Genomic DNA, 144179 nt, shown 5'->3' on the forward strand with positions numbered 1-144179 from the left:
AGCAACATAGAGACAACCAAGCATGTCAGAGCGGGTTAAATGTGGTTGCTTAATTATATAAATACATAAAGGAAGAGAAGGAAGTTACTGTTCGATATCTTTATTTTTCCTTAATTTATATCAAACGAAAGGAGGATTCACTAAAAGCTACATTTAGCAGCTTTATGAGGTGAATGCCACCTCGACACGACGGCAACGGGCATGACAGGTACATAGCCATAATGAAAAACGGTATGTTGACCGCAGTAACCGTCTAGCACAGTAAAAGTAGCAATAGCTACATGTTATATCCATAGTTCACTTATGGAGTGACTTCCTCGAGAGAGTTTGTAGCCCGGCCCCTCACACCAGCACCAATAGCTAGGTCACATAGAGTAGCTGGGTTGCGAGGCCCGACTGCTCGAGCTAATTAGAGTTTTGTGAGCTGCCTCCCAAGCCGAGCGGAACCACATGAGCAAGCGCCAGGACATCGTATGCTCCCACGTGACCACATTCTGCACGTCATGGCACGTACACTTGCCGGCAAACAAAAACGGAACCTTCTCATAGAAAAGCTATAGGTGGTGTCGAAAACCCAACGTCCATGCATGTTTCCGGTTCCCAAAGTCACTTCTGCCGCATTCAAACTGCAAAAGCATGGCCTTTACGATCCGCATTTTAAATCCAGAGGGAACCACTCTATGGGATGTGGTAGGGTACCTTTGGTAGCATATACAGTAACTCTAGGACGTGGATTTGGAAACCATCTAGTATTATGGGAAATTATTTAGGGCTCACGGAAGCATGCCAGTTCTTTTTTTTTTTTCCTAGGGTTTCGAGGTCCAGAACCTTCATTAGCCTGAAAAAATTTTAAATATCCTTTCCATACTCTTGTAATGAGGATTTAAGCCTTGTGTAACAAACATGCTGGTTCCAATCACCACTGTCCCAGAATGAGTAGCGGTGAGGCATACACAGACATTCAAGATAGTTCAGTAGATGCAGCACAGTGAACAAGCGTGCCAAAATTCTGCAACAAAGAGAAGCATTTATTTATATAACCCACCTTTTTTTCCCTAGCAAAAATTCTAATAGAAGTTTGTATTAGTCTAATACATTTTTGTATTAGTTGTATAAATTTTGTATTAGACCAATAGAAATTTAATATAAGTTTGTATTAGTTGTATAAGTTTTGTATTAGACCAATAGAAATTTCTATTAGTCGTACTGATTTACCTATAAGACCAATAGGCCCTGTGTATTAGACTTTTTAGTCTTATACAAACAGTGTTGCGTGTCTACTAGTATCTCTATTAGACTAATAGGTCCTATCAGATTGTTGCTGGTCTGAAATAACATGTATTGCTGGATTCCGCAGCTCTTGTTTGCTGGTGAAAGTTGATGAAAAAATAGACTAGCAGACCGCTTGCTTGCATGCAGAGGTGTTTCTATGTAATCACTGAATAATTAAAAATTCTGCTGTACAATTGTGCAGCAGACTGCGTTCGTACGTTTGCATTAGTTTCAGCGCACTAAGCGAGTGAAACTGGCCATCTCTCGGCAACATACACAAAAGCGATTTGCGCGCCTACATGGCCTTGCCAATTTTGCTTCACTGAGCCCCGTCGCGATGAGTCAATGAGGAAACAGCTAGTTTTTACAGCACAGCGAACACTTCCCCACGAAAAAAAAAAAAAAACGAAAAAAAAAAACTACCAGCCGTAATCTGCAAAGCAGAATCGTGGTGCCTGGTCAGCTTACGAACGACGGTGGAATAGCAGCAACCATATTTGTTTGCGGCTGAAGTTTCATCAGTGTAGTATTTTCTGTTGAAGTGCGCAAAAAGTAAATGTTACACTTTTAACCGAAATTGCTAACTTGACTACCGCATATAAAAGGCCGAAATATTTATTGACATCAGAGAGCAGTATGGCAGAGAAGGGAACGCGATGGGCGGGAAAGGACATAAAACTGTGACCATAGTCAGCCGTAGTTGCGCACAGCACGTGTGCCATGGCGGTTGCCATGTCAAGGCGAGGCGTCGCGCGAGGCGTGCGTGTTAGTGAATGAACGATGTGTTTTTAAGGAACCCGTGGCGTTAGCACCTGCGCAATCTCATTCGTGCAGTAGTATATTTGGATAGTTTTATCTATGGCTGCTGTTTATACTTCAAAACAACGCAAGGCAACTGTTTTACCCCCTGTCCTTCGCGGCTTTGTGGATCTATCAGCGTGCATCGATGTGCAGCGTTTTCCCCGGCGCCGATTTACCATTTCGAGGCAATTATGCTTCTTATTTATGCTTCTGTAGTACAGTATGAAGTGTTTTCTTCTTTTTTTTTATCCTGAAGGTGGACGTAAGTACAGTGCCGTCGGGCCGATTGCTGTGTGCGTTGCAGCAATAACATGCCCGTTTCCAACAACGCTGTGCAAGATCCTTATATCGTCTACAGTTTCGATAGAACACACATCTTATGTTGATTTTGTGTGCTTTATAATTGTCCTGTCATGTCAGGTGGCGTCATTTTGAGCTAGCATATATCAACTGTCCTAAAATATTGCGGAGCCACATTATTCTAATTTGGCAGCAAATATTGCCTGCTTAAACATTTAGTGGTAGAACTAGCACCCCTGCTTTCAACTGTTTCTATATGTGTGTATTTTTGTGCCCAGGTTTTTTTAACCACTTCCTCAAAAGGATGTCCTCTGGTCGAAGTCAACGAAAAGCTCTCAATCAAGATTGCTGAGCTGACGAAGATCTCGACAGAGGAATCTGTAAAAAGACATGCTGTGCTAATAAATGGTTCTAGCAATTTTACCTGTTTTTCGTTATCTGGTGCATTGCAACATTTTCTTTCACAGCAATAGACCTATTAGACTAACACTAATAGACAAATACATTAATAGACCTACTAGACTAATAGGCCTATTAGACTAATACACTAATAGACCTAATAGACTGTATTACTGTCAATAACCTATTAGGCTATTAGTTTTTGTATTAGAATTCTTGCTAGGGTTTTCTTCTCTCTCTCTCTTTGGACGTAATGTCGCACTCAGTACCATAAGGATTTCTACACTTTGCTCGCTGAACTAAGTATTCATCGTTTTTTAATGGACTGACAAAGTACGTTAGTACAGTGAGGAAACACAGTGCAACACATAAAATATTACAAATGTAGGCACACCTGGATATTTTTTTTTTATTTAACAGCTGACACTCGCATTGTAACAATGTCTGCTTGCTGACTTGCATTAAATCAACAAGAGCAAGACAAGGAAAAATAATTTGAATTACATGCAAGTAGGTTAGAGTGCCTTCAAAAATTCAAATAAAAAAATTAAATTATGGGGTCTTACGTGCCAAATCTGATTATGAGGCACGCAGTAGTGGGGGACTCCGGAAATTTGGACCACCTGGGGTTCTTTAACGTGCACCTAAATGCACCTAACGTGCACCGAAAACGGGTGTTTTCGCATTTCGCCCCCATCGAAATGCGGCAAAAATTCAAATAAGGCCAAGCCTCTGCAGAATGTTGTTAGCAGTCTTACTGCACAAGTGAATTCGTGAGGCTGAAATGTTCTCTGGTGAGCACTCAGCTTCCCGTTGGGGTCACCTCACAAGATGTTTTGTTCCCATTCCAAGAGCACCAATCAAGATAATTTAGAGCAGAAACAGATGGGAGCAGTTACGTGCTTCGTTAGCCTATTCAGTGTGATATAGGCAACAGGGTGAGTGAGAAGAGATGAGAGGCACTCGTTAAACATGCAATAGATATGCTAATCGCTGTAATAGCAAATGCTTCAAACTTTCCCTCCACAAGTAGTGTGTCACATATTCTTACTGTGTGATTGCTTACAGATTTCAGAAAGAATTGATATTATCCACAGGTTTGACAGCTGTATGTTTGTATGTAATGTGCCATCTGATCTCCCTTTTCAAAAATTAAATAATGCAACATTTTTAAGAACAAACAAAAGTGACTGTCTGCCTGCATAGTGTACGGCAGTCCATGAGGACTACTGAATGCAATCAACTAGAATGAATAATTCAGTTACTATATACACTGGCTTAACAGCGATTGAACGCTTGGAACTGTTACACTAAACTACATCGGCATTATGCAATACTGAAATACACTGGATTCTGACTTAAATTTGTGCACAGTATATTTGAAGCATGGCAGTGTTCATCAAGAATAAATATGCTCATAACACACACACTATGTGCCTACCTAGGTACATACACTTCAGACAAAATAAGTGTCATGAAATATACAAATAAGCAAAACTGTACACAACAAGCATTGTAAATTTATCACCACAAAGTGAAATGTACAAACACAGATACATATACAAACAGCATTGGTTCATACGAGTCACTAAAAAATGAGCACATTTTCTCTAATTAACACAAAGCCATTTCGTTGTCTTTCAGTAGCGCAATAGATTAGTGAACAACGAGGCTTTGTTATGTAGCACAGCCATTGACAATAGAAGAGAACTGTAGAATTTGTAAGCACACAAATGCCCTGCAGCAAAATCGAGGGGCAATTGTACTAAAGAAAAAAAAAAACACGTATTTACATGAACTCGACGCTCCCCTTTTCCTCTAATTCCCAGCGTATTATGAAGGCTCACTTTGCCGTCCTAGAAATAAAACATTAAAAAAAAATTACCTCTTGGTACTACGCTTTACCACCTGTCGCCTGGGTAATGCAAGGAAGTCAACCATAAAAACTCCAGAGATATACATGTAAGTTGACTTCCCTGCACACCATAAATGCAAAGCTGTGCAGCATGATGCAACGGCAGGCAGAAGGGCGACTTCACATCGCAGCATTGGAATAATGCACGTTTTTCCTCCTACTTTGCAGCCGCTAGAAAGCAGACCCTAGCACTATACTCAAGGTCAGGTCATATTCCTGCAAATGCAATCTGTCACCGTTACAATTAGGCTTCCCGGACGAAAGCTTGTGCTGCAAGAAAAAACAAGGCCTTGACAAACATGTGAACAAGTTAATCTCCCGACTAGCAACACGATCACACAGTCTCTCCACCCACCAACCACTACATAACTTCTCCGGTTTTAAAAGTTTTTCATAAACTATCTTATTTTTTTGTCGCATCCCAAGTCCGCAGCCTCAAATAAAGAGGAGTGCTGATCCCTTGAATCCTGACTAGATGTTAGAAAATATACGAATAGATGCTTTTCCTGTTACCACCATATCCAAAAAACTGTCCTGTCCCCATCCTTTCTTTCCGCCCTTATTCTGCTCAATGACACAACACGCTTTAGTATTCCCATATTTGATACAACCATAGGGAAAAAAACGGTATGTAAGATTTCACCTGAAAGAAGCCCTGAGAGACTCTGCAATGTGTTATAAATATTTGTGTCAGAGCCTCTATCAAAACATGGTCTACTTATGCCCTCAAACCTGTACAAGAAATTTTTTAATGTAAATTAATGATAGGCACTTCGAACCTGTACACCAGCTGCTAATAAGATGTTTAAGTTGTTGCTGCGCTAATCGTGGATACCTCACCACACTGCAACTTCCTATATTTCATCTGACTGTCAGTATACAAAACGCCAGTCCGCTGCAGTGGATGAATACCTATGGCATTCTGCTGCAGCACAATGTCCCAGGTCGAAACCCCACCTCCCCCCTTTTAATCCACCAGTGATGCAGGATCAGTGAAGGAAGCTGAGTTTGAGCACAAGGCCTGGAAACAAGCATTGTTTATGCATAAGGGCAAAGAGTGCACATTTGAATTCTGCGCCGCCAACATAGCTACGACAAGAAATGTAATTTTTTTTTTTTAAGCAATGCTTCCAAGTTTAATTTCTTGTGCCAAAGGTGCATGGTACGAAATCGAATGATCAAACTATGGGGTTTAAAGGGTAACTGCAACGAAATTTCAGGCAGCCTTTTTTAAAAATCCTAGTTTAAGTTAGTGTAGACATGGAGAAACCACTGACACAAAATGTTATGTTTGAAATATGAGTGGAAATTAGCCTCCCGAAAAGCTTGCAAAATGCAGCCGTTTCTGATACCAAAACTGAAGGACAAAAAGTACACCACCATTACCACTCATCCTTCAGAAATTAAGCAGCCCACACAGGAGCTTGTGAAAACATGATGCGCTGAAACAATTCGGAAGCGAGTTCCTGGGACTTGCGTCTTAGCCGCTAACCACCAGGCGATCAGTGTCCTCTGCTTAGGTGCTCTTTAGAGCACCTCTAATAAGAAAATTATGCAATTACCAGCCTCATGGCTTTGTCTAGATTACTGCAGTAGTATGCACTACTCCTTTATAACCAATTTAGTCAAAGTGAAATTTTGTTCCAGTTAGGCCTAAATGTCTCGAATATAACAATGCAAGCGCTGTGAGGGCCATCATGGTAGGGAGTTCCAGATTCATTTCAACCACGTGTGGTTCCTTTGACATGCACTTAAATCTAAGTAGACAGATGTTCTTGTGTTCAGCCCCCATCCAAATGCAGCTGCCATGGCAGGGACTCAAACCTGCAACATCTAGCTCAGATGCTGAACACCAGAGTCACTACAGTGGGTAAACGCATGGTGTGTGACAGGTTCACTGGAAACAGTAGTTATTATATGGAATCAAGAATATTTCTGCACTCTTCCTGAAAAAAAGCGACTCATTCGGCACAGAAGGCACGTTTCTCTAAAGGACAATGGAGAATATAGTATTAATAAGAGAGCAACATACAAGCCCTTCATATTTGAACTGAAGTGGAATCGGTGAGATACATGTAATAAAAAAAAATTCGTCCTGGAGCTTTGCTCTGCATCGATAACCGTGCAGAGTTGTTCTCTATACATTTTAGCATTGTATGCAATTTGCATTGGTTATATGCCCCGATTCTGCTGTTTGTTTTCCTTTCTGTGGGTATTGTGGCTGATGGCGTGAGTAAATATGCAAGGGCATGTTATGGGTGAGAAAATTACGATTCAGAAGCTATCCTTCGATGTCACATGTGAACCCAATAAAAAAAGCCTAACACTGGTCCGTTTCCTGTTGTGCTGTTCTCGATGCACACTTCCAAGTCACTTTGAAATGGAAAGCAAATAAAATTGTTACATAAATTTTGTGCGTAAAGAGCTATATTAGGTCAAAAACCTGAGCTGGTAATTACGATTTAGACAATAGTATCACAATGGCGGAAAAACTAGCTACCACCGCCTTATTGTTACTGCAGTCTACCAATATGAAAAGACTGAGTCAAATTTTGTACTCATGCATTTAGCAGCATCAAAATCTTGTGCACAGTGCTCACACATGGCTGGCTAATATAACTGGAATACATATTTTAACGTTCTATTGGCACAAAACAATCTTCATCGCCATACATCTAATAGTAAATGTATATATTAGAAAATCAATAACTTACGCAACTCCCAAGGAAGTGAACTTTGGTCAAACTGCATGTTATGTTCTCTACATGCTAGCCAGTAACCGTAACATGAAATTACAATAGAGCACTTGAAAATGCAGAATAGGAGTATCTATGTTTGACAATATATCAAATGCTTGTCCGCAGCAATCACAAAGGAAAACATACCAAAAAAAAGCTTGTTGTCATTTTTGTTTGTCAAGTTACTGTGTGTGATAAGACTGACTACAAAAATATACATAAAATGTCAGCTACAGCTCTACACATGCCACTACAGACCACCTGCTTTTGAGGCAATGGTTACCGTTACCTCGAAAACGGCAAGCTGTTATCACAAACATCTGCTAGGTGGCACCATGTTTACATACCTGCACAAAATCAGATATGTACAGGGTGATCCAAAAATGACAAAAAAGGTAAAATATTTATAATCTAAATATGCAGACCATAGCAACATGTAGTTTTCATAGAAATGCACAGAAAAACATGGTATTCTTTTAAATAACAGGATATTTTGTAGCTACAGTAGTTTCATTTGTCAGCAGGACGTGGAGTAGTTGTGGCCCAACTGACAATTGCCACCTGTCAGCAACAAATGTAAACTACACTCTGGTGATAAATTTATTTATTAACAAATCCTGCCTTTCTGCACATTTCTGTGGAAACCACCCATATCACGACAGGTCTATATATTACGAATTATTATAAATTCTTACTTTTTCAAATACTCATGGATTACCTCATATGTGTGACCATTTTCATCCGCCAAAAATAGCTTCTATGTAGTGTAGGGCAGCCAGCAAATTTGCACGATAGCAGAATTAAAGATTACGGTTACAGCACTCAACTACTATTGCCTTAATGTTATCTGGAGATGTCTGCCACATATAAATATCCATGAAATCCGGACTGATTTAAAAGAAATCTTTCATTAAAGCAAACTTAAAATTTATCATGGCACTGCACTGTATTGAAATATGCTAAAACCAAACTGCAACTGAAGGTTAACATTAGAACATGCAAACAAGAGAGTGAGACAAATTCTTTGTAATGTACATCTACTAGCTCAGATCAACTGCCCCAGAAAAGCAGTTAAGCCCATAAGGGCTTCTTTTTTTTTCTTTTTAAATGACTTTTCAAGGGTAATGAAATAGCTTTGTTTCCGCCATCCTGCTAAAGTCAAGTGGATGGGCGTTCCCCCCCCCCTCCCCCATGAGATTTCTTCAACCTAGCAAATGAGCTCAATAAATTGAACCTTGAAAAAATGAACACGAGCATTACGAATTATCAGATATAATGAAGTAAATCGAAATCATGGTTAGCCATACTTAATTCCAATGAGCGTTCTACTGCTATAATGAAATTTAAAATGTAGTATCCAATCTAGTATTTTTGCTTGGACGTGTCTCAAGAATGCTACACAAGACAGCAACAAGAAACCAAAACTCACGTAAAAAGTAGCTTTAAGTATGCTCCTGAGCATACTTAGGTCATTATACATAAAATTTACATGCTTTAATAACTGGCACCACCAATGAAAACCATATAGAGCTCATATCAGGCACAAGCTTGGCTAGACCGTGCTTGGTCTGTGTAATCCTGTCGCATGAACCGAAATCCAGATTGTTAGCATCGATTTTTGTTCGTTCAGTTAGTAACCTATGTCAACCATAATGAATAAAGCTTTGCCCTGAATATGACTCTGTTATATTGAAGTTCGATTGTACGCACAGTGTGTATGGTACATCCAGAAGTGCTTTAGAGCTTGCGTGAAAGGGCTGCCCTTATTGTATAAGCAGGCAAGTCACATTCGAACATTAAGCCTGCACTTCATGATGTCAATTGCAGCCCACCTAAATGCCTCTTTTCGGTCTATAATGCATCTTGAAGCAAACCAGCAAGATTCTGCCCAATTTTGCATCATAGTTCGTCCATGTGGTGGTCCTTGATGCCACGTTTCTGCAACACAGTGTCTTGGACAGAATGGTCACGCAGTGGAGCTAACACTGGCTGACCCTTCTCTCTAGACAGCTTTGATGTCAGGTTCTCACGACGTCCTGACGAGCGGTGTTGGCTGATGATGTTGTATGCAAAATCTCGCTCCCTTTCACGATACTTGGGGTCAAAGGTGTACCATGTGGCAAGTGCGCAACGCCGCCCATCTTCCACTGGAAGCACACCATGGAGATTTTCCGCACCCGCTGAGAAGGCCACAGCACGGCCACACTTTGGTTTCACAGAGGCCTGTGCACACATAGTGAGTGAGATGAACCAGAGGAATCAAAGGGCTAAATTTCACACAAGTAATATCATTACGCAAAGCCAACAGATGTCCCAACCAAGAAAGGCATATAATAAAATGCTCTTTAGTTAATTAAGCTCTCATTTAACTCCAGTGAGGTTAAATTTGCAATTAATTTTGTATTCATAATAAAAGGAAAGAAAAGGAAATAAAATAGAACGAAAAGAAAATTCCACTTCTCCACTTCTCTGGATACTTATCTACACAGACAGCTTACCTAGCCTTGGAAGTGATAGCTAGCACTGCCCTGATAATTGTAAAAGGGTTATACATGCAAGACCACCACGTCAAAACATCACAAGTGCTTAGCACTTGCACAGACGACAAAGCTTTTGCAAGCCAGCAAATGGTGCAAGCGTGGAACAGGATTGACAACACCACTGCGAAAATATGGAGCCAGGAACCAGTTCCCAATGATGTCTGATATCCTACGTATAAGTGTGCAAGTACTATTAATCAAAGACTGAAAACAGAAAAACAATGACACAGTATCAACATGATTTGCATTTGAATGTGAATGAAACAGCAGTTTGGCTAACTTTGTTGAATTTTCCTACAGAGCAACACAGCTACAGAGCCTCTAATACATGGTAGTCACGAAGAATGCTTACCTCTATGCTGGTCTTTTGGCTGGCGAACACAAACTCACCACCCAAAAAGTCGTCATTCAGGTACAACACAGAGCTGAAGTACAAGATAAAAAAGAAGTTTTCATGACATTACGGCATGAGAATTATGCTCTGAGAATTCTGAGACAGCAAGCTTAGAGGTTACGGCATAGACAACTCAAGATAGAAAGTTTACTAATTTGTATGTCTGCACAACAACTGACCATATTAACGCCGTTACAGTGAAGCACAGACTGACGCTTAAGTTATGTGCAACCTTCGGGTGACATGATTTCAAGTCCACAAGCAGTGTCTGCAGTGGTGCTTCAGAATATTTATGGTCGGGCACAACTTTAGAAGGCAGCGGCATTTGCCCCTCAAAGGAGGATGCGCACGAGCCTCCACCAATGGGGCGCATTCCAGACTGACGTCATGAGTGGGACGGCCGATGACCCTGCCGACGGAGAACCTGGCAGCCCGCGCTTCGAACTGGGCCGAACCGTGTCAGCGGGACCATTTCTTTAGTTGCGGAGGCAATCGACTGCCGCACTTCGGTCATCTGGGCAGGGCCTCTCCTGCCTTCTTAAGTTGCACCCGAATATAGCACCAAACAATTTCTTGTGAAACAAGATTTTTTCAATGTTCCATGCCAACCAGTAAAATTAAGGAATGCTGCAAAGTAAATCCTGTGTTGATATTTTTTTAACTTACGCACTATCAGACAAATTTTCACATTTTGTGCTCTACAGATAACATGCAAACAACTTCCCTGCCATCCAACTTACAGTCTCATGTTCATAAACTAGCAGAACAATTCGTGCAGTGTCTCAACTCATACGGTGGGAGCTGCTGATGATCAGTTTTAACAAATCATTCTAACCAATTCACAAAAAGTGCCAAGTGTCAGCTTTTAACCAAAGCTGCACAGCACTTGACTCTGCATTTAGTGCTAGAGTCGTCTTATTTCCAACACCAAATGCCAATGGTGCTTTTATCTCCCGCCATCGTTGAAGCATGCCCACAGTAGCCAGCAATAGCCTCAGCAGTGCAGAGCAATAAATTCCCAACAGCCACTTTTACTGTCCACATGACAACACTTACAGCCCCTTATAACAAACACACTATACTAGTCGAAATAACTTAGAAAATCATACAGATACCACACACTGTGGGTATCAGTGTAAGCAAAGCTTTGGAGAGCCAGAATGATGAAGCGATGCATGCACCCCTTAACCGTCAGCCAAGGCAATGGAGAAATGCAACACAGCACCACCACCAACCACTGCGTCTAAATCTTCGGATGTCACAAAGCTCGTGCGCGAGAGCATGTGCGTCTCAAAAAACTAGTCGGTGTTGGCATGAGAGATGCATGTATGCGATAGGCGGTCTAATGGTTATAGCATCAAGCTGGTGTTCTGGGAGACCGAGGTTCAATTCCACCGTCTAACACGTAATTTGAACAGCGGAGCTGTTTAAGGCCAAGCCTGAACCGTGCCGAGCTTTGATCAGTTTTGCAAAGGGCGCGCCAGCCACAGGTGGCCGGAGAGTGGCGAGGATGAGAAAGGGAGAGCGCGCACCGAGCAACAGGTGAGCAGAGCCAATTAGAGAGAGATGGCGGCGTAGCGGCGGCGTGACACTTCCCGGGAAGAGATAGCGGGGGGGGGTCTACCGAGCAGTACAATAGCGTGCACTGTCGGCACAGAGCATTCCGACGTTCGGCGACGTGTACGGCGAGGATGAGGCAACTGTCTCTGGAAGAAGAAGTGGCGCAGCAAGAAAGACAACGGGAAGCTGCTCGAGCATGGGCCCAATGACGACGTCCTAACCCAGAGTTCCGAGCAAGGGAAGCCGACGGTAAGCAATGCCGTAAATCCGAAGACCCCGAGTTCCGAGTGAGGGTGGCGGCATTGCGGCAACGGTAAATTGGAAAGTAAAACCCAAGTTGAATACACCAGCTCCGCTGTTTCGTCAGTCTTCGCAACATTAAGTCAGTGAAGCTGCGTCGATTTTTTTTCCCTTCTATTTTCTGTGTGCGAGATATTTCGCAAGTCAGCAGCAGTCATGGTTAACAAATGCATGCAGAGGCTCACAAAGAAAGCTTCACCTTAATAAACTACAAGACATAAGACTCATTTTGTATAGCCTGAATACTGACACAGTCGGGCATATTTTGTAATCAGTTTATGCCAATTATTCATTATACACATATTCATTATCAAACAAGAACAAAAGATTATTTTTAAAAACCGTGCAATATTACACGGGAAGTGTGACAACTATCCGAGTTTTATCTTAAATTTGCGCTGACACGCCCACTTCCCTCATTTTAGTGAGTAAAGAGACAGATGGCAGAAAATGTGAACAGACTTTGGACACTTTACAAACTGACATATGAGCTCTTATTGGATCAGTCAGATAATGCTGGCTGGTAAGAAATAGTCGCAGTCTATGGCTATGTCTACAGCTTGCCATGACTAAGCTAGGCTTAGAGCTTTCCTTGGAGAAAAGTAGCTCAGGTCATTTGACCAAATTATTAGTACATAGCTTGTACATGGGTAAAGGATAAGATAAAAATATACTGGTCGAACAAATTTTTTTCGTTTGATTTTTTTTTCATAGAACACAAGTAACTATGTATTACATGACTTTGTAAGGTTATGTGCATTGATAGACTCAATGATTGATCAATCGATTTTCATATCATAAAGCAAAACCTAGGCTACAAGTATTGCCATAGTCGTAACCTCTGGATTAATTTTGGCCATCTGGGGTCATTTAATGTATGCGAGCATATTTACAGTATGCAAGTATGCGAGCATATTTACAGTATGCAAGTATGCGAGCATATTTACATTTTGTGCCTGTAAGAATGGAACCACCATAGCAGTGAATCAAACACCCATGACCTCCTGGTTAGCAATAGAACACCACAGCTTCAAGTCACCATTGTGGGTTTGCTAATGTGCTCAGCTCTGTGAGTTCTGTGGAGGATATGGCTCAAGTCACCACCATCGCTTCCACCGAAAGGATTTCAGCATGCATCCCAATGCTGTACCTGAAGTCTCTCCAGATGTACGCTGGCAGCTGTTTAAGGCATCTCCCGCTTTTCTGGAGGATACAGTTGTCCGCATGAATTGAGTGGCTCATATCACTTTCGGGTCTCCTGGAAGCACCTGCAGACACAGAATGTGGGTGACACGAAACAGTCAAAGCTCAGCTCTATAATGCCCATTATTTGCGGTTTTTCAAATTTATTATGTCATCTGGTGCCTCTTAGTCACCAAATATAGGAGGAAGAGACCACCTATATTTTTGATATAGGAAGAATAAAAACCTGGTCTCCAATGCCATGTCGTGCATGAGCTTGCTTAAGTGTTGGGCTGCATCTGTCCTCGATAAAGGTACAGAAACAATGTTTGTTCCTTCATGTGCTTTTCTAGCAGCTTTGTTGGCGAGGTCGGTGCCGGAGTTACCGCAATCACCCGGCATCACTTAAACTCGATGTTGTATCCTTTCGGGATCACATGATGGTGCGTTTCTTGTACCTCAGACACAAGTTGTTCTCAGGACCCACGATGAAGAACTGACAAAAGAGAATGTAGGGCCGCCTTTGAGCCGCAGAATATTGCCCACCGATTAGCCAGTTCATGGTCAATATACTCAACGCGTCTCGGAGGGCAACAAGCTCTAAAACCGGTTGATGTTGTGGCATGAGAAATTTTGTACCACTGCACTGGTGGAGCTGGTCTGAGTGGAAGAGCCATCTGTATATATATGGACTTGGTCAAGTCGAAAGCATATAAATAATCCAGAGTTGCTTGCTTCAAGGCCAAGGTAGGCAAGTCAGTCATCTTTCTTATTCCTGGGACGGAACGGTTCACTTCAGGTTGTTGTAAACACAATGCTGACGGTGAACGTGCCAAGTGTGTAAAGCCCGATGGTAGGGCAGCACAATGAGTGTTGACTCCGCTAAGAAGACTTGTGAGGTAGGTATTCTAATACAGTATAGACCACTTATAACGTAACCGCTTATAGTGCAGGACCGTATATAGTACGGTCTTTTCAGACTGCCGTTAATTTTCCCATAGCACTTCATGTATACGCATACCACTTACAGCGCAGCCACGTGAGACGAAATACCGGTTATAATGCGGCTTCTGCGGGAAAATCTCGCCGACAAGGGTGGTAGTGAGCACGCTTCTCAACGAGGTGCGCCCACCGATGGGAGAGGAGATCAACAAGGGCGATGCGGAGGAGGAGCAAGAGACGTGGAGCATGAATCCAAGGGCGATAAAATCGTCGCTGCGCGTCGTATGTGGGAATGAAAGCGCGCGGGGGACGCGCGCCTTCACGGAGAGTGAACGCACAGTGGAGAGCAAACGCGACTTCCATCGCGCAAAAGGCCTTGGGGGTATGGGAGGAAGGGAAGGGAAGGGGGGGGGGGGGGGGGTACGCTGTGCTGTGGCACCAAATTCGTATCTTGCAACCGGGCGCAGGGGAACTGGTGACGCAATCTCCCACGCGAAAGGAGCAAAGTGGGAAGGCAGCACGGGAGAGTGGGAGGGTAAGGGGGGGCAGCTTCTCCTCTGCCAACAAATGCGTTCGCGCCTGTGCCGGCTGTCGGCGTTGTCGCGCGCACCGTATCTTAGCGATCTTCACACGGCTCTGACCTTTGCATGCGCTGTGCTTATGCTACTCAGTTTCCGTTGAAGCGATAGACCGCACGAACAAGCTTCGCTCGCTGCGGCGGCCGCGTTTCCCCACGCCCACGTTTTGACAGTGGTTGTCTGCGGTCATCGAGTCTAATCATGTTTGCTTGTGCGCGTTGACACCATCCTTGTTAATTCAGTTAGTAAGTGAATGTGTCAAGTTTATGCAGCCGATAAAACTACTATCCCAACTCTTATAGCTCCCTACTAATTTGCTATCGCAATTGATGCTTCGCCTTTCAGGTGAAACCGAGACATTTAACAAAAATTATTACTTTGTCTGCTTCATGCGAAGATCGTGGGTACTTGGACATTAACCTTTCAATGTTTGTAAATATAAACGGATGCAAAACCCCAGTCGCACGCTTCGATTCTCGGATACGGGCGGCTGCTTGGTCTACATGTTTTGCATACGTGCAGGGCTTGAAAATCGTTGTTTTGGTTATAGTGCGGTACCACTTATAGTGCAGATATTCACGACTCCGCCGACTTACGTTATACCGTATTTACATGATTGTAGGTCGACCCATTTTTCAAATTTGGCAATCCAATGTTGGGGGGTCGACTTAGAATCGAAACCGAACCGTGTACCACTAGTAGCGGCAAGAGAAACGAGAAATCAGGGGCGCTACGGCATGGTTACAACTTTGCACCTACGTTTTTATGGTTACGGTAGAAGCGTAGCGTAATAATTTACTGTATTGCATACATTTTGATTGCGCGCACCACGAGCGCACGGCTCTTGTGGGAGCATCGATCATGGAAGAGCCGCCGTTTAGGGGGTATTGGTAGATGGCGGAAGAGCCGCCATTTGGGGGGTATTGGTAGTTGGCGGAAGAGCTTTTCTTTGAGATACGATTGTTTTTGACGGCCGCGCACATCTGTCACTTCTGCTGTCGTGCTGAATCGTCGCGCCTGTCATGAGTGCCAAGAACTTTCGGCGCTAGTTCTCAGCAGCGTTCAAACGGGCTGCTATCCTCCATGTTGAGGAAACTAACAACAGTGCAGGGGGACGCAAGTCTGGAGTCAGTGAACGTCTGGTGTGGTAGTGGCGGCTTCAGCGCGAGAAAATTTGGCCTCTCTGGCTACTGCATGCGGGTGGGCCCTCTCTGCGTGGGGGGCTGTACCGCGCGATGTCGTGGTGCGGTCGTTCGCGAAGTGTGGACTCACTTTTGATGACGACGTGCTGTTGGGACCGCAGCAGCTATGACGGCAGCAGTACCAGTGAGGTCAACTCTAGTGACGATAAGTAGTCTTAGCAACCCCATCAATAAATTTCCCTTGTGTGAAATGCACTCGCGTGGTTTTTCTCCCCCCCCCCCCCCCCCCATTTTTTTTTTTTTTGAGACATGCAATTTTGGGGGGGTCGACCTAGATTCCAGTCGACTTACAATCGTGTAAATAGGGTAAGCGGTCTACACTGTATGTTTGTTCTGATGGTGGTTTGTCAAAGCAACGCACCTGGGTTATGATGGATGCCATAGTAAGGGGTGGGGCTTCGGATTAGAATAAATTTTAACCACCTGGGGTTGAAATTCATTCAACCTGGGGTTATTTATCTTGCACCCAAACCTAGGTACACAAGTGCTTTCGCATGCAGCCACCACGGCTGGTAATTGAGCCCGTTACTTCATGCTTGATGAGGGTGGCAATGTGGGCTTGTTGGTCAGTCACGTTAAGTTTGGATGAAATGTAGCTCTTCGTGGGGACACGGACACAAGAAGGAACAACAGACACACAGTGCTCGCTTTCAACACATGGCTGGGACTTAAGTACAGCTGATCCCAAAGCCCAGTCGTAAGCACAGCTGATACTAGGGTTTACTGGCCAGTTGCATGCTCCTAAGCTCGCGTACTGTGTGACGCCTGCAGTTAAAAGGATGTTCCAGATCCACCACCTTGGCGATGAGCGGCACTGGCTCACACTCCCACGGCTAACCTTGCACACATACACAAGTACCCCCCCCCCCCCCTAGCCCCCGTGTGGGGTAGCAAACCAGATACACATGTGGCTGACCTCCCTGTCTTTTCATTCTCCTCTCCTCTCTCCCTATGCAAATACCCAAGAATATGGATGGGAGGATGACCACTGTGGTAGCTTAATCGGTAAAGCTCCGCATGCATTGCGTAGGAAATGTGGATTCGGCTCCTACCTGATTTAAACTTTCGTTGTCTACTTTCCCGGGTTTCACATGGCTGCCTGGCTGCTGTTGGGTTGGTCGCTATCTTGACGAATATATTTGTGGATATATACGCAAAGGTTATATGAAACCACCTATGAGGTGGTTATACAACCCTTATAAGCTGACCAAGTGTGCCGATAATAATTATAATATTTATTATATTACCTTCCTATATAAAACCCAACCACGTAACGTCAGCTCACAGGCATCTCTAAAGCATATCGATATGTTAATAGAATGATGAATTATATTCAACGGATTCCTGGATTTACTTTTTTTTTTTCGATTTAGCCACTCAGTATTGGACACTATGTGTGCATGCATTCTTGCCCAATCCTCCAGAATTGGCTCGTTCCACTACAATTCCAATAGAAACCTGCACATTTAATGCCGGCCTCACAGATGCCTCCAAAAACACCAATTTGTTAATAGAATAGAGACTTATATTTCACGGATTCCTTGATTGATTTTCTTTTCTACTTATCCATTCGGTATGCGCCAATGTTTGTGTGTGTGTACCCGTTCGTGGCCAATCCTCTAGCATGGCTACGTCCCACTGTGACACAAGAGGTAAAGCATACCTAAATGTTGCTTTACACGTGTCATACTATTCTGTGCATACACCTGTAATCATCGTTCTCCCCTCCACAAGCATCATACAGGGTCTGTCCTGAAAGTAATGTCAGTGAATTTATTGTGACGCGACTGTATGTTGGAACAATGTCTAACCGGTTGAAACTGGTAGTGGGGGAACCCAGCTAAGCAGTGCTCCGTCGCTCAGTGTGCTCCGAGCATCGGAGAGTGTAGGATGTCCGTGAGAGTTGTTCTTTATTCTTGTGCAAGTGAAAATGCAGCACTCGTTCGAACAAAGATCAAGTTTTGCGTGAAACTTGGCAAGACTGCTGCGGAACTATGATTAAGATTGCTTACAAAGAACATGCCCTGTCAGATCGGCAAGTGTTTCGGTGGCACAAGGCCTTTTTCGAAAGCCGGGAAGAGGTCGACAATGAGGACCGCACTGGACGGCCATCCACGACCACCACAGCTGACAATGTGATGCGAGTGAGGGAACTGTTGAACTTAGACCGACAATTAAGTGTTCGTTTAATGGCCCGACATGTTAAACATTCCGAAAACTCAAGTTCATGAAATCGTTACAAACGATATCGGCATGCGGAAGGTGTGTGCAAAAATGGTTCCAAAAGTGCTCACTGACAACCAAATGTCACGCCGCATTGAAACGTGCCAAGAAAACCTCGACATGTGCAAACGTGATCGAAAATTTTTAGACGTCATTACAGGTGATGAGACTTGGGTATTTGAATATGACCCGGAGACCAAAAGGCAATCATCCGAGTGGCACACGCACTCGTACCCTCGCCAGAAGAAAGCCAGGATAAGCAAATCAAGGATCAAGATCATGCTCATAGTTTTTTTTCACATCTGTGGACTGGTTCATCACGAGTTTGTAGAGCCTGGAACCACTGTAACTCCAAATTTTATGTGGAAGTCCTCAAAAGACTGAAACGCAGGGTTCAACACATCCGGCCGGACATCGCAGACAACTGGAAGTTGCACCCCGATAATGCGCCGGTCCACAGTGGCTTCGTCGTCACCGACTACCCGGTTAAAGCAGGGGTACCAACGATCCCCCAGCCCCTGTACAGCCCGGACTTGGCTCCGACTTTTTTCTGTTTCCACGCCTCAAAGCATCCCTGAAAGGCAAGCATTTTGGGACAGTGGACGGGATTAAAGCAGCTTGCACCACAGCATTAAAGGCCATTCCGGAGGAGGATTACCGCAACGCATTCGAGAGCTGGAAGTCTCGCTGGAGCCAATGTATCGACGCAAAAGGAGAGTATTTTGAAGATTTTTAAACACTTGTAACAATAAATTCAATAAATGATTTTGAATGGCCTTACTGACATTACTTTCAGGACAGACCCTGTAGATCACCTTCGTAACTGTGACATCACTGCATATACGCCTCACACTGTGCATCCTGCCTGAATTGGACATAGCGTTTCAGCGTAGCTTGTCAACAATGCTATGCACGAACAAAAAATTACATGACAATGAAGTTGTGACCTCTGTTGACATTACTCACTGTATATGAAGAAGATAAACAAAACTGTATGCATCACTGTCAGTTGTGAAGTATATAATCAACCGCTTTCCTAAAGCTTTGCTTCACATAAGACTCCAACATGAGCATTGAATGTGCATATACTTTTTTTTTTTCACTCTCATCTCCCTTCACCTTTCCTCTATGCTCTTTCTGGCTTCATTGTCTGTTTCTTCATTTGTTTATGTTAGATAAAATTATATTATGCATAGCTGTATTCTTCTGACATACACTTTTTTTTTGTAGCGAATAGTACAAGCAGTGAGAAGGCTCTCTAGTATTGCTGCATTGCCTGCTGTGTATGAAACGGAGTACAGGGCACCACAAGCAAGTAAAAATGATGGCAGCAAAGAAAAGTAGACTTACCAGTCATGGCTGTTCTGCAGACAAGGTGGGTGTATGAGAAGTACAGATGAGAATCCAGGTTGAAGTAAGACTCAACGTAGCTCCGCACACGCTCACTTGCCTCCAGGAAAAGTTCGGCCAGCTGCTTGTCGACACTGCCGTTTCTAGTGAGCTGCACAAAGAATGTGTGTCTCAAAAGTTGCTTCTAAGTGAAGCAGCTGTTGTTGGCACCAGAGGAAACAAGTGACCAGATAGCATCTTGTGAAGAAAACTTTGAAGCAGCTGATTGTAACAGCCAGTAAAAAGCTGTAAATATCGCTTAATTTCTTTCGCATTATTTTCCGAGTGCCTCGTGCACTGCAGTGCAGCACAGTAAGGGTTGAGGGCTGTGCTGATTTCTTTCAATAAAGAGGGCAAGGTGAGCTAAGGCGAGGGTCTCGTATCTTGCGCAATTGATTGACTGATTGATCAGTCAGGTTTAACACCCCAAAGCAACAAAGGAGCTTTCATTGATTGATTAATTCATGTGTTTTAACATCTCAAAGCAACAATGGGGCTATGAGAGATGCCACAGCTGCTAGTAGTCATAAGAGTGCTCTGAATTAAGTTTGGCCACTTAAGGTTCTTTAGCTAGCACTTAAACCTAAGAACATGTGTGTTTTTGCACTTCACCGCCAAAGAAATGCAGCCACTGTGACCGGGAGTCAAGCCCGTGACTTGTGTATAAAGGGGCCCTGAAACACCCTTTCTTTTTTTTTTTTTTTTTTAACAGAACAACACGATGGAATGAGTGCGATGTCTCTCAAGGAATATGTTCCACGGAAACCTTTCAAAAAGCACCTAATAGTATGAACAAAGATATAATAAGAGCTGTGTTTAGTTTTTTCCCCATCCCCTCAATTCATTGGCTTCTCTCAGATAAGACAGTGCCAGTTGAAATGCCCTGTCTATCATCTTTCTTTCTTTTTCCTTCTTTCGATGCAGCACTTACAGCAACTTTTCAAGGCTGCTATCTCACATGACTCCTAAAGCGACAAAGGAATATTCACAGAAGGGGCAGAATGTGTTAACAACCACTACTTTACAGAAAATCTGGAAGAGCGTGCATGCGTATACCCACTGGCTGTCATTATGGGCTGTCACGCTTTATCTAATGTTGATGTTGACGTTGCCTGGAGTGAAAAAAATTAATAAAAAATAGAGGCTTCGAAAGCCGCAAGAGAGGGAAAGCAAACTATTAAGCAAGACTGTATGTTCCCTCTGTATGCAGCAGGATAATACTTAGCTCGCACATTCATGGCAGTGTTGTGTCTACAGATCCCCCCCCAGGAATACTTCCTTAAAATTTTCAGAAAGTGTTTTGGTGCCCCACTAAGAATGCAAAGTAAAAAAAAAAAATGACAGGAGAGAGGCTGCCACCGTGCTTTTGTGTGCATCTTACCATTCTTAGCACAACACTGCATTCTTAACTAAGGTGACGAGACGTCCGTAACTTTTGCCCTCCTGGTCCCGCTGTTCCAATACTTATGTGTGCGACAATGTTTTGTCTCATTTTGGCCTCTCTGGACTCTCAGTTGTCCTGAAATGCCCTTCCTTGGGTGTGGTGGTGCTACTTTCAAAAATACTTGAGAGGCAGGCGGCCACTGTGCAGGTGGCAAAGCGAAACACTGCCGAAAGTGAGGCAGCAGCACCTGCGATTTTAAAACGGTTCACAAAGCCAACCGTTTGCTTGTTTTCATGAGACTCTTCAGAATGACACTTTTGCCGATGAAAGCATAATTCTGTTCAATCATGCAAGGGCAAGCAAACGGTTTGCTTTCGGAACCATTAAAAGATGACACCCTCATAGAACGCTTCACCAATTATGGCCCGTACGTTTTCTCGATCCTAATAACAATGCACTTCTCAATGCGTTGGCTAACAAGATGCAGCCAAGCCAAAGTGCACTGACTATGCCATCCTCATGCCTTGCCTGCCACGCATGGGGTGTTGGAAGCATGTGAAATAACGCCGAAATGCAAGTGAAAATTTACTAAAGAGTTTGGAAAACGCTTACACTTCACATAAGAAAACTTGGAATGAATGTCGAATCTCATTTCTATCTCCACCCCCACATCCTCAACCCCCGTCCTGCTTTGGTGGCCAAGGAATCTGGTCACATTATTTTTCACACATGTACCAACCAGTCGGAAGAAAAAGCACATCTAAGGTGTACCAACTAGCTTGCCATGCTACATCACTCACGCTCTTCCAACTGAAGTAAAGAGATACGACAAGGATAAATGAATGCGCTCACTACAGCAACAATTTTGATGCTGCAATAGCTGTACACCAGGACCCATCACACACATTATCTTCATGTGGCCACACGTGACATCCCTTAGGGGTGTCCTGACCTTCCAGTGAGTCACACACTTTTGCATCTTTCTTGAGCTCCACAGAAATGGTGCCTACACCAGACTTGCAATCGGAACCGATCACAAAAAGTTTTTCACCTGTGTCAATTTTACGTTTTCTCACGAAGATATCACTTCCACACTGCAGAAAAGACCTTCGATATTGTAGCAGTATGGTGTGTGCAACAGCTGTGGCCCATTATCGGTGACCCACCCCACAGAGAATGCGTTAATCGACACCTCAAAAGCTAAAACATTAATAAATTACACGAGATTTCTGCAAAATCCACAAAGTGGAGGCAAACTCGTGTTACAGCAGTTGAGTTTAGATCTTATTTACAAACTTACAAGTGCAATCCGGCCAGCCGTGATCCCTTCAAATGTTTCAAATTTGCTGTGGGGAGACTGTTTGCCATCGTAGCCATCACCAGTGAGAGCAGCAATCTGGAGAAAAAATGACAATGTCACGAGGCAACAAACAACTTTACAGATTTTAGTTCTGAATCAGCTGGACAAACAGTAAAAGGTAACTACAAAGGTGGGACATTAATTATACTTCATCACCATGATTTTGACTGGCATAGCTGCAGCATGCTGTGCCAATTGCATGGCTGTCGCCAAACAAAAATAAATTGCGTGCACTATGCCTTCACTGGTATAAACTGCCCCCGCATTCTTAATTACGACCATTAGAAAAGACAAAAAAAAAAGCAGCACACGTCAATGTTGAAATCTTGAAGAAAGCAACTCGCCACAATTATTGGCACAAAGCAAAGCTCCAGAAATGACCCTGCCTTTCTGTCTTTAGCCATCACTACTTCCACTGCTGTTATGTGTTGAAGAATGGCTCAGGTTCATCACAGTGCATTTACAGTCAAACCTCTACATAACAAACATGAATATAACGAATGATCATACATAACAAAATAAGCATAACATAAGCATGTAATGAATATATGCATATAATGAACATCAGATATAAGAAAGGTATTCTTGCATCAGATTCAATTTGGATACAACGAGATTCGAATGTATATGTGCTGCTTGTACCAGTTGCAGTTTTAAAGGAACCATGTTTCACCTGCAGATTCAGTTCAAGCTGAAACACGCTGCCATGAAGCCACACTCAACATTTTAGTATACTAAATAGCATCTCACTTTGTATTTGAAGTTTATTGAACCTTTGGTGCAGGTTACAAGTGCAAAAAAAGCGCACTTCTCTCAATATGCACTACTGCATTTTGGATTGCAAAGCAATTTCCAGAAGATGAAGTAGTCACACATAATAAAGGCAATCAATAACCATGAGCAAAAAAATTCACTGATGATTACGACACTCCCTAATGCGAAATTTGAGCGCAGCTGTATACGTGTTATTATTCTGCGATATATTGGCTGGCGGTGACAGCCTGTCTCATGCGGCACGTTGCAAATGGAGCGAAGTGTGGTGCAACTGCCTCGCTAATCAGGAGATTGCGAGAGTAAGTGCATCAGTGACGTATGGACACAATTTACAGCAGCCGCTGCAAACAACCTCCGCTCGTGTTTCTATACATACAATGCCTGCTACTCAGGCGCCATCTCGTAGCCATCGTCGCCGCAAAGCCCCTCGTGTGCAGCACTACGCTTTTCTTCTCACGCTTTCGCCATACCCGCCTCCACTTTCCGTCTCATGGTCCCGCTGCACCCTCCTCCTCGTGATCTCTTCGCTCTCGCCGCTTTTTTTATCTCCCTATGTGCACCGCGTTCGCTCTCATTTTTCGCTGTGCTCGTTCACTCGGTTACGAGGTAGGATGCCAACGCTCGCAGCAAGAACGGTCGCCTAAGAGCTGCGCTCTAAAAAGCTACAGAAATGCCAATAAGTAGAATGATTCCAGTAAAAAAAAATAAGGAACATTATTACACATATTCACTTTACTTATGGTACTGTTAAGCTTACGTCAGCTAGTGAGAGCAAGGCTGAACATTCGTCCCCAGTCAAGAATCCTTCAGCCACAACACGAGTTCCGTTGAGAGCCTTCTCGTCTTCAACGACTCTGATACTGCTTGTGTTGAAAGACACATCTTTCGAGCGACTTTCTTTTATTTCAGGGGCTGCCACCTGCAATGAACGATAAGCAAGAGTTATTTAATTTCACTTGATCACAATTAACCTGCCAGTTGCCTCCAGCACTCCACCCAAGAAATATGTTGAAACCATTTCATTATGGTGCTTGCGGCATTTCATTACATATCTCACAATTTTAGAATCTTGTAAAACTTGAGGGCATCACAAAATTTCAATTTAAAATGACAACCCAGAAATAAAAAAGGCTGGCGATGGGAACTCAAAGCAAGAACTATAACTGACACCCAAAATAGTGACAGCTGGCCGATTGGTGACAGAAACACCTTAACAACATATGACACGACAACAGTAACAATGCATGACAGTCCAATGACTAAAACATTGCCAACGACAGCACAGTGGCTCACACTAGGCGGGGACAAATATCTTTATGGCCACTCCTTCTCCCAAGAAAATGTGCCAACAATGCCTCTGACAGCCGCCATGGAAGCTAGAGAAAGTACTGACAACAGCTCCAGCTCTTATAATGCAAAAGAAAGTTTGTAGCCATGCAAGTACGCAGTGAGCCTGCTTCAAAATATTTCAGACACAAAAGTATCGGGCTTTGAAGTATCACAGATCAATGTACACAAATTAAATAACATTATATGAAGCACAGAAATGTCTCAAGTGCTTGGTAAAGAGTCAACAGCCATACAATGCCCTGTCCTCATAAAACATCATCATCATCATCATCAGCCTATTTTTATGTCCACTGCAGGACAAAGGCCTCTCCCTGCGATCTACAGTCACCCCTGTCTTGCGCTAGCTGATTCCAATTTCTACCTGCAAATTTCCTAATTTCATCACCCCACCTAGTTTTTTGCCATCCTAGACTGCGCTTCCCTTCTCTTGGCACCCATTCTGTAACTCTGGTTATCTACCCTACGCATTACATGGCCTGCCCAGGTCCATTTTTTGTCTCTTAATGTCAGTCAGAATATCGGTTATCCCCATTTGCTCTCTGATCCACAGACTCATGTTGTCTAGTCTACCCTACTACTCTTTGAATGCCAATGATGAAACTACAAACAGGTTGTTCCGGCACCTTGGGTATTAAACTGCCATACTTTCTTATAACCATAAACATATAACACTGTCACATTTTACTCGCAATAACACACTTAAATACTACTCAATGTTCGCACTGGTTTGTCAAGCTTCATGCCTGAAGGCTCTTTTGTGTCTTACAACTAATCAACCAAAATAAAAAGGCCAAGAAAGGCACTAAAGGCATTCATAAAAATATCAAAAGCGACTGTCATCACTCGCCGACTGCATGCTAGATGGTGCCACAATACTAAGCAAACACAGTGGCTTCACTGAGGCACACAGTATCTGCACCTCAGTAGCACAAGTCGACAACATGGCCCTGAAGTGGTCATAGAGTAGCAAGAGCACATTCATCAGTGGCACAAGGTGAAAGCGAAACCTGAATCTGCTATTGCAAGCCCTTTCAGCTGCAGTTTTATGTGAAAGGCTTTCGGTTCATTTCAAAGCAAAATGATCAAACGAAAATGTATGAGCATTACAGAAAACATGCCTTCTGACCGATTTTGACTGCGTTATATATTTATAATAAAGATGAACAATAAAGAAGGAAACAGCCAGTATCATTTCACAGTCGGAGCAGGTGTATCACAATGCACAAACAAGAAGCAAAAGTTCTGCCTCTCGAATCCACTAACCATAGAGTGACAAAATTTATTGCCCTAAAACAGCACATTGGTCATGAAGGCACATTAGTGCAGTCTTCATATTAGTTCTTCACAAACCTGCATTTTTCTTTAGCGATATGGCTAAATAGAAGTAAACAATAATTTTTTGCGTTCTTTCCATATCAAAATGCAACTGCTGTGGCCAGGAATCAATCCTGCATCCCTGCAAAAGTGTTTTTTTTTTTGCACCAGAACACACAGACAAAAAAAGGGGGAACAGAACACACGAAGCCCTTTGTGTGTCTTGTACACGCATTTTCTAGCGCAAAAACCATTTCGCAATGCATAACCAACTCGCCCAATTCGCCACTTTCACTGCATCCTTGTAGTCAGGAATAAAAATCCACAGCCACAGATAGCAGGCTATAGCGGAGGGGCCATTGCAGATGCCTCTCAACTTACGATTGCATGCATACAATGTGATAACATACAGATTTCTGGCAACGTCCATGCTTTGTAAGCTTTTGTACCCAATAGTATAAAGCAATCACTAAAGCCTCAAGGCATAAGAAAAAGATAAAATTTCTTCACAGCTCCCAGATTTGGCAAAATATAAGAGCTATACATACCGTGTCGAGCTGCTGTTGTATGACTTTTATTGTTTCCTGTTCTTTCTCCCGACGCATGACATATTCCTCCACCTCCTGGGACAGGCAAGAAAACAATAAATGGCATCACAAAACTTAATGTTGTGATTAAAATTAAGAGAGACATGACTCAATCTGATAATATCGTAGTTACATTAACCCAACTCACCCTTAGGACAAAGTAAGGGTATTGCTTTCATAAACAGGTGAACTACAGCTTGCCCGGTTGCAATAACACAAAATTTGTTACAGACAAGCTAGCGCTGTATCAGTAATACAAATTCATTTTTATAGTGCAGAGTCATTGAAATTCAAATGCTAAACTGCTGTTATTTTTTTGTGCAACCTGCAGGCTCCGTGAAATGTCCATAGCATATAGCTATCACTTTGCACAAAGGAACATACACATTATGTCATGCATCTGTACCTGACTTCTGAAATCAGTCACATCACCTCTGGCATGCTTGCATATCTAGTCTAATAACTCTGAACATCACAGCTTAATTTGCAACTGTGCTCGAAATAATGTTGGTTTTCCCCTGTCTGTACAGTCTCTAGGCATAAACCAGACACCCGGGCATCTGGGCTTACCCCGGTCACCTCAATGAGTCACAATCAGTGCGCGAGTCACAGCCAGTCACGTCCAGGTGACTAGGTGACCATGTGAAGAAGTGAGCTAGAACTTCTTTTATTCTATAAGGATGAATCCTAAAGCCACTGACACACTTCTTACGCACCTTCTATATACACGTTTTCCATTATTTTTTGCACATTGGTTTGTGTTTTTCTGCCCAACTTTCCATAAATTCTTATATACTAGTTTGAAAATAGTCATTCCAGAAATATTTTCTAGTTGCTCATTGAAACTTTCATGCATTATGCATCAGTTTCTGCGCTGGTTTATTCTTTCGCTAACTATAAACAAACTAAGCCCAGCAAGCACCCTCACTTACCCCTAAAGAAAGATACCGCTGTGGCCAATCCAATATGTCTAGCCATACCTGACCACCGACCTGCCAACTTCAAGGTATGAAAAATACTATACAGTTGAAGCTCCAAAATGCAAATTTTTATTAGGGAAAACACAGAGAATGTGGGAAAAATTTTTGTTAGACATTCTAAAAAGGGCTTTAGTACTCAAAATAAAAAGCACATCATTTGTCCCTTAGGAATACTGTAAACAGGCACACTCCTCTACTATTCACAGATCTGTGTCAGATGGAAATATCTATGAAGTTAATTCACGCAATATTCACGTAACATCAGCTGAAAACATGGGTGCCATTACAAATGGGTTCAATGAAGTTGGTGGTGCTGATGCAGGCATGTGTCCGAAAAATCAAGCAGGTCCGAAAAATCCGGCTTTGAAATTCGGTCAGCAACCATACTATTTGTATTTTTTGAAATAAATTCTGCCCTAAGCTCAATGCAAATTATAAATCGTTAGGCCATTAGAGTATCTACAATAATCGTAAACAAGCTCTAAAATCCAGGCACTTCACGATAAAATCGCAAAAGTTGGCAACTATGCAACCGTGAGTGAAAGAGGCTGGACAGGCTAACTCAACTCGAAACTACACATTTTATTTCAAGCTTAGCATCTTGAGAGCGCAATGAAGTGAGCACAATTAAATTTTGCCACCTTTACCTGCCTTGTCTTGAACCAGGAGTCTTGAGTGCTGGGTAGGTGGGCATAGTATGCCTGGTTGTACCACATGTCAGCGTCGTCTGGCAGGAGTCGCAGGTAAGACTGGGTCGCCTCACAGGCTTTCTGTAGCTTGCCCACTGCAACATTTATGCCAGGTGTTCTTATTTTTAGACCATGCATACCTTTTAAAGGGGCCCTGAATCACCCCTAGGGCTTGGTGAAATAACATAGTCCGCGGGTAGCATGCGCTGCTGTGGATATTTCAGCGAAGTTTTGCTATCGTACGCGGTGCATGGAGCTCGCAGGCAGAGCACGAAGTCACCTTTCAAACACTCTCGTTTCAACAGAAGCCATGATCCTCACCCTTTTCTGTGTGCTTTATTTCGTAATAAAGCAAATTTCTATACGTGGCTGCTATTGGTCGCTACAGTCGGTTACACTGCAGTCGCCGCAAGGTGCCGCCACAAGTCCACTGGCTAAGCGCACTGCGGCTCGCTGAGGACAACTTGTTTGGCTTACATTTAGCACGTTGTAGGCACCAAAATCAGAAGTCATGGCATCTACGTTAACATCCCACATGAAATTTGAATTGCGCGCAAAGGTGACATTTCGAAGACGGAGCGTCGGGGCCCCGCCCAACTCTGCCGTAGCCTTCACAGTGCAAGGCATTGAAGAAGGAATGGGAGCACAGTGGAGGTCGTGTTTGATTGCCAATATCACCGCTTCTGCTGAACGCATTGAAGTACTTTTTGCGGCAAACTATTAGTGCAAAAGTCTATTTTCCCTTCAAATGCCTCTCTTCACTTCGATTAAAGGTGGTTCAGGGCCCCTTTAAGAACTGCCTGTGTCAGATAGCATAATTGTGGTCATTGGGCTGGATTACTCAGAGAGACAGATATTTTTTCTGATTACTTAATTAACTGCATTACATTACAGGATTAATTCTGGACACCTGGGGTTCTTTAAAATGCACCAAAAGCGTGGTACACAACAATTTTTGCATTCCTCCTTTATTTAAGAACGGCTGCAGCCTGTGACCTCGTGCTCAATAGTAGAACATCACAGTTACTGAGCCGTGAAGGGTGCAGAAGTAAGACTTACGCTGATAGTAAGAGTACTGAAGGTAGTGGTAGAGGCCAGCAAAGAAGTTTGGTCGATGATGTTCATTCAAATACGAAAGCTGACCGGGGCATTGTTCTTTGCACTTCAGAGATGCCAAGTGGTGGCCTGATGAAACGAAAACAAGCCAGTCAATAGAGCCTGACATGTGCAGTGACAGAGCTCTGATCTGAAAGATGCAGAGCGTCCCTAACATATGTGACAGGGCCTCGTTGTCAATACGTTTCACAATATGAGTAGTTTGAGTGGCAGGTCTGAGATGAGTGCAAAACAATTCATGGGTAGAAAACATTTGTGGCTTTTAATTAGACACTGCATGTCAGCATCTCAACAGGCAGATTTGTGCTATGCATAAACACCATGAGATCTAGTTAAAAATCTGTCAAAAAAAAAAAAAAAAACTGCGTATAGTTCATGGATGGTAGTCCAGAAAATACAGTAGTTTATTTATTAAGTCCTGGCATAACAAAAGGTTTGATACCACTTCATACAGTTAATTTTATCTGCTTGATGTTTTGGTTTGGAGGCTTATCTGCACTCATTATCTACACTGGCTGCACCATACACTGATGTCTTTCATATCTTATCAAGTACCAGATTAAGCAAGCAAGGTTTGCCTGACAATGACACAGGCTCAAGGCAACCAAAGGGCATGTGCATTTAGTTCAGCAAACTATTCAAACATTATGGAATTTATTTTTATCTGGGTGCACTCGCAAAAACAGCAAGATAGACACGTGTGGTGGCATTTTGTTATCTAAACTGCACAAGGACAAATGCAGCAATAAGAGAAAGAAAAGTAATTACTGCAGGTTGCTAGTCATAATAGTAATAACACTAATAACACCCTACCGAAAACTTGCAGCCCTTCCAATAAATACACTTAACTCTTGATGAATTCTTTATTCATGTTTTATGGTAGGAAGCCTCACTGCACATAACTAGATCTTCCTCATTTGTGAATTACTTTGTACTGCTTTAAAAAATGAGATAGAAGAAAGGCAACCAGCCTTCAGTAGTCTAGGGCTTATACTGCGTCATAGCATAATTCTATTCTTTTGTGAGAAAAGTGTTAAATACTTTACTAAGGACTTAAATTCATCTCAGTTGTAAGATTGTTAACTCCAAATTTCAATTCCTCTAACAGCCATGGCAACATTCATGCGAGTTACTAATACAATGAAGCAAGAATGACTGAAAGTTGATCTAGTTGATAGGGATTCATGTTAGAAAAAAAAGTTAGGCCTGCAGAGAAGTACACAAGAAGATGGAAACGGGCAAAACATACACCAACGATCTGTGTCCGTTTCTGTGTTGTCCCTGTTTGCCTTTTCCTGTGTCTGTGTCTGCACGCCTAACTTTTTTCTAACATAATAAAGCAAAAATTCAGTTGTGCTGATCGTGCAGCCCAGAGCTGATGATTACCTGCGGCAACTTCAGAAAACTCCCTTGTGGCAAATGCAGTCGGCAGAAAGTCATCACAGAGGGTGCGACACTCTTCTTCAGCTTTGAGATAGCTCGAGATCGCTTCCTCCATAACTGCACAAGACTTGTCATATTTCTTCTCCGTGTACAATTTTGCAGCACTGCGAAAGAGGTTCTAGGAGAATGCAAGAACGTGAAAGGAGACTAAAGCAAAAGTAAGAGGCAATTTACAGAAGAACTTAGGACTACAAAAAAAAAGATGGCCAGCCTTTCCACGTCTGCACTTGGCTGTCTTACTCTTTTGGTCATAAGGTGAAAATATTACTTTTCAGTGTTTTGCGTAGCTGAGGTGCAGACCTTTTAGAGATTGTATTGGATTGGAACAAACTTTATTTGTGCCTGCAATTGGGCACTCGCGCGCCCCGACGAGGGCCTACGTCATCTACGGGGTTACCGTTAAGAATTAGGGAGCACTGAAATGACAGTTCGAACTTCCCCCCCCCCCCCCCTTTTTTTTTTCAGATGAAGTCATCGATCTCAATATCCTAAAAAGAAAAAAATACTGGCAAGCCTCAGAGTGTCCTAAATAATTTACTATAATAATTTTTCTATGAGCCAGTTTTGGTTTCGCTTCTGACAATGTGTACGTGTCGTGACGTCATGACGCAGAAAGTGATCATTCGGGAACAGAATGTTGTGATGGTTTCAGAGTATTAGCTTCCACTTGCTCAGTCGTCTGCTCTACTGCTACTTGTTGCACAGCCTGTTGTAGCAGCATAGCAGACAGCTGAGCGAGCCAGAGGGAGTTCAAAAACAAAAACTGGCTCATAGAAAAATTATTACAGTAAGTCAACAAGTAACTCGGGACATTACGAGGTTTGTCTATTTCTTTAGGGTATCGAGGACCTAAAGTTAACGCAAAAATTTTAAAAGTCCAAAATGCCATGTAAGTACATACTCCTCTAAGACTAATGGCAAAATTAACATTGTGCAATACTTATCGCCTCCTTTGTGCGAGATATGACCAAGCACTGCTTTTATGTTTAAGACAACAAGTTGCCATTTGGCAAAATAAAAATAGAAGCCTTATTTGAGTGGCATGGGCTACTTCATGAATAGCCTCACACAACACGGTGCAAGGACATTCGTCGCAGTAGCGGCAGTGATAAAAGCAAGCACATGCCTTTGAACATGATGTGTCTGAATCGAGGTAAATATTTTCATGTACGCATTGTAACCCCGACGTCAAACGCAGCTTACATTCACACAGAGAGGGCTGCCAATTGCATGCAACAGCAGCTTGTTTTGCTGCTACTGCTGCTGTCAAAAACAAAATGGAACAAGTTTTATTTACACATGTTCAGGGTTGGCCACTGTGCAGGGGAGGCACCTCATATCATTCAGACTGATATAACTCCCAACATTCTTTCTGCTAAGTGGAAAAAAAAAAAGAACAAATGTGTGCCCAATATGGGCGCTAAAGCAGATATCTATTATTGCAAGATTATTTGCAGGCCTTTGGTTGAAATTTAAGCTTCAATTATCATTTGAATGCTAATAAAGTGTTTCCCTTGAAGGCCAATTGAAATCGATGGTTTGACGACATTTCGTCTGGCCGCCAGGAGGCGTGTTGAACGAATGAAATAGCGAAAACTGCAGACTAAAAAGGATAGCTCAAATACAAGACGTTTCGGCTTCTGTACGGCAGTCAAAACGACTTCAGAGTTTTCTCTTCTGGGGTTTTACATGCCAAAACCAGTTCTGATTATGAGGCACGCCGTAGTGGAGGGCTCCGGATTAATTTTGACCACTTGGGCTTCTTTAACATGCACTACAACACAAGCACACGGGCGTTCTTGCATTTCACCTCTATCGGAATGCGGCCACCGCGGCCGGGATTCGATCCCACAACCTCGTGCTCAGCAGCGCAACGCCTTAGCTAACTGAGCCACCGCGGCGGGTACTTCATAGTGTTTATAGCCTAACCTTTTTGGTCTGCATTTTCACTATTTCAATTCATTTAAAAGGCCAACTTCGATGAAATTTTGAACCACGTAAAAAAGCTTAGTTTCAAACTGCAAACATATAGAGCAGCCTCCATGACAAATTTAGCATTTGAAATATGAGAAAAAAAAAAAGAAAAAGAAAATTACCCGCCGTGGTTGCTCAGTGGCTATGGTGTTGGGCTGCTGAGCACGAGGTCGCGGGATCGAATCCCGGCCACGGCGGCTGCATTTCGATAGGGGCGAAATGCGAAAACACCCGTGTACTTAGATTTAGGTGCACGTTAAAGAACCCCAGGTGGTCCAAATTTCCGGAGTCCCCCACTACGGCGTGCCTCATAATCAGAACTGGTTTTGGCACGTAAAACCCCATAATTTAATTAATTAATTAGAAAAAAAATTTCTGGAAATATGCGTTTTTGATGTAAAGGACTGAAAAATATTTAAAAGCACTGCCATTACTGTTCACCAGAAGTGATGCATGACCCAGAACATTGAGAATCAGTGCAGCTAATGTGCATGACCTTCAAAATTAGGCAGTGCCCGCAGATGCGCGTGGCGAGCTTAAAAGTCTCAGAGGCAACGTGCTGAGATTTATGTCACGTCTGCTAACCAACAGGTGCATTTCTGCCAACAGAACCTGCAAAGTTAACAGCGATTAATGTTCCCCAGCATTGCCAAAGGTGGAATGCAGCAGGACATAAATATTAGCTACTGTGGACCTCTGCCAGTTCCCTTTGTGTGCCAAGCTTTTACGCAAGTACTGCATAGTGATGGGTCAACTTTTTTTTGTTGTTGTTGGATGTGAAAGGTGCGTCGCAAATAACGGCACCTTGCAATGTGTGGTGACAGGAGGCACAAGGCTGCAGGATAACAAACGCTCGCGGCATTTTTAGGCGCGTCACATGACGTCAAGGCCATACCACATTCTATTCCAAGAACTGCTGCTAACGTAGCTGCTAGTGTTATTTGAATGCGTTCGAACCCTTTAGCCAATGCAACATAAATGACCATGATTTGAAGAGCAATAATTGATGGATACAGTGAGGAAGTAGGGACGACACGAGCGCTGGTTCTTTCAACTGAAGGCTTATCGAAAATGTAACGATTAAATATGAAGTCTCACAAAACAACAGACAAGACTGTCGAAAATCAGGTGATAATTTTGTGGTTTCATGGGGCGAGGAGTAGTTATGTGTAGTTACTGATATTGCTATTGCATCTTTTAGCCTATTCTTGTTTCATGTTTCTTTCGTGACCCTATATATTTAATAGGCAAATGTTTTCAATAAACTTTCAGTTGGAAGAATCGGCACTCGTGCCATCCCCACTTCTTTATTGTATCGATCTCTTTTGCACTGTAAATCATAAATCTCTTACAACTCGACCGGTAGACCACTCTTGCTCAACATAAACATTGCTTAAATTATTCACTATATTTTGCCAATACCTTTCTGAATGTTGCATCTCAACTTTGTTTTCTACTGTACATGGCAAATAAGTTCTGTGGAGATCTGCAAGGTGGAGCAAGTTTAATAAAATTCATGAAAATAATGTATCGTCATCCACCTGAAAGTAGCTGAAACTACGAAAGAAACCCATATGGGGTTGCTTAGGAAGGCAGCTTCGCAGTTGAACAAAAATTCGTCTTGGTCTGGGGTTCAAACTCAGTATCAATGGCCTTCCGAGACGGTCGCTCTACCATTTGCTAACCAGGAGGCTAGCAGATTGCAGGGCAAGGGCAAATTAGCACAGAAGCAGTTAATATGGCACCGAGTCCTACTGAAATACATGAGGTGCAGGAAGTTTCACTCAAAAATTATCCTTACGAGAGTAGCAAAAAATTACAAAGGAAACCCGTATGCGCTTCTCAGAAAGGTAGCTGAGCAGTTGAAGATAATTTTTTTTTCCTCGTTTGTTTATGTGCTACAGCATTGTATAATCCTTATCACTAGACAATGTCAGTAAATTGTGCTCCATGTCACGAAGTCACAATGACGCCAATAATGCCAGGTCCGGCCTTTCAATACCAGCTTTAACATCAAAGTGAAATACATAAATACATCATGTTTCCTAAGATTCATGCTTGTGAAGTGTACAAATATTATGAGTAAGAAACACGTGATAACATTTCTATAATTTATGCTGTACATAACACACAAAATATGTATCAGTACTAAATGAAGATAAAGTATGTGGTAACTTTTTAGCCCATGAAATTCACGATAGCAATAACTAAACATATGACAAGAAAAAAAAAAAAAAAAAGTCTACCTGGTATTCCTTGACTTCAAGAGGGACAAGATCCTTTTTGTTAAGGCCAGACAATTCCAGGTACTGGCTTAGGTGGAAGCTTACAAGGCTGTGACCTGGATTGTGTTCCAAGAAAGTGTAGGCAGCGGATGCGGCTTGTTTCGTATCACCGAGCTGAAGAAAAAGCACACAGAAAAGGAGGCATTCAGTACGTCCCACTGGCATTTAGTCCCTACATCTTCCAAGTTTGTTTTGGTCACCAGCATTATCCAGGTGCTGTGTCAAACGTGCAAGCATATCGGTAAGCTCTCAACCCAGGACAACAGGTTTGTCATATAACGTTCCTCATAACCTTCCATAAACACTAGTTACAATGAATCACATTCAGAATTATATCTAATACTGATCTAATACTCTTCCTTCACTATGGCATCTGTCAGTGGCGCAAGTGAATTATTATTTTGCTGCTTATCCAGTTTTTCTTTTTTGGGTATGTGTTGTTTTTTCATTCCATTTTTTATCCCATAACTTTTGGTCTTAGTTGTTTTACATGTTTATCTCTATTGTTTTTGTTTCTCTGTGCACCAGCACCCAGACCTCAGCGCAATTCCTGGGCACATTAAAATTACTGATTGGTTGATTGATTATATTATTTTTATTATTATTAACACATCACAAGAAAGGTCCAATTAAGAGGATATGTAGTCAACCAGCCCCGGTAACTTTTTTTTTGTTTTTTTTTGCACAAGCTGTTTATATTAGTCATGCTAGTTTTTCATTGCGAAATAATTTACAAAATAATCGACGTGTAGCTGCTGTTCTTAGTCGACATTCTCAACATCGCTCAAAGTTGAACGTATATACATATAGTACGCGCTTTGTGAAACATCGTAAAGAAACTACATAGCAAAAACCACGCGTATCGGGTATATTTCGCACTTTTAGAACATGTAGCGTAAACATTTACGCGGGCATACCTCGAAGTAGCACCGCTGAAGGTAGTAGTACGGCATCCGATCCCTGAAATCACGGAGGGTCGCGTCCGAGACCGACACTCCGTGCCAAACACCTGTGCAATTCCGTAGGCAGCGAGCTTCAGCCGCCTTCGCTACGTAGAAGGAGTTCGACGTCGCGCACTCGTAGCAATCCGTGGCTTCCACGGCGCGGCACTTTGTCCGACAGGCCACCACGACACCGACGTGCTTTTTGTACGCCGCGAGAGCGTCTTCCAGCCTCGCGACGCATTGCGTCCACTGTGCGCTCAGGTAGGACTCTACGGCCGACTGGTAGGAGCTCTCATAATCCGCGAGTCCGTCACCACCGCCGCCGCTGCTCGAGGCACCGGCCGCGCGGATTTCGAAAGCTGCGGCGGCGACGACGAGACAAAGGAGTACCGGACTCACGTAGCGCATGGTGCGGACATGGTGCGAGAACTCGGCGAATGAAGCCGGGCAGGGTCGAAATCAAAGGCGATTATCGACCTATGTTTTTTTTTCTGCCCCTCCGACGGGAAGCAGCGGCGCACGGGCGGAGCGGTGGGCGGCAGTTGCCCGACGGGATGCGTACGTGAGCGCGTCGTCTGCTACGCCAGAATGCGGCGGGCGTCGTCTGCTAGACGGCGATGTGCGACGCGGGTTTGGCGTTACAACAAAAACCGTGCGATCCGCAATAAGGTACTCGGGTGATTTTGATGCTGTGCGCGCGATTAGATCCTCGGTGAAGTCCCGCTGCGCAACTCCCACGCTAGCCGGGCCGACCGCGCCCGATCCCGTCGGCAATCCGACCCGCCCCTTGAACGTTCGCCAAGAAAAATGTCTTTCACAAGGGCAAGGCCGCTTGTTTCTCCGGCAACGCGAGGTGTCCGGGAGAAGAGAGCTCGGGGCTAAAATAAAAACCAAATAGCCCTTTTGTTTTTCGCCGAGCAAGCGGCTACGACGGGAACCTATAGATGCCCGCCTCGCCTTTGGCTACGCGCCGCTTTCACACCTTTATCGTCGCAATGCATTTCAGGAAGGCATCGTCAAATCATGCCGACTTACACACTATAATTACGCTGCGATAACCGTAAGCTTTGGTATAAAACGAAGTAAAGCACAAAAATTTCACTTTATTCTGCTTCACAGACTTCCATCTATTCTTTTCAGCAGCACTATCACAGCTGTGAATGATGCTCTAGCACCTTGCCTGCAACATCACCCGCCTTTATAGCACCCTCCCCAATAGCAAGATTTTTCAGCATATCCACTGGAACATAGCGCTCCTATGCCAAAGCGGACCCCAAAAGGTATTGATGGACACATTCTCAATAGTCCCTTCGCACGACTGCCATTGAACTCGAGGTTCATTTGCACCAATTAAAAGCTACAACAGCATAAACTGAACAGCTCAATCATAACTGCTCATTACCTTAGGCAACGACAATTTTCGACAAACCTAGCAGACTGGACACTGAATGGCGCAATGATGAGGCATCCAAGTACAATTGGCTTCTCTGGCCCCATAATGGCTTGCTTGCACCCAAATTATGCACAGAGGTAGAATTCTGCATAAATTTTTGTCTAATACGAAGTTTCTGAGCAGGGCCTGCCTGTTCAGCCTGGATCAAACAGGAAGAAGATGTCGTCTGCAATGATGCTGGACAGCAAAAGCAATTTCTTTCAGTGATAGGATCAGCGGCACTATCTGCCATAGGAGAGTGAAATACCCACCAAGCAGAAGATGGATTTATGTATAATTCTGATTAACCTATTCTGGACCAAACGAGCAAGTACTGTATTGTAGTGTACAGACAAAATTATTTGCAAAACGCCACCTCTTCGTGAAATTCGAATGCAAGCAAGCTACTAGATGAGTCAAAATGGCCACATATAGTGCTATGTTAACTTGTTCATGAAACATTCAGTGCAGGCAGCAACACTGATGCTTAGTGAACGCTGCAATTGCATGTGCAGTACCAGTACAGCATGCCAGCCAGCCTCTTCAAAGAACAGAAACATTCAACCAATTTTATCATGTAAATTTAAGTTTATTGAATAACTTATCCACCAGTTATTACATAAATAGGAGAAGCTTAACATAAGTTATTGCAACTTGTTACATAATTAACAAAAGGACAAATGTTGCATAGGCCATGCAAGCTTTGAAATTTACAACTTGCGGTGTTTGGAATTTATAGCCGGTAACTTCCAACTTTGGGCTTTCTTGTGCAAGCGCCTCATCGAAGTACACATACGCCACCTTCCGAGATAGATCCACGAGTGACATGAACCATAATACAGAACAAAATATATGTAAACATATTAATCCCTTTAACATATATCACAGCGACAATTATAATGTATCACTCTTTGAGGGACTAAATAAACTATATATATATATATATAATGAGTCTCTAGAGGTAGGCTGCTGTGGTGGCGCAACACACAGCCAACTGAGTGTTTGAAGGTTCTCGGTTTTTGACTCGTGGTGGGCAACTCCATGTGGCAGACATAGATAAGCTAAAGGTCTGCACAACGAACAACTGATTGCTGCAATGTGTATAACTCCCTGGCTGCAACAGTTCATGTACAAAGGTTGTAGCACTTTCTGTGCAAGAAAATTAAACAGTTTTTCAGCACTTTTATGTCTCAGACAAAGCACAATGAAGTACCAAAGCAACGCTGTGTCAAAACAAAATACTGTTTTCAACAAAGAGAAAACTTCTTTTTCCATCGCATGTGAAGGAAAAAAGCTTTAAAAAAAACAAGTAAACCACCGCAAGTAAACCACCGCCAAGCACCACGATGCTACTAGAAGAATTGCAGCAGCTTGACGTTTGGAACCAACCTTGTGGCCAGATGCCCACACAAAAATCTGCTTGGCTCAGCAGAAAACAAAATTTGAGGATTATTTTTCAAGTCTTTTCGTGACTTATGGGTTCTCAAATAGTTTCAATGACTGCTATGAACCGCGACATAATCGCCTAGCTGTGTATCGCACAAATACCACCGAAGAGTGTCAACTACATTTAACATGCATACAAAGGAAAAAAAAAAAAAAAAATCTGCACTCGGCAGCACTTATACATTGTGATAACAATGTGGAGTGGAAATTATGCTTGGGGGCAGTAATACTTTTACTTTAAAAGACAAGGAATGATAACTTGGTAACACAGATGTGGTAGTAGTGATTGTTAAGAGGAAACATTTATCTCAGGCCCTCCTCAAAAAAATACATATGAAATGCAAAAACACTCTCATTCAGTCACACCTGGGATAATCTGAATTAACCTGCGGCATTTAAAAGAGGGAAGTTCAATTTTAGTAACTGCACATAACGAGTCCTTGATTCAGCCCTTAAAAATTTTTTTTTCAAGAGCCAAAAATCTGAAAATAGTTCAATAAGTTGAACCACAAAGTTATTAGCAACCCCACATATACACCGTAAATAAACACATCACAATTCTCTTGAGCTTATTCCATTATAAGCTAACATAACTTTAAAAGTAAACTGCAACCTCGTATACATTTTTTAACAGGTGCAGAGTTATGAAGTGGTAAAGCGGGCGCTTATGTATATTTTTATAAGTTAAACGATTGAAAATATTGATTTTACAAAGTTGAGGGCATGAATTAAGAATCTACTAATATCAGAAGAATCTAACTTACTATTTTGAATACAATAGTATGTTCAAAACAGTTTAGCAATGATCTAATGAAAGTATTTCTGCATTCCACATCTATTTAAATAGGAGAACTGAAGTCAGCTTCCAAGCAAGTCTTTTCCTTTTTAAGAGTATGCACAAAATAAGACTGCTCATGCACAAACAATGAAGACACAGCCTAAGGAGTCATTAAGTGGCTATGCCTTTTTTCTTTTACAAAATACAGGTTACAAGCAACAATGCCAAGTGAAAATTAAGTGCACTGGAACAAGCAAAGGCACAGAGCAGCATGCTGATCCATTTTTTAATTAGATATGGAAGACAAAGAGTTGCAATAATACATTAGATACAATGTCAATCAATGTTAACTAAAGTAATAGCGTCGGCTGATCAAAATTTATAAATGAATTGTGCATACTAAACAAAAGTTGTCTCAAGAAGTTGTACTTTAATACTAAAAAATAACAGAATGCAGCCAGGCTTCAGAAACTATTATTCTAAATTGCGCACTCTTTCACATTGTGCTTGTGAGTTATGAGTGCACAAGTCATCAAAAAAAATAATTTCAATGTAGGTGCCAACATGGCACACAGTCAAGCTACACCTGCTTTAACACTGTTTCAAGCGCAACAAATCGTATTTCATTAAACAACAGGCATGAGTCATGTCTCCAAGAGCAACAACAAAGCGATCATCTACGGCGTCAACAACAGTACAAGCGTCACAGCTTCTTTGCGCTGGGCATTACGAAAAGTTACGTGGGCAAGTGACGGTGTTTTTGGCATGTGCAAATGTTCTCATTAATGCTTCCAACAAAGTCTAAAACTGGCACACACTCATCGAGAATGTATGTGTCATCATCGTTCTATCAATGCTCAAGGCATAGGCACATTGATGTAGTACAAACAAACACCTGCAAACACATGTGAAGTCTGCTTTGAACTTCGATGTGTCAGGCATTGCTTGACACCCACGCAAGTGCGCAAACAAGAGCAGAAGCTTGCAGGGTCACCGTGCGAGTGATTCAGAACAGGCATACAGTATTGCACATGACCTATCTGGTGCAGGATTTTACACAAACACCATGAGCATGTGAATTGACATGTCTTGCAAAGGTTTTCAAGATTACAGCCATGCAGAGTGAATTCCCAAGCATTAACACAATGCCAATGTTCTTTTAGCAAGAACTTAAGAAATGATGGTGCACTAAATGCCTAACTAGAGCCAGACATTGCGCAACGCATTTCAAGAAAGATGCCCAATTTCTGACAGTCTGGTGTATCTATCCATTAAGATAATGGCACAGTATTGTTCATTTAACCGTTATGACAATGGCGTGCTCAGCCATCATGATAAGCACACGGCTGAAAGAATAATTTCACCAAAATAAAGACACACCAGAGATGTCGTGCCCAAATGTGCACACCATATAGCTAACTAAGCGATGAGGACATTTAAATGTACTTTCAAAAATAATGATTCCTGGACGACTTCCTGAATGTTTAGAAAGGCTACTTGGGAAGTACATGAGAGCAAAGGCAAAACAAAGCAAGAGGAATTTGCGGCCTTAGTAAGCTGAAGCACTGGTTACCTGGCAAAATGCTGAGAAAACGTGGAAACAATGTGGCGTGGCTGAACGTTCAGATGCATCACCGTGAACTCATCGCACTCGACGCACTAGTACAATATGTACGAGTGCACAAAAAATTTAACTGTGGAACAGCACAGCACAATATGTAGCATTATGGAGATAATGTGCCCCATGAATATAAACAGCATAATTAAAATGAGCGTTCCATATGGCCTGTTGCAGACGAAGATTGAGACCTGTTCATGGTGCGGAAATTTGCAATCTTAGTAAGCTCCAGGAAAAACATGTTGACAGACTGATGATGCCAAGGGCAGTGGAACGTTGCTGCATGAGTATCATGCAAGAGGCTTGTACGCAGGGCATGCTTGATTGGTTAAGCACTTCGAATTTCCAACTGTATGGGAATCACTGCCTCAGCCTTGCATGACAAGATTCACAAATTCTGTGTACAAAAACCTGTAGCAACAGATTTTGAAAAAATATACCACAGCTGACGGTGTCAGTTGCATCTCGGCGCAATTTGTGCTCCCTTGCCACCTTCATGGCACTAAAGGGTCTTGATGAATTTGAACTTGACAGCAATGTTGGCTGCCTTGCGCTTGAACCACTTTAGCAAACTAAAAGGCGTGTCGTATTCGTTGGGAACAATGCCATCCACGCCGGACTCAAAAAAGTAGAAAAGTGGAAACCAGATCCGCGTCCTCTTGCTGTCCATCTGCATCAGGGCCCTATTGTTCGCCAGGGTGTGGTAATAGAGGAAGAGCCTGGTGGAAATGTAGAAGGCGATGAACACGTCTATGGAATAGTGTTCATGCGCCGACAGGATGAAGAAGATGCCAAATAGATTTAGTACCCAGGAAGTCGTGTGCAGGAAGTAATAGGAGCGCGGCGTGTACTCGGTGATGAAGAAATTGAGAAGCGTGAGCACAGTCGTGTGTCCGCTGAACATGTAGTCACCGCAGGTGCGCACTCCTTGGATCAGCATGCCGCCTCCTTGCCATATGACGAAGGCCTGGCTTATCTTCTCCGAGAAGTCGCCGACGTGGCGCGCCTTGCACTGGAGGTGCTTCCCGGGCACCGAGAGGGAGGTGATGAGCATTGTGATGCAGCGCAGCAGGAACACGGACCCGAACAGGGAGAACATGCGCCGGAGCAGGATGAAGCGGTGCCGGTGGCAGACGAGGATGCACACCCACACGATGAAGAGGACGAGGCCCGTGAACTCGCACATGGCGAAGGCCCAGGGAATGTGCGGCACGTTGTCGAGGAAGATGTCGGGAAGCGGCGGGTAGGTCTGCATGTCGGGCACGCGGTCGTGCACAATGACCATCACGATGGCGGTGATCCAGGTGACGGCGAGGAAGTAGAGCATGCCCACCACCGTCTTCCAGATCTCGGGTTTGAAACGGCGCTGCTTGCAGGCGCCCCCGTTCGCAGCGGCCGTTCCGACGGAGTAGCCGTCGTCGGTGTTCTCATCGTCGTCGTACTCGAAGGAAATGTCGGTCGACGGCGCTGTGTCGTCCGAGGAACCGCGCCTCTTGCGCGTCGAATTTCGGCGGCTCATGGTCTGCGCGGCCGTCGACGCGGGCACCAGCTCGCCGGGTCCCAGCAGCTGCCTGACAGCGGCCACGTTCTGCCATTGCAGCTCTCGGATGCAGATCATCAGGTTCTTGATGTCCCCCAGAAGCCGTATCTCGAGCGGCGGCTTCCGCAGGTCTGACTCCGAGATAGTCAACAGAGCGCGCCCGTCAATCAGGTGCTCGCCGAAAGTCGCTTCGTACCTGCCCAAGCCAACGTCGTGCAGCCATCCGCCGACGTCGCCTACCGTCCACTCTTCTACTGGCTTGTCCGCCGCCATCGCGTCTCGTCGCTCGCGCTGTCGTCGGTTAGAGGTGCGAAGACTGGGCCAGAACAGTAGCGACGTTGCCCATCCGTCGGCGACGCATCGCACGACTTGACGCTTCGCTTCACCTGCGATGGCAGGGAGCTGGCAGGTTTGCCGCACGCCTTGCAGCCTCGCAACAACACACAACACGACAACACCAAGCGGCGGTACGAGGTACGAAGCGGAAGTGAGCCGAGGAGAGCATTAGGGAGAGAGAGATACGTAGCAAGAAAAACAAGCGGGGTCACCGGCGGAAAGTAGAGCATCCGGGTCAAATTGTGTCGGTACCTTCGTCATAAATAAAACTAACGAAGCTGCGATTCCACAAGAAGAATGAGAAGTTTCAAGCAAGCGAGGAACTAATGGCGACAAAATACGAGACTTCCCGTACACAATCTACCTGCAGGGAAGCGCACTTCCAGTGCACTGCAGTGCCGGCGACAAACGCGCGGAAACGTGCGCGTTTCGTTTACACGCCAAAACAATTCGCTGAAGCTCGGGGCGCCGGATTTTCATTTGGAAACGGGTGCTCAAGCATGAACGCTTCATTCTTGAACGTTAGTGAGCAGTGGTGACGTCGGTAGTAGCAAGCGATCAACGCTTAGCGATTGAGGTGATAAGCGCGGGATTTACGATGAGCGAGTTAACGAGCGTTCCTGTCGTTGACGTTACGAAAGACAACATCGCCGATATATGGCCTTCTTAGTTCTCGCCGTGAAGACATCCCTCTTCGTAGCTATAGATCTGGTAAGACGACATGAGTGCGTTTAGATTTGAAAACATTGGTACTTTCACATTGCGACTTGCGGCTTTAACAACTTTGTGCTCTCCGCAGGAACTTAGTGGCATCGGAAAGAGGAAAGATATCAATGCCAAGTAGTTTATTTTAGGCTGCTACGTCTACTGACATTAGTGATCACTTTGCGCCGAGACTATTTTGTTTTTCTCGCACAGGTCTGTGGAAGATCGGTACATTGCAATGTCCCGTGTAGCTGACACGAGAGCCATCATATCCATGGGACTTTCGTGTTTTCGCCAAGATGCCAGGTCGGCGGAAACTGGCCCTCTTAGGTAAGCCCTATGTGTTCGCAAATGTAAGCGTTAGTAAAGACACAGAGAGAGCCTTGTCCACGACGTATTTGCGCCAATCTATAAAACATGCTTTCGTGACCAGTCACTGATTGGCGATTTCAACCGTGCATGTCTTCTGCAGATTTACCGTTCAGACATTCAACATACTTATCCTGTGTCCAAGATAATTACATCGTGGAGCCCTCATCATTGCAGTTTCTCATCAGTCATGGGTTTGACTTCAACCGACAATACTCCCTCGGCGTTTCCTACTACCGAGGCAATGATCGCGTAAGTTTGTTTCTTGTATGCACATACATCTCTAGCAATTTTGCAACTCAAGTTCACCTGGGGGGGGGAATCGATGTTGCATGCTTCGTAACACCCATTCCTCCATATGGTATCAGAGCACAGACACACACCTTTGCTCATCGACAGCTGTTTAAATCTGGAATGCCTACAGAAACCTAAGCAGATTAATCAATTAGCTACTTGAACAAGTCATTATCTTTTAGCATTTAATTCTGCTTGCAGGCAAAGATTAGACAGCTGCTGGTAATGTCATGTATGTTCAGACAAGTTTGTGCAAATGAGACTATTTCACTAATTTCTACCATTTTTTTTTTTTTTGTGCTTTTATTGCACATTGAACATCTTTGTATCGACATGTATACATCATCACAGACAAACAAAACACAGGAAAGCGTAAATACCGCCATTGCCAAGCAGTAACTCGAGAGAGTGCAATGTTTCATCACTACATATCTCATTTTTAAAAGACCCGAAACTATGCATACAGGCACAAATCGTGCCAACTACGTCATGGTGAAAATAGTAATGAAAGAATGTTAGCTCTAACTTTTTCAAAGATCATTACTCTAATGCTCGTTGCTGTAAAGAGGTTGTGTGCCGTCTATGTTTTGCTTCTGCTGTAACTCGCCTATAAATCTGCCTACTTTGGTCTTTAAATACACCATAGAATTAGTTGAAAACAAATGAATTAACAAATAAGTTCTTGTTTGATTGACAGCATAGTGCATAGTGTCAATGCTTTTTGTTTCCAATGCAGCCCAACCATCCAGAGGACAAGGCACACTCCCTTCGCAAGCTCTTCTCAATGCTGGTCGTGCATCAGAAGCCCATTGTCCTCCACAATGGTTTTATGGACGCGGTGTTCCTGTACCATAGCTTGTACCTGGCATTGCCTTCGTCTCTGCAGACATTCTTGACCGACTTGAACGACTTGTTCCCCGGGCGTGTGTACGACACCAAGTATATTGCAGAAGCCAAGGCTTCCTTGCCAGCATCGTACCTGGAGTACGTCTTCCGCAATAGGTACTGCATACCCTTTCTTAGGCAAGAAATAACTTAGTTGAATCTCAGAGGAATACGTTTTGACTGGCCACTCACATTGTCGCAATCATGTTATATTAAATGGCAGCCTTGTCTGTCAAGGGGGTCACAATTCTGTGCAGTGTTTGTGCATTGCGCTATAAGTAGCTTATTGACATGTAAACACAGGGACTGTGTTGCCTTTAACTGAGCTGTACTCATAAACAGTCTTGATGTAGCATTGCCTTAGCTTTCCAAACTGAGCTGGCGTGGTACTGCCCATTACAGTCAAACGTCATTATAATGAAACAGGATATAATGAAATAGTGGGTATAACAAAGTAAGTGAAATTCCCCTTGAAATCCCCCAAGATTCATATTGCCGTATATGTAATAATGGACATAACAAAATAATTCTGGCTCCCCATTCAACTTTGTTATAATGAAGTATTACTTTACAATCATGTCATTTTAGTCTTTATCTGCCACACTGACCAATAGGTCTCAGTTCCCAGCTGTAACTGCTGCATATTATTATTATAGTTTAGGACAAAGGGTGAAGATAATTTGTTGATACAGTCAAAATAGAGGAGTTAATGTTCAGGACCTCGGCTTGCAATTGTTATAAGCTGTCACCAACATTATGGCACGAACGTATTGCACAAGCCAGTCACCTCAGCAGTATCAATTGAACCCCACAACACCCAAAATACATATCATTCATGATGCCCTGAATTTAGTACCTCAACATGCTGATTTAAGCACAGGAAATTTAATGCAAAATGCATTCTAGGACAACTCAGAAAACCAATTGCTAATTAATTGCTAAATTAATGTATAACCCAAATAACATTTAATTCTTGTTTATATGAATCATGGCGAGAAATAAAGGTGAACAAATTGTTCTAACTTTTCTTTTGTGTGAAATGGGAGATCACAGCACTCGGACAAGTGAGTCCGAGTGCTGTGGTCTTCAGCTATCATTTGCAATTTCTGCGCAGGCAAAGAGATAATGCTTGCAAGGAAGCAAAGGGCCGACAGTTCGTCAGCATCCATTTTCTTCAATACAACCAGGAATACTCAATCGACCACGGAGATTGTGCACTGAGGCAGGAGCCAGCAAAGATCTCTCCAGACATCTGCAAAAATTTCGCAGTGAGTTGCAAGACTAGGGATGATATATCTAGTTTGTGAAAAACAAAGTAGGGAGTTTTAGGTGTTATGCACCCAAAGTTAGAGGACACACACCGCTGGCATACAACAGAATGTAAGCAGGGTGTGGAGCCTTGGGTACACAAAGCTTGGGTGGGCAAAACCTAGGGCGCGATCTTGTACGCGTTCCAAAATGGAACAGAGGCGTTCCGTTCCATCGAGCCGCACACAATTGGTCAATTTGAACCGCGACGTTCAAATTGACCAATCGTGTGCGGCTTGATGGAACGGAACGCCTCCGTTCCATTTTGGAACGCGTACAAGATCGCGCCCCTAAACTCCCCATGGGTATTTTTGGCTTATCCACGTTGAAAAGTGTTACAGGGATTGCTGACGTAACACAGCAGCCTCGGGCTGGTGTGTTAATTACTAAATTTAGTTAAAATTAGTGGCAGCTTATTCAATTTAAAAAGAAACGCTTAACCTTGCATTCAGCCGCACAACGCTTGAAACAGCGAAGCTGGGCGATCGTAGCCCAGAATTTTCTGGAAGTGTGCGCAAGCTTTTCATCTTATTATTCATGATGATGATAATTTCTTCTCACGCGTCTCGAACTTACGGCTCTCGCTGCGCGTTCCAATGCAACATATTCCAGCAGAACCACTCCGTGAATGCGTCTCTCTCTCTCTTGCTCTCATTTTCATTATCTCTCTCCTGGGCATAGCGCGCAAAACCTCTTCTTCACCTCGCAGAGCACGAGCGTGCGAATGTGCCAGCTGTGGACGAAGACAACGATGCTCGAACGCAATCATATGGTTCGCATAAATGCATGCTCTGCAAGCGTGGCTGTATAGCCTAGTGGTTACAACGCTTGCCTTGGGACTGTGGGTACACAGGTTCGAATCTTGCCTCGGCAAGAAAGTTTATTTTCTTTTATATAGTTTCTTGATACGAACCACAAATTATGGTTGGCTTAAACAGCTCGCTGTTAAAAAGTACAGAGTGATCCAAAAGTAAGAGAAAGAAGTAAATACTATTCAATAAGTATAGACAATGGCACAATACGGTTTTACAGAAATGTGCAGAAAGACAGAGGATTTTTTTTATGAATAAATTTATTGCAAGAATAATTGCATCTGCTATCTTTCAAGTGGTGCACAGCGCTGCCTGTTGTTGCATACTTCTCGTAACACTTCCGACAAGACCAGTGCTGCCAAATCAGTTTAATGTGCACAGTGTGTGTTAGAACAATGCGCTGAACATAAGCACCTGGGTAGTTGCTGGTTGTGCCAGTATATTTTGTCATGTAGCGGGTTTTCTTCTTTTTGACAGTAATAATTAATATCAGAGAACTATCTGAAATGAGTGGGTGTTTTCGAAGCACACTGCACAGATTTAGTTTATTTACTTCTTTTTTCTTTTTCTTCCCCAGAGAACTTGCAAACATTTCGACTTTTATATTCCTAGTCACTGTTTTTTATGATGCTGAAGGTGCAATGTGTACTTTGAACTTTGAACAGACAATTACATGGTGCCTGACAGGTTTAAAGTAACAGAATGGCTGTCAAGAGAAATGTTGAAGATGACAGAGAATTAGAGGAGACGAGAAAAATTGCACACATAAAGTGAGTTAGGTTGATGCAGGCTGAATAATTGGAGATCTCTAGGAGAGGTCTCCTAGAGATCTTCAGTGCAAGAAGACGATGACTCATTATGGACTACCATCAATGTCTTCTTTGCATCTGCTTTCCTGCTGACTGTAAGAACAGTTGCTGCATTCTTTATTTTTTACTACCGTTGCAGCGGTATGGTTGGTGCGGCAAGGGTGACCAATGCTGTGGTTCGCACAACGTTGATGACATCCTCGATGCCCAAGCGTCCAAACGCCGCAGACGCAGCCGAGTTAAAGGGTCATCAAACCGAGATCCCGCCAATGCTTCCGACTCGGAGCACTCGACCATGGACCTGACTGCCATGGAAGAGGACGAAGTGGACACCGACTCTCCTGAGGAAGTCTCAAACAGAGAGCGCAAATTCACAACAGGGTTACACAGGGCGGGCTTCGACGCGTTCATGACTGGATACGCCTTCGCAACGTTCGTGCTGTCATACGCAAAGCATCGCCCTTCGGGCGATCTTGACGCAGAAGAGTTGGGCCTCAACGAGCTAGTCAACAGGCTGTGTCTCAGCGGGAAGACAGCGCCCTTGCTCATTAGAGCATCAAATTTTTCCAAGCGCAGTGCTAAGCATGTTGAAAAGTTTAAGGCTCTCTTTGGTGATAAGTAGCTACTTGTGTGTTGTTAATCATTTGCTTTTGGTTTCCTCTTCTGTACACGCGATAATTTGCACCAAAGGTGAAATTGCGACTGCTGCAGCCAGGTATGCAAAAACATGAGCAGGAATGCAGATTCTTTGCGTGGCTGTTCATTGAAACTACAGACACCTGTTTATCAATGCACACGCAAGGCTGGATATTGAAGGACTATCATCGTTTTTTGTTGAGCATGCTGCTCCTTTGAAAGCTTGCTGTTTGGTTACTCCTCTTGCAAATACCATTGTTAAAGACGCATCGGTGAAACAGATGTGCAGCTTCTGTTAGTTTGCTAAGCAGCACGTCCACAATGCCATATTTTGTAAATAAAGCTGTCTGTGGTGTAGTTCTACATTTTCACCCCTTCGGCTGTTTCATTGTGTTACCGATTGATTAATACCAAGGATAAAAGAATGCCATCCATCACTCACAAACTTCATCTGCAAATTTGTTAAGTTCCAAGAAATGCTTGGTCCTAGATGGACAGTCAGAGGGAGTGTATCACAACTTGATGTTTTAGAAGATCAAGCAACAGTTGGAGCACTTATAGTCAATTGAAAGGTATCTGTTGCTTGAAGCTCTTATAAAAGCAGCCGCATCCGCTTTCTGCACTTTTGCAATTGGCTATTGTCATGGTGTTTTTCTCGTTATCACGCAGATTGCTGTCATGAGTGATGGACACCCGAATGTTGGCCAATGAGAAAACAGTGCTGTGTAAAACAAGTTCTGCGAGCACCGGGCCAGGAGAAAACGGCAAACATGCCACGGTCATGCTCCCAGCATAAGCTCGCACATGAGCAGATGATTATAGAGAGGAATTAGGAGACGAATTAAACATGAAACGGCTTCCAAGGAACCTCTTCGCCTTTGTTGGAGTGGCAAGGTGGCGCCACCGCTGAGAACATGCAACAGAAGGCATGAATTATCTGTCACTCATCATCATTACTCCTTGTACATAGGGAATCGATAAAAGGACCCAAATTGTGTTGAAGACCATCCATTATCATTGTTTTCACTCAATAGGAAACATACTGCTACAATTAATCATCCAATACAACAGCCACTCTGCAAGTATTAAAGGGGCCCTGAACCACTGCTCGGGCTTGGTGAAAAACCACAGCCTGCAGATAGCATGCGTAGCTGTGAACATCTCAGCCAAATTTTGCAATCGTGCGCGGCACATGGAGCTCGTAAGCAGAGCGCAAAGTTGCCATTCTCTTTAACGCTCTTTTCAACAGAAGTCGCTCCTCACGCTTTTCTGGATGCTTTATTTCGTAATATAGCAGTTTCACATACGCAGCTGCTACTGGCCAATTGCTGACATCAATCAAGAAGGATGTTTGGATCAGAGTGCTTCTTCCTACTGTTACAGTGTATATTTATTGATGTAGCTTAATAAACAAGCTGAAGTAAGCAAAAATCTGCTTTCAAATTTCGATAATACTTATTTACTTCTGGAAGAAGCCGAGTATCATCTGCTCACGCTTGGCCGCAGCCGCCCACGTAGGAATTAAACTTTGGCCACCCTGCTTAATGATGCCGAGATGTCTGGCCTCGCTAATTTCAACTAGTTTTGAACACTCGACTAGCTTCAAAGTACACGAAACTTAAGGTTAAACCACACGCACATTTGCCAGCGCGCACTCACTCCTGGCCTTGGCAGACTTTGCTTCGTATTGAGCTAGTGAGAGCGCTTCAAAATGCGCAAGTTGGATGCAGCTACTGTCCGTTAGTAAAGCTGGTGCACGACAACGCCAGTCCACACCACGTAGCACAGCCAGACAGGTGCATATGAGCGTGAGCGCGCTTCAAGCCCTGTTGTGCACAAAGCAAACGCTGGAGTTGCAAGTAGCTTCGGTCTTCTACGTAGCCTAGATACCGCGCCCGCCGCAGGGTACCTAAACGAGTCCGCTGGCTGAGCGCACTGCGGCTCGCTGAGGAGAACCACATTTGGTGCGTCGTAGGCGCCAAAATCAGAAATAGTCGCATCTACGTGAACATCCAAAATCAAATTTGAACTTCGCGCTACACTGACATTGAGTACACAGAGCGTTGTGGGCACACCCCGCTCCACCGTAGCCTTCGCAGGGCAAGTCATTGAAGAAGGAGCTAAACCACCGCGAACGAGATGTTTCATTGCCAATAACTCCGCTTCTGCTTAACACATTGAAGTACTTTTTGCGGCAAAGTATTCCTGAAATTGTTTAACTTTAAATTCATTTCTCGACTTTGACACAAAGTGGTTCGGGGCCCCTCTAACAAGCAATGTTTGAACTTGCATGTAAATGCAATAGTTGCTTAATCAATTAGGTGTTGTCTTTCATATTGAACCGCTCTGTACTTCAGGTGCAGAACTGCCACCCTGGCAATGCCACAATGCCTAACAGTGAAGACAGAAAAATGGATCACAAGAAAATGAGAGTAATAATTAGCAAAGGCACTTAGCTAATACTCCCGCATAGATTCAATTTGAGGCACACTTGCCACTAAATTCATGGCTTGTAATTCAGTGCAGTTGTTCTCCTGGCTGATGATTTACGGTTTAGTACATTGTCACCAGAAAGCCACAAATTCACAGCACTGGCAGAGGTACTGTCCCACTTTACGCAAATGTCAGCTTGGGTGCTCTGACAGCAGGAGATTGAAATCATTGGTCCTGATGCTTGTTTAACTTGCTGGCATCATGTTAAAAAGCTGAAGGCTTTAGTTAACACTGTGCAAAGATTTCCACGTAAATATGTGGCAGTTAAGATGTAGAACTTTACATGGTTTGTAATGTCCATCTTCAAAGATTTGGCACAAATACACATAATATGAAGGTAACAGTGCTAAAGACAGGACAAGAGACAAACATAGCGCTGTTTCGACATGCAATAAAAACTGTTTGTTAGTCATCGCCTTGTTTGTCTTTAGAGCTGTTACCTTCAAGTTAGATATGTACCAACCCAGCCCAATACACACTACTACAGTTACCTAAACTGGTGTTTGTTGTTTGTCCCATTAGTCTCATATTGCGTGTCTGACCAAATCTTTTAAGTTACATTAGTTTTCTCAAAAGGCCACAAGATCGCTTGAAGACTGACCCTTGCTTGTGCCTGTGAACTGATTTTCAGACAAGTGCTGACATGATTTTGCCCCGGATGCATACCTGCCAACCCTCCCAAATTTCTCATAAGGTTTACAAATCTGGGATTGTGTTACAAAAAAAAAAAAATGTTTGTGAAAAGGATTTGCTCAACAACCTTTGAACTTTATGTTGGGAGTCTTCACATGGTGAAAGGACACAAGAGCAAGTACCTTCCTTCGAGCAAGTTCACACAGAGAAGTTCCTGAAGCAAGTGAAATCGGCAACAAAGTGAAAAGAAAAATGTAACTGTGATCTAAAAAGTAATGCATTGCCTATTAAGTTTCTGTTATTCCAAGTTTGTTGCTCCTTGTGAGCTACATCAAACAGTAAATCAACAAGTGCCTATATATGCCATAAAAGGCCTGTGTCGTGGGCAAGCTCTAAAAAATGAAAGTATGCAACATATTCACTTCTTTTCCCCCTTGGTCCATAGTTTTTACAAGTTTTGAATGAAGTTCACAGATTGGCAAGTATGCTGAAAGAGCCAGTGGGGTTGTAGTAATCATTAGCCTTGACGGGTAGGCTAGACTTGCTTGTTGCAACACACCACCAATGAAAGTGTCCTCCACAATCCCTTCAAGATACGTGAAATGTCAGAGTGGCTGCATAGAATTGATCCAATAAGCAGACAGGCGTCTTAAATCAAGCCAAACTATGAGGGATATCCAAAACAGCCCAAATAAGAAAAACGTACTGGCATTGCAAGACTTCTAACATGTAACACACACTGTACCTAAAGCACATACTGCAGGAAATGCACATATGTGCACATTTCTATGGACATTGACAAAAAACATGCAAAGGTTTGTTGCCACTTGTTAGCACGACATTTTTGAGTATAGTAACTTCTAGAATGTTTTTTTTTTTTCCACCTTGGGTGATCTGTAAAACACCAGGCTGCTTGAAAGAATAAGTAGAATATAACTGCAAAGCCGAGAAGATCCACCTTGCGATTTCTAGGAACAAAGCGCATGAACCACAAAAAAAAAAAAAAACGATATGTAAACGGGGAATCCTTCAAGCAACCTGCAAGAAACCCTAATTATTTCAAGAGAATGAACTAGTCACTCCTTTGATCAAACATGCTTGAAATGCAGTTAGCACTTGTGTCTTGGCCAGTTTGATGTTAATGTAATTTTAAAGTTCCTACTTGGAACTATGCTATCTATTGAGCGCAATAAAAATCGCTGAGTGCATCCATACAGCTCTCGCAACTGCTTTCAGCTTAAACTGATCCTTAATGTCTCTGCATGTGGCACTCATGCAACCTTTGGCCACCATGGAATAAAGCGGCAAATACCATGGAATCACGGCAAATACGACTTCACTGTCACTGAGGATGTCAGTGATGTTTCTTAATGAACAGAATGGCAACCATAGGTATGCACAAGAAGAGCAAAAGGGGCAGTAACCCTCTGCCCCACATAATCTATTCTGGAAAGACAAGCCGAGCTTGTCAAGCGCGTGCGTACTTGTAAAAAAAGATGTAACGAGCCCAACTCGTACAGGGCTGTTTTATATTTCATGCAGCCCTCGAGACGATTCAAGTTCATGTGTTGCTCTGTGGTTGTTAACATCAGATGGCGTAAGAAGCCTGTTGGAGAGTGAAGTTGTGAATGTTAACTTTTTTTTCTTTTTTTCCCCACCTTTATTGTGCCACCAGCTAATTTAAAGGAGCATCCTAGTAGTGTTGAAAAAAAGCATGGTGATATAGGGAGTTTAGGTTTATATAAGAGAAATTTTATGAAACAGTACATTGTGTTGAAGTGTGTAAATAAGAAACATAAAAATGTCCAATGAAATCCACCTGTTGTACCAATTGCTAGTGTAAAAAAAAGCTCCTAATAAACTTTTTGTAACACAAACTTGGTGCTTGCTTTATATTATCGACAGAATCGTCTGCATGCACAAAAAATAATAACAAAATAATAAAAGAGAGAGAGAGAAAACGTTTCTATATAATTTCTTTTTTTTTTTCCTTAAAGGAAGAGCCCTAGAGGAGGAGGAAGAGAAGGAAAGATGGGAGGTTACCCAGTGCATAGACTAGCTACCTTGTGCTGGGGGGTAAAAGGAATTGAAAATCACAGAACAACACAAGTAGGGAATAAAAAAAATGCACATGCTGGAATCTGAAGCAAATGCTTTACAGCTAACAGTGTTGCATACAGTTGTGTTTACTATCATCCTACACAATGCATAATCTCAGGGTCGCAACTCATGCAATTTTCATGTTTATGCGCTACACTACTTTTTATGTTTGTACCTAAACAACGGTTGTGTGCCAAATAATTTATTAAGGAAAAGTGTTCTTGGAAGATTACATCTTGATTTTTTTTTTGCAATGTAGCAAATTATATGCCTTTTTTTTTTCAATCCACCAAAATTGCAGTTTTGTAAATTTTCATGTAGGAAAGTTTTTCTTGACACATACGCATTTAAAAACGCAAGTTAGTTTTATATATTATGTGATCTGTATATACGCTGCAGCATTGTCTACAGTGACAAGTTTTTCTTACACCCCTGAAAAATCTTCATTATCCCATGATAACGAAAGTTAGAAATAATGAACAGCAATTTTGAAACCGTAACAGCACAGCTGGCCTCTGTTACAAGCATTGTGGCACTGGTGGGACAGATGTGCATGTGCCACAAGCCCAGCAAAATCAGAAGAAATAGAAGAAATGAAACAATAGTGTTCAATGCCTTCAAGCTGCCCAGTGTCCAAACAAACAAAAAGAGACAAACACGACACAGTTTATTTGAATAACCTACCAACTTTTACTGAATATCGCTGTGAACCGTCTCATGTGTACAACCATCACAAATAATTATAATCACCATAAATAATGAAGCAGTGAACACATGAATGCTGAAGGCATCTCTAACTAAGGTGCATCAACGGCAGCACCACCATTTACGGAGAATGCGGTACAAGGCACAGCTTTCGAGATGAAACGACACACTGTGCATCTTCGGGCTGATCGCACAGCGCTGGTGTTGAAGGCGATGCAACAGGCCCCGTATCTTAAATGTCACATTAGATGGCCGCAATGGCAACGATACGACTTGCTAAAATTACATTTGCTGTGTGGCGAATATGTCCATTCTTTTAAAGTGGCTGCATCGAACAGGTTTTTTTTTAAATTATTTCGCTAGACCAGTGGCATAGTTTGGCACGAGAAATAGGAAAGCTAGATTTTCTGGATGTACCCTCCTCAGCCAGATAAAATGGTCAAGACCCCCCGGTGCTGTACCAATAATCCCGAGCGTTGGCAGACATACAGCGAGTTTACTTTCATAAACTAAGTTTCTTCTTTAAGAACACCATGGACGAGTCACTCATAAATTTTCCATTTCTTCGCAATAAGTGGTAAAGACGAGTCTGTATTGTCCTCGTGTTTCGGTACTCTTTCTAGGTGCCAGCAACAGGCCGGGCTGGTCCAATCCATTTTGACATTCTGCCAAGTTCCCTCTTTGGCCCACTAGGGTGCCTGCAGACTTCGTTCGTCTTCGTTACTCCTCTAGAGATTTAAAAAATTGAGGCTGCCAGCTTCACATTCCTGCGCTTATTGCGTCTTTCATTTGACAGTTGTCAAGCTCTAAATATTATTTACTTTTCCATAAGAGCACCGACAATGATCGGCAGTGTTTAGACACATCTGGATCTCCAATAAAAATTCATTTTCTTGCAGATTTTTGGATTTCTTAGTTATCTTAAGGTTTAAGAGATTTCTGGTTGCATCCATATAATCAGGAGTAGTAGTTTAAATTCAAAAGACTTTCAGGCAAACTGAAAGAGTTAACAAGTTCTTTAATCCACAAAAAGTGAAATTTTCAACTTTGTTATTGATATCCACATTACACACCGGCTAAACCCCTGGTGACTCTTGTTATAAACAAGTATTGCTTACATATATTAGCACCACAAAGCCCTAACACCATTCCACATAAAAAAAATTAAAACAACTTGTTCACGTTTATTACTAGCCATGGACAGTATATTGGTATAAAAAACAGTGAAATTATAGCAGAGTGAAAATTAATTACTTTTGAACTAGTCATTGATTTGCTGAAATAAAGACAACTATAAAAAGACAAAGATATCAGAAATGCTGGTATGGGCTCTACATTAGGTTTCCAGCACGTTTTAGGCATCAAATTCAGCAGACCAAAAAAGATAATTAGGCTTTGTGGGGTTAAGGAAGAAAAAGAGAAACCAAAACTGTTGTGAATACTAATTTATAAGCACAAACTACAAATTTATATAACAAGTAGCATACAGTTCTTACATGTAAAGGGACATCTTTTATTAGTAACAATCAAGCAAACACACCACGTGCAGAAATATATGTTTGAGCCATAAATACAACGCAGCCAATGGTACTTTTATACAGTATGAAATGGTACACTGGAACGTCAACTTAATAAAAATACGTAACGGCTGCTCGGACAGATGTGAAGGTTTAACAACTGCCCCGACACGCTGGTCAAGGCAGTATATGTTGTGAAGGGCATATGTTTACATGCACTGCTAGCTGCGATATGCGGGCATACAGTCTCCAGTGCATGTGTCGTTAAAATCCACAATCTACTAAGATGCCACAGACTTCAAAGGAGACGCAGCAGGTTTTTCACAGTCGTTTGCCTTCGGGATTTCCTGAAACCAAGTAACACACGATTTCATTCATTGGTAGCTGGTGCGATGGTTAACACTTTAGAAAAGTGCTACACTGGCTTTCCCCCAATGCACAAAATATTCCTCCAAAATTGCCTAGCACAAGTTAATGAACCCTGCTGTGCTGGCTGCCAAAATACTGCGGTGGCCAACACAGTGTTTAAGGGGGACATGGTCTTTAGGCCTAAAAATTGCCAAAAATTCTAGCTTCGCAAAATTGCCTTTTCGGATTCTCCATCTATTATTCTCTCGATCTACCAAGTTATTTATCTCGTTTGTCGATACTTAAACCATAATGTCTTAATTATAAAACTATAGGGTGGGAGATTTGTTTGTTTGCTTCATTTTCACAAAATAGTAATTTTGCACACGCAGCAAGACATTTACTGTGATATGTCAGTAGCTATCACAGATAGAATAATATTTATTTTTGTAGCATGAAGCTAGATGTTTGGCGCACACAACACAGAAAGCAATTTTCAAGTTTTTTTTTTCAGTTTTTAGAATTTGCCTTTTTTGTGACCAATGCATGACCACGTTCAAAACAATGGAGATCAGTGTACTATAAGTAAGAAATATTGGCCCAATCATAAAAATGCTTCCATTGTTGCGAGTCTTGTGCTTTCTGCTATTGATCCATATGTCATGTATATTTTTGTGGTGGTTATTTGTCTATTGTAAAAACAAAAGACATTGCTTTCTTAATTGTGTAATGAAATAATGAACCTACAGAAAAACACAGCATTTTTAGAATCAGGAGAAGAAACTAAACAAGCATGCCAACTTTCAGCAAGTTTGGTTCAAAAATAAATAAGGACAGCTCTAAACACCATGTCTTCCATTAAAAGGACCCCAATGGGAAACACCAAGTCAGCTTGGGCTGCTAATGTAATGTTCATTAACTCTCCTTTTAAGTTTGTGCTAGGAGGCTGGATTACTAAAAAAAACAAGAAAAAATTGAAAGCCAAACTCACTTTTTTTAATATTTCACCGAAACCATAGCACCAGTATGTCAATGGCACATGGATTCCAATATTTCATATCTCGGCTCTTGCAGTGCAATAATACTTTTATAAACTTGCTAAGCTTTAGCCTTCGGCTTCTTTTGAACGCAATGTATTCTATCTTTACTAAGAAGAAATTAAGTGGGACAGGACAGACACCATCCAATGACATGACATCAAGATGAGCTGCTATGGAAACTTCCAGGTGGCGTGCCGTCCCATGTCATTTCTGCGTCGTTCTTGTGGCTTCATAAGCCTCCTCTTATGTCAAGAGTGGCTTTTTTGGTATTGCAGAAGTGTAATTTGGTAAAACAGCTCCACTCAATATTTTTTTTCTATAGTGTGGTTATTACTAGGCAGCTGCCCAATACACTAGACACACATTAATCAGCATTTCAGAGATGTGCGAGCTGCCACATCTTGTATAACGTGTATTGCGGGAAAGTCTGCTTGACAGTCCTAAAGGGGACTGTCACGAAAAACAGAGCGAGGACCCAAGAATAGAAAACACCGACACAAACATTGCAAAACACGGTTATTATAAACACATGAAAAAGTCAAGACAGCATAATATATGACAGATCACAACAAGGCATGTCCAGTAAAGTATTTTGCATTCTTGGTTTTCTAAGCTTAACTGCTCAGAAAGATAGCACTGCATCATTCCAGATCACTGCCCTTAGCAGGTCTGCCAAGTTTAGAATTCGAAAAACACTATAGAGGAAGGCAGAAAATGTTAAAAATTGTTTAAAGGGGGACCCTGCACTTCGGCGGTTATTTTTTTACTTCTGGGTAGATTTTCATGGAACTTTAATTTATGTATTCCAATGTGCTAATGTCCTGTGTATGCAGTTAAACCTGCTTATAACGAACCATACATATAACGAATTCTTGGATATAACAAAGTTTTTCTATTCCCCGGCTTTACTCCATAGAAGCACATATATTTGAGACGAGAAAAAAAAATGTTTTTTTCCCCCCAAAATTGGTCCAAAAGTTGCCTGTGCGTTAGAATTCAGTAAGACCCTGAATTTGCGCTACATCGCCATCGGCATTTCAATATGGCCGCCTACTACGCACTTCGAGCCTAGCTTCCGTAGCTTCGACCATGTGCTGTAGTACGTGTGCTTAGGCATTACTCTACCAATTTAGTTAAACAGCGAATGTTTACAAGTTTATACGGCCGATGAAAGCTATCCTTACTTCATATAGCTGTCTGCTAATTTGCTGTCGCAATCGATGCATCGCCTTTCGGGCGAAACTGGCACTTTTTTGTTCATCGCAACTTTAGTGTATTGGGAGTAAATCTTGAGCGATAGTTGTATTTCTGTACGAAAGCATGAGGTGCACGGTACTGTACAGGATTTTTTTCCCTCTCTTTTGGTCATGGAAAACGGGTGCGCGTTACAATCGAGTAAATACGGTAAACGTTTCTTTTTCGAATTTTCGTGCCGAACCTGCATATAACGAAATCCTCTTTATAACGAAGTTTTTCGAAAATTTGTCAATTTCGTTATATCCAGGTTTAACTGTACATTTAATTTTCTTAGAAAAATTAAAAAAAAATTTGTTTGCACAAATTGCTTGGAGGTGAGCTATTTACCAAACTATATATAGTGTAATAAAGATTGACATACAAAAATTATCTGGAACCAACAAAGAGTTCCAGATAATTTTCCAATTCTTGCCAGAAACGGCAAGAATAGTGTTCTAAGGCAATTTTATATCAAAAGAGAGCATGGCAAACTTTTAAAGAACCCATAGTTCGAACAAATTATTACTTTGTGAAAATTTCCGTAATATTTGTTTATATATAAGCCTACTGCACTCTAATTGTCTCTCTTTGACAAAAAAATAATTATTGCGATAGAAATATAGAACCAGAGATAGCATAGCTACAGGGCTGTGACACCATCAAAAATGTTTTGAGAAAATGAGAAAAAACATTTCACATGTTCACAGTGATTGTTGCAAAGGCCAAATCAAAGGATTATACAGGGTTCCAATCATAATTGGACCCCTGTAAATCAATAAAGTTAAAATACGACAAATTTTATGGTTATTCAATATTGACACGTCAATTCAGTGCATTTCTGTGTGTTGTGCAGGTCCAGTTTGCCTGCACTTTATTTTGCGCACCTCGGAGAATTCGGTGGGGAGAGACGAAGACGTGCTTCTCGATCGGAGCTGTTCTGCTGTGCGGCTAGTTGTTGCATGTGCTGTTATTACCGTGACAAATTGGTGGAGGTACTGGGTACCATCCTATGCCCTAATATGTTCACCGTTTATTAAAGATTTGCAGATGTTCTAAAGGGGTGCTGTGAACAGACACTCAATATAGCCACAGCAATATTGATGTGTGCCACAGGTAAGCAGAAACATTTATGAAGCTTAGTAATGATATATTCACGTTACGGCTGTCGAAGGTTGCCATTAGTATACATTGGTTTTACCAGTTTATGTCTATGCCACACGGGTACGCCCGTATATTCAATAAATCTGAAAATTTTTGCCTAAACTATATGCAAATTAAAAATCTTAAAATATTTGTCAATACGACAATAGTTAGCGAGCACTAAATAAATTGGGTGATAAAATCTTAAAAGTTGGTAGGTATGCCTTGGGCAACAGCCCACTTAAAACTCACCGCCGTGTTTATATTACGTAGCCTACCTGTTTACAAAACTTGCATATTACAAGACTGAATCGCAATGCGTACATCAAAAAAGTACTATACATGACATGACAAAACACAAGTGCTGGAGATGAATTTTACATAACAGGAGAGCTTTGCCGAGTGATAGGGTTTCACAGGCTACTCTAAGTGAAATAGATAATGCAGGATAAAAGAGCTAGACAGAAAAAGAAACAAATGCGAAATACACCAGCACACTAACTCGAGAATGCATGCAACAGTGAAAACTGAAATAACATGAAGAGTGCACCTATGCGATTTTTCTCAATGGCAACGAACAAAATGTGTCCATCCTGTAGAACAATACCAAAAAAGTCTCAACCTATAGCTACAACTTTCACAAAAAAAGGTATTATATATGAATCTGACATTGCAGCCATTCAACCATTGTGGCAATAATGGGCAGTAAATGAGCTCTTTTACCGTTTGACATGGCTTCAATGGTTTCCCAAAACTCAAAGGGGGGTCAACGACGACAATAAAGGAGAAAAAAATTGCGTTTTTAAGGAGGAGGTTGGGGGGATGGCACAGTGTCAGGAACAGCTCTGAATGGCTGAAATGAAAGTTTTGAAGCTTCCTAAATTCAGTGTTTGGTTCTTTCAGAACACAATGTAGTCCAACTTTACCAATAAAAAATAATGTAGGTCCAAGCAGACACTCAAAATACATGACGTCACGGTGAACTGGCGAGAGAACTTCAAGGCGGCGGTGCCCCCCTCACCTTCGCTTTTTGTGTCTTATTTGGCATTCAATATTCTGCACGCTGTGCTGCTATTTTTTTTTTTTTTTTGACACGATCCCAAGTTAAAACATGCTGCGCAATGCTATGAACATTGCACGACCATGTACAAAATTGCTAGGGCAACAGCCTACCCAAAACACTTCAACTCACCGGTGCCAGGGATTTGCTGGCGGCTTCGCCATTGGTGTCGACGGCCTCGGGCTTGATCTTTTTGGGCGTGGCAGTGGAGCTTCCTGAAGAGCCGCCCTCGTCACTCGTTCTCTGCAATGCGTCCGGCTGTTTTGTTCGAGAAAACAACCTTCCTCACTTCGACATGCAAGAAGGCTTTTGGTGGTGCAGATGCAGCGTGCACTACAGAACGTGCTTCTACGATTAGCAATAACTAAAACATGACATGCTCCTGATGCAAGACGGAGCGAGATGCCAGTTCCCATGCACAAGCAGTTAGGTGAGGGTGTTGAGGCACAAAAACAGCCAATGTTATGGCGCACTAGACGCATGGTGCAAATGAGTGAAATAGCAGCAGCAGCAGCAGCAGCAGCATCACTTAGCTAAAATCTTAAAGGGCCCCCCACTAGGGTTGGGCATTACAAACAGACGAGCAGTGCATAGATGACACGGCAGCAATCGTACTATTTGTAAATATCAAGCAGCTGCATGGCGCAAAAATAGACGGAATTTCAAGCAGAAGCGTGCATGCCCTTCTCGAAGGCTGTAGTTTCCCGGTTCACTCACTCTGGGTTATGACAGCACATGCCGCTGAAAGCCACCTCTCGCCCGAAAAATTAATGCTCTCTGCTGAGGTGACGCTGACAATTCAAAACGGCATCCACCAGTTGCGCAACAAGAAGCGAGTGAACCAGTATCAGCTGAATATCTGATATGGGTTTTATTTGAACTGTAATGTTGCGAGGCAGTGAACAAAGATTTCTAGAAAATATGTGATTTGGTTGTTTTGCAGATTTGCAACGCTACCTGGTTCTTCATATGTATGCTGTCTGTTACAAACTTTAGTTGCGAGTTAGTGCTTGTCCTGTGTCTGCCTTCTTTTTGTCCCATTTAAAGGTGTGTGTGCTTGTTAACTGCCAGTATGAACCAACTAGCCTAGCAGTACATTCTTTTAACTATTTCATTTGTGGTTAAGAGATAGTAAAAATAAACGGAACCAAACCTTTCGCTTTATCAGATGTGTGATGACATTGACTGGGCGACTTGATTCCTGCATGAGAAAATGGTAAACTTTACATCTGAAATTTCTTATGGAGCACTGAACTTGAAATAAATCAACTTATGTCAACAAAACGGCAGCAGTAGCGTCACATGCACTCACAGGCCCCGAATCGGAGTTCTTCACCGGGGATGTTGCCTGAAAAAAAAAAAAAAAAAAAAGATGGGAGAAAAATAATTTAGTAAGTTTGGCACTGGAAAAGCCTAAGTCACAGCTGAAATAAAAGCATATGTGAATGAACATCAGTGTGCGAGTGGCATACTTTATGTGCCTCGTATTTGTGTGCACTGTACAAAGAAGATCATGCATCACGAACTTGCCCAAGCCAACTGCTTATAAAACCAAGGAGGCTTGATGGAAAGGTTTGCTATTTGTCGTACATCATTCCTTATAGGTCTCATCAACCGGCCCATGGAGAGACAGTCCCTGGAAAGCCTACAGCCTCTGGACAACCAATGCTTGGTATTCCGACAAAATATTTTAAATGTGGTGCAGTTTAAAGGCCACATGTTAAAAAAATTGTTATTACCACTGTTTACAGCAAAAGTCTGTTCACATCTTCTGGAAAAAAAAAAAAGAAACAAGAAAAAACGTACAACCCGAGAAAATGTATGATCTGAAGTCACTAAAAAATTTGCAGACTCAACCGTAGTTGACATCTACGCAATGCAAAGCGTTACGTGAATCGCTGCTGCAGGAGACACACATTGTAGTTTTTGTGGCTTCGGCAAGCTTATGCAATCCTCGATTTCGGCCTTGCAGGAAGTTTCTACATGCCCTCTTACCACCGAGTAGCACAAAAAGTGCACACGCATCAAGCTGCTGACTCCCAAGCGACCCTAGACGCACGTTTTTATTACGTAGTGTTTTTAGATACAATGCAGCCAGAGCGAAACATGGCGCTCACTTCGTGCCGCTTGCAGCAGGGAACGGTGGCACGTTTGGGTTATCGCACATTAAAAGCATGCAGTACGCTTCTAACAGCACTACGCCCCACACGCCATGAAACATAGGCCAAGATGTACATCGCAATAGGGTTAATGGCAATAGCCACAAATGCGGCATGCGATGGATGACCCGGCAGATTTTTTGGCACCTAAATAGAAAATTCGAGTGTGCACCAGCGTTTTTATGTGAAATGCCTGCGGGTGAGTATTGCAGGGAAGTTGCTGCAGCGGGCATCTACTGTTAATTGCGCGCATCTAGGGTAGGAAAACATCATACAATCAGTCTGGCGATGTACTGAACATTTATGCCAAAAGATCATGAAAACGGTAAAAAATAACTAACTGTATTGGGTCATTTTTGTGTTCTCTATTGCGAATGTTGGCACCGGGAAATCGTACCTAATGGGATCCTATCAATGAGCTTTGACTTTATTTACTTTATCTCGAACACTTTCAGGGCTCAAAGGCCATTATAAGAACAAGTGGGAATACACAAACTTGTTCAGTACATACACAATGAAGAAAGAAGTGTGTTTAGCAAAACATGAAGTAAACAGTAGTTCTGAAATTTTTCATATCAGGGATGGCGGCGCTGGAAGCAGGAAGGCAGTTCGACATGGCGGTACAAACTCTTCAAGACAAGACTAGACACACGTAGGGCGTGAAAGAAGCTAATCTCTGAGAAAAGGATTAAAATAGTAAATGTTATGCTGGCCTAGCCGAGAAGCACCAAAGCAATCAAACACCTGGTTGTTCGGCAAGTTCGAATTACTGAGATCCTACTGCATTATCTTTCCATGTCTACTGCTGCCAATTGCTATAGGTGTGCTCCTAATTTACAATATAGACTCGTGTAAGGGCTGCACCCCCAACTTGGCAGCTCAATATTTTGAAGCAATTGCAGTCAGTGCCACGATGTCGCGCGTGCGTTGGCGAATTTTCGCACGCTGCATACTTCCGTGCGCTGCTACTAGATGGCAAAAGCCATTTGGTAGTGGCATCTAGTATCTAGAGCCATCTAGTAGCAGCCATTTTTTTTTAACTGTGGCAGCCATGCATGGAACATTGCGGACCAGTTTCCTTAAAGCTTATTTTAGTCCTCCCAGAAGGTACCTGCCACAGTCCAGCATCAAACATAGCCACTACCACCCAACACTGAGCAAAAATGTGTGTAACCAGCACTTCAAGAGTGCAAGGATGGCAACTGCAACTTACGGGTAAGCGCTCCCTCATCTTCTGGATGGTGGCATCCTTGAGGGCACGACAGTCTTGCCGGATGGTGTCCTCGGTGTCCTCCACGCGATTCCGCACTTCTGGCAACACCTTTAACAAATCCTCCACTTCTCGTTCGGCCACCCACACAGGGTCATCCTCTAAGCTGCCCTCGCGCTCCTTGTCCTTGTTCTCGTTAACAAACCTGAAAGAAACACTAAGTTTAATTCTGGGTTCTCATTTGCCATAACCACATTATGATTATGAGGCATGGCATAGTGGAGGACTCCGGATTAATTTTGACCACCTGGGGTTCTTTAACGTGCACCCAATGCATTTCGCTCCCGTTGAAATGTGGCCACTGCAGCCAAGCCAAAGCCAGTATGCCACCATGGCGGTATTCGGACTTGTTGGTTCAACATAATGACAAATCATTGTGCAAGTACACACAGACAAACAAAAAAAGAGACGACAAACAAGCACAATTATAGCACCTTTTTACGCTATGCGCTATCTATTTGTCATGTCATTACTGTTTGCACAACCCTAATAAAAGGACAATACGAAAATGTTATTAAAGTACAGTCAAATGTCTACAATGAAATGGACTGTATGACAAAGTATTGTGTATGTCCCGGCTAAATTCTTATCTTTCACATGTATTGCGAACACCTCTATGATGAAGACCACTACAACTAATCTGCCTGTACAATGAAAGAAATCAGGTTTCTCCACCAGGCGATTCGTTGCTTCACAACAAACACATGGCCATTGCGCTTCACAGCCCCCACTGAACTGCACTGCACATAGAGTGCGCCGGTTAACAAGACAGCAAAGACTGCGCAAGATGGCCTGTACATTTGGTCTTAGGACAGACCTTAAGTTTATCTTGGTGAACGCTTAGCCTGTTCTATTGCAAGCAGTACAAGTGCACAATCTTTCAACGAAATAACATATATAAAGGGAAGGCTGTGCCTGACTGTGCCCCAACTCCAGCAAGAGCCTAATGTGAGTGCATCAGCACAGCAGACAAGTTCAAGTAACAAGCCACTGGGATCCCACGAAACAAGATAACACCATAGCTCACCGGGTACGATTTTCAAGGCGCAGCTCGAGGACACGCACGGAGTCGCGGAAATCTACAATGGCCTCCTGGTACAGTCCACCAAACGAGTAGGCCAGGCCCCGTTGGTAGTACGTTTCGGCTATCTTGCGGTCGTCGGGCGCAAGCAGATCGAGCTGGATGTTCAAGCACTCGCTGAAGTCCTCCACAGCCTGTTCACAGTTGTCCGACTCAAGGCTGATCTCACCCAGCCTCAGTAGCACCTCAGCGACTTTAAGACGGTACTCCTTGGTGTTCTCAGTGTCTTCCTCTGCCTGCCTGTAAAGACCCAAGCAGCATTTTGAGCACTAAAGCAGGAGACTCGCAAGATTTAAATGTGATGTATGACTCCTCGTACTGACAACCTCGCCCGACACATTTACCACAGGTTCTGTCAAGTAGCGACAGTAGTGATGCAAAACTACCAGTAAATTGTCTATCGATAGTTTAAAAAGCTATCGGTAGTAAAGAAGACTTGATACAATTACTATCAATAACACTATTGATAGTATTACTATCATACACGGCTACAACCCAGAGTGCTACTATTATTTCCACCATATGTAGAGCACAGAGACATGCAGGGAAACGTCACGAAGATTACATTGCAGCATTTACATGCTGCACGTTGCATGATCTTATACCATCGATACTGCGCTTAACAGTACTATAGATATTTCGATAATGACTCAATTATCAATTGTTTTACATCACTAACTGACAGGCATAGAGCTAATTACTAAAATCATTAGATGGAAGTTTGGCACTGCACTTGTTAAACCACTGGGAAGGATAAGTAGCACAGTAAAATACTGTTAATTAAAACCTTGTTATTCCGGAAAATCGGATCATTCAAACTTGCCCTCTAGCCATGTTAAGTGTATGCATTGTTTAATGGCATCAAACTTTCGTTATCTAACGACAGGACAAGGCGCTTGGTCCTGTCGTCTTTCTTGTGTCCATTGTTTTGCGCTAAACAAAGTAATTATGGAGCCTATAAAGCTTCACTTAAAAACAGAAAACTTACATAAGGACAGTTTTGATAAGCCTCATCACACATACAGTAAACCCCGTTAGCTCGAAGCTGGATAAGCGGAGTTTCAAGGTAAGCAAAATCATGAGAATAGAAGCCTGCAGGCCGTGCATAGACCACATGGAGTCTTTCCAAAACGCCGTCAGTTATATTCTCAGTCACTCAGTAATATTCTCGCGTAGATCAGGCAACGCGAACACTTACTCATATGTGGGCAGCAGTGCTATCAGGACGTAATCAAGATGATTGATCCTAGTGCAATATTTGAAGCCAATCACCCGAGATAACCGGTTCCAGACACCCATAAAGCTGACGCCGACTTTCTGCATTGTAATGAACTCCGGACAATTTACCTTCCAAAACCAGAATTGAAATGAAGAGCACAATTGTCATGCCCTTAGATGACGCCCACAAATGACGCTGCATTTATACCGCACTGTAGCGCGAGCATGAAGAATGCGTCCTTATCAAGCCATGATCTCGCTGAAACACTGGGCTCGCATGCAGGCTTCTTGTGGGCGATGCGCATGCACTGACACGCCTACTCAGAAGTGCCTATCATCTTGCTCAAAGTCCCGATTAATATGCTGTGACGACATTGATGCGTCGTTGACAGTGTCCTAAATCAGAAGGGGAAAAGACTGACTCCCAGCTCACCACTGCTGTTTCGAGGCCACAACATAGTGGCCGCAAACAGCCGAGCAAGTGCGTGCGAGCAGTGGTAGACAGAAGGGAGAAAGATAAGCGGGGAGTGTGGCCTGGCACGGCGCCTGGCTCAGCTAGCAAGCTGCCGACGCTGCCCCTTTGCCTTTTCTCTGGTATTTTCTGAGTCGAGGTTGAGCTATCTGAAGTCTAGTGCAAAACTTTTGAATATCGCGGCCAGAAAAATACTTGAAGATACTGTATATCAAGTTATTTCAATATCAGAATTTGAGCTGAGGGTTTACTGTATTAGACCCTCACCACAGCTAACATGATTGACGGTCCCAGAATTGCTGTTGGGGGGGACCTCCCTCAATAACCAAAAAATATTTCGGAAAAAGTGCACTTGCTCAAGAAAAAGCATTTGAATGACAGCAGATGTGAAATACCTCTTGAATATATTCTTGGCTAGTTCAAGCACCTCCCATGCCAACTGTAGATTGGGAACGTCTTCCTGCACAATGTTAAAGCCAGCACTTTAGAAAAAAGAACTGTTGCAGGAACACAGATTACATCATAACAAGATACTAGAAACAAAGCACTCAGAATCATTAAAGAAGCATTAACAAAGAGCACTAGTAATAAAAAAACAACTATCTTCACCATTCGATAGTGAATACTAATTATTTTTCCCCCTTAATCCAAATAGCAGACCTGCTAACCTTCACAATGCTAAAACTTGGTGAAAAATACTAAACATCGTTTTATCACTCGAGACGCTGACCATTTATTTTAAAAATTTGAGAGTTTGCGTTTGCTCTGTAGAGACACTGAACAGGCTTTCTGCTCCATAGCCACAGCTAGAATGATCTGTGCTACAAACAGCAATATTCAGGAAGATTATTCAGAAAATATCCATGTAAAGGGGGCTAAATTTTGCCTGCCATTGTACACTGGTTTTATAAAGTGGATGATAGTACAGCAGGTAAGTCCAAACAATTGAGCAGACCAGAAAAATCAGGCTTTGTAAATCTGGTGAATGACTATTCTTTTGAAATTAAGTTTTGCCTTAAAAACAGGATGCAAGCGAAAAACATTATTTAACACACTATGACAATCGTAAGCAAGCTTTACAGCCAGCTTCCGTTCATTCCACCTCTTCGGAACATTCAAAGTTTGTTCACATTATCCAGTGCTCAAATTAAATTGGTTCTTTATCCCTTTAATGACAGCACATAAAAATACCAGCAAAAAAACATGTTCAGAAATGTTAAAGGGGCCCTGAAACACTAACTAATCATAGAATGGCCTCACTATTAAAGTACAGTTGAAACTCGATTTAACGAAGTGATGGCCCCGCTCGAATTATGTAGTTAAATCGGGAAGCTCGTAAAATCGAGGAAGATTTTTCGGTCTTTCGAAATCTAAAATTGTAACATAGCGACACCCAAAAGCTACCGCAGCATTGTATTTTCTAACCCACGCCTGCGCATGTGAAAAGTCCGCGAGGGTGGCCTGAATTGCAAACGAACTACCGCCACCCCTAGCGCCATCTGGTAAGTAAGAGCGCTATCGACTGCAGAGTCCGTTGTTCCGTGCATGGGCATGGCATGCAGCCTCATCAAAATAAAGCTAGGGCCGCGACTAAGGTGCCTAGATGTTTTAACGTGATACCGTTAGAGCGCACGCTCGAAGAAGGACCCGTCTGTGTCAAAACTAGAAAGAAACCACCGATTTTGTTTTTTACTCATTTATTTCAGGAAAAACTTCGTTAAATTGGGTTTGGTGGCCAAGTTAGTTTCGTTAATTTGAGTTGATGACAACATTGAACCCTATGGGTACCTGCCGAGGAATGGAAATTTCTTCGTTAGATCAAGAACTTCTTAAAAACGGGTTTCATTAGACCAAGTTTTAACTGTATGTTGTCCCACGAATATCATGCCACAAAAACTTTTCGAATCCTTCAACAATTAATGAAGTTCTCGCACCAATGCCAGTCTTCCTCTCTCTTATCTGCGCTACTGCGCTGAAAGCTACAAGCTACACAGCTGAAAATTGAGCGTTGCGGCGACGAAAGGACTCATCACCGACACCCCGTGGCATCCACAATAAGCTACACTATGCAGTACACCCCTGCTATATCAGAGGCCATGTGCAGCAGTCGCAGATATGCGCAGTGCAAAGATGAAATGACTTTTCTGTCTTTTTGAGATAGCAGACATACATTTTTCTTTTATTTAACTCAAAATTGGCAATTACGTATTACTGAGAATGTTCTCGTGATCACGAAATCAGCCAATAGCGTTGGTCGGCCAATTGCTTTCGATGACATTGCGGATGCAACAGCCAGCGACTGTTCACTGCTTAAAACACGATTGTAAATTCCCTGCTGCCTTGCAGTGCAATAATATTTGGCTCACATGCTTACAGGAGCCTCGTTAACAGATTGGCAACATTTTATTTTACTGCTCAAAAAGCGTTTTGGGGCTCCTTTAACAGTAGACTTATGACATGCCTGCACTGGGTAGCCAGCCAGCTACGGCACTTGACTAGCAAACCAAGACCTAATCACGGTCAACTTCCAGACGCTTTCACTGCAAGATCACCATGGAGATCATACCTGCTAACCTTGTGCATTCAACTTGTGCATTTCTTTTTCCACTTTATATGCTAAATTCTTATTTGCTTCAGCATGAGAATGCATGGCAGTTGCAATGCTTCACGATTATTCATATGCTATTTTGTAGTACTTGCCCCCCCTCCTTTAACTGCTATAACATTTCTTCTCATGTTCATTTCCGTCAGAGGTTTCTTAAATTTAACTAAATTCTGGGGTTTTACGTGTCAGAACTGATCGAATTATGAGGTACGTCACACAGTGGAAACTGCAAATTAATTTTGACCGCCTGCCAGTTTGTTAACATGCACCTAAATCTAAGTACAGTCAACGACCCGATTTTCCGCACGCCCAATTTTTCGGATATGCCCGATAATTCGGACGTCTTCGCGGCACCGCCACGTATCCCATAGAGTATTAAAATCGGATCGGAGTATAAAAAAATCGGACGTTGACTGTACACCAGCGTTTTGCATTCCTCCATCGAAATGTCGCTGCAGTGACCGAGATTGAAATCATGACAACTCAGCAGCGTAACACCATAGCTACTGGGGTACCGCAGCAGGTGAGTCCGGGGTCTCACCTTCATATTCACATACACCTAGAGCATTCCAATGGGCATTGATCGTGAAAACCCAAATTCAGAGAATTTCAAGCTAGTAATTACGCTGATGTTCAAAGTTACACCCGGTGCCTGCATTACTGTCCCTGCCACAACTCGGAGCAATGCAAGGGTGTTAAAAAAAACTAAAAAACTGCTAAACGCCTTTCTAGAGTCACAAATAAAACACAGATGGAGCACAAAGGTCCTGTTAATAACACGGGCACCTCTTTTGGAGGAGACGATGAACCACTGGGACCCCCAGTTGAAGTTCCAGGTTCACTTGGTGGTGGTTCTGTGTCCTCCTTTAACGCTGGCTCGGGCTTCTCAAGATCTTCTTCCGCATCCTCTTCATTTTCTGCAGCACCGGCATCACCTTACAGAGGTGCCAAGCACATATTACAAGCTCTCAAACTTAGAATTACGCATCCGAAGTCAAGACAAGCCATGGAGTTATTTTTCGTGAACCTTGAAATGGTTGTTTGATAACACATCCAGATGGCACCAAGGAGCTTCCAGCTCTTGAACATGATGCGAACCCAAGGCATGCAGAATGAAAACAGCAACAAACATATACTGAAGTGGCTGCCTGGGCTTGCCAGCGCACATTAGGAATACCTTGCAGATTTTACTATCAACAATTATTGTAGACTCTTCTATGTTTGGGTATATGCTGGTATAACCACTCCTTTTGAAATGCAGTTTGAAATGCAAGCCTTTTGCAAGTCTCACTACTCGCACTAGGCTTGTCAACCTTTTTGCTTTTACTCTGCGACAATGGCATCGCTTCTGTTGTAACAAATTACACCCACACTACACCCAGTGAGAGGGTGTGAAATGAATGAGGACATTTTATGGTGAGTACTTCAAAGACATAAGGTCAGTATCATTTTGCCAAATATTACAGCAGAGGCAGAAACTACTAAGCTGCTAACGTCGTGGAGAAACTAACATTGCAACAAGTCAGCGTTGCCGAGTTATCCAAGTGCAGTTATGTCACTTCAGACTGAAAAAAAAAAAAAAAACCTAGATTAAATGGTATGCAAGTTTATTCAGGATTCCCTCCTGGGGATTCTTACAAATTATAACCAATCGCAAAGACACGGCATCAAAACACGAACACACCTTAGAAAAATGTAATTCTAAAAAGCAACAGAAAGCTCACAGTGAATCAGAGAAAGCTTAGAACAGCAAGCAAAATAATTCACAAAAAAAGCATGACCACATTTAGTATTAGGGCCCTTACACTTCAACAGACACGGTTAGACGATCTCACGCGATATAAACATCACTGATAAGACACAAACACGGTTAAGGTAGCATCATGCAAAAGAAAATTGAGTGGAAGTGGAATAGTATAATGCCTTCTGGAGCAGTAAGACAAATGTCTCGGACAGTACAATAGAAGAATGCTAGCCGCAAACCAGAAAAGTGATGCCTGTTAATAAGAAAGCAGCTTCAGAGATGCAAGAACTGACGAAGTTCCAAGAAAAGAATCAGGCTTCAGGAGAAATGAGAGAAGTGATACAATGCAACAGGTAAAAGCATCCAGGTGACCATGCCTATGCATCTGCAAGGCCAGCCTCATTGCAAACCAGAGTTATACTCTCTTTACACGGTTGCCCTTGACAACCATTGAAACCAATGACAACTGGCATTGAAGTGAATGACACTTTATTGGACTAACACGGCTCTCGCAAGAAAGCTACATAGTTATGGACCGCGCCAAAACGGTTGTAGCAGTCGACAATGTCCACTGTAGTTGTAAATCGCAATCGTTTCTTTAGCATAAAGTACTAAGCTCTACTCATTTCTTACGGCAGAGTGTGGGCTCTCAAAATCGTTTTAAATGTAGAACAAAGACAATCCAATCAGAAGCTGCTACATCCTAAATTAATTTGGCATCTGTTTTCTAGCTTTTCACTGCCTCAATCATTTATAACTCACTGCTTTGTTCCAGCTTCCCAGGAAGATACTGCACCTGTGGTTTTTACGGTATCATAATCTGCTCAGTTATGTAGGATGTCTTACACAGCTAACATACATCTGACTGCAAGCAGGACAGAAATCGTGATAAAGCTAAGTTTTCTTGGGGCTATTCCAACACAGCCTGGAATTCAGGGGCAGAAAGTGGATATCAAACGTGAACCAACTAACTGCACCTTTCAATTCCCGGGTGGCTTCACCGAGACTTCATAGATACCCCAATAATTTCCGAGGCCAGAGATACAATCAGTATAAATTGAAATACAAACAGGAGAAACTCAACTAGAGCCCATTTTATGCAGAATTAAATGTTCCTGTACATGTATGGTGCTGCTGATCCCTACCGGCCGATGTTTTATGTCCAGGCACGGCCGCGGCTAGCAGGAACACAAGAGCCCATGGCATCGCTCCGCAGAGTACCCCACCACCAGTGCCTCATGTCTTGCAATGCAGGCGCAATAAAAGTGATTGGCAAGAAGTCTGGCGAGTCGTCTGCTATGGCAAGTCGTCTGTCAAGACTTCACAAGGCACCGATGGTGGCGCATCGCGGAGCGATTCCATAGGCTCAATGTGTTCCCGCTAGCAGTGGTTTTGCCTGTACATGCATGGCGCTGATCTTACGTTTGATATTTTGGGCACATTTAACACCACTAGTTGTCGAGAGGTGCTCTCATCCCTAGGGAGCCTGCATTTCCGCGGGCACACAACTTGACTTGTTTATCTCAAAGTACTACTCGCTCACGTGGTCAGGCGCACGTCGGCTACCTTTAAGGCGTGTGTGGAGGAGGTGCTATCGTTTTTTTACAGCCGCACTATCGTGTTTCCGGTAGCTTAGATATAGCCCTGCGCAGTCAAAGTTCAGAGTCAAAGTTTTTTTGGTTTTTTTCCTTCGATTGTGGTTAACGCATTCCCTTACACTGGGGTGTGCGCAGTCACGATTTTGGTATGGACGGTCGTGCATGGTGCCCCTTCTCATGGTGATTGCTCAAGCATTTCTTCTGATGAAACTTGTTTTTGGAACAACAAATTGTAGCCTTAAATTTTGCTACACTTTTTTTTATCTCATTGTATAGTGTTATTTGTGCGTATGCTGTTGTCCAGCATTTTTAAGACAAAATATTGCTTGCAATAAATTTTTCCCGTATTCATGAGTTTTCAATCATTTCCTGCTACTGGAAACTGCAATAAATAAATGTAGCACGAAGGACTTGGCTTTTGCGAAAAAATTCTGCCCGCAACGGGTTAAACTGCCAAACGGAGGTCAATTCCCACAAGCGTCATGCGCGCTCGCTATTCATAAAAGCGAGGTTTAATTCCAACCCATTTGCATTTACATTGATGAGCATCATGAATATGTCACTCCTAACACCCCTCCTTATAGGGGACGTCTCTTGACAGTTAACCAGATGACCAACAGCCGAGACCGCCAGGTCTCCGCTGAGGTCAAGTGTCATTGAGGCATCAATGCCAGTCATTAAAATCAAATGGCGGCTCAACGACAGTTGAAAGTGTCAATGTAAAGAAGGTGTTAAAGAAAACAGCTGTTCGGCAGGAACCGAATCAGACTGCGACGAGAGAAGACACAAAGACAGAGGAGTACGAAGAGCTGTTGCAGCAAACCCGAAGTACAGGCTCTCACCTCCACCATTCTGTTGTGCCTTCACCTCAGGGGCGGCACCTGCCACCGCCTCATCACCATCACCACTACCAACAGCGTCTTTTGAATCCGCCGCATTCGCTACGCCTGGAATTTCTGACAGCTCTGCGGCGGAGCCAGACTTCTCTTCTTGCTTTTTCTCATCTGCAGTGGAGCCAGACTGCTCTTCTTGCTTTTTCTCGCTCTCTTCATCACTACCTCCCTTAGAAGATCCTGCGGAAGCAATTTGGGACAAGGGCGCGGAACACTTAGCTGGAACCACACGCAAAACTGTGGAGCCAGCCTCCTTGCGCCTCAAGGCAGCGGAGTTGTTGCTGCCGTATATTGCCACATGTACGTCAACTCTGAACATGGTTGAACCACGGCATAACAAGGTCACATCTAACACGAAAATACCGTTGTTATAGCCTCCCGAGAGCCCTTGTACATCGTCTACCGTGCAGTGCTTGCAATCTTTTTCAAAATTATCTAAGAAGTGATTACGTACCGTGTTCACCCTCGATATAATGTCTATTGCATGCAGAATTGCATGAAAATGATTTAATCATATTCTTGCCAGAGCTGCCAGAGCTTTCGAGAAAAAAACTTTACTAATTTGACAGTTGACAATTGTGTCATCACAGGAGACGAAAAGCAGCAATGAAGTGCGCTTCCAATACCACAACATGACATGAAAATCTATGATGAAGCACAAATGTGGCAACGCACCACACGATGCTGCTTCATCTCTGCATTTAAGCAAAGATCAGTTTTTAACATATGTAACATGAGGAAGATGATTGCTTGGTCCATATATGCGGAGATGCTGCTTCTGGCATCTCGAAGTGGCAATTAAAGAATGGGTTTTCCCCGTTTGAAACATACCAGTGAGAACTGACTTGAAAAGCAATTATGTGCCTGAGCTGTCTTCAAAGTGTCAGGAGAATATTTGTTATAAGCGTATACGCTGATATTTCCTAAACAAGAAAATTGTGATCAAGTCTATGCGAAAGACACTCAAGCATGATGCCTCTGAAGAACCAGCAAAGTATCTCCTGCTGGTGCCGACGGCCCGGTGGCATCTTGCAATGCCAATATGTGGCACACAAACAGCACTAAATTACAAACATGTGCTTTGTACTATCATTAACATACAACCAAGTAAACGGCAAGGTCACAGGAAGACGGTACATCGGCTTTGCCAGCTCTGGGCAAGCCAATTGAATCTCCTCACCAAAATGCGCTCACTGTGCATCTAGAATGCACAGTTTCAAGTTACTCTTGCTGAGCATTTCACATTTTTGCTGCCAGAATATGTATTGTGAGCTGCAGGTGCACTAACATTAGCTTCACTGTAACTATAATATTACCTCGGATCTTACATTTTTGGTTTCGTTATAGAAGTAGAAGACTCACTGAAATGAACCATGAGTAACCAAATTTTCAGATTCAAATCGCTGTATAAAGGTTCAACAGTAAACAAGATTTCCCCACCCAAACCTTTCAAAACAATGGGGGGAAAAAAAAGGAGGGGGGGTAATCTGAAACAAAAGCCAGGAGAAATAAATATATACAGTAACATCCCTTGTCACAACCAGCTGTGAAATCCTTAACTTCACTTCTGATGTCGATGCAGCTGCCATTCTCAATTTATGGAGGGCAAAATGTACTTTGCAGCATGACGCTGAAACCGAGCATGACGCCGAAACACACACAAAAAAAGAAAAAAACAGTATAACTTACTTGTAGGCATGCAACATTTCTCAGTACAGGTGCACATTCAATTAATTGTTTACAATAGCAAGGGGGGCCAAAGAGCTTGCTTTCCACGCTACAGGGTAATGTACACAAATGCAATAAATGTGACTAAAAGCACGTCAGATTTTTCTTAGTTGAGTGACATTAGCTACCAAGCACTAGAATTTGCACACACACCATCACAAACATTTAAATGAAAGCCCAACAGGACAGTTTAGTCAACAGCAAAAAAATGTTTCATTGAAGTCTAACAATCCATTTTCACATTCTAAGAATGGTAAGTGAAAAGAATACTGACGCACATTCCAGGTTGTAGAAACTGCCATCATCTAACATTGGTAACAACCAAATTCATTTTCTAGATTTCAGTAAATCTTTCGATAAGATACCTCACAATAAACTAATACCTAAGCTTAGAAACTACGGCATTCCAGAATTCTCCGTTTCTTGGATTGCAGAATACTTAACTGGTCACCAAGAGTTCGTGGATGTGGGCGGGCAACACTCAGCCTGCCTTCCAGTCACATATGGAGTGTTCCAGGAGAGTGCAACACTGTGGCAAACGTCCCTGAACGACTGCTTTCTGCAGCTGCCGGCAGGCAGCGACACAAGCTTATGCTAGCGCCATCGCTGCAGCAGCTCGCATCTCCATGGAGTGAAGCCAAATTTGCACTTTTTTCTTAAAAACCAGGAAATTAACCGTGGTAAGTGTTATACTAAACAAAGCGGACCCCAAAATGCGATTGTTCTGCACAATTGGACATGTAGAATCTACAAGCGTTATGCACTAGGCACAGGGCAAGGTGTAATGCACACATCCACATTAGACAAGGAGTGAAGAAGCAGCCCTCACCAGCTGAATCCCCTTCCTGCGACTTGTCCTCTCCATCTTCTTCATCATCTTCGTCGTCATCTTTCTCCTCCTCAGACTCTGCAGATTTAGATGCAGAACAGGAAGGTTTTTAGCAAGGGCTTAAAGAAAGGCGTGTGCAAGCATGCAAGGGGCGGTGCAACGTTCGGCTTCCCAGGCCAGCTCCCTACGACATGTCTTTGAAAGCATCTGCTTGTGTCTAGATAATTCTTTACTTTAAGAGTAAAATTACATTACATTCAAAAGTGAGTGAGAAATCAATATGTAAATGTTAGAAACTTTTTACTGCATATAAACAACCTAACACAGAAACACCATGAAATCCAAAATCTGTGACATGTGGACAACGCAAGCACTGCAGTACGTGCAGAAAAATAACCAAGGAGAGGGTCGCCTTCATTTTCTCGGCTAGTCATTAAGCTTTTTACACCAAAGAAATGCAAACTGCATTTTGCAAGAACGTGTTACCAGTCTTAACTGACAGTGTTTTTGCTTACTGCCCCTTCAAATTTCTGCCAAGTGCACAAAGCAGGAATCGTTCAGTACGTAAGCACAAGGTTGTGGGTTTGATTCCCAGCTATTACGGCCACACATCAATGGAAGTGGAATGTAAAAACACTCATTCACTTTAGTTTAGGCGCAGATTTAGGCACAGATTTCGACCACAGGTAGCCAAACTACATCCCGAGCCCTCGACTATGGAGCCTCACAGCTCCATAGTTACTTTGAGACATTGAAGGCCAACTGAAAAAGCTTCTGGACCGTGTAAAAAGCTTAAATTAAAATAGCATTGATGCAGAGGAGCCTCTGTGAAAAATTTGACGTTTGAAATACGAGCAAAAGCATCGCGAGAAGCTCACAAAAAATTTTCGTTTTTGATACCAGAACTGAAACTGCTTGATGGGAGTGACGCATGACCTAGAGCACAACGCTTCTCAGCACGACCTCCAAAATAAGGTGGTGTCCGCGGCAAGCTGAAAAATCTTGAGAGGCAGTGCACTGGTTTCCATTGTAACGACAACCACCAAGTGGGTGCCTCATCTGCTTAGGTAATGTTTAACTACTAACAAGAAAACTATGCAATTACCAGCACTACTGCTTTAGCCAAGTTTGCTTCAGTTGTATGTACTGCTCATTTATAAAAAATTTAGCCAAAGTGAAAATTTTGTCGCAGTTGACTCGATATTTCAAAAAACAGTCACTTGCTCCTCTCCAAGATTTCCCGGTCCCTTCTTCAAGGATCATAAAGTGATCAGGGTCATGCACGTGACGTCACAAGTGTGAAAGCTGTTGATCGGTCTATATACAAGAGACATCATTATACCGATCTGTCTGCTAGCAAGCCTTTGCCATGGACAGAGCCATGGACAGCAAGCCTTTGCCATGGACAGCAATGCGCAGAACTCTTTCCATGAAGCTAATGCCAAACAAACATAGACCTCACTCACCCAAGGCATCTCCCAGCACATCCGACTCCTGTCGGGCAAGTTCAAGCAATGCCCGTCCATAGCACAGGTAGGCCTCCCCACACTCCTTGCCAGTCTCGCCGTACAATTTCGCCAGCAGCTCACAGGCCTCCTGCAGGCTCACCACAGCCGATGTATAATCCTGGACAATGAGGTGCCTCTTGCCCTGGAAGAGCAGCATAGCCGCCTCCACCGAGGGCTCTGTCTTGGGCTTTGCTTCCCTGGAAATAAGTTGTTCACAAAAAGTTTCAATACACTGTTCATAAAGAAAGGAACAAAGAAGAAAAAGTAGAGCACTGATGTGGGCTAGCTCATACATATGGTATATATTGAAATTATGTACCATATATTTATTGTTTGTGTTCTCACTCAAACGAAGAAATTTGTAGTTTTGCCCAAGGGGCAAAGCACTGACAGCAATGGCAAGGTATAACATTGCACCTGAACTCCTCAGACAGTGTTGTAACCATACACGGGTGCGAAAAGCTTGGCATGACACAAAACGCAAAGCAACTTCTGCTGAGCAGAAAAAACCAGCGCCCTGGTAGCTACCAGGAGTCTCACAGCGCTGGCATGACAAGTGCCGCCGGTGGCGTTGCAGGTGTCGTATTATTAGATATTAGATAACATTATCTTAGTGTTTACTGCTCAGACTAGAACATACACGCAACAGCTCAGCAGAAACACTAGTGTGCTCATAGTGTGCTTGCGCACAACTCATACCGGCAGCGGAGGGCAGAATGTTGCCCTTGCTCCACCACCGAGGCAATTGAGTGTAACGTTGACAGTGAGAAGTACTTGTATTAGACACTTAGTCAGCTGCCAAATACAAAAATGTTAAAAATCATATTCTGCGATTTTACATGCCAGAACTATACAATATACAGCCAATGCCACAACCTTCGACAAGCGACTGACGTCACGTAAGAGATTGTGTCCGCCAGTCACTACATTTTCTGTTCTTTTCTCGAGCGACGTCCACACTTGGAGACAACAAATATGATTCGCCTCAATCAAAATGCGGCTGCCACGGCCGGCTGCAAAATACATTCAACTTCTCTCGACTCCATACATGGCCCGTCAGTGGGACAGCCCAACAGCAGCGGCGACGATGTGTTTGTGCCTCGAGCATCCATAGCTATCGCAATAAAAAATGCCGTTTCCTTGACTCGAATGACACAAGATCATAAGCAGGTGCTGCACATAAGCAACACAGTGGCTCGCCTATGACAAGTCAGCATTGAAGGAAAGCTCAAAGTGAACTCGCAAGCACCTCATCAAAACAAACCTTCATATCAATTTCCATCTTGCTATTCATGTCCACATTTTCACCTCGTTCAGGCACTGCCATTTCGCAAGCCCTTTGGTGGGTGTGGTGTTTGAGAGATACAAACAACAAAACAGCTGTCTGTGAAAAGATTTCATTGATCTTTTGTGGTGTGCATTCTAAGTTGTGCATGAGGAGGCTCGGGGTAATGGGTGACGTTGATGGCTCCCTCCTAGACCATATATATTTGGCACAGTGTTTGACCATGTTGCTTACATGACAGTGGTATTAGAGATACCAGGCAGTACATTTTGCAGAGTACCAAAATGAACATCAGCAGAAGGGTTAATGCTATCATGATAGCCTACCATGCTAATGATATGGTGTTGTAGTCCTACTGGCTATGGTCACAAACTGAGCAACTTCAGCGATACCGCAGTCCATAAACTGGTCAACTTATTCATCCGTCGATCTATCCATCCCCATCCACTGATTGTGCTTAAAGTCTCAAAGATGGGGAGGGCATGCGCTTGCCATAGGACGAGGTTATTGCCGCAGCAACAAATGCTCCAAACTTGTGAAACGAACCTCGCACCGCAGCGGCATGGTGCTACTAGTTGAAATGTTCCGTGACCTGCCACAGTAGCCCAGTAGCTATGGCGTTACGCCACTGACCTTGACGGCACAGGTTCAATCCCAGCGACAGTGATCGAAATTTGGACAGTGTGAAACAAAAATGTCCGTGTACTTAAGCTTAGGTGCACATTAAAGAACACCAGGTTAAAATTAATCCGAAGTCGCTCCCACTATGGCGTGCCACATAATCAGATCATGGTTTTGACACGTAAAACCCCAGAATTGAATTTTGTAATGTTCCGTCTCGCAGAATCGCAGCATGTGAAACAGGTTTCACCTATTTCTTAGCTTTCCCTCATCTGTCACTCTTTTTTCAGTGACGCAAAAGCAGTCATACATGCCAGTGCAGCATGTGCTGCACTTTCAATATTCAACCATTCACGAACGATCGTGCTTCATTTCATCTTTCCCAGTGACCTGTTAATGAACACGCTTCCGTTAAATCTTTCACACACACACACACCAACAGCGGCTTTTGTACTTCATAAAACAGGTCATGATGCCACGAGAAGTAGAAAACATCAGGAAGGCCAAGGTGCAGTAATGGGTAAAGGGGGGCATTGTAGCGCACCTGTAGTTCAGGTGCAGATATTCAAAAACAGCTGATTACTGACCTAATTGTGACATTTTATTATAAAAACGAAGGGTCTTGAAATGTGAGAGCATGCTGACAATGTTAAAGCATTTGCACTACAAAAGATGTACAGCACGTTTGTACAAAAATTGAGCCAGAGCACAGCGGAATCTTACACGATGTTAAAACTGACAACAGACATGTCGGGCCAGCCGGTATATTTGTAGAGGCATTCGGTAACAAAGACCACCTTTCCATTTCCAAGCTGCCACCTTTTCAACTTCACCTAATTCATTACTCTTGTCTGTACTAACACAGCATCACTTGGTGCGACTTGGTAACAGTTGTCAATGAGACACTGCTTAATGGTTAAAGCTGTACTATGCCACACTACTCCGATTTGAGCACGAGAAACAAGTACTAAGATGGACTATTATCATCTACCAAGACTGAAACACGGTAACGCTAGTGCTGTAATTATTGGCTGTTCCAACATATCGGAAGTGGACATTATGGAAACATATAAACATCATACACTACTTGGAAAAATGTCGTAGACCGCTGCTAACCGTTTAAAAGTGCGCATTCAAGAACAAATATATTGACAATCCACGAGTCTGACAAATGTAGGAAAACTGCAAGGTTAATACTTTCCCGGTTTTGATGCACTGCAGACCTGAGTAGCAGCACCAATAGTAGTAACTGGGATTTTCGTGTATAACAGGCGTCACAATTGACCAGCCCCAAGGATATTAGCTTGAAAAATACCACCGATAGACACCTCAGGTAGGGTCCCCGCTCGCATATTGACAAGGCGGTTACGAACGCACGGCGGTGCAGCTACAAGCGCTAAGAAAAAGTGGGCTTCCATACAAACTTTAAACTAGTTAACCCCTCAGGTACTGAACACGCAACCTGAGATTAAAGAAACACACATCTGACATAACAGGCCGCGGGGGCAACAAGTCAGTCCGTGTTGGGGCAGTAGCTCCACAAAATGACGTTGCGCGCGCTTTCCGCGCGCTTTTTTTCTCAAAAACACCGGCGCGCCGCACGCCTCTCGAGGTCCACGGGAACGTAGCCACAACCAGCCGCGACATATTCACTCTTTTTCGACTACACAGCGTGGTGTTCTTGCAGCAGGGGTCGCGAGACCGCGTCGACAGAAAGAGCATGCAGTCTCGCTGCTTCCCGCGCTGGTCGCTTTCATTCAACTTACCCCTCAGGCTTGGCGGGCGGTGAGCTTGCGTCGGCCATTCTCGAATGAGTGATGTGCGATGCTTCGAAGACGCAACGCGGCCGACAAAAACAAGCGCGCAAACGTTTTCGCGCCTTGAGCGGGATTGAAAAGCGAGCGGAGGGACGACACAGAGACAAACGCACGCAGGCTCGCTTCTGAGAGCTTAATAATGCCCACGTAACAGAACCAGGGCGGCGCTAGTGTAGCGGGCGAAGTGTGAGAGGGAAAGTATCGCCAGTTCAGCGCTGTAGACCAGCGTTGCGCGTCGTAATGCCGAAGAGCTTTATACACGTTTTGCAGAGATGGATGCGACGATAACAAAGTAACAAGCCACGGAGCTTGATAATAACTGTATAGGACATCATACAGAATACAAAGAATGGCCCGTAATTCAACAGCTACTGCGCGCGCGCCGTTGTGCAGCGTTTGGATGAGAGTCACACTTGTTCTGTGGCACGAGGGCATGTGAGGGTAATAGTCTGCATTAAAGGCGTGGTCAAAACTACAGCTTTCGCGTAAAGTTCGAAAGCCACCGCGTAAGGGACGGGAACTGTGGGCGGCGTTGAGCGGGCGCGCTCCAAACGTTACCTCCGTAGCGGGCACGGCTTCGGAACTTTTGACAAAAACTGTAGCGCCAACAAAACTAATGTTCTGAAATAAAAATGCCATCAGCACCGTAGCTACCATATTGTTTGCGTTGATTCGACACAAAAAGAGCAAAATTTTATTTCGTACCATGCCAGGGAAAACCGCATAACAACTCATTTGGACTCGATCCTTGGCCATGTATATGAATGCATTGTATTGCAGCCAACGCAACGAATATATTCGCAAATGTAGTCCTCCGAGTTTATTTTAAAACGAAAATCGCAGATTTCAAGCTTTTACTCCAGTTTTATGTTTTATTTATGCTTCCACAATGCTCTCTGAATTCTCGCCACGCCATATTTGCAGTGACAATATATGCAGTGACTCCAGCCCCTATGCCCAGTTACTTTGAGCAGCAGAACAATGCAGAGCAATTGTATAACATACCGACCAATTACCAGCTTAGAGGACTACCTTATTCTTCAAGGTGGCCTTCAACGCAGTATCGACTGGTGCAACACCTGGCAAATGACACTTAATTCATCTAAATGCAAAGTAATGACTTTCACACGCAAACACTCTAACTCAAGTTTTTATTATTATATAAATGGGGATCCAGTATTGGAAGCTTCACTCTACAAATATCTAGGCGTTACTCTCGCACCAAATCTTACCTGGGCCTAGCAACTATATGCGCTAATGCTGCAAAAACACTAGGGTACATTTATCGTAACCTACGTAAATCCCCGTCCAACATCCGCAGATTAGCCTTCCTGACTTTCGTCCATCCGCAACTCGAGTTTACACCCCCAATATGGTCTCCTCATCATGAATATTTAATCTGCATGTTAGAAGCCATCCAATACCGAGCTAGTCGATTCATTTCCCACAATTGCGATGGGCAGTCACGCATAACTCAAATCAAAGGTGACCTTTCATTTCATTTCGCATCAAACCTGGATATATCGAATCTGAAGGGGATCATAAAAAAGTTCAATATATAGGTAATTCGATATATAAAAGGAAAATTTTATACAAAAGTTTTCAAGGGGATTTTACTGCTGTTCGTTATACACAAAATTCGTTATACATATGTGGGTTCGACTGTAATCAGCGTGATGTGGCATTGCTGTCTTTGCTCCATAAATATGTTCGTCAAATGAAGTCATCGTCTTAGCTGCTGGAACGTGCAAGTTGCATATCACGACACTGAATAACGAGTTAAGTTTCATTCGCATCTACAGAAACACGGATGCATTTAATTTGCAGGCTTTGCCACGAGCCATCCGCTTGTGGAATTCCCTTCCCGAGAGCGCCGTCATGCAAACGGCCAGAGATAAATTAGGCAACTCCTGAACCTGTAGTTTCTGTCCTAAAAATGTGTCATTCTGTATGCCATGTTCTGTTTATCTATGTAACGTCACAGATTTTTTTCTTTTTCACTTTGATGCTCTAAACTACACTTTACTTTTATTATGTGCACGAGCAATGTGCGTGGTAAAATTTATCGGATGTTTTGTACGTTACCCTGAACTGTTCTTTTTTTTTTCACTTTTTCATGCTTTAAACTACACTTTTTTTTTTTTTTACACGATGTTTGATTATGTATGCGAGCAATGTACGGGATAAAATTTATCTGATGTTTCGTTCGCTACCACATCTTCTTCATTTGTAACCGTGTTTTGCAACGATGATTTCTACTCATCTTTGCAGTATTCACATGTACGACCGTCTTGCAGTGATGCGCCCTTTACTCAATGCTCCCTATGGGGCCTGTAAGGTATTTTGAAATAAATAAATAAACAGCAATGTCATTCCTATTAGCCCCACAAATGACACACAACTCCTGACGCACAATGCATCTGGGGTTGTTGGGCTTTTTCAGTTTTTATTCCTCTACGATGCCAGTCAATTCATGCATAGCCAGACCTAAATGCATCTCACGATGCTCACATCAGGCCCACTTTAAAGACAGTCAATTTCTCGTCTGCATGTGGTTTTAGTCATAGTTTCATATCACTTCTTCCGATAAGCCTGGGGCAGCTGCAAGTGACAATTCTTTATCATCAAGCTCTTTCATTTTATGACATATAGTCTGCATCCTACATTATTTACACGCTCTTATCTGTTGAGAGCTTGTGCCTCAAGAATGCATGCATTGCCTACTAGGTAAGGTTGCGCTTGTTAGAGTACATGTACTGTAATGGACAAATGAAACGTGAACAACAGAAAAACGGAATATAAAGTAGAATGTACAAAAGTGGAAAGAAATCAAAAGAAGAAAGCATAAAGTATGAGCTCATCCACAGTTCTGCACACATTTAAAATTATCTGCCCAGGAAGGCTACCTCTATATGGCTATATAGAGGTGAAAATGTGTGTTGCATATTATGGCTAATGCCATAACATGCAATGCATATTATCACACTACTTTATCGAATATCTCACAGAAAGACTAGGTACAAAACAATGCTGAATGACAATGCTTTTATTCAATGTGTATTACAATACAATGTGCTATATGATAGCACAAAACAAGCTAGCAGGTACAACTGCAAATTATCAAATAATGACAAATATAAGCGCTCTGCAATAAAAACTAAAATTGTACATATGTGACTAGTGCTTCGTTTGTAGCATGATCACATACAAATGTAGTTGACCTTGACTGAAGAACATTGCAGGTCATCAAAAGCTTAAATCGCTTTTCTCATAGCACCACAAAGTTTCACATTAATACTTTAAGCGGCATAAAAAATATACAGGGCCATTAGCCATAAGTAGTTCATTGAGCACAAGTGTATGGCACATCCAGCAGATCTTTGGCAGAGAAGGCTACCCAGAATAGCTTTTGCATTGAAACACATAAAGTAAAAATGACTGGGCTCTCAGAATGCATGCAAAATCCCTGAGTACACTACGTGTGACAAATATGCACATAGAGGTACATAAAATAGCAGCAATACTGTGGTTTCAAATACAAAAAGCCCAAATGTCTCTAAAGGTATGGCCAGCAAACAAAAAAAAAAACGCAAGAAGACAAGGACAACACTAGGGAAGCATTGTCCTCCAGTAAAGGAGGACAAAGTCAACGCTGGCCCAGAATTGTCCTCCAGCAAGTTATACTGCAGAAGCAAACAAGGGCAATGTTGGTTCACCAATGTCCTCCAGAATTCCATTATCCAAAAGAACACAAGGACAATGCTGGTCCAGAATTGTCTTTCAGCATTCCATATCAGCAGAAACAAGCAAAGGAAAATAGTTCCGCATTGTCTCCCAGAATTCCATAATGGCAGAAGCACACAAGGACAATGCTGTTTTGTGCTTTCTTTGTTTTCAGCCTGCACGTTGTGCCTGTAGGGCCAACTGGGCCCAGCTTCAAGTTCTGATAAACCAAGGTCACGTGAGAACAAGCCACGTGAGACATGAAGGGCTGCATGAATACAAGTTTTTCTTTACTGACATTAGCATGTCATGGTGGCCAGTTATGAGAAAGAAAACAGATAAAATGTAAAGTTTGTTTTGTCTCGCTGTGAACAACGTGTTCCTTTAAGCATGACTCGCACTATGCGTGAGTTAATGCGGGAGCAGGCAAGTACAGCAAAGCAGAGGACAGTAAGCCCTCAACAGGCAGACATTCACTGTACATACTATTGGCATAAGTTTATATGCAAACAATTCCAAAACTACTCCGATGCATTGTTTCATTTTCAGGTTCACCTGCATTTGAAACAGCGGCTTACTTCAGACTCCGAAACGTACATTTGGGACTACTTTATGCTTTGTAACCAGCTACAGAATTTCAATTTATGCCAAGTCTGTTTCCTACCGATGTGAGAAAAGCACTAAAAAGGACATACATATATGAATTCATGTTTTTGTTGCAGTTACATAGCATCAGTGTTATTTACACGTCAATCCTCCATAGTGTTGCACTTAATTTACAGAGAATGAAACACAATTGCCAACTACTGTGATCTATACTCTATCTCACAAGTTGTTTGCAGCACTGTGCAAGCTGCAAGACTCCTTAGCCAATAAGAAGGCCGAATGCCCCTTGAGATGTGTTTATCGCACTGTGTTGTCCGCTCAGCGACTGCTGAATTCGCAGTATACAATGTGCATGCACAAACATCGTAGCATGTCACATATTGCTGTAACGTATAATGTACGAAGCAAAAGCAAAACTCTCTAATCCCACCAGACAGTTACGCCCGGAGCTGTATTCCGCTGTGCAAGGATATTGCTTGTGTATGCCCCGTACTTTCGGCAACACTGCAAACTACTTGTGAGATGGAATGTGGACACATTTACTATAATACAAAACAGAAAAAGGTAAAGGTAACCAAAATTGAGCTGAATGCTGCGAGTGTGACAGCTCTGTGTGTTCCCAGCCAACATTTTGTAGACATTGGTCCTTGCTACCAGCGACATTTAACATGACTGAGCACAAAAATCTATAAAACAAAATGTAAGGTGCACATCTATAACTGCATATGGCAATGAAAGTACAACAGCAGTACATGCACTAAAAAACAAAGCATAACAATTCCCTTGTGCCAAGCAGCCAATTGTTCAAACAGCTGATTGTCAGCTCAGATCATATTCTTGGGTCAGAAGTACAGGGTCACAAAAATCTCAAGCCAAATCATAATCTCAGACTCCTTAGCAAACCAATCACGGTGGCTCTTGAACGGCTGTTCCTCTTGAAAGTCACTGGAACAGTTTCGTCACAAGTCTTCTTGTTGTAGATGTCAGGGTAATTTTGTTGGAACTGCACGAAATGGAAAAGACAGCAGATGCAAATACTTGTTAAGCACAAAGTTCATAAACTCACAAGACAAATGTAAGATATACATACACATTCGTAACGCCCAAAGCTCATAAGCTGATTTCATCCTAAGTTAAACAATGTCCATTAAAAAATAATCACAACAAGCATGTACAGATGTGCACAGTGGAGGCTAGGGGTCAAAACCTTTACCCCCCTATCCCTTTGTAGCTAGCTACAAAGTCTTACCAAACTTTCCAAACTGCCACTCTAGATTACTTTATCAAGCATCAAGGAAAGCAGAGCTTGCATAACTATTCAGCACTCTTATACTCCCTGAGGCCATGTGACACTGTCATTTACAGTCATTTGTGAGCTCTGGATGATACAAGATGGGGAGCAAACTAGCCAACGGGAGTACTGACACTAACAGCAAGCCCATGTGGGGTGTGTGTCTCACCTTGCCTTCCTGACCTGAGTAAGATACATAAAGGTTCACTTACAGTCCTACCCATAAACGTGACAGCTTGCCTGTCAACAACGGAGGCAGTGACAATGAACAAAGGTGATGCGATACGACAATGCTGAACTGGGTGGGTTAAACATCCCGAAGATGCACATTTGTACTATGAGAGATGCCATAGGCCGCTGGAATACTTTTGACTACCTGGGGTTCTTTAATGTGCACTCAATAGCATGGTACATGAGCATTTTTCCATTCTCTCCCCATCGAAATGTGGTCACCATGGCCACGAATCGAAGCCGAAACCTCATGCTTAACAGTACCACACCATAGCCACTGAGTCACGGCTATGGTACAATGACACTGTTGATGGCAGCACAGCAAAGGTGATGACTAACAATGACGACGCAATGACACGCTGACGATGACCATAACTAAAGCACAACTGAAGCATAGTGAACACGTAGAAGGAGACACAGCTGGTATGCAAAAGCATTTAATCAGACCTACTCTGCACACACATACCTGCTTCATCCTCGTGTTGCGCTCCTTGTCTGATATCCTGGGGTCACGGAGGATGTCGTCGAAGAGGTCCATCAGGGCCTGCTCGGAATGTGTCCGCCTCTGCGCCTCGAACTGCTCGCGCGTGACCCGCTGGCAGTAGGTGACCATCTTGTCGCCCTGCGAAAGGAAATCGTTCCGTCTCACCACCCCATCAGAGGTGCTGGCAGGCAAAGTTAGGATGGCATGCAGGGGGGATGTGTCCTGTCGAATTTACAGATGTGGTGGCGGGCTAGAGAGAAGGGGGGCCAGTTTCTTAACGGTTCTTTTCCTAACTGCTTTTGCCCTTCATCACTTTTGTCAGTAACATCTTAAGAATGCAGGGGCAAATAAACTGTTCAACTGAAAGAGAATTTTGTGGACACATCAGTGTATTATGTTCGCTCGTTTTTGTGACATCACAGCAGAAGCAAACAATTTTCGATATCAGCGTTTCTTTGAAACTTTTTCAGGGCACGGAGGCACAGAAGGCAGCTACAGTATTGTTTTTTGTATGGAGCTTGTACTGAATTCTGAGCTTGTCACTGAGCATAGAGTTTGTCTGTACATATTACCATTCACAGAACACCGATTCACCGGAGATGTAGGAGCGAGCAGCTGTGCTAGTGGAGTCATCTTTTGGTGTAAAGCTTATTTTAAGTAGAGAGGACAGAGAACATTTAAATGCAGTGACAAACCATATTATACTTAGCTGCTGATATAAAGCATTTGCAACACAATTGTTCACATGCAATTTTTTTTTTTTTTTTTTGAGAACACTGATGTGACAGAAGACTATCTTAATTGCACTGTGGTTGGAGGCAGAGTCACAATATGTCACTATAAGTGTTGCTACTGCCATCCATGTCTCCAGTAACCCCTGTATTTCGTAACGGTTGGTATGCATACAGACAAGGTATCTATCATGTTTTACCTGCGATCAACTGCTTGGTGAAATCATCATTCACACAAGCAGTAAACCACTGCATGCTATATTGATTGGATCGGTGACTCAGAGTGACAGATAAAAAAAAAGGTATTTTAATTACAGGGTTTAATGTCTCAAAGCAGCCCATGGGCTATAAGAGGCACCATAGCAGTAGGTTGTGCATTATCTAACAAGAATAAAAGATACGAGCCACAAGCTCAAAGTGCAAATAATATGATTAATCGCAAATGCAAAAGTGTGCCGTGAAATCAAAAGCAGGCACAGGGGTATTCTGCTGTGATGCAGTGAAATTTCTTGACGTGAAGTCTAAAATGCTCTCACACTGTTATAAAATGTTCTCACACAGTTTATAAAAATAATGAGTTTATTTTGATGCTCCGTGCATGAAAATGACAGACAGCACAACGGACGTGTTAGTCCTCACAGGCACACGGTACAATGCACACAGAAAAAAAAAAAATTGTGCTTTCAAACTGCATTGACCATTAAAGGGACACTAAAGGGAAATGCTTAGTTAAGCTATCTTGGTATGTTAGAGTTGCAAGTAAGTTGGTCTTACCATCAGCAGAGGGTTGGTAATCCAAAAAGAACACAAAAATGAAAGGTGGACGGTAACACCACCTTGGAATTCATGCACCAGCACCCTGTGATATCAGGTATATTCGTATAGTCTGGTTGGGACTAGACAAAGCTCTCTCAAAATGCTTTTGAAAGTACTTAGAGAACTGAATCGGGCAACATTAATGATCTATTTTATCCACAGAAATAGGACGCGCCACGGTAGTCCAGTGGCTACCGTGTAGCACTGTTGAGCTTGATGCCACAGGTTTGATACCGGCCACAGCAGTCACTTATCGATGGGGGCATACCTCATTTTTCAGATAGCAGTTTTGGCACAGGAAACCCCAGAAATTTTTTTCTGCACAGAAATGGACTCGAATATAAATATATATGCCATGCCATGTCTCATGTCACACCGACGTTCCCAGCACAGCAGTTCGGCCGTGGAATTCAGAAAAAAAAAAAAAAAAATTTGCTTTCATTCTTTTCCATTCATTCAAATCAAATCGTGGGATTGAATGTCCCAATGAAACAAGCTATCGTAGTGGTGGGGTTCAGGATTAATTTACACCACCTGGGATTCTTAAACATGCACCTGAATCAAAGTACATGAGCATTTTTGCATTCTCACCCCTTTGGAATGCGGCCACCGTGGCCTAGAACCAAACCCACCAGTTCGGGCTCATATCCATAGTCATATCCACAGCCCATATCCATAGCTCATATCCATAGCCACTAAGCCACCGTGGCAGGTTTCATCGCTTTCCATAAAAGAAAAGTAGATAAAGCTTTGCAAGAGTGAGCTACCAGTCTAGACTGATTCAGCGTTTCTCTTTAGTGACCCTTCAAGGTGCCACACTACAATGTACACAGTGTAATCAATATACACAGCATTGGCAACACTGAATCGCAAAAAAACTATCAACAGAGCCCTCCTTATTTGCACTCTAATAGCACTATGATAAAACGGTGATGCTGAGACCACCAAACATAGCTTTGATTAAGGGATGTTCACACGAAGGAGGAATCTGACAAACTTTTTTGAGGAGTGCACATGACGTTAGAAGTGATGGATGTCCCTGTGCTGCTTTAATGAAAAAATCCAGTGAGTTTCGCTTTCAACAGATCGAACTGATGTCAGAGAAATTTCAGTTTCTATGGTAAATCAGTTCTGCAGAAATCTGCGAAGTGGAGGAAGTTTCTTGTAAGAAAAAAAATTTGTCCCTTTGTAGAGTCATGCCACTCTCAAGAGAACGACAATTTTTCACTTCTATAACATTCTTCCACCTTGCGGATTTCTGCAGAACTGATTTGCCTAATTCAGTGTCCCAGTGCTTCACTATTGCTGAAAGCTGAGCAAGATGGTTTCTGACGTCACTAACACGGTTCCAGCACCAAGGTAAGCCGAAATTCAAACACGTAAAGCGACTAGCACTCGTCCTGTGCATTCAGTGTTTGTGTTTTGTCTTCTTTAGCACTGTAAAGATGTCTGATAATCCCTGCGCTTTATCGTTGTCAATTAATTCAGCCTGACTGCGATTTTTTAGCTTCCTGGTTATTTCTAATGATAGAGTGACTGCTGCGGGAACGCGCTGGCCCTGAGTTTGGTCCCTCAAAGAGGGCAAACCTTTCTTCAATCGCAAAGCTTCCTTTCTGAGAAAGCGGTACAAATTTCCTTTGTAATGTCATGATACTCTCAGCTGGATGACAGTGTTAAAGCAAATAGCTTTCCGTGGCTCTTTTGCCCATTTTCGTGGTACCTGGTTGAAATTTCACCACTGATACAAAGGGCACATGCTCTCCAGCAGCCAAGTTGCTGTGGTGGCTGCAAGTGAGGCTCCAGCACCACTACAGATTTACTGGTTAACGCTTTTGTTCTCTATGGAATTACAGAAAGAAACACCAAAATACCTAAATTGCAACAAATATAGGTCTTCATGCAGATTGTTCCTCTATTAAAGTGAATAGTATCTTCCTAGAAGCATTTAGCTATTCACTTACATTCACAAACATTGTCAACGGCTTCTGCACAATTTTTTTACTTTTCAGGATTTCAGCGGAGTCAGACAAATTTCGAGAAGCACCAGGGTGGGAGAGCGTCTTTTCGGGCAAGGTCACAGAAGGCGCCAAGCAGACCATTTCATCGCCGACGCCGATGTAGAGATGGTTTGCCTCCAAAATTTACCATCCTCCGTGTCAAAGAGGATTTTCAGCACCTTTCCATGTGAAAGATTCGTCCGCACTACAATTCGCACAATGACTGCTAAATTTGGCCAACTCTGGGCACACTAAGAAAGTTTGCAACAGCATAGCCTCCTCTATGTTCCATGCCTGTCCATCATTTCGAAAATAATGAGAAGCAGCCATTATCAGAACTATGGCTGTGACACCACATAACGTAGGGTGTCTGGTGTGATTTTTCACATTTCTTTTTGTGCTAGCTGCTGACGAAAAGTGGGGGCATCAATAAAAGAGTGAACGCGATGTCTTAAATTTAGATAGCTTATATTTAGTTGCTTTTCAAAATAAAATTGTCTGCTACTGGCCGCAATCGCAGCACAGAATCACCTTTGTAGAATACAGACAACTTTTGTCTTCTGCTGCTGCTGCATATCACCAATGGTGCATGATCAGGTGATACTGGCAAGAGAGAGAGAGAAACAGGGTGGGAAAGGCAGGGAGGTTAACCCGAAAAGATTCTGGTTTGCTACCCTGCACTGGGGGAAGGGGAAATGAAAGGTGGAAAGAGGTGGAAGAGAAGAGAGAAAAAGCAGTCACGTAAAAAATAAATGAGGTGATGCTGGCAAGGTTTGTCTTTACCCTACCTGAATATTGTGACTCTTACCCTACATATGTGGCAGGTTTATAGACAAGGGCTGCTTTGTGGTGAACTGGGAAGCACAGTATATATAAAGGAGGCTATGGCAAAACATCTTACAGATGTTTATGTCATCCACAATGCCTCACATTACTGAGATGCATTTTGTCATGTGATGTGCACTCTGAAAAGAGAAAGCCCATCAAATTTTTCCTTGATGTGAATATCCCTTCAGAAGAAATGCTTTTTTGGTATGAACAAAAGCAGCGCGGTCATCCAAAACAACATTCAGCCTTCAACACAGAATCCCGAGTGAAACAAATTCTGCAGGCATGACCGCGTCATGACTTGGCATGGATAGCAGCGCTGCCGTCAAGTCAAGAACCGCTGTACCAAATGTTGTGTTGATAAGGGAAACCTGTATGAACTGCTCTTCCAGCTGAATTGTTGGCTTGTTTGCACCCACACTTCACATAGAGTTATCACTTTCCAACGGCTTTTCTTAAATATCATGTAGGATATACTACCTGTTTTTTTCATTCCAAATAAAACATAAGTTCACGTTGTCTGTGTTATGCTGGCAGAAAAATGTAATTTTCTCAGCCAAGGAAACAGTGGCGCCATCTGTGACCAGAAAAGTGAAACTGAACCATGTCTTCTGAGTAGCATGTGTTTTGCTCTTGACAGACAGTGCTACTTTCTCACCAACCCGAAAATTACTTTCGGGTTTAGCATCACCGCAGGCAACATACATTTTATTTTGTGCACGTGGTGCACAATTTATTTTGGATATAGCAGGCGAGTACTGCTTCCAAACATGGAATTGAACAAAACCCATTGGAAAATGACATTTCTGCACTGAATCTTGAGCACAAGCTAGCAAGAAGTCTACTCAGAAGATTAGTTTACACAGGGTTCATTTATCAATGCGACAGTTTGCAGACGCTATTCCAACTGCGGACTGCCAATACCACAGCACCTCTCGTGTTGACAACAAATAATGCAAAATTAACAGGAAAACATTGTGAAATTTGTGAATGTTAGCCACACACAAGCGTCACTGTGGCCAATGTTGGCTTGCCTACACTAAAGAAGCGTTCTGAAAGATTGCATATTAGGCATAATGCAAAGAGAGAGAGAGAATGAAAGAGGCAATAAGTCATCCTGCACAGCTTCCCTACCTTGAGTTAAATCACTCTGCTCCTCAGCATGACACATGTATAAAGATAGTAAAAAGTTTTGATTCGATCTCAGTTTTTGCACAGCAGCTGATTGCTCGGACATATTACCCCCAGTCATCAGCTCACGCCAGACCACAAACGCTTTTTAAAACAAATTCAAATGCCATCAGGCTATTCTTTTATAAATCTGCACTCACTGCAGACCTTGCAATATTACTAACAATTTAGTTTTGTTAGTTTGACTCATTTGCATATAAAACAGAAACTTCTGTTTAGCATCTGATAACCAGTATTTACATTGCATCCAAAATAAAAGTAAAGCTTTGTATAATACGGCAGGAGGCACAGTAAAATGTGTCCATGTTGCTGAGTCATGATTTGACACTGTATAATGTGCCATTTGAATGTAAACAGCATACACCGTGATGCACACCTGCTTGCTAACCATGTGCATGCAGTACAAAGAAAAACCTTTATGTATTGTTTGACAATAGAAAACAAAATACAAAGTACAAAAGCTGTTGCAGGTTACTGTAATACACTCACGAAGCAAAGAAAAACTTTGGTCGGTGACAACCTAAGAGTGCAGTGACAAATGTACGGCTGCTGCTGCCCAAGTCAAAGAGAATTTGCACAGACAGACTAGCCAATTATTTTTTGCTCATTTCCGTGACATCACGTACGGTGGAGACAAACTTTCTTCAATGTCGTCCTCTCTTGGAAACTAAGTTTTGGAGAATGAAGACATAGACTGCAGGCTCAGCTTGGCTTTGTACGTGGAGCTTGTTCTGAATTCTTAGGTTGTCACCAAGTATAATCTTATCACTAACTGCAACCTTATAAGGGGTTCTGAAGCACTCTTAGCATGGTGAACAAACATGCCTAATGATTAAGGGGGGACGTGGTAATTAAAATTATGATTACTTATTTATGAACCAAACTTGATAAAAGTTGGCATGCTTGTTTAGTTTCTTCTCCTGATTCTAAAAATGCAGTTATTTTTTCTGTAGGCTCATTATTTCTTTACATAATTATGAAAACAATATCTTTTGTTCTTACTACAATATACAAATAACGGCTGCATAAAAATAGACAAATGACATATGGACCAACAGCAGAAAGCACAAGCTTCACAACATCGGAAGCACTTTTATGATTGCATCAATATTTCTTACATTATAGTACACTTAATTCTATGGTTTGAACATGCCCATGCATTACTCACTCAAAAGACAAATTTTAAGAACTTTAAACAAAGAAACTTTAAAGACTGCTTCCTATGCTGGGTGCTCCAAACATCTAGCTTCATGCTGCAAAAAAAAATTAATATTATATCTATGATAGCTACTGATATGTCACAGTAAATGTCTTGCTGGATGCGCAAAATTAGTATTTCGAGAAAATCAAGAAAACAAACAAATGTCACATTTAAACCATGCAAATGCGAACATCTGAGCTGGTTGAAACTCTGTTCCTCTGTGGACCCTGCTAAGGCTGTATTATTGACTGTTAACCCTGACAAACACTTTTCTATGACGCAGCCATCCGGGTGGTGTTTTGCCAGAGCAACTTTGAAACTTAAACTTTGAAACTTAATGGGCAATCTGGCTGCTGGCTTAGCCAATCAGCATTCGCTGAAAGCAATATCCTTGAACAGTGATTGATCCAAAACAAAGCCCCTGACCTACACGACAACAGAGGCATGCTTGTCACCCAAGCAATCATGTGTCACAGATGATTACATTTCAATCTTGCCAAAAGAGTAATGCACTTTGTGCTGTGTTCGATACCAGAACACGTTTTCAGACGAGCACAAATATGAGCAGCATGCTACATGTTTTTAGCCTTGGGAAGACAGATTCGTGCGATCAATTAAAAAAAAAAAAAAAGAACTCATCTAGTCCTGTACCTGTACATTCACAGCTACAGCCATAATACATTTGTACTTTCAATTGGACTTCGTCGGATACGTCGCACTGGTGACGCCAGTAGTGGCAACAATTTGCCTGCTGTATAGTTCAGCGTGCTGAGTGTGGCCCGTCTTTGCCACACTTGGCACTGATCCCATCCATTTTATGTCTATGCCTCAAAGCTCCTCCTCTCCTTTTTGCCTCTTTATGGAACGTAAATAAGTGCAGTGCTGCAACTCCGCATTATAGTGCATGAGGGAGCCATGAAAACAGCGAGATGAAAGATGTTATGCGACACTCACAGCTGTTCCCTGTCTAGCTGTTAAAGGTTGCGCATGACTCATTGCATTTTTTAATTCTGCTGTCGCTGAATTACAGCTGCCATGACAGGGAATCGAACCCACAATGTTGTGCTCAACACGGTGGAATGGCACAACCACTGAGCCATCCCCGATGGCTCACTTCTTGTTCGGAATAGCTTTGGCGACAAAGCAAAAGTTTTCTTGAGCAAGGTACTCTCAATGAATAATTTTTCGGACACCCAACTTTTTGGACATGCCCAGTAATTTGGACATACCCAGTAATTCAGATGCCTTCACAGCACTACCTCATAGAGCCAACACGTAAGAATGTCTGAAATTTCGGCCGCTGAAACCCTTCGCAATCCAATTTTCCAGACTTTTTGCCATGACCGCAGGTTCTAAACGGCATTAATCAAGCCACTACCACTGCCATCTTGATTATCTCACAGCCTCGAACCAGCCGTAGTCATCGAGCTCTCATGTAGCCGTGGCAATGCTAGGCCTAGCTCCTTCGACGTTCGCTGCCAAGCTTCCTTCTTTTTGGTGCCGTGTTCCTCATTGAAAGAATTCACCACTGTCAGCAATGGCACTGACTCCGCCTTTGTCATCCTCGCTGAACGGTTTGAAGGGTAGGAAGTATGGCAAAACCCAAGCAGGTCATAATGCCGGTTCCCAAAAGTCAGCTTTGCCGCAATACAGCAGTGTGTTATGCGGTCAAGCATACGCAATGTATTGCGGTGAAGACTACTAAGAGTGGAAAGGGACCACTGTCAGGGGCCACAGTATGTATTCTTTAATGATACATTTGAGCGCCTGCCGTCTACCGTCACAGTACGAGCACCGATATGACTAATAGGTGTACTAGCAGGTCTTGAAAGCTATTTTAGATGTACCTGTGGTGATTTGAGCCCTCGGGGAAGTAAAAGGCATGCATTTTTTTTTTTTTTTCCGGAGAATGCCAACTTTTCGGATGTTTACGCGGCCCCTAGGGAGCCCGAAAAATTAGACGTTGACTGTAATTCATGCCGTCATGACATTTCATATATAAAACATTTTTTAACTTCACTAAAAATGTGTTTCAGAACCCCTTTAAAGAAATTTGAATATTAGTAGTGCAGCAGAACACACACAAGCAACTGCCACTGCAATGTTTAGGACAATGAGAGCTTCTGCACAAAGAAATTAGATACAGGTGCAGTTAAACGTGGATCTATCAACAATCCAGCATAAGTATAAATAAAGCAAAAAAAAAAAAAGGACACATGCCATACACAAGTTTTCTTAAAAGATTTACCACTACTGCTGTGTGTAAGCTAATGAAGATGAATGTGTTGGAATGTTGTAAGAATTAGCTTCAATGTAATTAGACAAATGCAATTATGTTTTCATCACAGGAAGATGGAACACACACTCACGAAACTCCACGGGCCTTTACTTAATGTGATACAATGAATGTTTTGTGTTTGACAATGTAATCAGAAGCCCTCGAAGTGACATTATTTTACTTTGTACAAACAATGGGCTGAAACTGAATACACATTTGTTTGGCACAAACTGACTATAATTTCCGTAGACAGTACCAAAACAAGGTTACAATTCTGAAAGCAGCACAAGAACACAGCAAGGAGGCCCAAACGGAATGCACGCAATGTGCCATACTCTCAACAATAGTTAACTCTCCTCATTTTACTGATTTGTTCCACTGTGCACTGCTGTCTAAAAATATATTCCAGCAGACACTATCTCAGATGACTGTCAACGTTAATGCAATTACATTAAAGCAATGTGGCAACACAAGGCATGTACATGATTCATGCGTTTGTTGGCTCACATGTCAGGCTCTTCTCTCGCACTTCCTTCTGGACAAACTATGCCATCTAGCAGCACCAGAGCTAAGTCTGCACGTGGTGTGTGTCTAAATATATATTCTGACAAGATTCTCTGAATATACCAGTTATACCTTGATATAACAAACTTCAATATAACGAAGCATTTAACTTTTTATACCTTCTTGTCCATAGAACACCGTGTATATATAACATCAATACAGTAGAACCCCGCTGTTGCATTCCGGGGTGCTGCATTTTCCTGGCTGTTACGCCGTTTTCGGCCGGTCCTGGCATAGCTCCCATAGGACCCAATGCATTGGTAACCCCGCTGCTGTGTCGCAACTGTGGGACCGTTCCCGCATCATGCAATGCGAACTGCTCAAGAATGTTATAGCCTCGAATGCACAGCTAATTTTCATACATTAATAAACAAACTTTCACTGGTTTTGCAAAACACATTATTAAGCACCCTGTTCAGACACCACACTTCTTTCAGATAGTTACAACACCCATTTAGGGGCAGGACAAGTAAAGCAATTTTTAGAGTACAACCAAAAGCCCTCCAAAACGTTGCAAGACCTTTGATTCCTTTTGAATGCATTTGGGTTTATTTTAAAAAAAATACACATGAAAGTGAAATTCCATCTTTCTGGCATTCACTTCTCACTCTGCAACGTTATCAAAGGACAGTTCCACTACTAATTCACAGCCTTCAACAATGACTGAGACAATCCAAGGCCTCCTAGATAACGGAATGTCGATGAACCCTGAATGCAACATCATCTCGAAAGCTAACACTCCTATGAAGACCATGCTTCGGAAAAGAAAGAAAAGGTGACTGTGATAAGTATAGGTTCCGTCTGCAACAGAAATGTACTGAATGTTGCGTTGATAAGGAAGCCCTCATGGTATGAATTGCCTCTCTGGCTAAACTGGCAGTATGCTTGCCCTCAAATTTTGTACAGAGGTCTTAATATCATAACTACAAGTCAGCTTGCAGTGATGACAGACAAGAAGTCTAAGATTTCTGAGTGAAAAAATGGCATGCTGTGCTACTTCACAAATGCTATCTATCTATGGGTGAAATGCCTACTGCTATGACAAAATGTGAATCTGTTGCACTCTTTCGAAGACAAATGGCGCCATCGTTCCGTACAACTAAGAAAATAATTTTTCATCTGGCATTGCTGCAAATGACCCGTGGTTCTGATTTATTCTGTACTAAACAGGTGAGTGCGGCAATCAAACGTGATAAAGCAGAATACACCCGGAAATGCTACCTCTGTATATAAGCTTGGAGTGCGAATGTGCCAGCACTTTAATTTAAATGCGAGTCTAAACTTGATTCCCTTATAAATGCAACATATTGCCCGGATATCATCTTGGCATTCGCATGCAATGTTACAGCTCAGAGTACATACGCTTTATGTTATCCTAGGAGGCATTGGCCAGACCAGTTCAAGCATACAAATCATACAGCAGCGTATTAGTGCAAACAACTTCAAAGGATTTTGTGTCTACTTCATGCTTGTTAGCACAGAAATCTTGCACGAATGCATATTGTGGTAGCATTTTGCATTCTACCTTGAGTAGCAATACATTTGGCACCAATTGATGCTTGCCTGGTTGACCTCAGAATATAAAACTTCTGTCTGCAAACCTACTTTTCTGGGGAGAGCACATTCGGAGAGGCAAGCGGCTGGCACTGCCATTTATGTGGAAAGTAGCTAAGCTTTCCACTCTAATTGTTTAGTACTTAAGTTTATTTCCTCGCACAGGTGATGCTAGCGCAGGAGGCCAGCTAAATTAATTTCTTCCAAAGCCAGGCTCACAGACAGCAGTTCCTTTATGCTTGGCAAACCAGGCAAATATCAATGACAAATGCATTATCATGACAGAACTACACAGATACATTTGGAAAAGCAAAAAAAAAAAAAAAGGCGCTTGAAAAGATGCTATAATATGGGAAAACATACAGACGTACAGTACTTGAGGGGTGCTTTCAGTGTTCTCTGCTCATGAGTGCATTAAATCGGAAATCATACGGATCAGGAATGTATCAGTGAAGTTCTACTGCGTACAAAACAGACTGCAAAAATGCTAACTGTATGCTGAGATTTTAATGCTAACAAGCCAGCACTGTTGGCCTAAATACGCCGGCTGCCAAGTACTAAACACAACCTTTCATTCGACCATCTTTCGTGGAACCACCGTTTAACTGGTGCTGGGCGCCACAGCTAAACGGTAGGCAAGGGTCACCTTGTGTCACTCCTTACCCGTTCCCTTCGCAGAATGGTGAGCCGCGCCTCCACCTCCAGGTGCAGTTCACGTGGGGGAGCAAATATCCGGTCACAGTGCTTCACGAGAAAAGCGAGGAGTTCCTGGGCTGTGTCGGGAGTGGCTTCCAAACAGCTGCCGTTGGTGCTCATCAGAATGCACGCAAAGGTGTTCAGCAACTGCATCAGACAACGCCGTGTGTAAGGTGTTTTTTGCTGGCAAAGAAAAGATGCAGCTTTTAAATGCAGTGGCATTTAACTGCACCAAACAATACCATGTGCGCAATGTTTTTTCTGCAAAACAACAGACATCAGTTTTTAAATGCATTAGCATTTACTGCTATCAATGCACAAGTCTCGTGGATACACACAGTGGTCTTCGGCCGCTACCCCAAGACAATGTCATGTGAGCATGGCTCTTACTGCTAAACAATACTATACAGTTTCCACATGCAGTGGCACTTGCTGCACTCACTGAAGAAGTCTTGTGTCTGCAGGTCTCATTTTCTTGCAAATGAAACATGTTCAGCAATGAAACTGCGATGTACACAATGTGTTTATTGCTAAAGAAGAGACAGTTCTTAAATGCAGTGGTATTTACACAGCATGCACTACACCAGTCTTGCATCACCACAATTTTCTCGATACTTCTTCGAGAGTTATGCCAGAAAGCATCATGCCTGAACACCATGCAAATGGAACTGGAGTTTTTGGCATTACTTTAAGGGGCCTTGAAGCACTTTTCTCACTAATCATAGCAGTGGCCTCACTATTAAAGGACGTCGTCTTATAAACCTCGTATAGAGAAAAAATTTTCTAATCCTTCTACTTAGCAGAGTTACCACACCAATATGCGCATTTCTCTCTCTTTTCGTCTCCGTAAGCGCGCCGGAAGAGACACAGGAGAGCAGGCGAGAGCGTTGCTCCTCTCCCCTGCTCCGTGCACGTAGTGGGGTCGAGGAGGAGAGCGTTCAGGCACCCTAAGGTGAAATACGACGATATGGCTCGTTGCAGCACCCTGTGGTGGCCACAAGCAGCACATGCAGCTACACGCAATTGTTGTGTGATGACAGATCAGCAATGTTTTTTTTTACTATGTTCAAAAAGCGTTTCAGGGCCCCTTTAACCATTTAATGCTACTTCCTCCACATGTGTGCCATGAGTATTAACTACAGTGTTCTGTTCTAGCTTTTTAATCATTAGACTGAGGCAAATGAGGGTATATTATATATTTGAAGATTATACCTAATGTCAAGTTATTTGAAAAGCATTAATCCTAGCTTCAGCAGTGATGTAGCCTTAATTCAGTTGCAATTCAGTGGGGACTGCATTTCACCCGCTAACAGCTCAATGTTACTGCTCAGCACGAGACGTGCCTGCATGATTTTGAACCTACTCAAATGTTATAGTTGATTCTATCTGTTGTGTATGTTCTCACCGGACCTTGTGTAATCAGATTGTATGCACGACACGAATAGTGTTGTACTTTCTGGAAGGTATGAGAGCACCAGCGATTACGCTGGAACCCTCGACGAGTCATGTATAAAAGCTGACACAGCTTGACCCACAGATCAGATTTCAACGGTCGACGAGTATGCTCGCCACCATCATTGTGCTACTTGTCTTGCTGGGCACAGGTTCGCCTGATAAACAGCTAGTTTCGTGACTTGCATTGTGTCATTGTGGTTCTTCACCGTCACTACCATGTGACAATAGTAATTTATGGCGTTCAGTGCCTCAAAGCTACACCTTGACTGAAAGACATGCTGTCATAGGAGGCTCTTTATTAATTTTGACTACCTAAGCAATCCTTAAGTGCACCTCAGCCTTCACCTCAGACGTTCCAGCATTCTGCCCACATTAGAATGGAAAGCCATTCAAGTCCCCAAAAAGCATATCTTTGTATAGATCTGCTAATACAAAATGTCAACGAATAATAATAAGTAAGATTCATTAGGGAGTGTGCTCTTATAGCAAAAAAAAAAAAAATACATTTTAGAGTTACATCTCAGAGTTTTCTTGTTTTTTTTTTTTAATAAGTTATCGGTTATTAGGTACCAAAGTCAAAGCTCGGCTATGAGGGGTGCCTTAGTGAAGGCCTCCTAATAGATTTTGACCATTCTTTAAAGGGGTCCCTGAACCACATTTCTTTGAAACTTCAAAAACGATCTTTGAATGAGTATAGTACCTTCCAGGAATATATTACCAACAGAATTTTTCAAGGATACTAGCGTACATCATTCGAGCACGGTATCTACCTTTCCCATTCACTGTCAATGCCCTTTCGAAGGAGCACCGGTGGCAATAGACTGGCAATACCCCACCTATGGCATTACGGCGAGGGCGCACGTCACAGCACCCCACGGCTGGCCGCAGTATTTACGCTATGCAGCAGATGCAGCTACGTGTCACTACGTGCAAATGTAAGTGCACAGCAGGGCCGGACTGCGAGCTTGCATGCAGAAGCCTGGCTGTGCTACCTGTTACAGACCGGCTTTGTCCTGCACGGATAGTAGGATAATAAAGATAAACTTTTTAGTCCTCAATAAGAAGCATGGCTAGCCAGGAATGGTCAGGAGGGAGCGCGCACTAGCACGCGTCCCTTGCAGGTGCTAACCTCTATTCATTGTGAGAAGTGGCAAGCGTAGCGTACATGCGTAAGAAGACGATAGTCAGCTCACGCTTCTTGATCGATGTGAACTACTGGCCAATAGCACCAGTGTATGGGAATCTGCTACATGACAAAATATGGCAGCCCCAAAAAGGGTGAGGAGGAGGCTTCTTTCGAAAAGAGAGTGTTTGAGAAAAAGGTGACTTCGCGCTCCGCTGATGAGCCCCACGCACCGCGAACGAGTGCAAAAATTTGGATGAGACGTTCACAGCAGCGTATGTTTATCGCGGTTTCACCTAGCTCGAGGGTTGATCTTAATATGCACCAAAATCTCAATACACTTATGTTCTCGTATTCCACCCCCTGCCCATGCAGCTGCTGGTGCTGGGAATCAAACCCACAACCTCATTCTTGGCACAGAAACTCGTAGCAACTGGGCCCCTAAGGCACGTTATGATACGCTGAAATACCGCTGCAGGACCTATGAAGAACTTGGAAGAACAGGCATACCACACTCATGTTGCTATGGTGGGGGCTCAGGGTGAGCACTTCATTCCTCGACGTCTTGTAAATGAAACGCAGGAGTAGGTGCAGGTATCGCCGTCTGCAGGGCGGAAGCAGAAGCGATGCCGCCTGCATCACCTTCACTGCCCGCCGCTGGTCCTCGGCGCTTTCTGCAAGAAGGTGCGCGTGAAGCTGTAGTGAGGGATCTTTCACAGGAGCTCCCATCTGAATACATGGGAACAGGGAAATCGTTTTTCTCCGCAACCACTGCACTGATTTTGACTGAGGTCTGTTGCATTTGAAACAAAAAGCTAAACTATAATGACCGTAGAAGCAGATTTGTTATTTATGCCGTCAATTTATTTTGGCGATAATTGCAAAGAACTCAAGTATATTGAAGTTTGAACTCAGCAACAAAAACTGATATTACACTTCTGTAAACTGCACCTAATAGCCCATCTAAAGTGGACAAAATTTCTGTATTATACACCACTCAGAAATATGCCACTAATTTTGAGTAGGGCATTCGCAAAACCCTCGTAAACATTGTAACAATTTCACATAAGCTGTAAATGTATATATCAAATTTGCATTAGAAGCTCTAACAGATGCAGTTTACAGAACTCTGAAAGGGAAAAATTGTCATCCACCCGCATGTCGCGCGAAGCTACAAATAAAACTCATACGGGTTTCTCAGAAAGAACAGGATCGCAGTTGAGCAGATCGCCCTTGCGCTAGTGATCTGCTAGCCTCCTGGTTAGCTCAGATGGTAGAGTGACCATCCCGGAAAGGCGCTGGTCCCGGGTTCAAATCCCGGACCAGGATGAATTTTTCCTCAACTGCAAGCGTTCTTTCTGAGAGACGCATATGGGTTTCCTTTGTAGCTTCATGCTACATTCGGGTGGATGACAATTTTTTCCTTTCATGATACTTCCTATACCTTGTGGGATTCCGCAGAACTGATTTGCCATAGTTTACAGAACTGCAATACTTGTTTTTGATGCAGAGTTAAGGATTTGTAAACTTCGTGCGTGAATTTTCTTAACTTTTCGAAAATTTTAATAAAACATTTCAGGCCCTAACTTAAAATTCAGCTTCCTAGAGTCATCAGAATTTAGCTTTCGCTCTCCCAAATGCAACAAATGTCATTCAAATCAGTCCAGCGATGGCCTCATAAAAGTGTTTCTGCTTTTTACATGTATTTGAATAGGGAAATCAGAGTTGGCCCTGAGATAAAGCCTCCTCTTGAGTTTGGAAAGCTTAGTGATTAGTCTTGCTTCCTGCTACACCCTGATGTCACGATTGCTTTGATAATCAACTCCTCCATGCAATATCTTGGCACCATCATTTCATCATGGTGGCCACAGGTCATTTAATCATTATTCACTTGTATATTCTATTGTATATAAACCCATTGTATGCTACTGTTGAGGCTACTTGTAACAAAAAATGTCACAGTTTCGCCCTAAGGGCGAAGCAATGAATGCGATAGCAAAACAGCAATGTCATACGAAGTAAGGTGAGCGGCTTTGGTAGCAATATGAATTGTAGTAAACATGAGCTGATTAAGTAAGCAGGTGTGCTGCGGCGTAAGTAGACCGACATGAAGAGAGACTCGATGACCACGAGAAGGCGCGTGTGAAACAGTGGTGTTGATGAGAAGCGCTTCCCGTGGGCAGCGCGCGTGCGAAGGGACACACCTGTAGCGCTGCACTGCCGATCCGGGCAGCATTACATATGTAGTGTGCGTTGAAAAATGTGGCCCGACTATCACTAACTGAATGAACAAGCGTGGTGTGAGCGCGCACAAACAAACATGAATAGATCACACTGAATGACTGCAGACAACGACTGTCAAAACGCTGGTAGTTATCAGCAATTTATTGTATATGATCCTGCTGAAGTGCAACTTAAATCTGATCTTCGTAACCGACAGATCAGAATGTAGTATTCGAGATACATTTACAAAACTTAAAACTGTAACACAGATTTTTTCGTCTGTGGTTTTTGTTTACAGGGGGGTTTACAGTATCAAGTTCATACTATCGGTACCATAAATTTGGAGCACATGTACGCGATAGGCATCAAATTAACTGCAAATATTTCTAATTCTAGTGGAATATAAAAACTGTATTCCATGTACCACGGGACACCCCTAGGCCATCAAAACAAATAAACAGTGTCCACCAGGAGATTTGGTTGAAGCACGCTTTCTGCATTTCAAGGGACTTAAGTCCAAGGAGATTCATGCCAAGCTGGTGGTGTTGTACGGTGACAGTGTATGGTGACAGTCAATGTACACCACCACCAGCACGGCCTCAATCTCTGTGGACGTACGTTCCTTTGAAATGCAGAAAGCGGATTGCTGCCCGTGCTTCAACCAAATCTCCCGATGGACGCTGTCTATTTGTTTTGATGGCCTAGCGATGTTCCGGCACATAGAATACAATCTTTATGTTTCGCTCAAACTAGAGATGTGCACTTATTTTGATGCTTAGCGTGTACGCATGCTCTAAATTTATGGTACTGATAGTACGAACTTTATGAACACCTCTCGTATTTATGCATTCCCCAGCTCACCTACATGTCACTTTCATGCTGTCACCAAGCTAAAGGCACTGAACTGCTTACGTTCACTAATGGCAAAAAAACTTTAATAAACTGTCTCTACTGAGTCACTTGTACAGTTCTCCAGCCATTTGCCATAGTTTTTAGGGCTTGCTTGCCACAAGATGCCTTGTGACCAATCCCTGAAGATGCTTTGCATTCAAAATAATAGCCGGAATAAGACCAGACATAAATGACTTACAGAGCAAAAGAACAAGGGACATAAACGAGAGAAATGAAAGCATTGAATACAAGGAGCAAACAGTAGGTAAAATCAAGCTGATATTCACCTTAACAATGACAGAGGAATTATTATGCGCAACAAAACAGTTCAACACGTGTACTCACCCCTGGGCTTCAACGAAGAGATGCTCGCATAGAATGGCCCCGCAGTCTTTCCTGTCTCCGCCGGTGTGGAGTGCGCCAGGACTGGCAAGCTCTCACAACTAGGATTTGACCTAGCGTAACGCAGGCACATCACACTGTCACTCGCTGACACGAAGCTGCTGTCTCGAGAGGATGCCACGCTGATTTGAGTCGGTGCCGTCGTGTAGGACACACTTCCGGCCGAACGCTGCAGCGCCATTTGCCAGTCATTGTTCAAGCTGCCGCTAGACCCGTAGCCGAGGTTCACGTAACCCTCCCCAACTTGGATGTTGCCTCTTCTCGCTTCCTGTTCCCTTTTGATTTGCCTCAAGGTCAAGAACCCATCGACGTTCAACGATGCTGTGCTCCGCACTAATGCCTCCTTGGGGGCCGACACCGTCGGGCGAGCGAAATGTCTTGCATCTCTCAGATCTTCGACAGACGAACTTCGCGGCAACTCTTGTTTTCCGATGGGCTTCTTGTCTGTGTCAAAACCGCCGCTGAAGCCAGTAACACCGACGCCACAGGCGGGATTGTAGACATCGTTGTAAATATCACTGTAGGTCGGGGACAAAGGTCGAGCAAAGCCGCCGCTGCATGAGCTGATGGTGCTTGCCGTCTCGGCACTCAATGCCAACGCACGCTCCACAGAGCCAACCGAGCCCTGTGACTCGACGAGCACTGTCACAGGCTCTGCCGATTCGAAGTCGGTGCGATAAACCAAATGTCGGCCGGAAAGCGACGGTTGAAGACTTGGCCTAATAGTCTGCTGTGCCTTTGCCGTTGAGTCAACTGGCTGTGCTAAGATCGACATGCTGTGGAGAAGATTTTCAACCGATGCATCTGGGGTTGGTGGCTCCTCTGAGACCTTGCAGCCTTCTGCGAGTGGACCTGCATTGATGACCAAACAATGGGACTTAGTAGAGCAAAATTATGGCACTAATTTTAATGAGCAACACCTGGCTACTAATCTTGCTGCATAAAAAAACAAAAACATTATACAGTAGAACCTTGTTGATACGAATCTGCTACGTACAATTTCCCGGCACCAATGTTCACGATGGAAAACACAATAAATGGGCCAATGCAGCTGTGCTTCTTTTTCCCCGGTTCATAGGTTCCCGGAAAGCACAATCTTTGAGTGCCCACGTTTAGTACATCACCAAACTGCGATCGTATGATACATTTTTCGGCCGCTAAATCCCATTTAAACAAGAAAAGGGGTGAGGCGCGCGCGATCAAGAACAGTAGTAATCTGCTGCAGCAGCTACTCCACAATACTCGCCTGCCCGTCCAACGTGAAAACGCCAGTGCACACTCAGTTTCCTATGCCATTAAAAGCTAAATCTTCTCCAGGGTCATCGTACATCGTATTCATAGCATTGCCACTAACCCTATTGCGATAAGCTTCTTCACCTCTCTGTTTCACAGCGCATGGGGCGTGGTGCAGTTGGAAGCGTACTGCACGCTTTAATAGGCGACAACCCAAGCATGCCGCTGTTAATGTTTCACTCTGGTAGTAGGGCATTCCGGCGTCACCCACCAGTTTGATTTCAGAAGGACAACATGACAACATGCTTCTTGGGTTGTTCAGGCCCCACCTCCTCAACACGTGTGGGCGTCTCATGCTGAAATGATTCATGCAACACTTCATATTACGTAGATGTCAACTACAGTTGAGTCGGCCAATTTTTTAGTGACTTCGGATCATACGTTTTTCCAGTCAGTACATTTTTTCTCGCATTTCTTTCCAAAACCTATGAACGTGGTTCTACTGTAATTTAAAAGAACCAAAGAGTGAACTCTAAGTTTCGAGAACTTTTACTGCCCACAATAGACAAAATACACTGAAATTTGCAACATCAAATGGATCATAATTTTGGCCGAAATTCAAAAAATGAAAGCTTGGCTTTCATTTTCTCTTTTAGTAATCAACTTCTTACCCCAAAATTAACAAAAATAGATCTTTAAAAAAATACTTCATCAGTCCAATTGACTTACCGTTTCTCTTTTGTGTTCCTTTAGGGACTATGCAGAAAATTACAAAAAATTTAAGCATAGTACAAATACTATTTAGGACAGATGTATGAATTACAGATTAAGCCTAGGTAGGTTTTCCCATGAGATATAAAGAACCAAGTGGAGTCAGACAAGTCAAGTAGCAGAGAGATGATCAGTAGTCCATTAGAGCAATGCAATAGGTGCCAGATTGCATGGTGTGTGTGTGTGCATTTCAGTCCCTTAATTCGCGCTGTCACACTCAGATATATATGCAAAATCAGCTTCCACATTTATCAGAGAAGGGAAGGGTGATACAGTGGACGGCAGCAGATTAGATGAGGCAATAGAATTATTCTCTGGGAGAGGAATTTGTCCCTGCAATGAACTTAATATTTATTATAATGATTACGAAGTAGGGTCAGCTACTGATCGATTGACCTCCTGAATATTCAATCAATGCTTTAATCACGATAATATTTCTAAAGTCATGGTTAATCGGTTGAGCTCAATTCAGCAAAATCAGGCAAACATCGGTGCCGACGCCAACGTTATGCTTGCCCAAAAGCAAAAAAGGCAACGACTGAGTGGGCTTCGATGTTCTAATCGAGACATCTGTGATTCTCACAGGACAGATGTCCACCATGCACACTGCACTATAGCAGCCAGCGGAAGGAAACTCCAAAGCCATGTGAGTGCCTCTTCGGTGCAACCACAGAACACGTAATGCAGCTCAAACGACTGTTAACAAGCAAAGTAACCCTCAATAAGCTTCTCTGCCTTCGTAGCTGCATGTTCGTTTGCGTCCATACTAAGGTATCGTAGGTGACAGACAACTGCCAATTAAAATACCGAGGTTTTTTTTTTACTTCCTGCTGAAAAGTGTATACACATAACTGAATAGTTCCATCGACTTATTTGGATGCAAAAATTTGAACTGTATTTTGTGCATACGGGTCACTAGCCTCAATGTTTTATTTCCTAACAAGCGCCGGTGCGGCTTTTCTTGGTGCTTTCTCCATTTTTTTCTTACTCGTGCCTATTCTGCTCATTGTGCGCCGACAGATACCCTTGTGTTCTGTATCCTTGAAGCAATAGTGAAACTGCACTGCTTAGTGGTTATTTATAGTACTTGAGTGTCTAGCTGAGAGTTGTTGCTGACTTTAGGTTTGATGTTTCAGATGCTCTCAAGCTACCAAGTTAATAGCTTTCCCTCTGGGGTCTTTTCTCTTGTTTAATGAGGAAAGTAAAGGTACTAGTACAATGTAAATCCACTAATTTATTCAATTTATTAAATGTTTTCGACTAATCAGGTTTAAAGCTTTAGTCGATGCCTAGACCTACAGAGTAAAGGCTATAGTGTCATTACCGTTCATAAGACTGCCCAGCAGCATCTCACGCAAGAGGAAGTATTTCACTAAGAGCTCTTACGAGGCCACAATTATGATGGCCATTCAATGAGGGATGTTTGTATGGAAACAGAATTTACAGCCAGTGATTACCAAAAGCATGGTAGAACAGCCTCAATATAGGATGGGGGACAAAAGCAGTTCCAAGGCCACTGAAGAACTCGCTGACCACCTTCAGCACATCCAGTTCAAAACCTGGGTAATTGGGCAGGCAGCTTCCTGCCCCTGACGCTCGAGGCCCTGAAAAAAAGAAAGGAATGCCATGAATTTAATATTCCCAAGCAATAACATCAAAGGCCACCAGCAACAAAATCTTGGACCGCAAGAAAGCCTAGTTTAAGATAATGTAAATGTAGATGAGCCTCCATGCAAAATATGACGTTTGAAATACGAGTGGGAGCATCATAAAAACCCACAAAAACAGTTGTTTTAATGTTCCTGGACCAAGTCAAGGAACACTAAAGCTTGTTCAAAAATACTAAACCTTCTTTTATTACTTAAGATGTTGAGTGTTCATTTAAAATTTTACAGACTTTGTTCTGTGAAGATCCTGTGAACAGGCACACTGCTCTATTAGTTGTAGCTAGCATGACCAGGATCGCAGATAAATAGAAATGATAAGAGCATTCATGAAACATTCACGTAATAACAGTCAATATTTTGGGTGCTGTCATACATTAGTCATGCTGAGCGGGTCTGAGAGTAGGTCCGAATAACCTAGCAGGCGCAAAGGACCAGGCTCTGCAAACTGGGTCAATTAAAAATCAGTTTTGGCCTAAACAGGTTACAAATAAAATATAAAATTATTTGTGTCGTAACAACCCTCATGAATTTTACGACTAAATCATAAAGGTTGGCAGGTGTGCATTATATGCAATATTTTATTCTCAGTTAATTTGTGTGTGAATAAAAATTTCTGAGCACAACTGACAAGGACAGAATCAAGATGCACAGCTGGACAAAAATGAAGATTTTTGTGTTAGACAAGGGAATGTACAGAGAAGCAAAGATTTCAAACAAAGGTACATATAGTTGTTAGTACAGACAATCATTAAAGCAAAAGCTTCCGTTTGTCACGACAGTCACGAAAAAAAAAAAGCAGGAAAAAAAGAAATGCTTAACCTTGCACTCGGCCACGCAACGCTTGAAACAGCGAAGCTCGGCGATCGTAGCCCAGCAATTTCAGGAAGTGCGCGCGAACTTTTCATCTTATTACTCATGATGATGCGGGGGAAAGAAAGGAATGACAAGCATATGTTATGCTTCTGTAATGTTTTGCTTTGAGTGCTCTAGGTCGTGCACTGTAATTAGTGTTATCATTGAATGGTCATTTTAGGTTGCTATCATGACATGCTCTTTTCTTGGCTAGTTGAAACAAGGCGGGAAGCAATAGTGTTTAGCTCATTCCTTCAGTTAAATCAAAATCTGAGGTTTTAAGTGCCACAACCACAACATGATTATGAAGCACACCATAGTGGGGGGACTCCGGATTAATTTCGACCACCTGGGTTTCTTTAACATGCATCCAATGCACAGCACACGGGCGTTTCTGCATTTCACGCCCATCGAAATGCGGCTGCCATGGCCGTGATTCTATCCCGCACCTTCGAGCGAAACACTGTAGCCACCATGGCGAGCGCTCATTTTTTTTCAAGTATTGGCTGGAGTATTAGAGGCTTCAACGAACGCTGTTAAAATGACTGCAAGAACCACCAGAATTACTACTGCAGTATGACTGACAACCACATTTATGCAGTTATTTCTGCGTCATGATCACACTGCCTTCGCCAAATATATCATAACCGAGGCCTTACATGATCACAAGATAATGCTGTTTTGTGGTCATGCCGTAATGTCATATATGACCTGCCTTATGTGCCAAGCATATTCATGACTTCTGAGAGTAGAAAAAAGAACATTCGCAATGACTGCAAAAAATTTAACTTTGAGCTTAGTCAAGAGAAGTAATTGTATGCTGGGCCACCAGCTGCACACATCAAGCTGTTTATGTCTGTTTGAAGACAGTAAAGTGAAATAATTCTGAGTCACGTGTAGATCTCCTGAGGTGATCTCACTGCTTTGAAACAATGGCAAGGTTGTGTTAGATTCATAATGCCAAATCTTGATTATTGCCACAAAGAGAATGTTCTTCCACAAGGTCTTATATGAGTGGATACAGGAGATAGGCATATTTTTTTTAATGTGCTTTTTATACAGATACCATCTGCCATAATGCTTTTGCATGCACAGACAGTAAAAAAACATAAAAGGTGAATTCTCACTGATGGAATGTCAAATACCAATAGCACCGTCATATCTTTTTGTAGGTACACTAATAGATGATTGTGGCATGTTCTAGGATTTACCTCACCACTGTGAATGCATCTAAAGGGTTTGATTACGCATGCATAGAAGTGACCAAATGCAAGCACCAGTATTTGAATGCATGACCAACAATTGCGCCTATCATTGCAGCCGAGTTGTTCTTCCTTAGGCGTACCTTAAGGGTACAAGGTTGTCCAATAAACTAACCTTCCAATATAACCTGGAACCACCTTTCCGTCTCCGTCGCTGGTACACATGATTCTGCCACTTTCAGAAAGGCATTAAATTATATATTTTGTTAACCGCTCCTCTTTGTAATGACCTCGGGCCTTGAGAGTATGTAAATAAATAAGTGTTAAATAAATAAATTATTAAAAGTTTATTCTTGCTTGTCTTATTAACTACCGGCCTGCTCATCGTCACAATGTGACAATACATTATCGCAAACAGAAAGTACAAGGACTCACAGTGGATGAGGCACTTCATTGCATTGATTATCCATTTTGGCAGGTCATCTGCAAAGCAATAGCAAGGAAGACAACTCAAAAACTTGATCAGGTTATGCTGGAGCTGTGAAGAAGTGCGGCACAGTTGAACCTCAATATATTGAACACAAACGTAACAAATTATTGGATGTAATGAAGTAAATCAAATTGTCCCTTGTCAATATCAACATGTAGCAAACATGTGTTTATAATATCGAACTAAACAAATGTACTTTGCATCGGACGTGGCTTAACTGTTATGAGGTTCATCTTTATCGCACTACAGCTGCAGCAGTTCTGATGCTCTGAAACCTGCCCAATTTTATTTTTAAGTGACCTACAGGAAGACATTCAACAATCAACAGAAATACAATCTACTGCTAAACCTCATATAACGAAGTTGCACCGAACACAAAAATGACTATGTTATATCCAATATTCGTTATAAGCCACAGAGCCAATCATGAAAAAACAAAATGTGATTGATTATGTGAAAGGAATGCAAGCATGCCTTCAACAGGCCAGCAAAGGGTCTCCTGTTAATTCTGATTGCCCATTGGCAGCTTTCTGTGCAGTTATGTGGCATGTCAGCCACATACTTTAGACTGTCACTCACAAGTAACCTTGCAATCATACGGGACCGTCCCATTGGCTTGCCTGCTGTGGGCCTAGCCAATCCAAGCCACTGACCAAAATATGCACCCACGTGCAGCATGTTCCGTTTCAAGTCGCTCTTGCCAAATATTTTGGCACTTTAGCTACCAGAATACATATTGGAGATGCGGGCGAACAGATGTTTACTTTAATGTGATGGACAGTGCCTTGGATCTTGCATTTTCGGTTTCATTACAGGATAGATGCTCATTAGAATAAAATATGACCTTCCAAATTTTAAAGCATTTACTTTGTCATATCTGGTAATTAGTTTGCTTGCATCAAAGTTCAACTGCATTTGTTCATGAATTGTAAAGCTGCTCTCTGGCCAAACATAGCATAAACCTACAAAGTAAGCATCAATCACCTTTCTGTGCTCCATACTGTCTCATAATTTGTTCCCAGGATGACAAAAGCTGGGCTTTTTTTTATCTCAACCGGTAAAGCGAATTCCGCAATTATTAGAAGAGCCTGAAGTTAAATTCACACACCAGGGCCATTTTTTTTTTCTAGAATGATGCTTCTTTTTTGAGAAAACTGTATGGGTATCCTTTGCAACTTGATGGGTACTTTCTCTTTTATTAACCCTAATGAATTGAACTCATTTGGTAAATCTACTAAGTACAGAATCCATGGGCATCTGCACATGTTATTGATGACATGGTACTTTTGACATTGTACAGCTTACGAGAAGCTTACAAAGTGGACTGAAAACTGAGAATTATAGGCTTTGAAACTCAAGCCTTTGTAAAGAATGCGCGAGAGCTGTTCCCCCTTTTAGATCCTTCAAAACATTCCACAGTCTAGTGAAGTGCCAACTACGCCACACATCATCACTTAACCTATATCCACCATAAGTTTATAAACTGCTACACAAGAATGTTCCACTTAAGATTAAAAATTCCAAGAGAGTTTGTTGAAATGCAGCTTTCCTGTTAATTTGTTAAGGTCTTCACAGCAAAGCGAAAATTTCAGCAGGAGCTTTCGAGTGAGAAAGTAACGAAGAAAGCGATGCAAAAGTTAGCTCACCAGACTTGTCGAGAAGAATGACGACACCATTGCGGCTAAGCCGATACATGTTGTGCAGTATATCTGCTCCGGAAATGCGAAAACCATTCAAGCTTCCATCTGTGGCTTCCTCTCCAATGAGGCATCTTAGCCTAAAAGAGCAAAACATAGGTAAATTTCACTTTTTTTTTCATTAACGTACGAAATTCCATTGCAAACAAAAATTTAACACCATGGAGCTGTAAATGAACAAACTTGCCACTTAGTCAATTTCAGAATGCAATTTAGAATGCTAATTCAATTCTTCAGCTTGACCTAATGTTTTTGCCTCCAGTGCTCGTTAAAGGGAGTCGACTATTTACACGAACAATCATAACTTCTACTGCTGCGATGAGAGATAAGCATACCTTGCCACAACCACCGATTCCCAGATGCCTTGAATTTCTTCCCGAGTGACTAGACCCGCATCTTGTTCGGTCGAGCCTTCAGAAGGGTCCTTGACGACTTCGGCAGCTAGCGGCCTGTTAGCGTCTGGCTTGGCCCCAAACAAGAACACTAGGGCTTTTGCCGACACACGGTGAGCCTCGGGAGGGAAGTTTGCCCGGTTTTCTCGAGCCAACAGCGGTGTCCGGCCACTTCCAACTTTTATTGGGAACTTCGAAGAAGGTGGGGTCTTGGCAGGGGAGTAGACAGTGAACCTGTAGAAGTGAAGCAAAATAAATGCTATAAGGTTTAGCATCCCAAAGCAGTTCACTGGCTATGAGAAGAACAGCCCTGGTGGTGAGGGAGCACACGGACTATTTTAGATTCCCTGGGGCGTTCCAAAGAAGTGGCAGGACATACTTGACGCTATGCACGTCCTGTTCCTTCCTTGTTTATGCTGATCTGGAACAGGCTACTTGTAGTGAGCAAGAATAAGGGATCCAAGGGACTCGCACTGCAAGGGCTATTCTTGTACACATACAAAGACACCCAGGAAACCAGCAAGGAGGATGGCCGCTGCAATAGCGTAATTGGTAAAGCACTGCATGCTGTAAGACTCGGGTACTGTGGTCTCAGAGTCTGGCGTCACACAGAGGGTCGCGCTCTAGCCTACACCGCTGGTGTATGTCAAAAAACGGTAGCTGGCTTATGGCTACCGGGGCGTCGCACGGAAGCTAAGCTGGCCCACGTCGTCACCTGTACCTTCACAACGAGAGTTGCTTCCTTGGTGGTGAGTACAAGGTCAGGAGGTCAGACAAATGAACAGTTTTTTTTTTTCTTACATAGGTACATTAAGGCGAACTCCTTTACAGAGAAAGTCATACTCGTATTGGCAGAAGCACAGAGCGCAGTACATCGTAGCATAAGACTACATCGTTCTCGAAGCATAAGCTAAATCATTCTGAAGGAGCATGCTACATTCTGGCAGGGCGCACACCACACACAGAGGATGTGTCTTAAAGACCCTCCGTCTTCCTTAGATCACTCGCTGGGGAAAGAGGTGATTCATCATCAGCCAATCGGAATGGGAAAACTGTTTGATGCATCCCACCTACGAGGTCACACCATTCTGCCGTACTCTGATGTTGCAGTTTCGCTCTTGCATATGATGCAATGACAAAGTAATCGGGAAGCAGCCGTCAACGCTGTCCTTGCGTTCGGACATTGGCTCCTTGCGGCAAATAGCTGAGCCAGTCCCTGATGGTCGTTACCATTTTCACAGAATGAGGCAGTTGCAGATACCTTGAAAGGACGTTGCCCTCACATGCTGACCCGCTGCCGTCTCATGTGTAACAGCTGGAATGCTGGTTGTGTCAGCAGTCACATGACCCTTGCATTTGGTCTTCGGCTAACAATGCTTAATATGGAAGATGTTGGTTCGGCTCCCATCTGTGGCAATTGATTTATTCGTCCACTTTCCACCTCCCTTTTCCTTGTTTCTACATTTCAATTATTACCCTTATGCTTTCTCCGGCTTCATTGTGTTTCCTTCGTATGGTTGCTGCTTGTAATTAATCACCAAAAAGCCCCAGTTGTGATCTTAGGCACAATTTACACCTGGGATTCCTAAATGTGCAACCTAAAGCAATGCAAACAAGTGTTCTTGCATTGTGGTCCCACTGGAAAGCAGCCACAGCAACTAGGAATCGAACGCATGTCATAATTTTAGCGAGCGAAGCAGCATTAACCACATAGTTTCTACGTTACTTAGAGGTAAAAGAATGCAAAGCATAAGGAAATCCGAGGGGCTACGCCAAAGAAAGCGTTCGGGGAAGGTAATTGTTATGTTTAATTGAAAGGTACAAAAAATAAAACAAACAGAAAATGAAAGTGTATGTGAAAAGATAAGTTGCTGCGGAAGAGAAAATGAAGGCCAAAGCTAAACATTTAGAATTTCACGCCGTAACCCCAGCGAATTTCAATGTATTTTTTGTAGTATTAGCTAAGTATTCATTTACTATTCTGAAGCTTTTTTTTTTTCATATTTGGGTCATTGTGGCTTACTAAAGATCTTTGAAACTTGTTCAATTCAGCCTTTGGCTCCTCTAGAGTACAATGTCGTCCATTTTTACTGACAGCATATTAACAGGGCCTGGCAGATGCCATCAGAATCCACAACGTCACGGCAAACAGGTAAGAGAACTTTGTGCACCTGCCTTTTTTGTTTTGCATTTTCTGGCTAGCCAGGCCTCATCTTGCGGTAGGAATGGCTTTCTTTTTTTTATTTTGCTAGGGTAATTTACGAATACAGCTGAAATAATTTTTTGTTTTAGTGTCCCGTTAACGTACACCAAAAGCACAGTACAGTTCACGCATTTTGACATTTTGCCCTATTCGGAATGTGGCTGCTGTGGTGAGTAATTGAGCCTATGAACTCGTGGTCAGGAGGACAAATGCCGCAGCCACATAGCCATCGCAGCATGCACACATCTGTTTCAACATTAAAAAAAAAAAAAAAGAAACTGCCACCCATCTTACTAGTAGAATGCAGTGAGAACCCATTTTTGTGTGCCCTTAGACCACGCACTAAGAGAGATCACTTTGTAGCATTCCGCATGTCGGGTAGGTGGCAACATTGTCTTACATGATACTTGCTCCACCTAATGCATTTCCGCAAAACTTGATCGAATAACATCGATTTACATCTCCTAGGGGACGCTTCCTTATGGTCTACTATTGCAGAAGTCCACATCTCCAGAATACCTGTACAGCTGCTTGTCATCTTGAATGACTTTAGGTTTGCCACTCTTCACAGCCTCTATAATCCTGTTTTCCAAGAACTTCTGCAGCAGTTGCATCGTCTGGTGCCTGAAATGTGTGCCAAAAGAGCACGTCAAGAAGCGCCTTGGGCAAGCACCTTTGAACATACAGCGCATACTGCTATTTCTAAGTCTACTGCTACGTTGCATGCCTGATTGCCGGTTGCATGAATACACTATAAGTGTAATCAACTAATAGGAGGTACTCATAGGAGGTCTCACCGACAGTTTTACGCTGAAAACTCCTCCTGAAGCACTTAAATAGCAAACACTTCTGCATCTTTATGCTGCGTTAATAAACTTCACAAGATGTATTCACAAGGAATGAAGTGACACAAGCAAGTGCTTCTGTGTGCTGCTTGTATTTTTACAGCCATGTTGGCTGCGGTGCTACCCAATAGTAACCAGCCAACTAGTGCAAGTTGACACTTTAGTCATGTATACAGTAGGCTTTTGCTAAGACAAACTTGAAGGGACCATGAAAATCTGTTTGTCATATCAGAAGACGAACTTGAACGGACCAAGAAAACCGGTTCATCATATCCGAGGTTCGTCTTAACAGAAATGATCCGCAAAAAAAGAAAAGAAATTTAATAATCCTGGTCCATCTAAATATCAAGAACACAAAACAAAAATGAAGCTGCATTAAAACAGGCATATGTAAAAGTAGCCATTTATTGTATTTGCATGATACAAAGTATTGCTTCATGCACATTTGTTTAACCTATTGAGTAATTGCTGCTCGCCCGCACTCTGGAAACCTGTGTGCTGTCATTCGTGTGTTGACATTTCTCTTGAAATGTCACAGAAATTATTCAGTGCCTTCATGTTGAAAAAAAAAAAAAAAAAAAAGCACCAAGGTTTTCGGGGCTTTATCAGCTGCATCATGCGTGAACAGTGCAAATTCTTGTCGCTCTTGGGCAGTGTTCTCATCGTCATTATAATCTTGCAGAGGCATATCGAAAAGTTCCTCCATAATTGTTGCTGTGATTTCAGCTCTACAGGTTTCCACGTCATTGTCAATGCTCGTACAGTTTATGTCAACACAAGCACCGTTTGGTTCTTGCGTGTCTAGCAGAATCACCTGCTCCAAGTTTACCAATATGGGCCTCCCACTGAGCTGACTAACAGGCGTAAGCGGCAGCAGCGGAAGTTCGGCTCAGCAGAATTCGTGGTTCGCATAAAATTTTTTTCTTCTTTCCATTGGGTCTACGGGAAAATAACCAAATGTTTACACATTGTCTCTGATACCCGAATGTTCAGCTTAGCCAGGTTCATCTCCAAGGGAGTCTACTACACAGGTTGTTTAGAAAGTCAGTACCCACAATAAATTTCTCATAATTTACAGGATTATAAGTGTACATTTTGGTGAAACCACTTTCATTTTGCAGGATAGTGGAGAAATATTAAGTCATCTTGCGTCTTAAAATTTTATATAGGCCCTAGAATTGTTCACAAGAGAGTTTAGACATATCTGCCAAGAATTTTTCTTTTGAAAGGGAGATCTCTCTCTAAACTTTAACAATCAGTATAAAACAAGAAAAAAAACAAAAAAAAAAAAAAACAAGGAAGAACAAACTTGAATATCTGCTGATCACTTAACGTGCTCACATACCTGGTAACGGCGGGTCCAAAGTTGGGGTCACCCTGCAGGTGTTCATGAAGCCACGAAATCGCATCGCTCGCCACGAAGCAGTTGTCAAAGGTCCTCATGTGCCGCCTGTGTTTACCCTTGGGCATGCCATCCCGGAAGGACCTGATGACGCTGTTCCACTGAAAGGTTGCGAGACGTTTAGAGAGAGAAAAAAAAAAAGAAAACAATAAGTTGGCGCGCTTCTACAACTTGAATTTCTACGGCCTTGAAGTAATTTACCGAAGGCAATGTCCTGGAGTCTAGGGCAGAAAACACGATGGAAGAAACATGCATACGTCAATTAACGCATGCCACGCGCTCCCAAGCATAAGTGAAACCTTGAGCACCAGTAAGAACATGAGCTTCGAAGACCCATTCCGCGATGAAAAGCAGCGCTGATTTCGTTACACTTTCATAATAGAAAGATCAATGTTAGCGTTCGACGCTCAGCAGGCGAGCATCGGTATCGTCGATGCTTATATTCGCCGTACTACAGGCTTGCAAACTCCTTGGTGCATCGGAAAAAATGGTAAAGCAGTTGATATAGATGTGATGATACGAAACAGCAGGGTTAAAAGCAAGTCAAGACGACAGCTTATTGCCATGCCCGAGGTTCGGAGTTTCAAAACGGTCATACGTACCAGCCTCGTCGCTCTGTACTGACGATCCCGTGTGTCACCCATGGTGACTTCTCTCCGCAAAAGCAGGATACTTCAAGAAGTGCAGCCACTGCGATCACCTCCACACGCACATTTTTGTACCGTGTCTGTGTAGACACAGCGAACACAACGACGCCAGCACAGACGCCAGCAACACCAGTTTGAAAACGGCCGGCGAGCGATCACATGCTCAAAAGAACATGGCGTCGCTCAACTTTCTCGGACGCTGATTGGACAACAGCCCAAAACCGTGGATTCAAAACTGCGATGGATGATAAACAATTATGTTTCTTTTACTAGCAACTAACGTACCTATGTTTGCCAGGAATAATGCTGCAAAAAGCGTACGGAGTGATTTGGTGCGAAGTGTGAATGACTGACTGACCTGTGAGACGCTGCTCTGAGCAACGGTGGTCTGGGCCCGAGAGGGCAGTGACGTTTACGACGTCGTCTGCTGGAGCGCAACTGGCGCAGCACTCCGCAATAACGTCCGCTTAAAAACTCCGCTTAAAATTTCAGGACTGTTATTACACCCTTAAAGCATGTAATCATCAAGGCTATGCCATAATTGCTTGAATATCCTAGGCTGAAGTACTGCTCAACAAGACACACTCCGTTACATACTTATTTTGAGCGCCGATTTCACAACAAGCTGGGCAGCCTCACGTAGTCCGTTATGTGGCTTTCTTCAGATTAAGAAAAACGCTGGGACGCATAGTTGAAGCCCAGTTCTGCGAAAGTCAAGAGCCGCGCCTTAATACGACAGCCGATTTCGCGTCAGTTGCCATTGTGTGAGCCACTGGAGTTTTTGTTAGTTTACAGTGCAATTAACTTTCGCACGATAACTCGTTATTATTATCAAAGGCTTTGATCGGGCGACAACCGAAAAAGAATATAATCATAATTTAATCTGTGAGATTCTCGCAAATTTAAAGTTGGCGACAGTATACCTATCTGGTTATGCCCTGGTAACGGTGCCCCCCTCCCCCGCCTTTTCCTGAAATTTCCGTGTTAGTATGCGGCCTTCCCAGCCCCTCCCTCGCCCCCGTAAAAAAAAATTCTGGCTACGTCACTGCTTGCACATGCCAGCCTTTCCTGCCCTGCGGGTGAAAGCGCGTTTCTTTCCTTTCTTGTTTTTTTTTTTTTTTTCTATCCAGAGTTTTGGAAGTGGAATGGGTTGCAGAATATTTACCATATCGTTTGCATTTTCTTTCGCACTCTGCACTGTGCAAGTTTAATATACAAACGTTTTATTAAAGCACAGTTTGAAAATAACTTACGTGCTTCGCTTGCTCTGCACCTGACGGCATGGCCTCTGTCATTTAGACTACAAAAAGTGTGATACTTACCACTAACGTCTTGTTTTCAAGCTGTGTTGCAACACAAACGATCGGGCAGTTTAGGCAAAATTCAGTTAGCATCACTTGGAGAAGCCATACAGTATAAATACCGTGAAGCCCCGCTATTATAACGAATCAATAACAGACGCGCAAATTTATACCTTCGTTATATCCAATATTCGTTGTAAGCATATATTCGTTTCGTTCGCCAGAGGAGCCTGAACCGACAGCTGGGTAGATATTTTTACATTCTAATAGAGCATGTTCCATCATTTCCCTATAGTTTCACCGCAGCAAGCACATGCTTCTTCTTCCTTGGTGTACCTCGCTTTATAACTAAGCGTTAGAAGGCATCCTGATGAGTGAAACAACTTTATTGAAACCAGCAGATTGAGGCCTGGGCCTAGGCCGCACCAGGAGCGGTAGAGAGACCCTGTCTCCCAGCCGCCTCTCAAGCTCGCTGGATGGCCCATAATTGATCTTGCAGATCTGAGCTGATCAGCGCGGCTTTCCACTGCGCCCCAAGCTGTTCTGAGGAGACTGTATTTTTTATCTTGTACGTGTGCACAATCCCATAGATTATGTTCTAGGGTGGCTTGTTCTATCCTACATAATTTACACAAGTCATCTGGGTACAGTTCGGGGTAGATACGATGTAGGTGCACCGGGTTGGGGAAGGTTCTGGTTTGAAGTCACTTCCAGTCAACCACCTGAGATCTGTCTAATTTGGAGCTAGGAGGTGGGAAGCTGCACCTCAACTTTTGGTTGACGTGGCATCCTGATGCTTCAAAAAGTAAACAGTTTCCCTTTGAGTCATCATAAATTGTTTTTTTCCCGATTTCGCTTTTACCTCTTAGGTATATAGTTACTCGAATAGCCGGTTTGTTCTCCATTGCTGTCACCCAGGAGATTGTCTCAGCCTTTCTGACTTTGTATTAAGACATTTTTTTGTTGCCATGTTGCTTACTATACCGGTCTTGGACACTGCCTATTAAAATGTAGGGCAAGAATGCTTCAGGACGTTTGCAGAGTTACCTAGCAAATCGCATGCCAAAAGTGATTCTTTCCTCTTGCATCCATTTTCTATTCATGTACCCGCTTTCATTCTTCGCACCCTCTACTTATTCATATTCCAATTTCCTTAGCATTTGATCGTGGGACAAGCTTATTTATTCAAATCTTTACAGATGTCTTCACATCATTTTGAGACTGAAGAAACTTTAAAACTGCTTGTGCAATTAGATAGCACAATTCTAATCCTTGAACTGAATAGCTTGAAGAGGCGGACATTACTTTGACAATAAATTGAAACACATTGTTTCAGACTACCTTAATTACTTCACGGCGTATATTGCAATTTACAAATTGTAGTCGGTCAATTTGCAAGGCATATCCACTTGGAACGAATTTTAAGAATGACACGTGCAGTTTCAAGATACGCGCCATCAAACTTGAGGTAAATATTCACCGCTGTTAAACTCATTTTTTACCACCATTTAAATTTATGCATTGAAGCACAAAAGTACTAACAGGACCGCCAATGTATTTTGTAGCACACTTTGTAAATGAACATTCCGAAATTGGTGTCATCCTGCACGAGAACTTGTTCAAAGTGGATATGCCTTGCAATCTTACCAGCTACAATTCATAAAGTGCAATACATCACGTAAAGTAGTTAGAGCTTATTTGGTGAAGCTTTAATAATCAGCAGATAATGCATTTTTATTTCTCGTGCGGGTGAGGTCCACCTTTTCAAGTACCTAATTGAGCTATTTTATTAAATGTTATGCGTATTTAAAAATCATATGTGGTACTTGACTGCAGCATGCTCGTTGTCTGCAGTCTGTATAAAAGCATTATTAGGGAGCGCGGAGGAATGGAGAGCAGGCGCAACACCCATTTCCAGCAACAGGGACCTCTAGACATTCTGTCCCCATGAGATGTTTCCGGCTCCGCGATCACTTGGCGCATGCAGCCCGCAAATGCATGGCTTTTGAGACCTGTACGGTGCGCCCTTTTAACATTCAGTCTGAGAGAATAAGAATACAGTGGTGATGGCAGTTGCTATAGTATTGTGCTTAATATCAATAGGGTTGTACCGAGGCGTTACTGTCAACATTTGGGCTCCTCAGAGGATGAGATATTCTTCACCTGTCATTGGTCGACTTGTTCCTTCACCCAATCCTGAACAGATACAGTTGAACATTAACATACATATAACGAACTTCAATAACGAAATATTTAACTTTTCATACCTAGCTCTTGTCGTTAGAAAACACCATGTATTTAGAACCTCAATATAACGAAGTGTGTTTGTATGCGATTTCAATATAACAAAATTTCACTGCCGCCGCAAAGGAATGCCGAGACAATAAATGGAAACTTCCGCGTAGACAGATGGTCAAATGATTAAATTACAGGTGGCTGCTTGCAAATGCACCTCTCCAATCACGCGCTGCGCGACAATAGCGACCGCCGAAGTGGAGCCGCATCATGTTCCGTACAAAATCAAAGTGCAATAAGATACTATCGTGCCCCGCCCACTGTGTGCTTTAGGTGCGAGTGAAAGCGTGCGAGGGTCAAAAAAGATGGTGGCTTCACGAGTGCCGCCTTCCTGCGCAAGCAAAGGGTAGTTCGATCCCCAGGAGAGGATTGAACTCGCGGTAACGCGATCAAGCGCACACGTGGGAAGGGAGGGGTTAGTTGGCACATGTCTCGATCGTGGCTGCGCGTGGCTGTAAGTGCGGCTGAGCACATGCACAGCCGCGCACCCTGCTTTAGAGGTAATCTGCCGCGTGTGAAAAGAGTGGGCGTGCCGAGACTCTGTGGCATCATAAGTAAGCTGTCTTCCTGCGCGTTTAGAAATTGGAGGTTGCTTAACCTTGAGCTTCAGTGACCCGTTGGAGCGAGAGGCAGACGAAGTATTCGCTCTCCGCTGCCAGCGCTTTTCATAATAGCATCGTCCCAGTGTGGGCGACGCTATCAGCCGCGGGGGCAGAGTGTATGTGAAATTTCGATATAACAAAGCTAATTGCCGATTTTACTGACTTCGTTATACTGTATCGAGGTTTAACTGTACCTTGCAACTTCAAACCAGGTGCGGTTGCGACAGTGAACTGCCAAAAAGCCGCCACTAGCCAATGTTGCACTGCCTAAAAGTGTTTTCAATCTTCCTGTTCATAGCAGTCAAGTTTCAGTCAAACCAAATGCATAATTTTTGAATAAGGAAATGTCAGGTGTCAACTGTCCAAGTTCCACCTGTTAACTCTGCAATAAATGTTCCTTGCCAAAACATTCATAGATGATATACACACAGCTCAGATGCATAGAAATGCAAATTAATGTGCGACTCAAATAAAAAGATAATTACAACCTTTATTTGTCCATACAAGCTGTGCCTTGCATCAAAGATCAAAGGTATCATCATGGAATTATGGGTTACAATCGGATGTCATAGAAAAAAAAACAATCAAAGGAGGATACCAATGCATATCCCAACTCTTCCAGCATAAAAGATGACGCGTTTCTTGCTATTACATCCGTGTGTATAAAAATTTTACGCTTCAATGTCGTTCGTTTCTTTTTCCTAATTAAACGGCAATAATCTTGGAATAAATCTGCACTGTGTGCTCTGGTAAATTATGGAAAATATTACACAATAACCCTCATACCAAACAAAGAAAAAAAAAGTATTAAAACATGTGCTCATTAAAAAAAAGAAATCAGAATAAATAAAAAAAAAAACACCTCCACATTGGTTTAGCAGTAATGCATTAATGTGTAACACATTCTCATACCGTCTCCTCCACAAAGTGCAGAAAAGTAAAACACCCACAAAGAAATTTTTATCCTTATATTACTTACGAAAACATCAGGCCCCAATTGCCCTTCCCTTCCCCCCTTTTTTTTTCTGTGGTCAATAAATTCACATTTTTTTTTTCCTTCGTTTAAAACCATTATGGCACCTGCGGTGGAGTTCAACAGGGTAAATTTAATTCTCTGGGAATAGCAAAACACAAATCCCAACAAGCAAAGTGATTCCATAATGGTCAACGAAGGAATGCAATAATTGTGTGACCCTCCTCAGAAAACCCTGTGCACTGCGATTTCATCGCTCTGTTCACAGTAACAAAATGGTTCACTTATTGACACAACAATCTTGCATTTTGTTCGCGGGCAGGCAGTATGAAAAAGAATAAAGATAATAATTAAAAAAAAACAAGCTATGAAAGAGCAACTGTCCTCTTCTGTGGAGGCTAAGGGGTGTGGGAGTGAGGCATATGTACACTGGAATCTATCCCTACATATTCCCAGCTTCAGCAGGCATTTCACACGATCCCATCGCGTACGATGATCTATCTTCCACGATGGAGCCAACAACGCAAAATGCACGCAACACCACAGCTCCCATGCTTTCCTTCCCAACATACTCTACGAGACTTCAACATGCTCCTCGTCCAAGGCCACTATAGTTTGCTGTACACCGCTTGCACGGCACATGCGACAACACAAATTCAGTCTCTCCGACACAACGTGCGGACGTTCCGAGGCGGCGAGATACCGTGTACGGGAGTCGCGACGGCAATGCTTTGCCATCGCTGCAACACGAAGACAGTTTTGTTTGGAGGCTCGCGGGAGTACTTTGCTCAGCTTTGTAGTGAAAAATGTTCATTAAAATAACCGTCGCTACAATGTTAACGCAGGGTAAATTAAAGGTGGGATGAGGGAAAAAAAAAGTAATAATGTGGCTGATAAACTGACGTTAAGGAAACGAATAACAAAACCGAGCTAGAAAGGAAGGGAAGGCGAGAGAGGCAGTGAAGCACACGGACGGTCTTCGCCAACGTCAGAAGTTGCCCCACGTCGCTAGGTCTCGTGGGCGATGGCTTGACCGTTGGTAGTGACCTCGCTGCTGTTGAATTCCTGAAAGGAAGACATGAGATACAGACGTCAGGAAGGTGATCAAAATAAACAAATGTTCCAACTTAACATCTTGAAAGGGAGAAATTGTACTCTCGAGAGTACTCTCCGGTGTATGACAATTTCTCCCTGCCAAGAATCTTCCGCCGCCTCGCAGATTTCCATAGAAATCAATTGCCAAACTTTACATCTGTGTGTGGCCTTGACCCTCAAGGCTTTTCTGTGTAGCGCAACTGGCACATGGACATGCAGCAAGAACCAGACACACGCACAGCACCAACTTCCAACAATTTATTATGCGTGCATCAATGATATATTTATTATTTATTATACATATACCTTACAGGTTCCAGGGTCTGGAACATTGCATGAGGGGGGGGGGGGGGGGGTTGTTACAGCAATAAACAAACGCAAGTAAATGGTACAAGGCATAGTAAAATTAATTACTTTTGAATAGGAAAAATGTATCCTAAGTAGGTACTGTAATAATAGTGACTGTTTGGTTTGTTTTGCCATTGGCGCTCCTTTCTTAATAAACACTGCAGATGGACATGTGTCTGTGATGTAAGTGCGGGATGTTTCAGTGTCGTTCTTTCCTGGAAATCAATGGCTGTTGGAAGCTAGCGTTTTGCGTGTCTTGTACTTACTCTGTTTCCATGTATTACTAGTTGCGCTACACCGAAAAGCCTTCAAGATGACGTAGCAACAAGCCAGAATCTCAACAGTGATTCTCCTTGACCAGCCATGAAATTCTGGCCCATCCCAGTAACAAGAACTGGCCCAGTACGGACTTTTCCATCGGCAGAGGGAATGCCTCCCTTCTGGACTGTTACTGAGTACAAAGCGCATGTAATGTTACGTCCGCTGTGCTTTTGAAAGGGGGCTTGTGCAGAGTTCACAACAGTCCACAGGGCAATACACAAAGGAGCACTAGCCGGAAAGGTCCTCAGCAGAAAAGCAAAGCAATCAAGTTGAAATGAAAGCACAAATATGTATACAGCTCTTGAATATTTTAATAATGTCACAGGAGCATCGATCGGCAGTCGAGCATGCCTGTGAAAGTAGCGAGGGTAGATGCATGCATGTGGACCGTTCTGGCAGCAGAGCATTGTCTGCTAGGCTATCCTAATGAATACGGCACAGCCCCTGCTGCATATTAGCACATCTATCGTTTCCAAACACGTATTGTAACCACACTGTGCGTGTCGAAGCACGTATGAGCATTTCTGCATGCATTGGAAGTGGATAAGCAGCAGGGGTAACGTGGAGCTTACCGGAATAGCCGAGCACACAATGCTTAGACAAGAGCACGCTCTTTAGACGTGCAGCTGCCGTCACTACTTGCGTAGCTGTATTCCGGGTGCCAATCGTCGTGTCGGTCGACGCTACCACAAGATTATTAACCATTTGGAGAGCTGTACATCCCACTTTTGAGAATTGTAGTGAGTCTGACATTCTTTTGCTGTGACAAGTCTGGTTCTGCAGGCGTCTGCAAGTGTGACACGAGACTCGAGAACACGTGTGGTTGATATCAATTACACTAAGTTCATAGTTTTGTATTTTGAGTTGGTGAAATGCCAATAACAGCTTTCATAACAAAAGAAGCAGGTCAAGGAAATGCTCATCATATCAAAACAAGGTAGTATTGCAGCTAACAGCCATTGCAGTAAAACATACCATTAGGGTAGTTAATGTTGCTATTCCTGTTTGTTTTCATGTTTTTCAGGTGACTGTTCCTGTTATTGTACATTTTTCTTTTTTTTTGATAACGTGAATATACTGTCCGTCTCTTCTTTAGGTAGCCAGCCAGAAGTACCCGGTAAACGAAATGCACTGAACTGACTTGAATTGAATTTAACAAGCAAGGGTACCTTGAGCGTGGTTGCTACCGCAGCTTTTCCATTTGCAGTTGCAAGCGGCAGGCGCTGATAATGTCGCCGATGCATGCTGTCCACTGATGCCAGGTACCATGTGCCCGGAAAGAGGTCGTCCAGCGTACCGACCGGTGTGTATGGTGCTGCACAGATTTGGGACATGCATGTTTGGATTATGCCACAAGACAGTCTGGCGATTAAAATGTTAAGATTCTCCAATATCCGTTAAAATGAGAAACCAACAACAGTCCGAAAAGGATGAAATAATAATATGTTCTCTCATCATTTTCATGAAGAAGTTGTGCTGTAATGGTTGGATTATGATCATGATCATGAAATAGCCTATTCAATCCAAGCCACCTACGTTATAGGCATTTATTTTGTTATAGGAATGCTAAAGGCCAAGTCGGTACATTCTGAGTACTCCAAAGCCTCAGCCTTACTAAGAGCAGCTCTTTCATAAGCTACAAAATGACATAAAAGTAGGACAGGTTTGAAACCTGTATTATGTAAATTATGTACCCATGACGTGACATACCCTGTTCATAACTGTCAAATTTCTTGTATTTTCATTACTGGTTGATATTATGGTTTTCTTGTGATACATTCTTGGAAAATGCAAATAATATACATGGTGGGTAGGCTATGTGGTGTGAATAAAGTACGATGGCAGATAGCATTCAAGAGAGTATTGCCCTAGGCTAACGGTCTCGCATAACGCAGCACCAACATTCTGAGTAGTTTACCTCACAGGACTCAAGTGCAAAATACCATTTGATTTTGTTTACTACTGTATATACAGTCAACCCTCGTTATAACGAAACTATACATAACGAAATACTGGATATAATGAAGTAAGTGAAGATCCCCTTGAAATCCTCAAATATTCATATATATTGCAGCACATGTAATAATGGACATAACGAAGTAATGGATACAACGAAGTCATTCTGGCTCCCCCTTCAACTTCGTTATAACGAGGTTTACTAGTCAATTATAACCAATTTAACCAAAGCGAAATTATGTTGCAGTTGGCATTTAATGACATGTAAATGTTGCCTAGATATTCACTAGAGCCAGGCATAAAAATATGTTTCAGCTACCTTGATGGTGTGTCTCCTCCCGGAGTTTCATGATGAGGGCAAACTCCTGTGGGTCAACCTTGCGGCGCTGGGCAAGCCGCGCACGCAGGTCGACCAGGCTAGCGTGCATCCCGTGCAACGGGGAGTCTGGCCCCACGTTGTTTGTCACGCAGAGGCTGAACAGGGTGGCTGCCAAGCCGGAACCGTACGAGAACATCCCAATGCGCTTGCCTGCCAACTGGGATACTGGGAAGCTGTATCGAGCAAGGAGAACAAGAATGACAACCATCAACCTAACCTGTGAAGTATAAAACAGCTAGCTACAGAAATCATCACAGTAATGCAAGAAGAAAGCGGCATTTGACGCCGATTACAGTTAAACCTCAATTTAGCAAAGTCAATGAGACGCCAGAATTTTTCTGTAAAACGAAAACGCTTAAAACACTCATGTGATTGAGCACATCTCGCATTCCTTCATAGGAGTGGCAAACCTTTCTAACAGGTCAATGACTCAATGGTGATGATCACCTGAACTGAAACCTGGCGCACATACTCACATTTCCACCCAATTTTGTCTATATCTTTGTTAAATCAGGCAATACGTTGTGTTCACTTTGTTGCCTAGAGATTTTAAATGCGTCAGGCTCTAAAATTTAACGGCTTTGGGTCTCACTGCCCTGGAGGCGGGACAAAGGTGGCTACACTAAGCTGTTCATGCTCAGCTTGAAGACCCCCCTGGTGGAATTTATTCCCAAGCACTATGCAAGAACAACTACCCTCTGGGACAAACTTGTGCTGCAGAAGAGAAGCCTCATCGGCGACTATTTTTCGAACACAGTGCGAAAATCCTGAAGCTGCAATCGATGTGAGGTAGACCATCAAAATTAGTGACGGGCCGACAGTAATGCGAGGATGCCTAGTCAGCTGCAGTGATTGCCAGCGTGCACCTCAACTGCCCAGTGCACATTGCTGATTGCCTGTGCCTAGTCCTGTGAGACAAATGCCTTAGACATCACCAGTTACGCAGGTGCTGTGGGATGTCACAAGTAACTAGCGGCCGTCCCCGAACAAAAATCCTCACAGTTCACATGCAGCTTTCGTCTTTGATGATCTGAAGATAGAATAAAGTGTGTTCTTTAGGTAAGTGCACTGAAGTATTTTAAAAAAAGTTTTTATTACCTCAAAGTCAGGGGTCGACCTATATTCAGCATCAACCTGTTTTGATTTTTACGGTAGCCAGTTTTATGGAGCGGCCTACGGATTGCTTACAGAGACATTAAGAGCTGAAGAACCTCTAGCAGCTGCCTCCTGTAAATGCCTAAACGTAGCGAAAAATGTTCAATGATGAAGCACCTAACTAGCTCCACCTGACACAAGCAACTCACCTCGCGAGGTAAGATGCGAGGCAGGAGTACAGAGAAGGTGTGTACATGTTGCCCACTTGGTTGGACACGAGGAGGCTTGGCTTAGTCTTCTCCTCGAACATCTGCTGGCTGAACTTCATGAAGGCCTTCTCAACATCCCGATCAAACACCGATTCCTCTAAATGTACAGAGCTGGAAGAGAGAGACGGGAAACAGTAAGCAACAGTCCCATCACACCTAAATTCACACTTCATAAGATTCTGCCTGGTAGAAAGGAATGCGGAGACCAGGCGCACTAAGTGTTTCCTTCTTTCTGTACCTCGGATGTCTCGAGCACTGGTTTACAATGAACGTGAACCAAATACTTAAGCGGTGTTTCCAGATGGGCTAGCTGTCTGTTAATCATTAGGAACACAGAAATCTGCCAAAGATAAAGAGAGGCACAAAGAAGACACACACAGTGTTGTGTGTAACAGATAACAAAAGAAAAAAAATGGCTCAAGACAGCACTCTGTGAGTCTACTTTGAACCTCTCTTCATCTGTCATATGCCTGTGATGTTCCCTAGTAAGAACAAATAGTAAACTGTCAGCCTTGAACAACTTTCACGGCGTTTTTACAACGTGCGACTGTGCTATGTGTTGCAAAACTCGCAACTGAATTTGAGTTGGATGAGAACATTTGTATACAACCTACAAGCAAACACCCATGTGACAGAAGAAGCTTTAGTTATCATGCAAGAAACATGCATCAAAAGCAATTGCATATCTCATAAAAACAAACCCTGCTGTGCTATTCACTCAGCACAAACGACATTTACCGGTGCTCAAGCAAGACACAGGTTCACAAGAAGATGGAGACAAATGGACTGACACTGGTCGAACGAAGAACGTCTCATACTGGAGTCAACAATTCAACAAGGGGACAACTGTATCCCGACAACCTCATCAGGGCAACAACTGCATCCTGACACGGACAAATAGCCTTGTTGAAATGTTGGCTCCAATCTGAGACGTCCCTTGTTCGAACACGGTTGACTGCCTATTGTTTCAGTGTAATAGATGGTTGGCCTATGCGCTTCTCACTCCTTGATGAAACTTTGTGCAATATGTGAATGAGCATTGGCCTATAAAGCATGTCATATGGCTATGATGCTGGATTCTCAGACCTTGCAACTGCCCACTTCATCATTAGACCGGTTCCACCATATTCAGAGCGCATGGGCAGCGGTCCTGTTGGCGCCATGATGGCAGTGATCATCCGTGAAACTTGGGTTCAAGGCAAAGTTGAAGGGAAAGGTCGAAGACAAATTTATTGTGAATGTTTCCGGTGAGTTTCAGGGGGAAGTTGGGCTTGCATCTGCACAACCTCGCTCCCATTGTAGAATTTTTAATTTTCACCTCCTTGCCTTTTGATCTCAAAGGTACGTGGGTTTGTCATGGTACAAACACAACTGGCTTCTTACCATGGTTGCCCTTCAGTCTGCTAAGAACTACCATTGCTGGCATGCTTTGCAACAGCGGTGGTGTAGTAAAACGCGTCGTGAAATCGGTCCATTGTCCCATATGCATATCAGCTATATGGCTAACACTGCCGCATTGTTTTCTGGCCATAGGCTGCTAATTTTGAGAGGCTGTTAATCAGTATTCAACAGTCTTCTTCTGAACACAACATCTGCAGTTTGAAAAGTGTTCTCACCTGAAGCCAGCTAGGCTGGCATACTTGGGAGATGTCGAGTCCTGCAGAAAATCGTTGAGCACAAGCCTGGCCAGGCTCTTTTGCACGAGTTTCCCGTACGGAGCATGAAAAAGCATGGCGTCCAGGTCGTCCAAGGTCACTGGCCTGTCCTGGCGCTCTGCAGCAAGAGAGCAGAGGTGCGCAAGTGTGTGGCTTCACAAGTTTAAAAGGGAATGCTAAAACTGCATTCCAGACCATTAAACCTCCTTGCCTTCTTGCAGTCAAGTGAAAAGTACCTTGCCACACTTATTCGAAGAACACTTTACAATAAATTAAATTGTGGGATTTAACGTCCAGAAATAGCAGTGTAGTTTATAAGGAACATCGTTGTGGAGGGTCACTCTGACCAGCTGGCATTCTTTAATGTGCACCGAAAGCACGGTAAACGAGGTCGCATTCCGCTGCCATCGGAATGCGACCACCGCGACTGGGACTTGAACCCGTGGCCTTGTGTTCAGCAGCGCAACGCTGAGGCCACTGTGCCACCATGGCAGCCATTTTTAAATTCACTTCTTCTGCAGTAATCACCTTTTGGATATCGAAAGTTGTTTCATATGAGTGCCCCTTCTGCATCTAGATGTAAGGCAGTGTATTAGGTAACACTGCCATCACGCAGGAAAATTTAATGTTAAATGCAAGACTTTTTCCTCTAGATAACAAGTTTCAGGTTTGTTACATACAAACATTTATCACAGGATGCCTTGTGATCTAGGAGGTCGCAAGGTTAAAAAATTGTAAGCAAGAGTTCCTAACGTGAAGCAGATTTCTTAAAAGTGCCTGTGTACTGCGCTCTCTATGTATACAAATAATGTTAACTACAAGAAGCACTACAAGAAAAAAAAGAGTGCTAGCACACAAACAGAAAACACGGCAATATGGCTAAACCTGGAAAACATGGCTAAACCACTACCATATCACACTAACCTTCAGAGTTTCGAGTATGCAAACAAACTGTTCATTTGTTAACTTATGTTCTGTTTGTGCTTTTAATAAACAACATTTCACATCGTGCAATGTAATTACAGAAACTTGTTAACGATATGAATGCCCGGATGCGAACATTGTTTTGTATTAATTCTGAAGATGGCTGTTCATTATTTGAAAATATTCAATATTTGATATGCTTCTGACCCTATTTGATTCGTATTCATTTCAGTCTCAAAATTCACTAGCATCTTGTAGCAACAATAGACAAAATGGGTGCAAAAAGGTGTCATCATCATAATCCACTTACGATGAATATACAATAAAGCTTCGGAAAGAAAACTGAAAAATCGGCACTAACCTCCAGCACGAACAGCTCTCGCCTTTTTGCAGAAGCCAGCATAGCATTTGTCCAGGGCTCTGCTGTAGCACTCAACAGAGAGCTTGCCATCAACGCGCGGGTATTCTGACATGAGGTCTGGCTTGTAGAAGTCATATACATGGCTCATGTAGGACGACCTCACACCTGCGCACAAGAGAACTTTCATGGTTGGCATCGCAACACTTGTGTCCTCGGATTAACTTTCCAGTGACACCCACTGTCATGGCAAATGGAAGGACTCTCGTGGCAAACTCACCTCTCTCCAGGACGAGAGCGGCATTGGGTCCGACAAGCATGGCCACTGCGCCAGCGCCACCTGTGGGCCTGGCTGGGCCTGTGGCATACACGGCAATGTCGGCAGCTACCACAATGGCATAGCGTCCTGCGCAGTACCAGAGGAACATAGATTTTACTCTGCACTTCATAGGATCCACAAATGAGGAGGTTCAAAAATCGAAGTGGCACAAGAATTTTCAGCTAGGCTTTTCATAAATTTATTCGCACTGTTTGTCAAACTCAACTTTATAACAGCAAAAATGTGAATGCCGACTGAAGAGCGCCACACCGGTGTTAACTAAGGACTTTGCAAATGACAATAGGCCACCAGAGGCACCGCTACGACTCCCATCATAGCGACATTACCTATACCCCAGGTGCCCTTGTACTTCTATGGTGTCTGACTCGGTGTGTTGGACTCTCAGAAATATTGCTTTCCCAATACTCCGGAAGACTCCAGCTCGAGTCCTCCAGAATCTCCCTCCATCTCGCCACCTACAGACGTTCACGTATCCCACCTTAAACCTTACCGGTCACCAACACCGTAGCAAGCACCATGATGGTGCTTCAGCAGCCAGGGGTCATGCCTCAGTACTATTCCTCAAGAGGTGCATCGATGAAGACACTTTTTGATCTGGCACACGCTCTCGACCATGAGATCCGGCGCTTCAACTTGTAAATATATTGTAAATACATTTTCCTGTTGTGTCTGCCTCCCCAAAACAATATTATCTTCTCTTTTATATCTTGTATTATATATTGGATAATCTTGTCCCTGTACATGGAGATGCTGCTTTCAGCATCTGACCATGGTGATTAAACAGAAAAATGGATTTTCATGTTCTTAAATTGCCAGTTGTTAACAAGAACCGACTTTAAAAGTGATTATGTCACAGAGCTGTTATTGGGTCTGAAGAGGATACATAGCTATGTGTCTCGTAATATCTTCATATTCCCATCACTATACACCTAGACATGAAAGAAACAGCAACCTCACACTTCTTGTGTGCATGAATGTATACAGTCAGCCGTTAATTGAATTTTCCGGTGCTAAGGTGTAGAATGACTTACCCATTGAAATAATACTTGCAACAAACTTATACGTAATAGGTATAAACTTATACATAATACGTAAGCACTAATTAAGATCAAGTTCTGGGGTTTCATGCGCCAAAACCAAGATTTGATTATGGGGCACGTTGTAGTGGGGGACAACAGACCATTTTAAGTACCTGAAGTTCTTTAACATGCACCTACATCCAAGTGCAAGAGCAGTTTTGCATTTCACCCCCATTGAAATGTGGCTACCACGTATGTAAGTACTACTTCCTCTCTAACTGAGCATTGTCCTTGCTTTTCCTTTTATACTTTATTACACAATTCATGCAGTTCTTTTACTTCAGTTAGTTATTTTCTTTTTTCTGATTATTATGCGGTTGCAAGAGTTGTACAAATTGTTCTAATTAGTTCTTATGTATAGCAATTGTCTGCATTCATTACTATTAACAGTTTGCACAGTACAGCCAGTCATTGTTTGCAGTGGACCAGTCACTAGCCAATTAGCATATCAGTCTAAATATCTCTAAATGATCTTTTCCGAATCATGCAATAAAGTTTACTTAACTTGAATGATTGATTGATATCACCATCTATTTTGTCACGGTAGCATACCAGAGACTTGGAAACCTGCAAAAAGCAGCGGCAGCTTACCATCCCAGGCACTGGACTCCACCCAGGAGGCCGCATTGAATAGAGCTGCAGTGCCACCGTAGCAGGCGTTGGTGGTGTCCACACCCTCAATGTCCGTGTTGCCCGCTTCCTCAAACAGCTGCATCAGCACCGTCTTGACACTTTTGGACTTGTCGACGAGCGTCTCGGTACCGACCTCGAGGCGGCCAATGCGACTGGGGGGTACACCTGTCCGCTCTAGAAGGCGGCTTGTCACGGTCAGGCAGAGCGAGTTAATGTCCTCGCGGTCAGAGCAGAACCCCATGCGGTCCTGACCGAGGCCCACAGTGTACTTGCCGGTCGAGACGCCGTCGTACGCCTCGAGCTCGGTCTGGTCCACGTAGAGGTACGGGAAGTAGATCTCCATTGCGAGGATGCCGACATTCTCGGGCCAGCCGTGCGTCTGGTTCTGCTTAAAACTGGGCATTGTCTGCGCAGGAGTCAAAAACATTAGTAAACACGAGCAACAAGAAACAATAAAAATGACAATAGCATATCAAAATGAACAGAAGCTGTTGAAGAGGAAACGCTAAAAAGGGCACTACTTTCATTGACTGATTGATTGTGTTTAAAATGCCAAAGAAACACTGAGGCTATGAAGCACGCATTAGGAATCTCCAGAATAACTTTAACCACCTAAGTTTCAATGTGCCCCTAAATCTACAAACATGAGCATTTTTTAATTTTGCCCCCATTGAAATGTGGCCGCCGCAGCCGCGAGTTGAACTCCCAACCTCTAGCTTAGCAGCAGAATACTGTAGCCACTGAACCACTGCAACAGTAGAAGAACAACAAAACGAACATTGTCAAACTAACTAAACCTTGACTCTGTATCAAAATCTCACATGATGCTTTACACAGTTCACTCATAGCTGAGCCAATTCAGTAATTTGAAAAAAAAAAAAAAGGAAAGGGTTCGGGAAAGGATAATCTACTGATGAGACAAGTGGAAACATTGGTTTATATGTAATGCCAAGACTCAAATCAGGAAAAGCAAACAGGAATTCTAACTGAATGCACACATTCTGTTGCCTTCGAGGTATAACAATTCCACATGCCCATAGGTTAGAACAATAATGAATGACTGCCCCGTAACAACAACAACTACAACTAAAACAAAAAGGCACTAATTTTTGACCAACCATTTTTTTGTAAGGACAGGTGCTACCTAATAAAGAACCCTAAAAAGCTAGAAGGCTACTAGACGGCACAACAGAGCTAAGCACAAGGCAGCGAAATTACACTGAACTACTGCGTGCCGTTTTCCTCTAACAGCTGTTTAACTAGAGGAAGGAAAAACACAACCGAAGGCTTCGCGTGCCATCTGGCAGGTTGGCACGTGCTGCACAACAAATAAAGTTACGACTGACGTGAAATGTGACCGGCGCTGTGGGTGAAGGCTCAATTACATGTACTGCATGCCTTTCCTTCAAATGAAAGAATGGTTGAGCATCCAAGGAAAGCGATTCTCAGAACACTTTAAATAACTACTAAAGAGTGTTTCTACCGGTTCTCAAGTTACCTGTACAATAAAATCAATAAAAAGAGAGAGAGAGAAAGAAGAAGAGGATGAAGAGATGTCATAATGTTGGCTCTAGCCTGGCACTTAGAACTTGTTTACTCAGTGTTTATCGCACCAAGTCTCCCTCTGCACATGAACCCTTTGCCTTGCTTCTATTTTGGTGCTGTCAAGTTACGGTCAGCAACCCTACATCACGGGCCAGTTGTTTGATGTTAATCTTGATCGCCTCGACAGGGAAAAGGAGTAAAATAAAACAAATGAACGGAAAAACAAGCGCTATCTCCTTCCTTGTTGACATGTACTTTTTCAGTTCACTGCATTTTGCAAATGTTGAGCTTTAAATGCAAGTGAATGGACAGTGTTGTAACTGACTGCAAAAAAAGAAAGTGTCTGTATCAGCTGGCGGAAAGTGCAGTACATTGTCACACATCCCAACGGCTGAAACAGACACCACTTTCATAGCGTAAATTTCTGCAGTCATCCTGGTTCCGACCAGCAAAAAGTGAGTGTACAGGCAGACACACTAGCATTAAAGGGTGCCTACATGCAATGCCATGTCTCGGCTCCTGGCACTTACTTCGTTAGAAGGCAGGAGTATGCAGTTTGGCACGCCAACGCAGATCCCGCATTATTTTGTCCCCCCCCCTGTACTTCGAGTTTTGCACCTATGCATTTTAATACGCTTCTTAAAAATTGAACATAGGATAATTTAAATACAGTTGCTCATGTCGAAGTCAAAGCATGAGAAGTTAACTGCACTCCGAAACATCAAATCTGGTTTAAGAAGATGTTTCACTTTATGCCCATTGTGTTCCAATTTCCATGAAATGGGAAAGCACTCTCACCAGAATACAACTGAAACCATTTGAACGAAATAGGTTACATTTTAAAGAAAGTGCTAGATTTTATTGAATGTTGAGAACTGTTTTGTTTTCCTGTTCATATATATTTTTAGAAAAATCATTCAACATTTACAAAGTTTTAATAAAGTGGAGCATGAAGCTTACCATTCTAACTGCAATAAAACTAATAAATCTGAGGATTGATTTTATCAGGATGCCCGAAAAAGACAAAATTATTATATATCACTCTAGGGTTCTTGCTAGGGTTCTTGCAAAACGCGTGCAAGACAGAGTGACACTTTTGTGCTAACTGCAAATCAATACATTAGATCTGTCCTATTTAGATGCTCTATATGTCAGTTCCAAGAATCAAAATATCTGTCAGTTGCAGAGCTAAGTAGCTGTACATTCGATGCTTGAATAATAATTTTAATAATTTTTACTAATGCTCTGCAATCTTTAAAGAAAATTGAAGGAGTAAATAAAGGACATCTTGTCCCCACTTTCAAAAGAGGTTAATGTTTTCTTCCAAGAAATTTAATTAAAGCCAGTTCAGCATTTAATGTTAATGAGAACATTTCTGCATGTCAAATACACTTTGCATAGAAAGATGGAATTGCACCAAAGTAATCCATGCAGTGCAATATTCAGAAAAAAGTATAGTACATCCTCTATTTTAATTATAGGTCTGCATAGCTTTGAAAATTCTGGCTTCATGTATTCCCTGCATTTATAATGCCTTTATTAAAGTTTTCGTATACAACTGTATCGCAAGTTAGTTTTATGCGTAAATATGGCCGTGTTCATTATTCTCTTCCGTCTACTTGTCATCTATTTTTATTTACAGCTCTTTATTACATGTTTGGTCAGTATATTGAGCATGTTTATTTACTATGTATCCTCTACATTATAGAGGTATAGTCACTCCAAGATGCATACATGCGACGGGTGATATTGAACATTGAAATTCTAAAAGCAAGGTGTACATTTTTGTACGAATAGCGCTGTGCAGGTGACAGCAGCTCGGTCAAGCTGTGATGGAGCAGCTTTCTCTCCTGCCAGCAATTTTTACTGTACGTTGTACCGCATAAGGTGAACATAAATATTGATTGGTATATATTGTCTGTTCAGAATAAAGTATCTTTAATTCATAGAGGAAATGACGGGTATCATCTGTCCCATCAAAACCATGCATCTGATGTAGTGCATGATACTACTAGTGCTGCAGCTTTCATTAAAAAATGTGCAAATGTTTCTTAATCAACTGCTTTAGTTTGCCTAAAAGCCAGTCAACTGTTTGATTCCCACTAAGCTTCAATGGAAAGCGATGAAAGTCCTTCGTAAGGGTCGATACTGATTAGAGCACAGTTGCATGCAATAATCTGCCAGTTACAGTGTGGTCTTATCACAGTTGGCTAGTGTGCCAAGATTAAAAACCCTGATATGAAATGTAGGCAATGCAAATCCTGTTTGAACATGTGTAGTACAAATGACGCTGATAAGCAATACAAACATGGAAGAACTAAGATAAGAAGCTACAGTGTGATACTGCAGACAAAACTAAAATGATATAGATGCATGTGCATGACAGCTACATGCTGCTATCACTGTGGCAAGGCTGCTGTCGCCTTCGTGCTAGTCACCACTGCTTGAACTTGACTAATGTTTTGTGTCCCTACTGTAACAGCCTTCATTAATGAACACAAAACAACATTTTACCTCTTCTTTTTATTACCCTTAAAAATGTAAGTATTTATTTCACATCACCCTCCACTTAATACATACTGCAGAGAACAAAGTGGCGGCTTTCAACGTGTATTGTACTTCTTGCACAATAAACTGAAAAGGTTTAGGTTTGTCTAACACCAGGATAGCTGTGGAATGTGATAAGTAGCTTTCACAATAAATCAAACTCTGCTCTTGGATGTATGAATTCACCTACTGCTTTATTTGTCACAAGCCTACCGCAAAGAACCTCAGAAGAGTATTCAACTGAGCTCGTTGTTTCATAGATCAGCTAGCCGCATGTACAAACAAAACAAAACACTTGTATTAACTTGAAAATTAACTTGAAAGTTGCGAGTTAGTGCTAATGCATGGTAAAGGCAGTACTGCCAAAGCTATGAAGTCCAACAATGGATATATGAAAGCCCGGACATTCGTTAGACATGCCCAACCAAATTGACTGAAGTGAAGCAATTTCAACCTTATTTTCTTTCTTGCAGTACTCTTGTTAAGTGAAACTGAAAATGGATTTTCTCACTTGTTTTATATTCCAGCTAGCGATATACTGCTGGCCTGCAACTAAATGTAATAATCAAAGCAACATAACCCGCAGAGTAGTTCTTGGCGCTAGAATGAAATAACATACTTTTCCTCAATCTTTTTTATTTTATTCAGCTGCACCATGCACCTGCTGTTATTAAAATAAAGATACAAAAAGCAACTTCATAAAAGATCAGGTGAACTAAACACATTGCTAGTATGCATAACACAAAAGAAATACCTTATACCACCTCCTCGCTCACCAAACAGATGGCATATAATACTCTTTCTACAGATGCAATTACTGTACAAATGTAGAGTAGTACGCAACAAAAATGCTAGCTCTTTTAATATTACTGCAAGATTAAATGAATAAAGGGGAAATGTATAACCATTTATCACTGTCAGTATGAAAAGGAAATTAATTTGCCGGTAAAGCAGCATTGTACGTGCAATAGCCAGCAGCACGAAACTTCTCTTTAAAAGCAGGCTTGACTTCATTTAGCAAAACTGTCCGAAAGATGTGCTTACAAACTTAGCATGTCAGAGGTTGTAAAGACATAAATGAAGTATTAGGAAAATCTAATGCATTTTGTTTGTCAGGAACTTGTTTCAAATTGTGCTGGATAAAACCAGGAGGCACAGAAGACTTCCCGAACTTCATAACTAAACAGCTAAACCTTACAATTTGGCATTATCGGATTTCACTTTTGTGTGGTGGCCCCCGTAATGCAGGATGGTGGCCCCCGTAATGCAGGATGGTGGCCCCCGTAATGCAGGATGGTGGCCCCCAGTTTTGGCTAAGCGGTGGTGCAACAAATGACTGTTAAACTACATTACCTCATCTAGCATTACCAACGCATTAAACACAGAAGCAAGAATAGTTTGCAGTGAAAACATGTCCAACGTGTATTCTCTTTTGTAAATATGTATTATCGTATGGCTGTGGAACACATTGAAAAATGTGTTCGCCCTGTCATTATTTTAGCACAACACATGAAATGCTGCAGTAGCTCCTATTTTGATGCTCCACTATGTAAAGATCTTTGTTATGAACTAGCCCAGCATATATACACGTATTCTTCAGTGCCAGGTAAGTAAAAGTTCATGAACCACATGTTCTATGCTCACTCGTGTACTGCGGGCAATTCATGCGCATCTCCTGCGGTGCCCATTCGAATGAGGAAAACTAAGGTGGCTTACTTAAGTATTCGGAAAATTGCATGGGTTTTGGAATATCTACCTTCACTATTTGTATGCAAGTTGGCAGCTGCGGTCACTGCAATTGCATACGCGTGAACTGGACCGCAACAAATAAGGCGGGCAAACGAAAACGCAGCAACACGCGATTCTGGGACGCATGATCGACTCATATATACTGTGTCACACTGCAGTGCATGTTATCATAAAATTGGAAATAAACAGTCCAGGGTCAACTACCACGGCTAGCTTGAAAGTTGGCGCTGAAACATGCGCAGCCGTATCTATAAACTCCGCGGAACGAGCAATGTAGCGGAAGAAGTAAAATAAACTAATTCACTGTAAGGTCGGAATTGCAGCAGCAAGGCAAAGGCCGGAACGACTCGCAATGCGCTCACAGCTACACTCGATCGCCAGACGAGGGGTATCGGAAACGTGACGTAAGCACTACGTACCTTTTAGGACACGGTGATTAATGCGAGGAAATCACGTTATAACGTTGTCCGCACTTGCAACAACACAACATGACTGTATAACATATTCGCGCGAAGCACGGCCGGATCGAGCGACCTTTCCTTCGCGCGGTGCGTATTTTCTCCGCGTTTATCCTCCAAGATGACCTAAAAAGACAAAGGCCTCTGACACGCTCGAAGAAAGAAAAAAAATGTATATATAAAGAACACGGGCACGCACACACAAAAACCAGCTGCCCCTCCCTTAGCCATCCGTCTGCAAACCAAAGCTGAGCAAATGCGTTGATTGCAGCCCAGCGCGCAGCAGGGACGCGCCGGGCGAGTGACAAGAGCCGCTGCACGGCTGCGTCTCGCGGAAACGTAGAAAACGTGTGCGCAGTTACGTGTTAGCATGCGTCCGTAGGACGAACGAAGACGTATTCAATCACGCTCTCCTTTCCAGAGTGGCACGCAGTATTCCGCTCACGACGACGCCAAAGGATACAGGAATAGCGTAGTACCGTACTACACGCATCGGGCATTATTTAGGTTACGCGCGACCGTGACCCAGCTTTTCAAGTTCGAGGCCGCCGCCGCAAGACGCCCGGCTTTTTCCTTCGACAGCGCAGGCAGTGGCGTTACGCCCCGCCGTCGTCGCCTGGCTATGTAGTTTTCACCACTCCGTGCGTCCACAAGAAGTGACGCAACCGTTCTGGTGAAACATGCTGCTGCGAGATACCTGACGCGGCCGGCAGCGTAAAACAAAGCGTGCGCGCCAGCGGGGTGCGGAAAATTTTCGGGTCGTGCTAACGACCGGTCAAATGCCGCGAAGCTCTCTCGCACCTGGCCGTAAGATCAAAAAGGGCGAGCCCGGGAAACTAGCGGACTGCTGCATAGCGGAGAACGAAGCGCTCCGGAAAGTGCGAAGCGTTCAACAGTAAAACAAGCGCGTTTCGCTGTCATGCTTCCGTAACGAGCAATAAAAGATTAAAAAAAAGAAAGATGCATGATTCAGACGCGCGGCGCGGCCCGTGCACCTCCAACGGGACACACGGGTTCTTTCTTTTCTTCGTTTTGTTCATCGCCCAGCTCGCGTTTTCTCTTTTCGTTTTCCTCTTCTCTTCGTACAGACGAGGGTTCGAGCGTTTTGCAAGACGCTTTTGCTTACCTCGAGCTTCTGAGCATTTACCGACGATTCCGACACTGGTCCCCCGCTGCCGCCGCAGTCAGCGCTCGCAATTTACAAGGCACGCGAAAGTCCGCTCCGACACGAGCATTCCTCCAGTTCGGTCCCTTTTTTAACTTTGCCACTACACGTAGGAGACGGAAGAACGAAACCGGAAGTGCGGGTCAGACGCTCAGTGACGTTGCCAGATCAGAAGCTGTACATTCGGCGAATATTTGAAAAACTAGTTTATTCGGTTGCTTGACGCCAGCCCCCCCTGAAAGATAACACATGGCAAAACGCCAAACAGTTTGCTTTTTTATAATATTAAACATAAGACTTTTTAAAGATCTTACAAATGCACGCATAAAGAAAGTGCAAAAATTGAAACCGGAACCAAGAAGCGTGTTACATTACATGTAGTTTTATTAATGTGACCTCTCGATTTAGGCAGGACACGTCCAGATTTTACCACCGTGGTCCCGCTGTCCCATGGCTTAAGTGTGTCACGATGTTTTGTCCCACTTTGTTCTCTCTGAATCCCGAAATGCCTACCCTGTTATGGCCTCCGAGACTGCGCACCCTGGTAGGTTTTGCTGATCTCAGAGGCTATAACCCTGTGGGGCCGAATCGGCTGTTGGCTGTCTCGGGTGTGGTGGCGCCACATTCAAAAAGACTGGGGAGGCAGTCGGCAAAGCGTAACATTTCCGGTAGTGAGGCAAACAGCAATTGCGATTTTTATAAGTTTGGCGAGCGAACTGTTCCTTTGCGCTATTGCTGACGCAAACGCTATTCTTATCAATAACGCGAAGGCAAGCGAACGGTTCGCTTTCCGAGCGCTTATAAGATGCACCCCTCCTAGTACGCACGACCACTTGCGGCTCGCACGTTTGCTCGATCGATTCAGTAACTTAAAAAAAAAAATTATGGGGTTTTACGTGCCAAAACTACGATCTGATTATGAGGCGCGCCGTAGTGGGGGACACCGAAAAATTGGGAATAGCTGGGGTTCGTTAACATGCACCTTCATCTAAGTACACGGGTGTTTTTCACATTTCGCCCCCATCGAAATGCGGCCGCCGTGACCGGGATTTCGATCCAGTTACAATAAACGTTTTGATGGACTGATTAACGAGCCGTAGAAGCCAAAGAACTTCATGTCGTCCTGCACGTAGAATGACGTCGAAACTCGAGTGCAAATTGCTGAATAGCCTGAAAAAGAGTTTCCGGTCATACAATCAAAACATATCAAAACATATAATAAATGCACAATCTCGTATTTTTATCTCCAACTGACCCCCCCCCCCCCCGCGCGCGCTTTGGCGTCCACGGAATCTGGTCACACTTAGGTTTACACCCCTTTTGATTGAGCGGCCGTGTAACTGATAACTGCTCCTCTTTGAGCTTGTCTATAACGCAAATTACAACTTTGCAAGATAACGCAG

At 42.9% G+C, this 144179-nt stretch overlaps 6 protein-coding genes across 13 annotated transcripts in view; 1 reads left to right on the top strand and 5 right to left on the bottom strand.

Moving 5' to 3' along the window:
- Positions 1-2997: 2997 nt before the first annotated feature.
- On the bottom strand, positions 2998-36889 carry LOC119434090 (prolyl 3-hydroxylase 2). Its single transcript, XM_037701403.2, has 12 exons — positions 35909-36889; positions 34953-35105; positions 30676-30850; positions 29233-29358; positions 28132-28268; positions 26466-26540; positions 24011-24172; positions 22420-22515; positions 19697-19847; positions 13370-13487; positions 10318-10390; positions 2998-9648 (listed from the first exon to the last, which is right to left on the bottom strand). Exons 1-12 carry the CDS (start codon positions 36341-36343, stop codon positions 9325-9327), a joined length of 2025 nt encoding a protein of 674 aa, XP_037557331.1. The 5' UTR covers positions 36344-36889; the 3' UTR covers positions 2998-9324.
- A 1046-nt stretch (positions 36890-37935) lies between these two features.
- Positions 37936-43185, bottom strand: LOC119434092 (sphingomyelin synthase-related protein 1). The gene has a single exon (XM_037701405.2). It carries the CDS (start codon positions 43020-43022, stop codon positions 41712-41714), a length of 1311 nt encoding a protein of 436 aa, XP_037557333.1. The 5' UTR covers positions 43023-43185; the 3' UTR covers positions 37936-41711.
- A 189-nt stretch (positions 43186-43374) lies between these two features.
- Positions 43375-49266, top strand: LOC119434091 (target of EGR1 protein 1-like). The gene is given in 8 exon segments (XM_037701404.2): positions 43375-43796; positions 43885-43925; positions 44004-44120; positions 44263-44299; positions 44301-44411; positions 45190-45455; positions 46453-46606; positions 48407-49266. Coding segments are annotated over 8 exon segments (1263 nt in total). The 5' UTR covers positions 43375-43742; the 3' UTR covers positions 48890-49266.
- A 7095-nt stretch (positions 49267-56361) lies between these two features.
- On the bottom strand, positions 56362-82160 carry LOC119433337 (histone-binding protein N1/N2-like). Of its 5 annotated transcripts, none has more exons than XM_049659143.1 (12): positions 81953-82160; positions 78239-78477; positions 76773-76850; positions 74165-74395; positions 70767-70915; positions 67771-67835; positions 65632-65925; positions 64548-64749; positions 62488-62523; positions 62329-62376; positions 61308-61418; positions 56362-56698 (listed from the first exon to the last, which is right to left on the bottom strand). In XM_049659143.1, exons 1-12 carry the CDS (start codon positions 81988-81990, stop codon positions 56633-56635), a joined length of 1557 nt encoding a protein of 518 aa, XP_049515100.1. In that variant the 5' UTR covers positions 81991-82160; the 3' UTR covers positions 56362-56632. The 5 variants fall into 5 exon arrangements, with proteins under 5 accessions (XP_049515100.1, XP_049515099.1, XP_037556416.1 ...); XM_049659142.1 differs by having other exon boundaries at positions 61308-61433; XM_037700488.2 differs by having other exon boundaries at positions 61308-61433; positions 70767-70897; positions 81953-82158.
- Positions 82161-85031: 2871 nt separating this feature from the next.
- On the bottom strand, positions 85032-119955 carry LOC119433336 (DEP domain-containing protein 1B-like). The gene is made up of 12 exons (XM_037700484.2): positions 119645-119955; positions 118986-119143; positions 117315-117419; positions 114536-114826; positions 114150-114280; positions 112449-112496; positions 109750-109896; positions 106232-107140; positions 103283-103446; positions 100162-100341; positions 88321-88476; positions 85032-87335 (listed from the first exon to the last, which is right to left on the bottom strand). The coding sequence occupies exons 1-12, from the start codon at positions 119684-119686 to the stop codon at positions 87210-87212; spliced, it is 2457 nt and encodes an 818-aa protein (XP_037556412.1). The 5' UTR covers positions 119687-119955; the 3' UTR covers positions 85032-87209.
- A 4402-nt stretch (positions 119956-124357) lies between these two features.
- LOC119433459 (hydroxymethylglutaryl-CoA synthase 1) overlaps positions 124358-144179 on the bottom strand; it is a 21047-nt gene continuing 1225 nt past the window's right edge. The window contains exons 1-9 of one of the 4 annotated variants that reach the window (XM_037700668.2): positions 142738-142896; positions 135271-135718; positions 133541-133666; positions 133264-133428; positions 131940-132096; positions 130264-130434; positions 128900-129132; positions 127794-127939; positions 124358-125925 (exon numbers count right to left, since the gene is read on the bottom strand). In XM_037700668.2, coding sequence (XP_037556596.1) covers positions 125869-125925; positions 127794-127939; positions 128900-129132; positions 130264-130434; positions 131940-132096; positions 133264-133428; positions 133541-133666; positions 135271-135715 — 1500 coding nt within the window. In that variant the 5' untranslated portion in view covers positions 135716-135718; positions 142738-142896 and the 3' untranslated portion in view covers positions 124358-125868. Of the gene's footprint in view, positions 125926-127793; positions 127940-128899; positions 129133-130263; positions 130435-131939; positions 132097-133263; positions 133429-133540; positions 133667-135270; positions 135719-141572; positions 141750-141810; positions 142266-142737; positions 142897-144179 lie in introns of those variants that run through there. The other 3 variants (XM_037700672.2, XM_037700670.2, XM_037700671.2) reach the window with 3 other exon arrangements.

The sequence above is a fragment of the Dermacentor silvarum genome, chromosome 11 (assembly GCF_013339745.2).
Source record: "Dermacentor silvarum isolate Dsil-2018 chromosome 11, BIME_Dsil_1.4, whole genome shotgun sequence".
Classification (NCBI taxonomy): domain Eukaryota; kingdom Metazoa; phylum Arthropoda; class Arachnida; order Ixodida; family Ixodidae; genus Dermacentor; species Dermacentor silvarum.

What these genes read in the sequence shown, in the direction of transcription:
- LOC119434090 (XM_037701403.2), bottom strand. Translation starts at nt 36,343, where the DNA reads ATGCGCTACGTGAGTCCGGTACTCCTTTGTCTCGTCGTCGCCGCCGCA. An exon ending in TACAACAGCAGCTCGACACG is followed by an intron (nt 24,173 to 26,465) that starts GTATGTATAGCT and finishes CGTTCATTGCAG; the next exon opens with GTGGCAGCCCCTGAAATAAA. An exon ending in TACATCTGGAGAGACTTCAG is followed by an intron (nt 10,391 to 13,369) that starts GTACAGCATTGG and finishes CTTGTACTTCAG; the next exon opens with CTCTGTGTTGTACCTGAATG.
- LOC119434092 (XM_037701405.2), bottom strand. Translation starts at nt 43,022, where the DNA reads ATGGCGGCGGACAAGCCAGTAGAAGAGTGGACGGTAGGCGACGTCGGC.
- LOC119433337 (XM_049659142.1), bottom strand. Translation starts at nt 81,990, where the DNA reads ATGGCCGACGCAAGCTCACCGCCCGCCAAGCCTGAGGG. An exon ending in TGTGCTGGGAGATGCCTTGG is followed by an intron (nt 76,851 to 78,238) that starts GTGAGTGAGGTC and finishes CTAAATCTGCAG; the next exon opens with AGTCTGAGGAGGAGAAAGAT. An exon ending in AGATGAGGGAGCGCTTACCC is followed by an intron (nt 62,524 to 64,547) that starts GTAAGTTGCAGT and finishes TTTTTTTTTCAG; the next exon opens with GCAACATCCCCGGTGAAGAA.
- LOC119433336 (XM_037700484.2), bottom strand. Translation starts at nt 119,686, where the DNA reads ATGGGTGACACACGGGATCGTCAGTACAGAGCGACGAGGCTG. An exon ending in AGTACAGAGCGACGAGGCTG is followed by an intron (nt 119,144 to 119,644) that starts GTACGTATGACC and finishes GCAACCTTTCAG; the next exon opens with TGGAACAGCGTCATCAGGTC. An exon ending in GCAACACGAGGATGAAGCAG is followed by an intron (nt 87,336 to 88,320) that starts GTATGTGTGTGC and finishes CATTTCGTGCAG; the next exon opens with TTCCAACAAAATTACCCTGA.